Source organism: Mus caroli, unplaced genomic scaffold, assembly GCF_978045245.1.
Source record: "Mus caroli unplaced genomic scaffold, Mus_caroli_1 scaffold_2, whole genome shotgun sequence".
NCBI classification, from domain to species: domain Eukaryota; kingdom Metazoa; phylum Chordata; class Mammalia; order Rodentia; family Muridae; genus Mus; species Mus caroli.
Genome location: NW_028227257.1, coordinates 157,541,436 through 157,685,614, shown reverse-complemented (window position 1 = coordinate 157,685,614; position 144,179 = coordinate 157,541,436). Strand labels below are relative to the sequence as shown.

General features: G+C 38.7%; 1 protein-coding gene across 1 annotated transcript; it reads left to right on the top strand.

The window, feature by feature from the left end:
• The first annotated feature begins 33,495 nt into the window (after positions 1–33,495).
• On the top strand, positions 33,496–138,756 carry Nxph2 (neurexophilin 2). Its single transcript, XM_021156710.2, has 2 exons — positions 33,496–33,649; positions 137,925–138,756. The coding sequence occupies exons 1-2, from the start codon at positions 33,596–33,598 to the stop codon at positions 138,657–138,659; spliced, it is 789 nt and encodes a 262-aa protein (XP_021012369.1). The 5' UTR covers positions 33,496–33,595; the 3' UTR covers positions 138,660–138,756.
• The last annotated feature ends 5,423 nt before the right edge of the window (positions 138,757–144,179 follow it).

The following is a 144,179-nucleotide window of genomic DNA, read 5'->3' as shown; positions in this document are numbered from 1 at the left end:
ACAGAATATAAAGATAAAATGAGAAGATAAAATAAACCTGCAAATATATTAGAGAGTTCACTCTTGAAGCCATCTTATTTTGGGTAGAAAGTCTGGTCTTAATTTTAGGTTGGATACCCTGTGAGACTCTGGGAAAATTCTTCATTTTGGCATGATTATCATTTGGAGATATCTTACAGGTTAGGTTAGGAATTGCTGAATGTGATGAATTCCCATCTCACTATTGGGAAGTCTTCTGGCTTAGAACTTGCCACCCATGTTCAGTGGAGTATAATCACTCTGAGTTCATATCAGTATCAGCCCTGTACTGTCTAGCAAGTGTCATTACTATTGTTATATCCCTATTGAATCTCAAACAACTTCATGCTCCTCTGTAAACATTTGCTGAGGAATGTGTATAGGAATTTGATGGAGATTATTTTGTCCATTTTTATAGATCATTTTATTTATGTACATTTCAAATGTTATTCCCCTTCCCAGTTAAACTCCCTATCCACTCCTCCATTCTACCTGCTTCTATGAGAGTTCTTCTCCCCACACCAGCACCTTCCCTCCTCAGCCCACTAGCATTCCCCTACACTGGGTCATTGACTCTCCTCCAAAGGACCAAGCTCCCCTTCCCATTAATATCAGATAAGGTGCTTCCTCTGCTACAAATGAAGCTGAAGCCATGGGTCTCTGCAATGTACTTTTTTGTTGGTGGTTTTGTCCCTGGAAGCTTTGGGGGTCTGATTTGTTGATAATGTTGTTCTTCTGTGGGGTAACTAACTCCTTCATCTTCTTCAGTTCTTCCCTGAAGTCCTTCCTCAATTGGAGTCACTGGCTTAGTCTGATGGTTGGCCGAAAACAATCACATCAGTATTGGTCAGGTTCTGGAAGAGTATCTCAGGAGACAGTAATACCAGTCTCATGTTATCTAGTACTTCTTGGCATCAGCAATAACAACTGGGTTTGATGTCTGCAAATGATGTGGCACAGTCTCTGGATTGCCTTTCTTTCAGTTTCTGATTCAAAATTTGTCTCAGTATTACCTCTCTTGAGCATTTTGTTACCCCTTCAAAGAAGTACTGAGGAATCCACATTTTGGGTTTCCTTCTTCTTGAGCTTCATGTGGTCTGTAAATTGTATCTTGGGTATTCTGAGATTTTGGGTTAATATCCACTTATCAGTGAGTGCATACCATGTGCTTTCATTTGTGATTAAGTTACCTCACTCAGGATGACATTTTCTAGTTCCATCCATTTGCCTAAGAATTTCATGAAGTCTTTATTTTTAATATCTGAGTAGTATAGCATTTTGTAAATGTACCACCTTTTCTGTATCCATTCCTCTGTTGATGGGCATCTGGGTTCTTTCCTGCTTATGGCTATTTAACTAAGGTTGCTATGAACATGGTATGTGTCCTTGTTATATTTTGGAGCATCGTTTGCATATATGCACAGGAGTGGTATAGCTGGATCCTCAGGTAGTATAATGTCCAATTTTCTGAGGAAACATCAGACTGATTTCCAGAGTGGTCTTACAGGTTGAAATTCCATCAGAAATGTAGAAGTGTTCCTCTTTCTCCACTTCCATGCCAGCATCTGCTACCACTTGAGTATTGCTCTTATCCATTCTGACTGGTGTGAGATGGAATCTTGGAGCCATTTTGATTTGCATTTCCCTGATGAATAAGGATATAGAACATTTCTTTAGGTGCTTCTCAGCCATTTGATATTTCTCAATTGAGAATCCTTTGTTTACCTCTGCAGCCCAAATTTTAATAGGGTTATTTTGTTTATGGAGTCTAACGTCTTGAGTTCTTTGTATATATCGGGTATTGGCCCTTTATTGATGTAGGGTTGGTAAAGACGTTTTCCTAATCTATTGGTTGTCATTTGGTCCTACTGTTAATGACCTTTTCCTTACAGCAGCTTCACAGTTTTAACAGGTCCCATTTGTTGATTGTTGCTCTTAAAGCATAAGCCATTAGTGTTCTATTCAGGGTCAATTAGTATTCGTCTACATGCTGACAGCCAGTTCAACCACCACCATTTGTGGAAACTGCTGTCTTTTTTTCCATTACATGGTTTTGGGTCCTTTTTCAAAGATCAAATGTGTGAGTTCATTTCTGAGTCATCAATTTTATTCCATTTATCTACTTGCTTGTCTCTATATAAATACCATATGTTTTTTATCACTACTGATCTATAATACATCTTGAGATCAGGGATGGTGATTCCCCTAGCTTTATTGTTGAGTAGAGTTTTAGCGACTTGGGGGGTGTTTTTTTTTTTTTTTCAAATAAATTTCCAAATTGCTCTTTCTATCTCTATGAAGAATTGAGTTGGAATTTTGATGGGGATTGTATTAAATATGTAGATTGCTTTCAGCAAGATGGCCAATTTTACAGTATTAATCCTGCCAATCCATGAGCATGGGAGATCTTCCCATCTTCTGAGATCTTTGATTTCTTTCTTCAGAGACTTGAAGTCCTTATCATACCAATTTTTACTTGCTTGGTTAGATTCACACCAATGTATTTTATATTATTTGTGACTATTGTGAAGGTTTTCGTTTTCCTAATTTCTTTCTCAGCCTTGTATTTCTTTGATTAGTGGAAGGCTATGTGGGGCAATGGGCTATGCACAGGCAGTCTGGTCTTCAGTCATGTTGAGGTCTGAATCCGGGTAGAATCTGATGGGTGCTAATTCCCACCTAAATGGGATGGAAGGCCTTCCTGTGTTCCAGCCACAGACCAGACTTAGGACTCTCACCTGCGTGGGAACTTCTCCCTTTGCCCTCTTCCAGGGCCCCTATTCTGTTCTCAGCTCCTCTGCAGTATCCAGTGAGGGATGCCAGAAACTGAGAACCTGGTAATGGGGTCTGCCTCATGTCCACCCCCCCACCGTGTGGGGTCAGTGGCTTGACACAGCCAGGTGTCCACCTAGGGCGGTGTGAAAAGCATCCAGCAGTCCTCCCTTGTCTGCCTGGCCAGAGCACAGGAACTCTGGCTGGATGTGGGCTCTCTCCCTCCCACCTCTTCCCCTACACCCACAACCCCACAAATGGTAACAAGACAATGGTTATGCCATCCATGAGAGACAGAACCAGCTAAAGAAGATGGTCCACATACAGAGACCTATATCATAACTCAAAATTGTCCAAGGCTGAGTGATCTAGTTAAAAAAACAAACAAAAAAGCAAACAAACAAACAAACAAAAACAAAACAAAACAAAAAAAAAAAACCTAGGCTTTTTAATCCCTCTCCCTCCCCCCTCCCCTTCTCCCTCTCCCTCTTCCCTGCCTTGTTCTCCACTTTGATCTGTGTCTATGCAAATGAAGGCCCAGCCAGGCAGCACCTGCTACAGCAGCGCTTCCTCTGAGCTCTATTGCCCCTGCTGGCTAGCATGAGGTTCCCTAAAATCTTTGCAGGCCAGAGGACAAGATTCATGTTGTCACATTGGCTAACAGGCTACTGCTGCCTTGGCTAAAAAGTCTTTCACTCAACACTCTACATTAAATTTCCACTTTCTGCTTTCTTTTTTTTTTTAAATTAGGTATTTTCCTCAATTACATTTCCAATGCTATCCCAAAAGTCCCCCATACCCTCCCCCCCACTCCCCTACCTACCCACTTTTTGGCCCTGGCGTTCCCCTGTACTGGGGCATATAAAGTTTGCATGTCCAATGGGCCTCTCTTTCCAGTGATGGCTGACTAGGCCATCTTTTGATTCATATGCAGCTAGAGACAAGAGCTGTGGAGTACTGGTTAGTTCATAATGTTGTTCCACCTATAGGGTTGCAGATCCCTTTAGCTCCTTGGGTACTTTCTCTAGCTCCTCCATTGGGGGCTCTGAGGTCCATCCAATAATTGACTGTGAGCATCCACTTCTGTGTTTGCTAGGCCCCGGCATAGTCTCACAAGAGACAGCTATATCAGGGTCCTTTCTGCTTTCTAAGAAGAAACAAAGGGGGAAGGCAAGGCAACTGCAGGGTACAATGTGCCCCTCCCCCCATCCAGCTAAGCCCATGAAAACTGCACTGAAGGCTGTGCTTCCCCTACAGGAACACCTAAATCATGCTTTTCAACCCAAAATTGTCTTGCTTCTTTATTTAAATGCTTATTTTCTCTCTAGCATTCATGATATATGTCCAAAAAAAAAATCTTTCAACTTGTTTAAAATTTCCTTTAAGGTTCAAAAATCATCCAATCCTTAATTAACAACCAGTTTCCTTTTACAGACAAATCATTACTGCCTACCCCAGATACACAATTAACATATTTTCTTCCTCAGCCATTCAAAGCAGACTTAAAGTGTGCCTTTCAGGACTAAATTCCTTAAACACCCTCATTTTTCTAGGATCCTAACAGCGCACCATGATGTGCTCCCAAGCAAACCATTGCAGGCATAATGTTTGCTATCTACCCTATGCAGAAATACCCTACTGGGATCTGCTCCTCTGTTACAATTACTCTACAGGTCTATCTCCACATGGTGCCTGCTGCCACAGATCCACCTGAGACAGCGCCATCTCCTGCAACCTACAGACAACAAAGCTGCCTTCCTCCAAGAACCTCATCTGACTAGAGACTCCTGAGACATGTGCTTAACCCCACAAAAGACAGACTTGAGGCCTTCCAGCTACAGATGGTCTCGCTTGCCAAAGCCAAATGGCTGCTGAACTTTGGAGGAAGTTACATGATAGTAAGGAAAACATAATGCCTATCTAGATTAAATAATTGCTGTTCAAAACTGATGTTATTACCCTCAAATCATACTACCCATGAAACAATTAACTGATTGTATAATCTTTTGTCTTCCCAACACTTACCCTTCACTCTCCTTACTACTCTGGCTTTGTTGTACTATTTTTCTAGGCTATATGTTTTCTTGTGATATTTCCACCCCACCCTAAATTTTCACCACAAATGACACAGTCACACAGTGACCCCCCCTTCTTATAAAAACAAAAGAGGGATTTGTGGGGCAATGGGCTATCCCTAGACAGTCTAGTCTCCAATGGAGTTGAGGTCTAACCCTGGTAGAACCTGATGGGTGGTAATTCCCAACTACAAGGGACAAAAGGCTAGACTCCTCCCAGTTACCTAAGCAACAACAAGATAACAAGTCCACTATAAGAGGGACTACTTGGCCCCTCCTTTCTCTCTTAAGCTTTCACTTACTCTCTTTAACCTTTCTTACTCTCTAACTCCTTTTCTCTCTTTTCCATCCCCCTTCTCTCCTCTTGGCAATGGCCTCTCTCTCTCTCTCCCTCTCTCCCTCTCTCCCTCTCTCCCTCTCTCCCTCTCTCCCTCTCTCCCTCTCTCCCTCTCTCCCTCTCTCTCTCTCTCTCTCTCTCTCTCTCTCTCTCTCCTTTTATCTTCTATCTTTCCCCCTGCTTTTCTAAAATAAATCTCTAAAACTATAGACTGTCTCTATTCATCAAGACCTACTGTGCTTGGATGATGGGATAAGCTTTCTCCTAATGAGTCATTCCTAATCTCCTGATGGAAGGCCTTCCTGTGCTCCAGCCAAAGACAGGACTTAGGACTCTTGCCTGCATAGGAATCTCTCTCCCTCTGCCCTCATCCAGGGCATCTATTCTGTTTTCAGCTCCTCTACCATATCCAGCATGGGATGCCAGAGACTGAGAACCTGGTACCAGGGTCTGCCTCATGTCCACCCCCTGCTGTGTGGGGTGAGTGGCTTCACACAGCCAGATGCCCACACAGGGCTGTGTGGAAAGTGTCCAGCAGTCCTCCCATGTTCGTATGGCCAGAGCACAGGAATGCTGGCCAGATGTGGGCTCTCTCCCTCCCCCTTCTTCCCCTACACCCACAGCCCAACAAGGCTAATGGTTTGTTTGAGTTAATTTTATATCCAGCAATTTTGTTGAAGTTGTATATCAGGTTGAGGAGTTCTCTAGTGGAACTTTTGGGGTCCCTTAAGAATACTATCATATCATCTACAAATAGTTATATTTTAATTTCTTCTTTCCAATTTGTATCTCTTTGACCTCCGTTTGATGTCTAATTGCTCTGGTTTGCTTGGAATTCAAGTACTATAATGAATAGGTAGTGAGTGAGTGGGCACCCTTGCCTAGTCCCTGATATTAGTGGGATGGATTGCTTCAAGATTCTCTCCATTTAGTTTGATATTGGCTACTGGTTTGTTGTATATTGCTTTTACTATGTTTAGGTATGGGCCTTGAATTCCTCACCTTTCCAAATCTTTTACTGTGAAGAGGTGATGATTTTTGTCAAATGCTTTCTCAGCATCTAATCAGAAGATCATGTAGTTTTTGTCTTTGAGTTCTTTTTATATAGTAGAATACCTTGATGGATTTCCATATATGAACCATACCTGCATCCCTTGGATGAACCCTACTTGGCCATGATGGATGATTCTTTCAAAGTGTTATTGGATTTGTTTTGGAGTACCTTGCACCGATATTCATGAGGGAAACTGGTCTGAAGTTCTCTTTCTTTGTTGTATCTTTATGGAGTTTAGGTATAAGCATAATTGTGGCTTCATAGAATGAATTAATTAAGGTTCTTTCTGTTCCTATTTTGTGGAATAGTTTGAAGACTATTGGAATTAGGTCTTCTTTGAAAGTCAGAGAGAATTCTACACCAATCCCATAGGTTCCTGGGCTTTGTTTGTTTGTGAGTTTTTTTTCTTCATTTACATTTCAAATGCTACCCTAAAATCCACTCTGTCCTCCTCCTGCCCTGCTCTGCAATCCACCCACTCCCTTCTCCTGGCCCTGGCATTCCCCTGTACTGGGGCATATAATTTTAGACAGAAAAAGGGCCTCTCCTCCATTTGATGGCCTACTAGGACATCCTCTGCTACATATTCAACTAGAGATACAAGCTCAGGGCAGGGGGTGGGGGGCTTAGTTAGTTCATATTGTTGTTCCTCCTATAGGATTGCAGACCCCTTTAGCTCCTTAGGTAATTTCTCTACCTCCTTCATTGGAGGCCTTGTTATATCCAATAGATGACTGTGAGCATCCACTTCTGTATTTGCCAGGCACTAGAATGTGTGTTTATGGTTCAGTAGTTCAGATTAAGGTGGGCAGAGGGAAGCAGGACTAGGGGGCTCCTGTGGCAGTCTCTGAATCTGCGGGGGAATTCAGGGTCCAGGTACTCATGTGGGCAAGGAATTGGCAGAAAAATGACAAACAGACACGAACACAGAGAGAGTGCTGTATCTGAATGTAATTTCTCAAAACGAGCATCAGACTTATAATACAGAAGAAAAAAAAAAAAAAAAAAGAAAGCTAGGCAATACATCAGCCAAAGTACATCAAGATGCATAATGGTGCTTTACACAAAACAGAGAAAATGCATACATAAAAGCTTGCAGGAGCCAGGCAGTGTTTATAACTGAGATGAGATCAGCCCTATCTAAAATCAACTATTCACAGGAGCCAGGTGAAAGGGCTGATATGACCAGGTACAATACTAGTATATTGTTAAACCCACCACCAGGGGTCCCTTAGTAAATACCCAATTATGCTATCCTTTTGGGCCTAGTGAAAAAAACATGTGCCAGGGGAGTTCCATTCTACTAACCCTTTCATGAATAATACAATACTCTATCTAGTTCCTCCTTAAACCACAACACACCTTCTTTCTACTATTATGTAATTTAGGCAGTCATTCATGTCTGTAATGAGAATTCTAAGTTTGCTATTTTGAACTAGCCCTGAGATTTCTAGCTTTTATCCAGCAAAATGTGGGATGCCTGATCACTATCAATACTGGGGGCATTTTGTCTGAATGAGTAACATTCTTATGAAATTCCAAGCCCAGGGTCAGCTCAAGGACCTCCTAGGAAGCAAAGTTTAACCTAATTTAGGTATTTGACAAGTCATTCCTTGGAGGCACCTATAATAAAACAATACTGAAAGAAAGCACGGGGAGGGCTTTGCCTCAGCATCGGCGGGAGCCATCTTGGATCCGGAACTCCGCCAAAAGTAGTCTGCACAGGTGAGAGTGTGCACCACAGAAGCTAAGAGCTTCTGGGACAGGCGGGAGCCACAGAGCTTCTGAGGCAGCCCCCTTTTCCGGCTCCAGACATCCGGCCCCATTCCTGGCCAGAGGACAGGTGTCCACGCAACCAGGGAGGGCTTTGCCTCAGCATCAGTGGGAGCCATCTTGGATCTGGAACTCCAGCGAAAGTAGTCTGCACAGGTGAGAATGTGAACTACAGAATCTAACAGCTTCTGTGACAGTCCAAAGCAACACAGCTTCTGAGAAAGGTCCTGTTTTGGGCCTTCATCTGTGGCCAGAAGGGAGGTCTGAACGTTAGATATCTGTGCACCTTCCCTGTAAGAGGAGAGCTTGCCTGCAGAGACTGCTCTGACCACTGAAACTCACAGGAGAGAGCTAGTCTCCCAAGTCTGCTGATAGAGGCTAACAGAATCACCAGAGGAACAAACTCTAAACAGAGACAACTATAACAACTAACTCCGGAGATTACCAGATGGAGAAGGGTAAACGTAAGAATCTTACTAATAGAAAACAAGACCATTCACCATCACCAGAACCCAGCACTCCCACTTCACCCAGTCCAGGGCACCCCAACACATCTGAAAAGCTAGACCCGGATTTAAAATCATATCTCATGATGATGGTAGAGGATATCAAGAAGGACTTTAATAACTCACTTAAAGAAAAACAGGAGAACACTGCTAAACAGGTAGAAGACCTTAAAGAAGAAGCACAAAAATCCCTTAAAGAATTGCAGGAAAACACAACCAAACAGGTGATGGAATTGAATAAAACCATCCAAGACCTAAAAAGGGAAGTAGACACAATAAAGAAAACCCAAAGTGAGGCAACGCTGGAGATAGAAACCCTAGGAAAGAAATCTGGAACCATAGATGTGAGCATAAGCAACAGAATACAAGAGATGGAAGAGAGAATCTCAGGTGCAGAAGATTCCATAGAGAACATTGGCACAACAATCAAAGAAAATGGAAAATGCAAAAAGATCCTAACTCAAAACATCCAGGAAATCCAGGACACAATGAGAAGACCAAACCTACGGATAATAGGAGTAGATAAAAATGAAGATTTTCAACTCAAAGGACCGGCAAATATCTTCGACAAAATTATAGAAGAAAACTTACCAAACCTAAAGAAAGAGATGCCCATGAACATACAAGAAGTGTACAGAACTCCAAATAGACTGGAGCAGAAAAGAAATTCCTCCCAACACATAATAATCAGAACAATAAATGCACTAAATAAAGATAGAATATTAAAAGCAGTAAGGAAAAAGGTCAAGTAATATATAAAGGCAAGCCTATCAGAATTACACCAGATTTTTCACCAGAGACTGTGAAAGCCAGAAGAGCCTGGACAGATGTTATACAGACACTAAGAGAACACAAATGCCAGCCCAGGCTACTATACCCAGCCAAACTATCAATTACCATAGATGGAGACACCGAAGTATTCCATGAAAAACCAAATTCACGCATTATCTTTCCGCGAATCCAGCTCTTCAAAGGATAATAACAGAAAATAACCAATACAAGGACTGAAACAACGTCCTAGAAAAAGCAAGAAGGTAATCGCTCAACAAACCTAAAAGAAGACAGCCACAAGAACAGAATGCCAACTTTAACAACAAAAATAATAGGAAGCACCAATTACTTAATATCTCTTAACAGCAATGGAATCGACTCCCCAATAAAAAGACATAGACTAACAGACTGGCTACACAAACAGGACCCAACATTTTCCTGCTTACAGGAAACTCATCTCAGAGAAAAAGATAGACACTACCTCAGAATGAAAGGCTGGAAAACAATTTTCCAAGTGAATGGACTGAAGAAACAAGCTGGAGTAGCCATTCTAATATCTAAAAAATCGACTTCCAACCCAAAGTCATCAAAAAAGACAAGAAGGGGCACTTCATACTCATCAAACGTAAAATCCTCCAAGAGGAACTATAAATTCTGAATATCTATGCTCCAAATACAGGGCAGCCACATTCATTAAAGAAACGTTAATAAAGCTCAAAGCACACATTGCACCTCACACAATAATAGTGGGAGACTTCAACACACCACTTTCACCAATGGACAGATCATGGAAACAGAAACTAAACAGGGACACAGTGAAACTAACAGAAGTTATAAAACAAATGGATCTAACAGATATATATACAGAACATTCTATCCTAAAACAAAAGGATATACCTTCTTCTCAGCACCTCATGGTAACTAATCCAAAACTGACCACATAATTGGTCACGAAAAAAGCCTCGACATATACAAAAATATTGAAATTGTCCCATGCATCCTATCAGATCAACATGGACTAAGGCTGATCTTCAATAATAAAATAAATAATAGAAATCCAACATTCACGTGGAAACTGAACAACACTTTTCTCAACGATACCTTGGTCAAGGAAGGAATAAAGAAAGAAATTAAGGACTATTTGGAGTTTAATGAAAATGAAGCCACAACATAACCAAACTCATGGGACACAATGAAAGCATTTCTAAGAGGGAAACTCATAGCTCTGAGTGCCTCCAAAAAGAAACTAGAGAGAGTACACATTAGCAGCTTGACAACATACCTAAAAGCTCTAGAACAAAAGGAAGCAAACTCACCCAAGAGGAGTAGACTGCAGGACATAATCAAACTCAAGGGCAAAATCAACCAAGTGTAAACTAGAAGAACTATTCAAAGAATTTACCAAAGGAGGAGCTGGTTCTTTGAGAAAATCAACAAGATAGATAAACCCTTAGCCAGGCACACTAGAGGGCACAGGGAAACCATCCTAATTAACAAAATCAGAAATGAAAAGGAATACATAACAACAGATCCTAAAGAAATCCAAAACACCATCAGATCCTTCTACAAAAGGCTATACTCAACAAAACTGGAAAACCTGGATGAAATGGACAAATTTCTAGACAGATACCAGGTACCAAAGTTAAATCAAGATCAGGTTAATATTCTAAACAGTCCTATATCCCCTAAAGGAATAGAAGCAGTCATTAATAGTCTCCCAACCAAAAAAAGCCCAGGACCAGATGGGTTTAGTGCAGAGTTCTATCAGACCTACAAAGAAGATCTAATCCCAGTTCTTCACAAACTATTCCACAAAATAGAAACAGAAGGTACTCTACCCAACTCATTCTATGAAGCCACAATTACTCTGATAACTAAACCACAAAAAGACCCAACAAAGATAGAGAACTTCAGACCAATTTCCCTTATGAATATCGATAAAAAAATTCTCAATAAAATTCTTGCTAACCGAATCCAAGAACACATCAAAACAATCATCCATCCTGATCAAGTAGGTTTCATCCCAGGGATGGAGGGAGGTTCAATATATGGAAATCCATCAACGTAATCCAGTATATAAACAAACTCAAAACAAAAACCGACATGATCATCTCATTAGATGCGGAGAGAGCATTTGACAAAATCCAACACCCATTCATGAAAAAAGTCTTGGAAAGATCAGGAATTCAAGGCCCACACCTAAACATGATAAAAGCAATATACAACAAACCAGTAGCCAACATCAAAGTAAATGGTGAGAAGCTGGAAGCAATCCCATTAAAATCAGGGACTAGACAAGGCTGTCCACTTTCTTCATACCTATTCAACATTGTACTTGAATTCCTAGCCAGAGCAATTAGACAACAAAAGGACATCAAGGGGATACAAATTGGAAAGGAAGAAGTCAAAATATCACTTTTTGCAGATGGTATGATAGTATATATAAGTGCCCCTAAAAATTCCACGAGAGAATTCCGAAGCCTGAGAAAGGGCTTCAGTAAAGTAGCTGGATATAAAATTAACTCAAACAAGTCAATGGCCTTTCTGTACACAAAGGATAAACAGGCTGAGAAAGTAATTAGGGAAACAACACCCTTCTCAATAGTCACAAATAATATAAAATACCTTGGCGTGACTATAACTAAGGAAGTGAAAGATCTGTATGATAAGAACTTCAAGTTTCTGAAGAAAGAAATTAAAGAAGATCTCAGAAGATGGAAAGATCTCCCATGTTCATGGATTGCTGGGATCAATATAGTCAAAATAGATATCTTGGCAAAAGCAATCTACACATTCAATGCAATCCCCATCAAAATTCCAAATCAATTCTTCAAAGAATTAGAAAGGGAAATTGGCAGATTCATCTGGAATAACAAAAAACCTAGGATAGCAAAAACTCTTCTCAAGGATAAAAGAACCTCTGGTGGAATTACCATGCCTGACCTAAAGCTGTACTACACAGCAATTGTGATAAAAACTGCATGGTACTGGTATAGAGACAGACAAGTAGACCAATGAAATAGAAATGAAGACCCAGAGATGAACCCACACACCTATGGTCACTTGATTTTTGACAAGGGAGCTAAAACCATCCAGTGGAAAATAGACAGCATTTTCAACAAATGGTGCTGGCACAACTGGTGGTTATCATGTAGAAGAATGCGAATTGATCCATTCCTATCTCCTTGTACTAAGGTCAAATTTAAGTGGATCAAGGAACTCCACATAAAACCAGACACACTTAAACGTATAGAGGAGAAAGTAGGGAAAAGCCTCCAAGATATGGGTACAGGGGAAAAATTCCTGAATAGAACAGCAATGGTTTGTGTTGTAAGATCGAGAATCAATAAATGGGACCTCATAAAGTTGCAAAGCTTCTGTAAGGCAAAAGGCACTATCAATAAGACAAAAAGGCCACCAACTGATTGGGAAAGGATCTTTACCTATCCTAAATCAGATAGAGAACTAATATCCAAGATATATAAAGAACTCAAGGAAGTGGACTCCAGAAAATCAAATAACCCCTTAAAAAACGGGGCTCAGAGCTGAACAAAGAATTCTCACCTGAGGAATACGGAATGGCACAGAAGCCCCTGAAAAAATGTTCAACATCCTTAGTCATCAGGGAAATGCAAATCAGAACAATCCTGAGATTCCACCTCACACCAGTCAAAATGGCTAAGATAAAAATTCAGGTGACAGCAGATGCTGGCGAGGACGTGGAGAAAGAGGAACACTCCTCCATTGTTGGTGGGATTGCAAGCTTGTACAACCATTCTGGAAATCAGTCTGGCGGTTCCTCAGAAAATTGGACATAGTACTACTGGAGCAATACCTCTCCTGGGCATATATTCAGAAGATGTTCCCACTGGTAAGAAAGACACATGCTCCACTATGTTCATAGCTGCCACAGACCCTCTGGGTCCTGTGCCTGCATAAAACGGTTCTCTAGAGTAGATGGGCAAAGTTTTTTTTTTTTTTTTGATTTTTAATATTTTTATTACATATTTTCCTCAATTACATTTCCAATGCTATCCCAAAAGTCCCCTATAGCGCCCCCCACTTCCCTACCCACCCATTCCCATTCTTTTGGCCCTGGCATTCCCCTATATTGGGGCATATAAAGTTTGCAAGTCCAATGGGCCTCTCTTTCCATTGATGGCCGACTAGGCCATCTTTCGATACATATGCAGCTAGAGACAAGAGCTCCGGGGTTCTGGTTAGTACATCATGTTGTTCCAACAATAGGGTTGCAGATCCCTTTAGCTCCTTGGGTACTTTCTCTAGCTTCTCCATTGGGAGCCCTGTGATACATCCAATAGCTGACTGTGAACATCCACTCCTGTGTTTGCTAGGCCCCGGCATCTTCTCACAAGAGACAGCTATATTTGGGTCCTTTCAGCAAAATCTTGCTAGTGTATGCAATGGTGTCAGCATTTAGAAGCTGATTATGGGACGGATCCCTGGATACAGCAGTCTCTAAATGGTCCATCCTTTCATCACAGCTACGAACTTTGTCTCTGTAACTCCTTCCCTGGGTGTTTTGTTCCCAATTCTAAGAAGGTACACAGTGTCCACACTTTGGTCTTCATTCTTCTTGAGTTTCATGCGTTTAGCAAATTGTATCTTATATCTTGGGTATCCTAAGTTTTGGGCTAATATCCACTTATCAATGAATACATATTGTGTGAGTTCTTTTGTGATTGTGTTACTTCACTCAAGATGATGCCCTCCAGGTCCATCCATTTGGCTAGGAATTTCATAAATTCATTCTTTTTAATAGCTGAGTAGTACTCCATTGTGTAAATGTACGATAATTTCTGTATCCATTCCTCTGTTGAGGGACATCTGGGTTCTTTCCAGCTTCTGGCTATTATAAATAGGGCTGCTATGAACATAGTGGAGCATGTGTCCTTTTTACCGGTTGGGACATCTTCTGGATATATGCCCAGGAGAGGTATTGCTGGATCCTCCGGTAGTACTATGTCCAATTTTCTGAGGAACTGCCAGAATGATTTCCAGAGTGGTTGTACAAGCTTGCAATCCCACCAACAATGGAGGAGTGTTCCTCTTTCTCCACATCCTCGCCAGCATCTGCTGTCACCTGAATTTTTGATCTTAGCCATTCTGACTGGTGTGAGGTGGAATCTCAGGGTTGTTTTGATTTGCATTTCCCTGATGATTAAGGATGTTGAACATTTTTTCAGGTGTTTCTCTGCCATTCGGTATTCCTCAGGTGAGAATTCTTTGTTCAGTTCTGAGCCCCATTTTTTAATGGGGTTATTTGACTTTCTGGAGTCCACCTTCTTGAGTTCTTTATATATATTGGATATTAGTCCCTTATCTGATTTAGGATAGGTGAAGATCCTTTCCCAATCTGTTGGTGGTTTTTTTGTCTTATTGATGGTGTCTTTAGCCTTGCAGAAGCTTTGTAGTTTCATGAGGTCCCACTTGTCAATTCTCGATCTTACAGCACAAGCCATTACTGTTCTATTCAGGAATTTTCCCCCTGTGCCCATATCTTCAAGGCTTTTCCCCACTTTCTCCTCTATAAGTTTCAGTGTCTCTGGTTTTATGTGAAGTTCCTTGATCCACTTAGACTTGACCTTAGTACAAGGAGATAGGAATGGATCGATTCGCATTCTTCTACATGTTAACAACCAGTTGTGCCAGCACCATTTGTTGAAAATGCTGTCTTTCTTCCACTGGATGTTTTTAGCTCCCTTGTCGAAGATCAAGTGACCATAGGTGTGTGGGTTCATTTCTGGGTCTTCAATTCTATTCCATTGGTCTATTTGTCTGTCACTATACCAGTACCATGCAGTTTTTATCACAATTGCTCTGTAGTAGAGCTTTAGGTCCGGCATGGTGATTCCACCAGAGGTTCTTTTATCCTTGAGAAGAGTTTTTGCTATCCTAGGTTTTTTGTTATTCCAGATGAATTTGCAGATTGCACTTTCTAATTCGTTGAAGAATTGATTTGGAATTTTGATGGGGATTGCATTGAATCTGTAGATTGCTTTTGGCAAGATAGCCATTTTTACAATGTTGATCCTGCCAATCCATGAGCATGGGAGATCTTTCCATCTTCTGAGATCTTCTATAATTTCTTTCTTCAGAGACTTGAAGTTTTTATCATACAGATCTTTCACTTCCTTAGTTAGAGTCACCCCAAGATATTTTATATTATTTGTGACTATTGAGAAGGGTGTTGTTTCCCTAATTTCTTTCTCAGCCTGTTTATTCTTTGTGTAGAGAAAGGCCATTGATTTGTTTGAGTTAATTTTATATCCAGCTACTTCACCGAAGCTGTTTATCAGGCTTAGGAGTTCTCTGGTGGAATTTTTAGGGTCACTTATATATACTATCATATCATCTGCAAAGAGTGATATTTTGACTTCATCTTTTCCAATTTGTATCCCTTTGATCTCCTTTTGTTGTCGAATTGCTCTGGCTAGGACTTCAAGTACAATGTTGAATAGGTATGGAGAAAGTGGACAGCCTTGTCTAGTCCCTGATTTTAGAGGGATTGCTTCAAGCTTCTGACCATTTACTTTGATGTTGGCTACTGGTTTGCTGTAGATTGCTTTTATCATGTTTAGGTATGGGCCTTGAATTCCTGATCTTTCCAAGACTTTTATCATGAATGGGTGTTGGATCTTGTCAAATGCTTTTTCCGCATCTAACGAGGTGACCATGTGGTTTTTGTCTTTGAGTTTGTTTATATACTGGATTACGTTGATGGATTTCCGTATATTGAACCATCCCTGCATCCCTGGGATGAAACCTACTTGGTCAGGATGGATGATTGTTTTGATGTGTTCTTGGATTCGGTTAGCAAGAACTTTATTGAGGATTTTTGCATCAATATTCATAAGGGATATTGGTCTGAAGTTTTCTATCTTTGTTGGGTCTTTTTGTGGTTTAGTTATCAGAGTAATTGTGGCTTCATAGAATGAGTTGGGTAGAGTACCTTCTGTTTCTATTTTGTGGAATAGTTTGTGAAGAACTGGGATTAGATCTTCTTTGAAGGTCTGATAGAACTCTGCACTAAACCCATCTGGTCCTGGGCTTTTTTTAGTTGGGAGACTATTAATGACTGCTTCTATTTCTTTGGGGGATATAGGGCTGTTTAGATCATTAACCTGATCTTGATTCAACTTTGGTACCTGGTATCTGTCTAGGAACTTCTCCATTTCATCCAGGTTCTCCAGTTTTGTTGAGTATAGCCTTTGGTAGAAGGATCTGATGGTGTTTTGGATGTCTTCAAGATCTGTTGTTATGTCTCCTTTTTCATTTCTGATTTTGTTAATTAGGATGCTTTCCCTGTGCCCTCTAGTGAGTCTGGCTAAGGGTTTATCTATCTTGTTGATTTTCTCAAAGAACCAGCTCCTTGATTGGTTGATTCTTTGAATAGTTTTTCTTGTTTCCACTTGGTTGATTTCACCCCTGAGTTTGATTATTTCCTGCAGTCTACTCCTCTTGGGTGAATTTGCTTCCTTTTGTTCTAGTGCTTTTAGGTGTGTTGTCAAGCTGCTAATGTGTGCTCTCTCTAGTTTCCTTTTGGAGGCACTCAGAGCTATGAGTTTTCCTCTTAGAAATGCTTTCATTTCGTCCCATAAGTTTGGGTATGTTGTGGCTTCATTTTCATTGAACTCTAAAAAGTCCTTAATTTCTTTCTTTATTCCTTCCTTGACCAAGGTATCATTGAGAAGAGTGTTGTTCAGTTTCCACGTGAAGGTTGGCTTTCTATTATTTATTTTGTTATGGAAGATCAGCCTTAGTCCATGGTGATCTGATAGGATACATGGGACAATTTCAATATTTTTGTATCTGTTGAGGCCTGTTTTGTGACCAATTATGTGGTCAATTTTGGAGAAGGTACCATGAGGTGCTGAGAAGAAGGTATATCCTTTTGTTTTAGGATAGAATGTTCTGTAGATATCTGCCAGATCCATTTGATTCATAATTTCTCTTAGTTTCTCTGTGTCCCTGTTTAGTTTCTGTTTCCATGATCTGTCCATTGGTGAAAGTGGTGTGTTGAAGTCTCCCACTATTATTGTATGAGGTGCAATGTGTGCTTTGAGATTTACTAAAGTTTCTTTAATGAATGTGGCTGCCTTTGTATTTGGAGCATAGATATTCAGGATTGATAGTTCCTCTTGGAGGATTTTACCTTTGATGAGTATGAAGTGTCCCTCCCTGTCTTTTTTAATGACTTTGGGTTGGAAGTCAATCTTATCAGATATTAGAATGGCTACTCCAGCTTGTTTCTTCATGCCATTTGCTTGGAAAATTGTTTTCCAGCCTTTCATTCTGAGGTAGTGTCTATCCTTTTCTCTGAGATGAGTTTCCTGTAAGCAGCAAAATGTTGGGTCTTGTTTGTGTAGCTAGTTTGTTAGTCTATGTCTTTTTATCGGGGAGTTGAGTCCATTGATATTAAGAGATATAAAGGAAAAGTAATTGTTGTTTCCTGTTATTTTTGTTGTTAAAGTTGGCATTTTGTTCTTGTGGCTGTCTTCTTTTAGGTTTGTTGAGGGATTACCTTCTTGTTGTTTCTAGGGTGTGGTTCCTGTCCTTGTATTGGTTTTTTTCTGTTATTATCCTTTGAAGGGCTGGATTCGTGGAGAGATAATGTGTGAATTTGGTTTTGTCGTGGAATACTTTGGTTTCTCCATCTATGTTAATTGAGAGTTTGGCTGGGTATAGTAGCCTGGGCTGGAATTTGTGTTCTTTTATTGTCTGTATAACATCTGTCCAGGATCTTCTGGCTTTCATAGTCTCTGGTGAAAAATCTGGTGTAATTCTGATAGGCTTGCCTTTATATGTTACTTGGCCTTTTTCTCTTACTGCTTTTAGTATTCTATCTTTATTTAGAGCATTTGTTGTTCTGATTATTATGTGTCGGGAGGTATTTCTTTTCTGGTCCAGTCTATTTGGAGTTCTGTAGGCTTCTTGTATGTTCATGGGCATCTCTTTCTTTAGATTTGGGAAGTTTTCTTCTATAATTTTGTTGAAGATGTTTGCTGGTTCTTTGAGTTGAAAATCTTCATTCTCATCAACTCCTATTATCCGTAGGTTTGGTCTTCTCATTGTGTCCTGTATTTCTTGGATGTTTTGAGTTAGGATCTTTTTGCATTTTACATTTTCCTTGATTGTTGTGCCGATGTTCTCTATGGAATCTTCTGCACCTGAGATTCTCTCTTCCATCTCTTGTATTCTGTTGCTGACGCTCGTATATATGGTTCCAGATTTCTTTCCTAGGGTTTCTATCTCCAGTGTTGCCTCATTTTGGGTTTTCTTTATTGTGTCTACTTCCCTTTTTAGGTCTAGTATGGTTTTGTTCATTTCCATCATCTGTTTGGATGTGTTTTCCTGTTTTTCTGTAAGGACTTCTACCTGTTTGATTATGTTATCCTGTTTTTCTTTAAGGATTTGTAACTCTTTAGCAGTGTTCTCCTGCAATTCTTTAAGGGATTTTTGTCCTTCCTCTTTAGTGTCTTCTGCCTGTTTAGCAGTGTTCTCCTGTATTTCTTTAAGTGTGTTATTAAAGTCCTTCTTGAAGTCCTCTACCATCATCAGGAGATATGCTTTTAGATCCGTGTCTAGCTTTTCCGGTGTGTTGGGGTGCCCTGGACTGGGCAAAGTGGGGGTGCTGGGTTCTGATGATGGTGAGTGGTCTTGGTTTCTGTTAGTAAGATTATTACGTTTACCTTTCGCCATCTGGTAATCTCTGGGGTTAGTTGTTATCGTTGTCACTGTTTAAAGATTGGAGCAGAAGCTGTGTTCCACTCACCAGCAGTCTCTAAATCCTGCGGCGTGCCGTCGTGGGTAGCTGACGGTACCCCGGTGCTGGTCCGGCCGGAAGAGGCCTATGGTCCTACTCAGGCCGGTTTTCTGCTTCCCTAACTAATGCAGTCTCTGGTCCCGCGTGCAATTGGATTGGAGCAGAAGCTGTGTTCCACTCTCCAGACGTCTTAAGATCCTGTGGCGGGTGTTGTGGGTAGCTGGCGAGTGTCAGCCGACCCTGCACCCCAGCTACCCCAGCGCTGATCCGGCCGGATCTGGGCAAAGTTTTAGGACAGGGTGACAGACAGACACACACACAAGAGAGGTGTTGAATTTGAATGTAATGTTCTGGTCGAGCTTAGACTAATTATATTACAGCGAATACCATAAATTGTAAAACATAACAGATATGGTACATTGAAGTTTTCCAGGTGCAAGAGGAGTGACTACAAAAAGAATTTGCAGGAACCAGATAAATGTTTAGGTTAGAGATAAGTATCCCTCCAGATGCAAGAGGAGTGACTTCAAAAGGACTATGTTTACTTAGAGATTAGCGCCTGCTTCGAATCAGCCCTGGTCAGGCAAGAGTTTTACACCCCAGCGTTAACTGGGCTAGGGGGGTATAAACTCTTGCCTGGCTTCAGGAATAAAGTAGTGTCATGAACCTTGGAATTCTTAGGCCTTGTTAATTCTTATCTATGTCTGGAGAATTCCCATTATTCAGTATAGTATATTAATTTGCTCTTGGCATGGAATGTAGTCTGTAATAAGAATTTTTATCTCAGTGAGAATTTCAGACTCTTTCTGTAGACAACTGAATTTATGGCTAGTGCTTAATTGTTTTATGGTAGAGCTAAATTAGTTACTGAATAGGTTAAACTCCTTGCTGCTATCTGGAATCTAAGAACACTGGGAAAAGGCTTTAGCTATGTTAGAATACAATCTTAAAAGGTATTACATTAAGGTAATACTAAATAGAGTGCACGTGAATCTATACACTAGGCTAATGCGGGGAGTGGAGAGTGGATATTATGGTTTATAAGGATTATGGCAGAAAATGGCAGACCCTAGGAAGAAAGTTTCTTTGAAACTCATTGCTTCATTGGTCAGCTTCCCAGCTTTCGCTATGTCAAACTGACTCAACTAAAGTACGTGGCACATAGCAGCCTTTTTATAATAGCCAGAAGGTGGAAAGAACCCAGATGCCCCTCAACAGAGGAATGGATACAAAAAATGTGGTACATTTACACAATGGAGTACTATTCAGCTATTAAAAAGAATGAATTTATGAAATTCCTAGGCAAATGGATGGACCTGGAGGGCATCATCCTGAGTGAGGTAACACAATCACAAAGGAACTCACACAATATGTACTCACTGATAAGTGGATATTAGCCCAGAAACTTAGGATACCCAAGATATAAGATACAATTTGCTAAATGCATGAAACTCAAGAAGATCGAAGACCAAAGTGTGGACACTTTGCCCCTTCTTAAAATTGGGAACAAAACACCCATGGAAGGAGTTACAGAGACAAACTTTGGAGCTTTGACGAAAGGATGTACCATCTAGAGACCCATATCCGGGGATCCATCCCATAATCAGCTTCCAAATGCTTACACCATTGCATACACTAGCAAGATTTTGCTGAAAGTACCCAGATATAGCTGTCTCTTGTGAGACAATGCCAGGACCTAGCAAACACAGAAGTGGATGCTCACAGTCAGCTATTGGATATATCACAGGACCCCCAATGGAGAAGGTAGAGATAGTATCCAAGGAGCTAAAGGGATATGCAACCCTATAGGTGGAACAACATTATGAACTAACCAGTACCCCAGAGCTCTTGACTCTAACTGCATATGTATCAAAAGATGGCCTAGTTGGCCATCACTGGGAAGAGAGTCCCATTGGACTTGCAAACTTTATATGCCCCAGTACAGGGGAACGCCAGGGCCAAAAATTGGGAGTGGGTGGGGAGGGGAGTAGGGGGGAGGGTATGGTGGACTTTTGGGATAGCATTGGAAATGTAAATGAGGAAAATACCTAATTAAAAAAAAAACTATTGTAAGGATGAATTTGGAGCATTCATGTTATGGGATGCCAAGGCTCCAAGAAACTAAGTTTCTGTGAAACATTTTTGCCTCAAGACTGCAGCCAAACTTTTGGAGTTGCCACACAGACTTCACTGGAGTAGGTGTGGCAGGCTCCAGCCAGGGACAGAAGTCTTCTCAGAACATCTGTAAGTGACTCAAAGGACTTCTTTTTTTTTTTTTCTTTTTGTTTTAAGATTTTATTTATTTTTATTTATATGAGTACACTGTAGCTGTCTTCGGACACACCAGAAGAGTGCATCTGATCCCATTACAGATGGTTGTGAGTCACCATGTGGTTTCTGGGAATTGAACTCAGGACTTTTGGAAGAACAGTCAGTGCTCTTAACTGCTGAGCCATCTCTCCAGTCCTCTTTTCTTTTTCTATTAATCATTTTATTCATTTATATTTCAAATGATATCCTTGTTTCCAATGCATTACCCCCATTCCATCTGCCTTCACATTTGCCTCTTTGAGGATGCTCCTTCACCCACTCACCCACTCCCACCTCATTGCTTTAGAATCACCCTACAATGGGACATCAAGCCTCCACAGGACCAAGGGCCCCCATACCCTTGATGCCAGAAAAGGCCATCCTCTGCTACATATGTATCTGGAGTCAATGATCCCTTCATGTATACTCTTTGGTTGGTGGTTTAGTCTCTGGGATCTCTGGATGATCCAGTGAGTTGATATTGTTCTTCCTATGGAGATGCCATCCCCTTCAGCTCCTTCACTCCTTCCCCTAGCTCTTCCATTGGGGTCCCTGGGCTCAGTTCAGTGGTTGGCTGTGCAATGGTTGGCTGTGAGTTTCTGCATCTGTATTAGTCAGGTGCTGGCAGAACCTTTCAGGGAACAGCCATACCAGGCTCCTCTCAGTAAGCACTTCTTATTATCGGCTACAGTGTGGGGATTTGGGATCTATCGGTGGGATGGATCCCTAGGATAGGCAGTCTCTGTATGGCCTTTCCTTTAGTTTCTGTTCCTTTTTTTTTTTTTTTTTTGTCTCTGTCTTTCCTTTGGACAAGAACATGTCTGAGTTAACAATTTTGAGATAGGCAGGGGCATTGCCTATCTATTGGAGGTGGACTCTACAGGTTCTATCTCCCTTTTGCTGGGAATTTTGGCTAAAATTATCCCTGTTTGGTCGTGGGAGCCTCTAGCTTCTCTGGAGTCTGGGATGTTCTAGTGGCTGCCCCCAGTTCCCCATCCACACTGCTACATATTTCTATTCAATTTCCTGACCCTCTTTCTTCTTTCCTGTTCTTTCCAACCCCTCATCCTGCCTGCTGTTTTTTTCACTCCCACACCCATCTCGCTCCCTGGTCCCTCCCACCATCTACCTGCTATGATTATTCTGTTCCCCCTTCTATGTAGAATTGAAGGACTTCAAAGACACTAACTAAACCATAGTTGTCCTATTGGTCATGGACTAAATTGTCTATAAGTGGTACTCATATGCAGAAGGAACTTTAAGCCATGTCTTGGTGATCAGTTAGATAAACCAGTAAAAGATTTGTTTTAATTAAAGTTTGAAAGTTAATATGCTGAATCTAATAGAAGAGAAAGTGGGAAAGAGCCTTGAACACATTGGCACGGGGGAAACTTTCCTGAACAGAACACCAATGGCTCATTCTCTAAGATCAACAACTGACAAATGGGACCTCATAAAATTAAGAAGCTTCTGTAAGGCAAAGGACATTGTCAATGGGACAAAACAGCAACCCACAGATTGGGAAAAGATCTTTACCAACCCTACATCTGATAGAGGGCTAATATACAAAATATAAAAGTAACTCAAGAAGTTAGACTCCTGAGAAACAAATAACCCTAATTTTTAAAAAGGGATACAGAACTAAACAAAAAATTCTCAACAGAGGAATCTGGAATGGCTGAGAGGCACTTAAAAAATGTTCAATATCCTTAGTCATCAGGGTAATGCAAATCAAAACGAACCTGATATTCTACCTCACAATAATCAGAATGACTAAGATCAGAAACACAGATGACAGCAGATACTGGAAAGGATGTGAAGAAAGAGGAATACTCCTTCGCTGCTAGAGGGACTGCAAGTTGGTAAAACCACTTTGGAAATCAATCTGCTGGTTCCTCAGAAAATTGCAACTACTTCTACCTGAATACCCAGCTATACCACTATTAGGCATATACCCAAAAGATGTTCCATCATATAACAAGGACTCATGCTCCACTATGTTCATAGATGCCTTATTTATAACAGCCAGAAGATGGAAACAACCTAGATGTCCCTGAACAGAATAATGGATACAGAAAATGTGATACATTTACACAATGGAGTACTACTCAGCTATTAAAAACAATGACTTCATGGAATTCACAGACAAATGGATCATTTTGCCTTAATGGCTTGATTTTATCTGTTTTTGTTACTTAGCAAAATGTAAATCAAATGTAAACTATTATGGTAACCATTTAAAAAGAAGGAAAAATGGACACCTGCCTGCCCATCACATTTTCATTTATAACTTGTATGACCCCCTAATCAGAGAACCCATCAGGAGACAATGTATGATCTCCAGAAACAATGTCCACTAAAGTATTTAGTACATATTTGTGGGGCACTGGGCTCTGCACAGACAGGCTGGTCTCCAGGTGAGCTGAGGTCTGAACTCAGAGGATAGTAATAATTCACCTTCATGACATGGTAGGTGTTCCCTTATGCTCCTGGAACTCTGGCCCGGCCCCCACAGCCCCCACAAAAGAAGCATGGTCAGTAGTCACATAGGCAATGGCTCAAGCTTCTGACCTTCAGCTAAACTCCTCCCCAGTTACCTAGCAACAGTGAAGACCATAAAAAGGGCTGTTCAGCCCCTGCTTGTTTTCTTACTTGTCTCTCTCACTCCTTTGTTCTCTTATCTCTCACTTCTCTCACTCCTCTCTGTCTTCTCTCCTCTCTCCTCTCTTACTCTCTTTCTCTCTAGCTTTCTCTCTCTCTAGCTTTCTCTTTCTCCCCCCACCCTCTCCCTTTCTCTCCCTTCTCTCTTTTGCCCTGCATTTCTATAATGAAGTTCTAAAACCATAGAGAGTCTCTGCTCATCAAGGTCCACTGCATGATGCACTCTCACAGGTGTTGGGAACCTCTTCCCTCATCCCTCTCTCCTATAACCCTGGTGGCTTTAGCAAAGTAGTTCCAGGGTCCCCAGGTAGGGCCACCCCCTGAAGAGTGGGTCAGAGGCTTTAATGCCCACCCAGGGCTGAGTGGAAAGTGTATGGCAGCTCTCCCACGCCTGACAGACAGACCAGAGAATAGGGAAATCTCTGGCGGGGTGTGGGTCTCTCCCCCCCTTCCCCTGGGCCCTCCTTTTTTGTTCCCAACACATATTCTGTAACTCCACACAGAAACAAGCATAACAATTTATCTGAAAAAAAATCAGCCTGTTATGAAAACGGTGGTAATTAACATGGCTGAGAAAGTGTCTGCAGAGTAAGATTTAAATATATCAAAGAGTGGAATTTATTCATTTTTAGCTTTTTGGGGATGCTCAACACTGATTTCTAGAATAGCTATAAATGGATATAATCTAAATAAGCTCAAACTGAGGAAACAATAACAAAAATATGCTACACATATACTTAGGAATACTATTCAGCTATAAAGAAAAAAATTCAAATTATGACATTTGTAGATCTGATGTATGCCAGACTCAGAAAGACAAATGCCACAGGTTCTCTCTCACCTGTGGTTCCTAGCTACAAATCTTCAGATTTGACAATACAACTGGAATAATAACAGAAACCAGGGAACTAAAATGGTAAACTGAGGGGCAGTGGAGATGGCATGAGAGAGTAGGAGATCAGTACACAAGTGCTATGAAGGGAAAAATGAGATAATATGGGGTTTAATTGAAGAGTGTGTGTGGAGGTCAATACAGAAGGAGAAAGAGAGGGAAGAGAAAAAACTAGCACTATGGATGTTAAAGGATGTTAAGAGTGCCATAAGGAAAATTTTTTATTTAACTACAATGACACACAAGTGTATATGGCTACATACACATATTTGATTTAAATGAAGCTATACCACTTGAGTAAACAATCCTCTTCCCAATAGCTACAGACTATCTAACAAAACCCTAATACTGGGCTTGAGAAATTCCTTTTTGAATGATGGGTCAAGGTCAAGGGAGTCCAAGAGGCTATTTATATTGCCCTTGATTGTATCCCAGAGTTTGAAGCCAGGTCTCTCTTCCTGAAGAAACTACCCACTTCAGACCCAGGTCTCAGAATTCGAGCCAGATTTGACTTGCAAGCAACCTTCATATGATTAGCTTTTTAGTACTGAAAAGTACTTTGCAAGTTGCCAAGTAACAGAAGCAACCAATAGTCCTACCCAGCTGTGATGCCTGTGAACTATAGCAATGACCAGCACAGCAAAATAGTACTAAGGATACAATAGTGACACCATATTTTAACAGTAATCAATATTTGTCTAGTTGTACTTAAGGCTTTATCAACAGTAGGGAAATCATGCCTGAGACTTGGAAATCTGGCCAACTAACCAGGATTAATGAAGTCATGGATCATAGAAAAGAAATTACTATCCCCACTTTAGTAGATCAACATGATTCTAAACTGTAGTCTAAATATCCTTTTATTCACAGGTGAACGTACCTCTTACCTCTCGTCAAAGAATCTTTTCTTTGAAACTGAGGAAGACCATTACCAAAATTTCAAATGGAGAGAATTGCAAAATGCAAAGAAGAACTCATACTGGATTGCCCAGCCCTAATTGATACATCTACAACAAAGCTCCTATACCTAAGCCTTAGGGTACAGGACAGAAAAGGGAGAAGAACTCTAAAAGCCATAGGACCAGAAAATCTGCCATGTGATTGTGTTTCCTAGACACAATGGGATAGCTTCATCGATGATACCACAACAACATGGGTACCTAAACAAGACCCAAACACTGACATCAAGGAACATGATAATGTGAAAGAGGAAAATCTCACATGGGCCCTACCCATACACAGAGAACTACATGCAAGTATTGACTGCTGAGAGAAGGAAGATTAGTCTTCCTTAGGGATGAGTTTCCTTAAGTTGTCATACACATACAAATAGCCCTATATTCAGTAGTTGTATTAAATGTTACATATACACATATAAAAATCGATTAATATCAGGGTATGAATGGGAAGGACATATGAGAAATTAGAAGAATGAGGGGAGTTGTGTAGTAAATTTTTTCTTTTTAGTCTGGAATCTTCCATTTTAAATTTAATTTTTTTAAAGATGAAGAATGTGACAGCAGGGTAAACAACAGAATATTTTAAGATATACTATTTAAAGGAAGGTGAAACAACAGGGCACTTGTTCTAAAGAGAGGCGAAACATTACAGCCTACTCCTAAGCAACAGGGAAGCTCAGGAGTAACCAAGTCAAAATATCTTCAGGAATTGCCTGAAACTGACCAGATTCCCCAGGTCCCTCCCTCCCTATGGATGCATAGAAACAATGGATGTATGGATGTAAAGAGCAAACAAGCCAGATTACCTTGAAGAATCTTAGAAACCCAGTTGCCTGGAAATAGAGACTATCTGAGCATACTCATGCTTACTATAATATCTACAAAGGATGGACACTGTCATACCTGTTAGAAACCCTGTTGCCTGGAAACAGAGACGACTATCTGAGCATACTCATGCTTACTATAATATCTACAAAGGATGGACACTGTCATACCTGTTAGAAACCCTGTTGCCTGGAAACAGAGACGACTATCTGAGCATACTCATGCTTACTATAATATCTACAAAGGATGGACACTGTCATACCTGTTAAGCATCCTGCATGTTGTATAGTATGTTCCAGATTTTCCACCTTTGTTAGCTGTTGCCCATGCTGGAGAAGACTTTAATGATGCACTTGTCTGTGAGTTATTCCTGCTGCTGTAAGTAATCCCTCACCCATACTCCTTTAAGTAAGCCCACAAAAACTTCACTGCTTCAACAAGTTGGTATTTGTACTTAGCTCAGTCATCAATCAGCTCCCTATCTGAAGTGGGTACACATTTGTTCATATTTTCCCAGGAATAGTGTCACACAACAAAAGGGAGGGGAGATGTAATTATACTTTAACAAGCAAGCACACAAAATAACAGAAACAACAAAGCACCACTCCACTACCACCACCACCAACAAAACCAAAAACCAAAAACCAACCAAACAACAACAGTAAAACAAACACGATGCTCCCTGTATAAAGCAATGCTTCCATTGGCCAGTAGATAGCAGTATGGATATTCCAAAAAGGGGAGAAAGGCATTAGTGTGATTACTATGCTGCCAAGGAAACATTAGACAGCTCATTTTTGATCAGCACAAGAGAAAAACAGAAAGTGAGATTTTTAAAATATCAAATCCTAGGTGCCTCTAAATGTAAGCCTGAACATTCAGCCCACTTGTTTCCTAACAGAGTTTCTATTAGGAAGCAGGAACATGAAAATAGATCTTGACTAATAATGCCACAGTTCAAAAGGATCACAAAGCAGAGCAACGAATGAGTGAAGGTGCCAGCAACATTTTAAAGAATGGATGCAAATGTAAACAAAACAACTTATTGTCCTTATTCATAAGACTGTAGGAAACATTTCTAAAAGTCACATATGCTACAAAACACACTTCTTTAATAAATAAAAGCCTAATTGTGGAAAAAAAACTGCATCCCAATTATCCAAAGATGGTAGACAGCACTTTGATATAGTTAAATGTACTACTGTGTGTAGCTGCTATGTTCTGACAAGTGATGAGGAGTAATTTCACATTCCTTTCAAGGTAAAACACAATAGCATTTCCCTGTGATGCTGAGCCATCATCCTTCGATGTGGTACAACTTCAGTTCATCAAAGTACATTATAAAGCTTAATGTGCGTATCTAGGGAGTGTGTCCTCAAAGACCTAGCAAAGAAAAAATTGGGGACACTTGGGCAAAGAAAGTGCATATTAATTGAAAATGGCCTCTTAAAAAGATAAAACTAAAGAGTAGACCTCAAATTTCTTTTGAGTTTTAATTGGTGATGTTAGAATGGAGAAACAGACTCCTGTAAAGACTAAGAATTAGATTTTCTTCCCAAAATTTCAGGCCCACTTTCAGGTGAAGCTTTTTCTTTTTTATTACTTTTCTAGGGTACATGACTTAGCACTCATGTACTTATAGCCTCAAATGGCCTAAGATGCCCTTCAGCCTTTGACCTTAATCATGAAATCCTTTATGTTAAAGTTGAGTTACACTTGGGCGTTTGCAAAGAGCACCTTATCAGTATGACACAGGCAATCAAATGGAGGTTGCAAGAGACTGGGCATCTGTGTATATCTGTTCTCTGTTTTCTCTGCACTTAAGAAACAATATCTAAAATGTGTTAAGAAATTACACCAGGAATGATATTCACTATATTTGATGTACAAGAAGATAAGGTTATTAACCCCTTAAGTAATCATCTGTATTTGTAGATGGAGAGTACATACAATAATATATTGTAAGATGGTGTCAAATTAAAAAAAAACAAACTACTTGGCTTGATGAAAATGTGCACCAGCTAGCACCTCAAAAAGCCTCTGCCAGTCCCAGCGAGTGCTGCCCGGCACAGCCTGCCTGCACATGCCTTCCTTTACTTCTTGCTACCTTCTGGAGGCTAATAATTGACACTTATGGTTAAAGCCATCACACTTTTACCCTAAAACATCTACAAGAACAGATAATGCAGACAGTATGGCTACCAAAGGGAGGACACGTGAATATTTTAGTTTGGTTTGTATGTTGAACACAGACATGCCATGAAACTTGCTAACTTCTCTACTTCTACTTATATCCCAATATGTTCAATATGTTGCCTAGTTCTCTTCATAACAAGCTCTCCAGATCCAAGCATATAAGCAGATACTAATGACATTCTGTTAAAGTGCCAGGTACTAGCTGCACCCCACCACACAATTTGATAGGGAAAAGAAGATGAAGGAAATGAGGGGAGAAGCTGTGCTCCCACAAGTAAAGACCAAGTTTCTGATAGATTAAAGCCACTGATGCTTAATCTTAACCTCGGAAACATTTAAAGGCCCCAATGACTCTATTGTGCCATCAGGGTTAATATTTAATACAACACAGTATTATGTTCTATTCGATTGGTAGTAAAGAGTATTGAATTCCTCAAGAATAATGGGACTCAAAAGGATTTTAGTTAAAAATGGTACCAAAGAGGCCACCAGTTTTTTATTACCAAACCATAAGAAGCCAAAGGCCTTGAAAATATCTTCCCCCCCTAAAATATCTTGAAAATATCTTCACCCTAAAATATCCTTAAAAATATCTTCATCCCTCTTCTTAAATCCCAGGCTTCACTTCTCTATATCATGTCATTCTCCTGACCTCTAGACTCTTTGAAAATTATTGCCAGATCAATGCTTCAGGCTTGGCAAAGTGGAATCTCTTTTTCTTGATAATGATGTAGATTCTACAGCTTTTAGCATCTATAGATAATCCCCACATTTCTAATTAGCTAGAGGCATAATTGGTCACTACATTTATAACTGCCAGAGAATTGAATAATACCTGAGGTAGAATGATGAATTGGAAAGAGCCATATGCACTGTGCATCTCACTGACTTCAATCAAGTGGCAGATTTGCTCGTGTCTCATAAGATGACCTAAAGCAAGTCACATAACCTTTACAGTCTGACACCTTAAATACAAAATGAGAAAGTTGAATAATATCTAATATCCATCACAACTCGGAAATGCCAGCCTGCAAATTATTTTTCTGTCACTTTCTGGTATCGATATTAATGAAGAGTAAATGATGAGAAAATAAGTACAGAGGAAAGGTACATAAACCAAACTAAACCAAACTAAAATCCCTGACCCCACAGAAAAGCCTGGGTGGGAAAATCCGACCTCAAAGCTGTGAGATTATCCATTAATATGACATTTTTCAAAACCAAAATAGAATCATGGAGTGACAAAATGTGTTTGGCTGAACTTCTGCTACTAGTTTATATAAAAAGACTGTTTATATCCCTAAACTGGGACAAACATTCTTAAAATGATAATTCAGTGATATGATACTCGAATTGTTAGATTAATTAAGAGACAAAATGATGACTAAAAAATCTTTTAATTTGTTAGGAAAAAATTAAATATCAAAACATTAAGCTCAGTGTACTGTTCCTAGGTACAGTTCTTGACTCCACATTTCTTTGGTACTTGCTTCCGCTTACCATGACCTCATGCCCCTTACTACTGTTTTCAGCCTCACTGCAGATGTTACCTAGCCTGTTTAGCTTGGCCTTCCAGATATCTACCATCTAACCTACAAAACACTTCTCTTGCCTTTTCTTGATGCATTTCTTCCACCTGCTCAGCATTTCCCGTTTACTCCTTAACTCAGCACTTTGAGGTCATTTTACTTCTGTTTTGCTTCCCTCCCCTATCTGATCATGGAACTGCCTTCTTCATTTTTCTTAATGTAGAGCTTGATTGTTGTTGGGACACTAACATGTTGTCTCTTTCATGATGCACTGTTGTCACATTGATCTCTCTTTCCACTGACTATGCTAAGCAGCTGCACTTCCTTTCTGTATTGACAGCTGTACTTCACTTATTGCATATTTCTTGATAAAGCTACTGTCTTTTGAGAAACAGATGCAAGGTGAAGAATTATTATACCTCTCTACCTCTCTCTCTTGTCTTTTCTTCTTCCTTCTCTCCTTACTTTCCATTCTCACCCCCACCTCATTCCTTTCTTCCTATTTATTATTTTCTCACACTTTATAAAGTAAATTTGGGAAACCTATGGAATAATAGTCACTTTATAAATAAATACAGAAATATCAGAATCAATAGCATGAGCATTCCAGTTTCTTTTCTACATACTTCTATACTGGAATTCCTATATTGGAATTCATCTCCCACCATGATACACCATTTGTGAGAAGACTTGGTTTTAAAACATACATTCAACTCTAGGTTCTACTTCTAAATTGATTTGGAAGTTTTCTACAAGAGAGAAGCATTCTAAGAAATATAAATAAATTAAGAGAAGGTACGTTTACTTCTATTGATGGGTGTAAGTTTTAAACATTCCTCCTACAAAGAGTTTGTGGTACAGGATTACAAGGTAAGTTAAGAAGGGACAGCGCGTTTGCTTTGCAGGTGAATCAGCCAGGCTCAAGCAGGTGATGACTTACTCCAAATAAGAGGCTGCATCTGGTCAGTGTTTTGTCCTCCTACCCTTGCAGCTTTATTTCTTCAAGAAGTTTATTTGTTTTGTTCAATCTGTTCCATTAAGTCCTTTACTTTTTGTGCAGTTGCCTGTAAATAAAATAAAAATATACCCCCAAATTCAGTGCCAGAAAATTAACCATTAGAAATAGCTTTCAACTTTTAAAATTATCTTAATCTTTCTAGGTCAGAATAATTTTCTAGGGCTAGTAATGGAGGATAGTGGTAGGGAGCCTGCCTAGCATATGTCAGGTTCAATTTTCAGCAACACACACACACACACACACACACACACACACACACACACACACAGAGAGAGAGAGAGAGAGAGAGAGAGAGAGAGAGAGAGAGAGAGGAGAGAGAGGGAGAGAGAGGGAGAGGGAGAGGGAGAGGGAGAGGGAGAGAGAGAGAGAGAGAGAGAGAGAGAGAGAGAGAGAGAGAGAGAGAGAGAGAGAGAGAGAGAATATGATGAAACTCTAGAATCAATAAGCATACTTTTGTTAGGGGTAGCAACAGAATAGTGATACAGTCTTTCAAAGAAAATCTAAAGACAAGCATAGGTGTATCAGCTCCCACAAAGTGTTTGGAACACCAAAATCAGGCTTGACAAATGTTTAGAAAGGACATGTCCTATGGTTATATACTTGCCTCTGTCTCTCTCCACAAAGGAAAGAAATTGTATGGAGAAACACTCCCTCCATAGTGGGAACAACATGCTTTCAAAATCACAGTAGAATTGTACAACATTATGGAATAATGTCCTTGCTCTTATGCACAGTCTTAGCACATCCACTGAGAGTGTGGACAGGACTTTGCCCTCTACTTATTAATTCCCCTGCTTTAGAGACCTGGAATCAGGGCTACTTTGCCTCAGGTTTGGACCCATACTCTAAAAGAATTTTATCTATCTATCTATCTATCTATCTATCTATCTATCTATCTATCTATCTATCTATCTATTTTTGGAGTCCAGGATGCTAGGATAAGGGGAATACAACATTATTGCTTTCTTTTTTCCTCTCCAAAACTGCAACCCAAACTGCTCTGTTTGTTGTATTTTGGATTTTAGGGCTTGGTTGTCAGTTGCAGCTCTACTTCCTTGCCTCCACTTTCCATTTTTAAGAGTTGTCTCTGTACATCTGGACTCCAGTTGTTTAATCTCTCTAAATTTTATACTTGTTCAAAAATGAATTGTATTTAGATGTTCACCATTGAACACTGTGCCTTTACTTTTTCCACTCAGTCTTAAAGCTTAAGGAGCCCTCAAAGGTGACTTTTTAAACACAGAGGTTGTGGCTCACTGTTGAGATTTGCAGACTTTCCGGGCCTCCAAGATTGCCTTTTACTAGGTTATTTATGGTTTTCCTTTCTTCTGTCTTCTCTCCCTTAGCCCTGGGGTAGGTATTACAGTGTCATAGTTCACAGTTCTGCAGACTTCCTAAACACCTGGTCATTCCAGAGCACCCTCTGTTGTCCTGCCACTGGCACAATTTGATCTCTCCCGAGCTTCCCGCAAGCACCCAACTCCAGAAATCTGGCTAGCCTTCTCAGCAACAGAGAAATTTCTCAATCTCCAGGAAAGCTATGGTTCCCCCTATGAGACTGTGGCTCAGGCCACTTCCCTTTCTTAAAATCCCCTTCACTCCTCTCTATGCCTCGACCCTCATGCCTCCCCAGAACTCTGAGTAACCTTCCTTACAAATTTTCTGAGAGCCATCACCGCGCATTCTTTTTGCATTCATCCAGGGAGAACCCTTCTGCCTTCCTAACCAAGTGCCAGAGTCTCTGTGCGCCCTGCGCAAGGCACACCTAACAGCTCCTATGCTGGGCGGAGCGCTCTGTTCCTGTACAAGAGCTTCTAGCTGTCCCGGCAGTCGCGATAGTGGTTCCCAAACCCTCAAATCCTCAGACCTCCAGCTGCTCACGACAGAGTCAAGGCGCAGTCTGAGAGAGTGTACTGAAGCCCTGCAGCTCTGCGGCTTTCCTACCACTTGAAAGAGGCTCAGGGCACGCAAACCACACCTCCTGCCCGTCCCTCCTTCTAGGCTCTCTGTCCACTGGCCGCTGGGTCCTCAACGTCCTTAGCCTTCAGCAAGAAGTGGAGATGCGCGAGATGCTGGTGAGGGAGCTCAGCTCCTGAGATCGCGCGAGCTGGCATGATGAGCTTGCGGCCGCTGCCTCTCCTTGTAGTCCCAGGCTTGCTGCAGCTGGTGAGTGCCTGGTCTGCAGTGCTGGGATACCTTTCAGCGGGAAATCTGTAAGGGACTTAGGAACCAAGCTGCTCCCAGTGATCTCAGACTGTGACCAGAGTTCAGATTGCCTTACTGTTGATGGGGAAGAAAGGCACTTTGACAGGGGAGCCTAGAGGCGAGTGGAAGGGCTTAGTGAGGGCTGGGGTGTACTGTTGCGGTAATGTAGGACTGACATCTAAAAAATAAGTGTGAATTAAAAGGAAGCTAGGTGCGGGCCAGGGCTAAGACTGGAGTGGGTTGAAAGACCTCCCCGCTGCCCAAAGAGGCCTGGGTGACTCCTTTCTCCCCAAGTACTGAGAACACTTCTTCCAAAGCAGGGTTAAATTTTAGATAAAGACTGATTTTAGAGACAGCTTATATTTCACTGTGTTCCATCTGGAGGTGGGAACTGAAATGGGGTTTCAACCAGCTAGAGACATAAAACAACTTTGATGGCCAGCTCCATGCAGTTAGCTGAATTCAGGGTCCCAGATTTTATGACCTGATCTACTGAGGCTTCAGAACATAATAGAGGATGTTAAAAGATAATTCAGAGTGTTCTAAGGATATTCAAGCTGCCTTCAGAACTCTCTAGGTTTCCCGACTGACTTTATGTTTTCCTAGTTAATTAGATTTAAGGTGGACCTAAAATAAAACCTTTAAAAAGTGACTTGACCACAAGTGTAGAAATGAGTTTAAATGGCTCCAATTGTAATATTTCCCATAAATAGAATTTTTCTACTAATTTTGTGAGAATATTTAAAGATAAAATAAGCTGAGTTAGTAAATGTTGCAGGCAGCTTATGAAAAATGTGTGTATGCTCTTACACCTTTGCACAGCTTCAATGGTCTAGATCTACTCAGTCTTTTTAACATGTTATTACACCTAACTAAATGGGATTACTAGGACATGCACATTTGGGCATTCATTATACATTTATTCTTTCCTTGATGATCTTATTCAGTACATTGTTTTCTGTCACTTCATAGAGAAAATTAGCATATGGATTTAGTAGTATAACAAAATGAGTGTTGTTTCATGACATGACCAGCAGATGTCAAATTCTTGCAGATTTTAATTTTTATTAAAATGTACAATGGTAAAAATATCACATTTAAATTTTAATAACTTATTAAATCTACTTTAATGTAAAATCTAGCAATGATTTAAAAATATATGTTATTCTGAATAATATCACCTCACTCATATATATATATATATATATATATATATATATATATACATATATTTGTGTGTATGTGTGTGTGTGTATTTTTCACTTACCTTAATGAATTTGTAATTATAATGTTTATTTAGTGTGATTGCCTCTTTTGTTTTATCCAGAAGTGATAATTCATCACTGTCTTTTATTTATCAATCACAATTTCCCTCATACAGACTTGATCAATAAACATCAAAACACATTTTCCAGTCTGGGATCAATAGTCATCTTTTGTTCAGATGACTGTGCAGAAGAAAAGAATCATATTAAGTCTGAGATTTAGAGTGAATCTGAACTTTCAGACCAACTCTCCTTATGAATAGCATTAGTGTGACACCTTAAAAAAGGGCACTTGTACCCCAGGAACTGTCGTGTCTCTCGGCCTACTCTGACACTGCGCTACCTGTTCACAGTTAAGGACTTTTTACACACAAAACAGTCTCTTTTGGGGGAATTCAGTATGTTGTCTAATAGATTTTTCAAATAGAAAAGAAAATATTGCTTAATCTTTGTTTTCTGTGTTCCCTCAATTCTCTCTCTCTCTCTTTCTTTCTCTCTCTCTCTTCCTTCCTTCCTTCTTTTCTTCCTTCCTTTGTTTCTTCCTTCCTTCTTTCTTTCTTTCTTTCTTTCTTTCTTTCTTTCTTTCTTTCTTTCTTTCTTTCTTTCTTTCTTTCTTTCTTTCCTTCTTTCCTTCCTTCTTTTCTTCCTTCCTTTGTTTCTTCTTTCTTTCTTTCTTTCTTTCTTTCTTTCTTTCTTTCTTTCTTTCTTTCTTTCTTTCTTTCTTTCTTTCCTTCCTTCCTTCCTTCCTTCCTTCCTTCCTTCCTTCCTTCCTTCCTTCCTTCTCTCTCTCTCTCTCTCTCTCTCTCTCTCTCTCTCTCTTTCTTTCTTTCTTTCTTTCTTTTATATGGTGCAGTTACACTGAACCTTGAAATGTGTAATTCTTGCAATCCCATGAATTAAAAAAACACTGGCCTTGTTATATACAATATGATGTGTCAGATTGCTTTTGAAAATGCATTGTTCAACATTTATGTATTAGCTAGCTAATTAATACACCATACATAATCTAGTTATTTATTGGTAACAATGAAAGATGAATATAAGCATGCCACAGATCTTTGATTCTGAAAGCCACAGAATTGTCTTCAACTATTTATATATTCTGTAAACACCTGTACCTGAGGCATTGCTAGGTAAGATTTGAAAAAAGAATTACACTGGAATGAAACCCAAGGCTGAGTCAAGGTTTCTGTAAAGAATCTCATTTCTATCTTAGCCATAAGCATTTTTACTAGATAGAAGCTAGTGTTTAATATATTAATTTTGAAGGTTATTTTAAAACTGCTTTAAAAATCATTCTGAATGATTCTCAGCATTCATCCATGTAAGGTTACTTTCTAGGTATTGTTATGATATATTATTCAGCAAACTAATTTCTGGATTGATCTGGTGACTAAATTAATTAATTATAAGACATATCTTATAGTTTTGATTTGTACATAGTTACAATTTAAAATGTGTTATTTTAAAATTATTTTATTTAATGTACAAGATAATGTTTTCCAAGTAGCATATTTGTTGAACAGATGTATGATTTTATAACACAATTTTTGAATAAGTATTTTCAACTATTTCAAACCAGATATTCTAGCCAATGTTTTAATTTACTAAGTTTCTCTTTAAATATTTTGTTACTACTGATACCAATGATGATATGACCAAAATGGCAAGTCTATTTTTTTAAATCTTAAAATCTTGTCAAAGAACAAAGTATTCTATAATAATTTACAGGGTAATTTTTCATATTATAGAAAAAGATCTAACATATATTATTGATGAGAACTTACACCTTATGACATTTTAATTTTTGAACATTTTAATATGGATCCAGAAACAAATTAATATGGATCCAGCTGTCTGGTTCTCTGTGATGAACATCAGTAAGAAATTGTTTCCTTTTAAAATTACAATCTAAAATGAATGTTTACTTATTTTACTGGAAATGTTTTCTCCTAGTCAGTTCATTTAAGAAGTTGAAGTTAGTCTTTCAGATGGCCATTCTTGTCTCTGTTCCTTTTTTAAACATATCTGTTTAAAAGTTAACACATATGTTTTTGTGTTAACCCATATGTGACCAGTGTTAAAAGAATGGGGAATTTTGTAACATCAAACCACAATGATGACCCAGCATCAGATTTGTATATGTTCTTCTATATTCAGATTATCTAGCATATCATCATATTTTATTCGGCCAATTAAGACTGTGAGATACTTTAAATATTTGCATTTCTATTTGTTCCTCAAAGAACAATGAACACTGGGTCAAAAGACTTGGATTCTCCTTACAAATCAATTAAACATTCTATAAATATTACTACCTATTTTAACTCAGATTTTGTTCCAAGACTATTACAAACATTGTGGAAATAAGATTAAATAATGGTCCCAGATGTAAGAGAATATGTGGCTTGGGTAGCACATTGAACAGCCTCAGACATACATATCCAAAATGACATTATTGTGATAAAGGAAACAAAAAGCTATTTCAAATACTTACTCTTTTTTGTGTTTTTTTTTTTTTGGGGGGTGGGGTGGGGAGGGGTCGAGATAGGGTTTCTCTGTGTAGCCCTGGCTGTCCTGGAACTCACTTTGTAGACCAGGCTGTATTTGAACACAGAAATCTGCCTGCCTCTGCCTCCCAAGTGCTGGGATTAAAGGCGTGTGCCACCACTGCCCAGCTTCAAATATTTACTCTTAAGAACACATTTTGATAGTGATTATCAGTTTTCATCTTAGGAATCACATCTTTAGTGCTTTGCTGTACAGTTTACACTACTTCTTTGGCATAAACATTAGTATAAATAAAACCTGTACATAGGGTTTAACCATCCTGTAAATGAGACATATGTAGAAGCATATTTGAGAATAATTTGGGGCTGGTGACTCCTATTTCTGCTTATGGAAAAGGAAAACTTAGGCAAACTACTAACATCTACTCATTTCTTTCATTTAAATGAAAAGTGAATTGACACTCAAATGCTGATTACTAAATTAAATAATTTATGGTTTATTAGAGTTTTACAACCAGAAAACTAGCCAGTGTTTTCTGCATGCCTCTCTAGAGTACTGCCTATTTTAATTGAAATTATCTTTAACTTCAAAAGACTTCAAAGGTTCAAATACAAATGTCACAAAATTAAAAAGGTAAAGCCAGCAACAATTCTAGCATGAATTATCAAATGTGAAGAAAACCACTACTGGGTTTAACTGTAAAACATAATAAAAGGAAATAAACAATTAGTCTTGGGGTTTGTTCCTTAAATAGCTTTACAGTAAAACTTGACTTTCTAATGGTGGTGAGTTTGGGACAAATATACTGAATTAAAAAGGCACAAAACTTTTGTATACATTGTTTTGTAAAGTGTTCACAGTTATGGTTTTTTTAATTATGACACAGAATGGGCAATTTTAAAATGCACCAGTTTATTTTAAGCAGTGTAGCATGTATAGTTACCCTCTGTAAATAATAATATATTGATATAAGAAATAATGTAGGTTATGCAGGAAAAATGTGTAATTTCTGCTGGTTTTCATGTGTGTGTTTTCTGTTTCAGAATTCTCCTCCTCATTTTCTTTAATGTTTAATGTGGAAATGACTGATGAGTGTGAACCTGCACATTGTGCACAGTTAACAGGTACAATAAGTGAATGCGGAGTGAAGGAACCACTTAATTTTGTAGTGACCGTAGCAAGTGTTAATAAAAATTTGCATTTAGGTAATATAAGCCAGGAGTTGATTTGGAGCATTTTAAAGAGAATGGCTATTGAAATAGAAATGGAAGGAGAATTCAAAGGCATGTTGCTCTTGAGATGGTGACTCAGCAGTTTGTTCCTCAGTTTCTACCTGCATTGATCAGCATCCAAGACCATTTGCTCTTCATTTTAACTTAGATTTTACTGCTAATTCTTACTCGAATATCTAAAGCCAAGCACATCTCTTTTAAACCACCATTTTGATAGGTGCACTAACATGTAATCTTATACAGTTAGGACTATAGTTTGAAAAACATCTTCCTGTACTCTACTTCATGGCCATCTTCAGAGTGGTGAATGCTGTGCCTACTTTAGTGGTGAAGAAACAAAAGCACCAAATATTTCAGAGACACAAATTGTCATAAAGAACTTGCTCAACCACTTCAACTCTGGGTTCATGGCAGCATCCATTTGTAGCCAATTGTGAGGTCCATGCTGAGTGCCATCTTTATAAAATACTCATAATTGAAACTTGGGAAAACGATATTGAAGGGAATTTCTCAGAAAGTCCCTGTTCTGCCCAAAAACTACACTAAGATGTTCCTAACTTCTTTGTTTGGTAATAGATTAAGCAAGTCTTGCCATAAAGTCAAACAAGTTAAACAAAATTAACAGTTCCTGTTTAAACAAACAAAAAAAAATGTCCCCGAATCTAGAGTTCTATTTTGAGTTTAACTTTACCAAGTTTATTTCCCTTCCTAATGGTTCTCAGTTCATGCACATATTTGGTGCTAGTTTTATGGCTGAGTAATGTACTTCCAGTTAGGAGCAGCAGAGGATTTCAGAGTACCTAGCTTTCAGAACTCTTACTTCAACAGCCCAAAGCTGCCATTTGTGGGGCTTTGCCAGTGTCCACATTTCAGTGTCTTTCTCCCATTCTCAAAGACTTCCAGGGAAGCGCTTCCTGGATAAATCAGTTGCATTCAGTGCTTACCTCAATGGCATCTACTTCTAGGGACTCCAGCTTAATGGTTTTGTTTTAGTTATAGTAGCCACTAATCTTGTCTTGTTTAAATAATTCTTAGTGCTATAATGATATTTTTCTAGATATTATTTGTATGCATGCTTTTTATCATGATATAAAGTTTAATAAAGTTTCCTAACATGCTGGCATAATACAGTGATATATTTGGATTTTTCTTATATTATGTAGAGCTCTTCTGTTGTAAGAATTCATAGTATTCACAGCATCGATATATCAAAATATATAAGCAATACTTAGTTAATACTTAGATTTTTCATGGCTAGAAAACATTTTTAACACTTATTTAAAAAAATTCCTAAAAGCAAAGGTGCTGGCCTAATCCTGAAAATAAGCAGCTTAAATTTTCTTAAATATGGGCTAGAGAGATGGCTCAGAAGTTAAGAGCACTGACTGCCCTTCCAGAGGTCCTGAGTTCAATTCCCATCAACCACATGGTGGCTCACAACCATCTGTAATGGGATCTGATGCCCTCTTCTGGTGTGTCTGAAGGCAGCTACAGTGTAGTCATCACATATATATAATAAATAAATGAAATCTTTTTCAGAAATTTCTTAAATACAATTTTCTTTCTAAATAATTTTACCAATATCTAATACTATTCACAATGTAATCATATGTTGATTTTTTAAAACTCTACTACACTATCACATCTAGTTGTTTAAAAATGTTATTTAATTTTTTATTACAATTATTTGTATGTGTGTGTGTGCATGTGTGTGTATGTTGGGGTAACACATTCCACAGTGCACACATAGTCAGAGAATAGCTTGTAAGAGGCAATTCTTCCATCATGTTCATCTTGGTAATAAAATTGAGGTTGTCAAGCTTGCCAGCAAGTACAGTTATCTTCTGAGCATTTTACCAGCTCCTAAGTATGCTAGGCACTATGCATTACTATTTCAATATTCTATTTTCAGTTGACTTCTTATAGCCTTTAAACCTGACAATTTCTTTTTAATGTTGAAGTAGCATAATTTTGCTTTATTGTTCTTGGATATTTTACACACCTAGGGGGTCATAAATAATACTTTATACTTGATACTTTAAAATTTACACTGAAATATAGATTTTATTATTAATAATTTTATTGTGTATTATGTTTTGCCTATTATATATTATGTTCTATAATAAAATATATAGTATATAGTAATATTTTAAATTTTTATGTAGTTAAGTTTTTATATATTGTACTTATGATTTACATTATTTTTAATAATATATATTTGACATTACTATATTTTTTCAAAAGGTCACACCATTTGGAAATAATATTTTTATTTGGCTCTTTTTATTGAATATTATGTCTTATTGAATTTAGTTTGCTTACTACAATAGGTGGGCCTTAAAAATATTGTTAAGCTGGGCGTGGTGGTGCACGCCTTTAATCCCAGCACTCGGGAGGCAGAGGCAGGTGGATTTCTGAGTTCGAGGCCAGCCTGGTCTACAAAGTGAGTTCCAGGACAGCCAGGGCTATACAGAGAAACCCTGTCTCAAAAAACCAAACCAAACAAAACAAAACAAAAATTATTGTTGAATGAAAGTGAAAATAGGCATTGATCCTGGGTTTCCAAATTGAATAGTTTCTGAGAATCTATCAAGGTAAGCATATATTTTTATAGTTTATATTAAAATGAATTTATGCTATGAATAGAGACTAATTTGAGGTGCTTGTTACATATTTTACAAGACCACATAGTTTTCAAATATAAAGTTTTATGTTTAAAGAATTCATAATAGACTTCATAACATTACTTCTTTTTGAGAAAGCTGAAGTTGCCTACATTTTCATAAGCTATAATCTGTGTATATTAGTATTTCACTGAAAAGTTAGGATTCTGTATTTGTGTGTAAAGTATAGCAATAGTGAAGCACTCAAGAGTCTGCTCCAGGATTGTTCTAGAGCTGTATGTAGTTAAAGAGAAAGTGTTTGCCTAATGGAGAGTCATTACTGGGGAAGGAGGTAAAACAGTTGAGTATTATTTTCCCCTTAGATGTTTGTCACTGTAACTTACTTGAGCCTTTTGTTTGGAGAGAATAGACCTTTTATAAGCTTTATATTTATTCTATGGCTACCTATTCAGCTTTATTTTCAACTGTAATTGAAACCTTTCTATTGATTTTCAAGGAGTATTGTGTGCTTTATTATTTTTTTGAGGTTTGTTTAGCATAAAACTAGGGGTACTGATACTTTGACTTTCAAAGTTATATTCCATAATTGTGAATTTGCGTACCATATTTTCCCATTTATTTTAAATTACCTTTATTTATTCCCTAGGTCTACACTCTAAATACATTTCTATAGCAAATTCCATAAAACTTTCTAATTGGCCTTGACTGAATGAAGTTCTGTGTAAGAAATGAGTATTCAGAATCACTTCCTGTCCAGGGTGTCCTTGTTCTTGGCTGGCAGATGCTATGGTCCTACTTCATGTAGGGTTGTGCTAAGGGGAGGTCACCACCAGTTTTCTTCCTGTTGCTTTCTTTCACAATTGTTTAGTTACAGGTTGTTCTGCTAATCCAGCTTTTCCATAATTATTATTCATTCTATATTTGTTTGTAAATTTTTTCTTTTACATTTGGGATAATATCCTACTGTGTACTCCAAACTGGCATAGTCTTAGGACTCTCCTACAGGATGCTGGAATAGGCAAATACAATTATATCTGTCTTGGCTCATTCTTCTTTGTCTTCTAATGCATCTTAAATTTTCTGAATCTACTCTATCTTTAGCACTCGTAAGTTTGCATTATTAGATTCTTTCTTTAGAGTTTGGAGAGTGCTTTTGGAAAATTGACCCTTTCCTGTTGTGATAAAGTGCCCTGACAAAAGCAACTTAAGAAGAGAAATGTTTATTTTTGGCTTATTTTTTCAGAGTCCATACTCATAGGGAAGACAGGCAGAGATGACATGGTATCATGAGAAGGAGACTAGGTGACTGCATTGCATCCAGACTCAGGAAGAAAAGAGTCGCAAATGCATGGTACTATTCAGTCCTCATTCTCCATTTACATCATGTCCTGGTTGTATCTTCTCATCTTAAGTAGTAAGAAGTGCTGATTCCCCACAGGAATCCCTAAAGTATGATGTCCTTGATAATTCTAGACTTTCCCAAGATGACAACTAACATTAACCGTCACAATGATATAAATACTTGTCAACTTGACACTGAGACATAATTCCTTTAAAATTTTTTTTGAAAATAACGTTATTTTAACACAATATATTCTCTTCATTTTTTTCCTTCTTTATTTCTTTTCCTCTCAGTTCCTTTCTGCCAATCTACTATTTCATACCTTCTCTCTCTCTCTCTCTCTCTCTCTCTCTGTCTCTCTCTCTTAAGATAACAAACAGGTAAATAAAAGCAACTAAAAAGTATAAAGTAAAATAAAGAAGCAAAAAGAATGAACACAAGATATATATGCATATCAATACATAAACAAACACATATAAACAGGACCTATAAAAGCTTAAAATCTGAAACCATAATATATAAGCAAAGCACAAAGTTTTAAAAAGTGCCCAAAAAAGATAATATGAGACCAAATTAAAATTCTGCAAAAGGACCTTTTAGATCATTTTGTGTTGCTATCTACTGCTGGGCACGGGGCCTGCTCTTAACTCTATGGCTTGCACATCCATGATGTACGACTTAGAAGAAACCAGTTTTTAATCAGTGGATGGTTGTTAATTGGAGATAGCTTCTTAGTTAGGGATAACAGTTTATGTATATTTCCCCATCTCAGTGTTGTAACTCTGGTCTGGACCTGTGCAAGACATATATATGCTGCCATACTCCGTGAATTCCCACATGTATCAGTCCTGTTGTGTCTGAAAGACTCTCTTTCCTTGGTGTCATCCACCCCTTCTGACTCTGACTTTTACAATACATTTTCACTTCCTCTGAATAGTTATTTGAGCCCTGAGATAAGACATTTGATAAAAAAAATCCCATTTAGGATTGAGCTCTGCACATTCTCCAGTTGTAGATCTCGGACTTAGTTCCTGTCTACTACAGAAGCAAACTTCTCTGATAAGGTGGGTGCTGAGCTTAGAAAAGCTACAAGACATTGCTCTGTGGAGGGAAAATTCAATCTAAGATGTGGGAAAGCCAAAGCTAATATTCCCTGACTCCAAGTCATCTAGTCACTGCTAAAAAAACTGCACAGAGAAGTTGAGAATGAAGTGTTGGGAGTGCACGGGCCTGCAATGAGGCCAGGACTAGGGGCTCCTAAACTCCTGGATATTTAGGCCCTGTTGAATTCAGAGGAGTTGAGAGCAGAGTTGGGGGCCCACTAGCTGAGGACAGCAACTAGCCTAGAGCCAAGGGGAAATGAGAATCTGGTTTAGCTCATCAGTGATTGACTTTAGCTTGGTAGGGGTTGTCTGGAGCTGGAGATAGGCCTCCTACAGGAGATTTAGGCATCAGCTCAGTAGACAAAGGCCTTTTGGGTGCTGCCCATGGCAGTTCTTGATGAAAGAGACAGTCCTTATTTATTGACTGTTCATCATGGAAAATTAATGTGTACCCATTTCTCACGGTGGACCAGAGATTAAATATCTTTTTCAGGAAGGAAAGTCTAGGAAGAGAAGCTTACTGGCTAAACCCTCTCTAGGTACCTCATTAGCATAGAGAACTTTGTCCTGGACCTAGGTGACCATGTGTCACGTTTCCTCATGTGGGAAGTGTGGCACATGTTCCAGCCCAGGTATCTGGCAGGTAGCAGGGAGCTGCCTACCATCCCGGGTATGTATACCAAGTTTCCAGGGACTCAGATGTTACCAAACTTCCTTGCATGGTTTACTGTCCCACATATGGATACAGCAGAATGTCAATATGAGTCATTTTATTACTGTGTTCCTCTCACAGAACAATATTTGGTTTTCCCTTAGGCCCAAGGTCTATCCTGTTTCAGATTCTTGGCAACAGAGCAGTCTTAGGTATGGTTTCTCTGTCATGGAACCCAGTCATATTGTGTTAGCTTTTTCCCAGAATGTTTGTGCCACTACTGCATCAGAGTACCATGCAGGCAGGTCACCATTGTAGATCAAAGGGTTTTTAGCAGAGTTGGAAACCCATCACTTTCTGTTGCTGTTGTTGTTGTTTGTTTGTTTTTCCAACTAGGTTTCTCTGTGTATCCCCTCTTGCCAATCTGACACTAATTCTCTAGATCAGAGACATATAGAACTCTTTTAAGTCATTGTCTTCCATTCCTTATCTCTATATCCTTACAATAATGTTATAATCAAAAAATGCATTCAGTCCCAGCCTTAAAAGTCCCTTAGTCTTTAACAGTTATAATACTTTACAAGTACAGAGTCTCTTAACTATTAGCTACTATGAAGTAAAAACCAAGCTACATATTTCACTCTGTGATTCCAATATACACTGTACAAAGCACACATTTTTACTTGAAAGTAGTCAGGTCACAGTAAATTATGATGAAACAAAGCAGAACCAAAGTCCAGTACAGAAAACACTAAATTCTGTAGTTTTCTATTCCATATCCGTGAATTATGATGAAACTCAAAAGGCTTGGGTAGGCCTACTCTCCAGGTTTTGTCGCCTGCAGCACACATAGTCTCTCTTGGGTTAACTACATTCAATGCTTACTATGCTCCTTGCAGCTAATATCCCAGAGTCTCTATTTAAACTTAAACTTCACACACATTATGTATTCTTAGCTGCTCTATTGCTATGAAGAAACACCATGACCAAGGCAACTCTCATAAAAGAAAGTATTTAACTGGGGGCATGCTTACTATTTCAGAGGCTTAGTCATGACTAGGAGCATGACACTGGAGCAGTAGCTTGAGAGCTACATCATGGTCTGAAGGTTAAGAGAAAGTCTGAGCTTTTGAAGCCTCAAGGACCAACCCAGTGACAAACTTTATCGAACAAGGACAAACCTAATCAAACAATACCATTCCCCCTAATTGTTATAATCCTTTTGAACAGTTCTAGTCCCTGATGAATAAGCATACAAATAAGTGCCTGTAGGAGACACTTTTTTCTTTTTTCAAATCACCACACACAGCATCATGTAATGGCCTCCTAAGGTCACAGAAACTCTGACCCACCCACAAGTTGGCTCTTGTCAGCTACTACCTGTGATTCCTCCTTCACACAACCAGTATCATGTAGTGAATGCTGCCAAGCTTTGTCGCCAGTTCATGATGCAACCTGGCCCTTTTATACTATATCTTCTTTCCTGAGGGTATACTTTTCTAAGTAGTTGATTTAGAAGATCAGAGAACCTCCACCAGACACATTCTCAGTTCAGTCTTTCTCCTTTCTTATGAATTTATGTCTTTACAAGTTGGAGCCTTAGATGAGTAGGGTTTTTCACTCAAGGCAGTAGCTTGTTCTTTAATGTCACCAATCCATAACAGTGACAGTTGCTTACTTGCCTGCCTTCACGTTGCTCACACATATCTTGCCAAGCAAATTAATCCATCCTTTTTAAGTTCAACTTCTCTCACAACTTTTTTTTTCTCAGAATGTAGGCTGAACAAATTCAGATTCTTGACCAAAATATCATACACACATCTTCCTTTTAATCCAAAACAGAGTAACTTCTACAACTGCAGGAGCAGGACTCTATGGTCTATGTTCTCTTATAATTATTGCTTTTCACTCTCCTACAAGAATGGCTTTATAAACTCTTCTTACAATATTTAAATAGTGGCTTTTCTTACTCAAAACACGAAACTCTTTCATCTTCTTTCTATTAGCTAGCTTCAAAGGCCTAAGAGCCACATGGCTAGCTCTATTAATGCAGCAGTCCCTCTAATCAGTACCAATTTCTGCTTCTTTTCCTGTCTGCTAAGGTAAAAAATAAGTTTATGGAGGTAACATAAAGGAGAAATGAATTTATTTGGAATCTCAGATCCAGAAGAAAATAGTCCATCATGCTGTGAAATATGTAGCAGCAGGCACAGAAAGCATGGCAATAGGAACAGAATTGTAGGCTATTTGGTGTGATGAATACTATGGTACTATTCAGATCCTGTTCTCCATTTATGCAGTTTATGATCCTAGCCAGGAGTAATGCCACCCACTCTGGATGGGTCTTCTCTCTTTAATTAGTATCATAATCTCCATAGGAATGATCCATCCCTGGGGTGATTTTGAATTTTCCCAAATTGAAAGTTAAGAATCATCCTGGAGAGGAAAGCAAAGTGAATATATTTATTCATCTATTTTTATTCAGTTTTTCACTCCTCTCTCCTTATTCCTTGTAATATCCATTTAGACACAGAATATTCTGAAATTTCTTTTCAGTTTCCCCCTCAAGCTGCTTTTTTCAACCTAATGCCATTTTTTTTCACTGCTGTCACTTCTAAGGTGTTATCTTACCACAATATGAATATTTGGCCAGCACAGAATCATCTTTGTTAAATTTTCTTTTGACTTACTATAACATTCCCCTAATTAAGAATTAGACTGTGATATTTATTTATTTGTTTATAAGGTTTTTTGCTTATTCATTTCATTGATCTAAATTCCTTTACCTGACTTTCCTAGACTTAAAATATTTCAGCCAAGACTCATAGCATAGGCATCCTTATCTAGGCCTATATACTCAATACTCTATGAATACTTCAAATTGGAGGAAATAACATATTTTGGTGTCATGTAGGCTGAATTTCCTGTTTGTCAAGCTAATGAATCTGACTCAACTAGTAAGAATTAATATATAACGATTTCAAAGGGTTATAATACTTATATGTGAAAGCTTAATATAACTGTCAGAGCATTAATTTGACAAATGTCAATTCTCCTTTCCACATGTACTAGCTAAATTCTTTTTCAGAAAGGAATAAAAAAATGATCGTGACTAATGTTAACACAGAAGAAATTCACTGAAGATGGATGGCTCCAAAGGAAATAAACAGGAATGGGGCATGTTTAGGACAGAATACAAGCTCCTGATATATCAGTTAGAAGTTAACTAAGTGATGAATAAAGGATATCTCCTTAGTTTAGTTATATTCACATCTAGGTTGATCAGACATTGTTAGATTAGGCTGTATATTTGTCTGAGAAGGATAGTAATCTGTGATGAACAGTACTACAAATCCAAGATACTCAGTAATACGGAGTTCCATTAGAAAACTTGGAATTTTATTCCAACTGAAAAGAACTGTTACAAATACCTTTAGAGAAGAGAGATTCCAGCCTTCCATACAAGTCAGCATGGGATATATACAAGAGATATCACCAGAAACTTAAGTAAGATTTCAGGAAAATCAATTCCAAAATAAAGGGAAAGGACAGGACAAGGAGAAGTCAGAATAACTAACCTAGGAAGAAACTAATAATTTCAAGGAACTAGTCATACTCCATAAAAATCTCAAATATTTTTCTCAGAAAGTTACAAGATATTTGTAGGTAGATTACTAAGACTAATAAGAATAGGAATAAAAGACATGCTAGCCGACATGCTGGGAGATTCCCATCACCTGCAGTAAAACATGAAAAAGTGAAAGAGAAGTAGCACTGAGGCTACAGCTAGCAAATTCAATGAAGATCTAGGACAAAAAAGGGCAGTGGAAATGAGGGAATGAAATAATAACGTTTTTGCTGGTACACCCTGCATTCAACCCTAACCAGATCTGTAAATATCAGACACAGAACAAAAGAAGCCCATACAATTCGCTAAGCCTTGGCAAAAAACAAACAACCCCCCCCAACTTATCCTAGTCCAATACAAAGCTGGAGTGTGCTGCTGCTTCCTCCTCCTCCTCCTCCTCCTCCTCCTCCTCCTCCTCCTCCTCCTCCTCCTCCTCCTCCTCCTCCTCCTCCTCCTCCTCCTCTTCTTCTTCTTCTTCTTCTTCTTCTTCTTCTTCTTCTTCTTCTTCTTCTTCTTCTTCTTCTTCTTCTCCTCCTCCTCCTCCTCCTCCTTCTTCTTCTTCTTCTTTTTCTTCTTCAGAATTAATTATTTTATTTATATGAGTACACTGTCACTGTCTTCAGGCACAACCGAAGAGGGCATTGGATCCTATCAGATGATTACGAGCCACCGTGTGGTTGCTGAGAATTGAACTCAAGACCTCTAGAAGAAGTCAGTGCTCCTAAGCTCTAAGCCATCTCTCTAGCTCCAAGGTTGCTTTTCAAAGGAGTCTCTCTATGCCATGTCTTAATTCCAGATTCACTGTCTCATCCTAAAGGTGGATTGCTGTCCTTGTGTGTGGGAAGCCAACTGGTCGAGAGCAGACTCGACACTTGTGGCCCAGGTGAAGGCTAGATTCAATTATTTCTAAGGAAAGAAAATGTTTCTGAGAACTTGCCTACAATCCCTTTTGAAATGACTTTTTGAAATTGCTTCCACAATTACTTCTCCTATGAGATAAGTATTATGAATGTGAGATCCAATATCAGCCATACCTCTGATCCATTCCTCTATTGGTATTAAAATTGACTCTAAAGGTCTAATCACTCTTTACATTCTGAATTAGAATTTTCAAAAATAAAACATTCAATCAGTATTTTTCTCACTTCTGAATTTGATACTCTGTTTACAGCTGAAGTCAATCTTTGCAATCAAAGAAGGCTTCATTTGGGCTCTGTATAAGTTTAATAAATGTCTATTTCCTGCTTCTTCAACTTTATCTTAGGCATTTGAAGATGGGGGTTACTGGTTAGTTCATATTGTTTTTCCTCCTGTAGGGTTGCAGACCCCTTTAGCTCCTTGGATACTTTCTCTAGCTCCTTTATTGGGGGCCCTGTGTTCTATCCAATAGATGACTGTTAGCATCCACTTCTGTATTTGCCAGACATTGGCTTAGCTGCACAAGAGACAGCTATATCAGGGTCCTGTCAGCAAAATCTTTCTGGCATATGCAATAGTGTCTGGGTTTGGTGGTTGTTGGGATGAATCCCCAGTGTGGCAATCTCTGGATGGTCCTTCTTTCTGTATTAACTCCAAACTTTATCTCTGTAACTTCTTCCATGGGTATTTTGTTCCCCATTCTAAGAAGGAACGAAGTATAAACATTTTGGTCTTCCTTCTTCTTGAATTTCATGTGTTTTGCAAATTGTATCGTGGGTATTCTAAGTTTCTGAGCTAATATCCACTTATCAGTGAGTGCATATCATCTGTGTTCTTTTGTGGTTGGGTTACCTCTCTCAGGATGATATCCTCCAGATCCATCCATTTGCCTAAGAATTTCATAAATTCATTGTTTTTAGTAGCTGAGTAGTACTCTATCGCGTAAATGTACCACATTTTATGTATCCATTCCTCTGATTTTAGTGGGATTGCTTCAAGTTTTTCTCCATTTAGTTTGATAGTGGCTACTGTTTTTTTCTATCTTGCTTTTATTATGTTTAGGTATGGGCCTTAAATGCCTGGTCTTTCCAAGAGTTATATCATGAAGGGGTGTTGGATTTTGTCAAATGCTTTCTCAGCATCTAAGGAGATGATCATGTGGTTTTTGTCTTTGAGTTTGTTTTGTTTATATAGTGGATTATGTTGATGGATTTCCATATAGTAAACCATCCCTGCATCCCTGAGATGAAGTCTACTTGATCATGATTGATGATCATTTTGATCTGTTCATAGATTTTGTTTTTGAGAATTTTATTGAGCATTATTGTATCAATATACCAAAGGGAAATTGGTCATAAATTCTCTTTCTCTGTTGGGTCTTTATGTGGTTTAGGGATCATAATAATTGTGGCTTCATAGAATGAATTGGGTAGAGGGCCTTCTGTTTTTAATTTGTGGAATAGTTTGAGGAGAATTGGAAATATGTCTTCTTTGAAGGTCTGATAGAACTCTGGACTAAACCCATCTGGTCCTGAGCTTTTGTTTTTTTTGTTTTGTTTTGTTTTGGGTTTTTTGTGTTGTTGTTTTTTTTTGGTTGGGAGGCTATAAATGACTGCTTCTATTTCTTTAGGGGATATGGGACAGTTTAGATAACTAGTCTGATCCTGATTTAACTTTGGTACCTGGTATCTGTCTAGAAATTTGTCCATTTCATTCAGGTTTTTCAGTTTTGTTGAGTATAGCCTTTATAGTAGGATCTGATGATGTTTTGCATTTCACCAGGTTCTGTTGTTATGTCTCCCTTTTCATTTCTGGTTTTGTTAATTACGATTCTGTCCCTATACTCTCTAATTTGTCTGGCTAGAGGCTTATCTATCTTGTTGATTTTCTCAAAAAAACAAAAAACAAAACAAAAAAACCAGATACTGGTTTGATTGATTCTTTCTATAGTTCTTTTTGTTTCTACTTGGTTGATTTCAGCCACGAATTTGGTTATTTCCTGTTGTTTACTCCTCTTGGGTGAATTTGCTTCCTTTTGTTCTAGAGATTTCAGGTGTGCTGTCAAGCTGTTAATGTATGCTCTTTCACATTTCTTTTTGGAGGCACTCAGAGCTATGGGTTTTCCTCTTAGGACTGCTTTCATTGTGTCCCATAAGTTTGGGTATGTTGTGGCTTCATTTTCATTAAACTATAAAAAGTCTTTAATCTCTTTCTTTATTTGTTCCTTGACAAAGGTATCATTGATTAGAGTATTGTTCAGGTTCCATGTGAATGTTGGCTTTCTATTATTTATGTTGTTATTAAACATCAACCTTAGTCTGTGGTGATCTGATAGGATGCATGGGATAATTTCAATATTTTTGTATCTGTTGAGGCCTGTTTTGTGACCAACTATTTGGTCAGTTTTGGAGAAGGTAGCATGAGGTGCTGAGAAGAAGGTATATACTTTGTTTTAGGATAAAATGTTCTGTAGATATCTGTTAAATCCATTTGTTTCATAACTTCTGTTAGTTTCAATTTGTCAATGTTTAGTTTCTGTTTCCAGGATCTGACCATTGATGAACATGGGGTGTTGAAGTCTCCCACTATTATTGTGTGAGGTGCAATGTGTGCTTTGAGCTTTACTAAAGTGTCTTTAATGAATGTGGCTGCCCTTGCATTTGGAGCCTAGATATTCAGAATTGAGAGTTCCTCTTGGAGGATTTTACCTTTGATGAGTATGAAGTGCTTCTCCTTGTCTTTTTTTTTTTTTTTTGATAACTTTGGCTTGGAAGTCGATTTTATTCCATATTAGAATGGCTACTCCAGCTTGTTTCTTAAGACTATTTGCTTGGAAAATTGTTTTCCAGCCTTTTACTCTGAGGTAGTGTCTGTATTTGTCCCTGAGGTAGGTTTCCTTTATGCAGTAAAATATTGGTTTCTGTTTGTGTAGCCAGTCTGTTATTCCTATGTCTCTTTATTGGGGAATTGAGTCCATTGATATTAAGAGAATTTAAGGAAAAGTAATTGTTACTTCCTGTCATTTTTGTTGTTAAATTTGTGATTCTGTTCTTTTGGCTGTCTTTTTTTTTTTTTTTTTTTTTTAGGTTTGTTGAAGGATTACTTTCTTGCTTTTTCTAGGGTGTCATTTCCCTCCTTGTGTTGGAGTTTTCCTTTTATTATCCTTTGAAGGGTTGTATTCATGGAAAAATAGTGTGTGAATGTTTTTGTGTCATGGAATACTTTGGTTTCTCCATCTATGGTAATTGAGAATTTGGCTGGGTATAGTAGCCTGGGCTGGCATTTGTGTTTTCTTAGGGTCTGTCTCTCAGGGTCTGATCCTTAACCTCTGTCCAGGATCTTCTGGCTTTCATAATCTCTGGTGAGAAGTCTGGTGTAATTCTAATGGGTGTGCCATTATATGTTACTTGACCTTTTTTCTTCACTTTTTTTAGTATTCAATCTTTACTTAGTGCATTTGTTGTTTTGATTGGTATGTGTCAGGAGCAATTTCTTTTCTGTTTCAGTTTTTTTGGAATTCTGTAGGCTTCTTGTATGTTCATGGGCATCTCTTTCTTAAGGGTAGGAAAGTTTTCCTCTATAATTTTGTTGAAGATATTTCCTGGCCCTTTAACTTGAAAATCTTCATTCTCATCTACTCCTATTATCCTTATGCTTGGTCTTTTCATTGTGTCCTTTATTTCCTGCATGTTTTGAGTTAGGATCTTTTTGCATTTTGCATTTTCTTTGACTGTTGTGTCCATGTTTTCTATGGAATCTTTTGCACCTGAGATTCTCTCTTCCATCTCTTATATTCTGTTGCTGATGCTCACATCTATGGTTCCTGATTTCTTTCCTAGGGTTTCTATCTGTAGAGTTGTCTCCTTTTGGGTTTTCTTTATTGTTTCTACTTCCCTTTTTAGATCTTGTCTGGTTTTGTTCAATTCCATCACCTGTTTGGTTTTGTTTTCCCAGAATTCTTTAAGGGATTTTTGTTTCCCCTTTAAGGACTTCTACCTGTTTAGCAGTGTTTTCCTGTAATTCTTTGAGGGATTTTTGTGCTTCCTCTTTAAGGCCTTCTACCTTTTTAGCAGTGTTCTCCCGTATTTCTTTAAGTGAGTTATTAATGCCTTTCTTAAAATCCTCTACCATAGCCGAGTGTGGTGGCACATGCCTTTAATCCCAACACTCAGGAGGAAGAGGCAGGCAGATTTCTGAGTTCAAGGTCAGCCTGATCTACAAAGTGAGTTCCAGGACAGCCAGGGCTATACTGAGAAGCCCTGTCTCGAAAAAAACATTCTCTACCACCATCATGAGATATGATTTTAAATCCAAATCTTGCTTTTCCGGTGTGTTGGGGTATCTAGGACTCGCCCTGGTGAGCATACTGGGTTCTGATGATGCAGAGTGGTCTTGGTTTCTCTTAGTAAGATTCTTATGTTTGCTTTTTGCCATCTGATAATCTCTCTGTTATATGTTCTAGCTGTCTCTGGCTGGAGTGTGTTCCTCCTGTGATTTTTGTAAGCCTCTGTCTGCACTCCTGGGATTCCAACTCTCTCTTGAGCCCCAGTGTTCAGAAAGAGAGAAAATTATATGTGATTTAATTAGTTGAGAATGGACAGAACATAAGTTGAGATGGCTGTAGTGGGTTGCATAGGTACATATCACAGATGGAGGTGAAACTTGGGCCACATATAAGGAATTTAGACAAAGGATTTGAACCTTCATAGATCTCTGTCACATACTGATAAAGGATATTGATCAAAAGGATGCTTACATTGGCATAACTAGTTATCATCATATGGCTGCTCTTAATCAGGAACCTTATTTGACCAAAGGAATTTCAAGTGTTTGTCTTGATCCAAAGAATGAAATTATTGTTCTGCCTTAGAATTCAATCACAACTAATCTCACTTGCCTCCTGAATTGGGTATATGAATCTAAAAAAGTGTTCTCAAACTTTAGGATGACATTGACCTCAGAAAATTAGTAACATTAGAGACAGATCCCAATGAACTAAAATAGTAAAGCTCAATAATCTTAATTCTTAGGTTCCTTTTAGAAAAATCAGTACAGATTTTAGAGTCAATGTTTTCAGAAGTAAGTGTCTTGAAGGAGCATGGTTCTAATTTGTTTTAGGAAATAGTTCTTTAATTGTGCTATACAATCATCTGAGGATATCTTTTCCAAAAAATACTTTCTATGGACCTTATGACATGTAGTTTTCTAAATTCCAGAAGTAATATTTTAGGATATCAAAATTAATGGAAATGCTTCTAATAAAGAGTTCTTTTGTTTTAAAAAATCAGAGTGAGTGATTTTAAAACTTAAGCAGATATTGAGGATAGAAACAGGTTAAGGTGGAATTATGTAGCAAGGAATAAAGGACATTGATCTGTAGATGAGTTTACTTTTGTTCTTTTTGCGCTGGGAGCCTACATGTTTTGTGGCTATTTATCTGAGACAGGGATCAAGAGCATTTATGAAATGCTGTAGATGTTGCTATTTTCCAAGTCCTTTGGAACTGAACAAATTGAATTAGTTTTAATGTTTTCACAAAAAAAAGAACAATTTTGGGATTAAGCTTTGTGTATGAAGTTTTATGTAGAATGATTGTTCTCTAAATATCAGCACAAGTCTGTGTTTGTGTCCTTAATTTTTTAATCACTGTGCTAAGTTTTCTGTTACTTGCAAATTTTCAGTGAAGAGTAGATTGACAAACATTAATTTACCCTATGGCAAACAGAAATTTACTAATGGTTTATGGAAACTTCTGCTTGTTTACAATAATGATGAGTGGAGAAGTAAGATGGCTCAGTAGAAGAGAATTTTGTGTACAACTCTGACCACCTGAGTTTAGTCCTTAGAACACATGTAAATGTAGAAAGAGAGAACCAGCTCCACAAATATGTCCTGATATCTACATGTACCCACATATATACTATAACATTCAAATAACCTATAATAATAATAACAATAACAATAATAATAAATAATTTTTAAAATAATAAATTTTGCTGAAATTCCTTTTACCATTTGGAGTTTTGTCCAAGCAACATAAATATCCAACAAAAATGAAAATGACAGACAAATTTTCCTAATAAATTTATATGCTAAACTTTCAAACTGAATCCAAGAACAGAACAAAAATGTCGTTCACCATGATCACATAAGCTTCACGCTAGAGATGCAAAGTGGTTCATCATATAAAAACTAATAAAAGTAATCCAGCAAATGAATGAACTGAAAAGCAAAATCAACATACTTTCATTAGATGCAGAAAAGGCCTTTGACAAAATCCAACACCTCTTCATGATAAAAATCCTAAAGAGATTATTGAGACAAGAGACATATACCAGCACAATAAAGGTAGTTTACAGCAAACATATACCCAAAATCAATTTAAGTGGAGAGAAATTCAAAGCAATTCCACTAAAATCAAAGACAAAGTCATCTACTCTCTTCATATCTATCAACATAGTATTTGAAATCTTAGTTAAGGTAATAAGAAAAAAAGGAGATCAAGGGGATACAAATAGGAAAAGAGGAAGACAAAGTACCTTAGTTTAAAGATAATATGGTAGCATGCATAAGTGACCCTAAAAGTTCCACCAGGGAACTCCTATACCTGATAAACACTTTCAACAAACCAGCTGCACAAATGACAAACAGACCATGAAAGAAATCAGGGAAACAACAGCATTTACAATAGCCTCAAACAATATAAATGCTGCTTGTCAAACTGGACAGCTATATGTAGAAGAATGCAAGTAGATCCATATTTATCACTCTGCAGAAAACTCAACTCTAAGTAGATCAAAGACCTCAACATAACCCCACATATATTGAACTCAGATTAGAAAAGAAAGTGTGCAATAGACATGATCTCATTGAAATAGGACAAGACTTTCTGAACAGTACACCATTAGCACAGGCCCTAAGATCAATAAGTAATCATCAGTTAATAAATGGTAAGTCATGAAACAGAAAAGCTTCTGTGTGACAAAGGACACCATCATCCAAGCAAAGCAGCAGCCAACAGAATGGGAAATGAATTTCATAAATTATATATCAGATAAAGCACTAATATTAAAATATATAAAGAACTAAAAAACTGGGCTGGAGAGATGGCTCAGCCTTTAAAGGCTAGGCTCACAACCAAAAATATAAGAACTAAAAAACCATATATCAGGAAAATTAAAAACCCAGTTATAAAATAGGGTACAAATTTAAACAGAGAACTCTATATAGAGGAAACAAAAATGGTCAAGAAACACTTAAAGAAAATGTTATTTCATATTATACCTGTCAGAATGCAAAGATCAATAATACAAATCACTACTCATGTTATGGAGCAAGGAACGTACTCATTCATTGCTGAGAGGAATGCAAACTTGTACAGCTCCTATGAAAATCAGTGTGGCAGTTTCTCAGGAAGAGGGGAATTAAGCTACCTTCAAATGTAACTATACCACTATATAAAAAATATTTTGTACTACCACAGAGACACTTTTACTCAGTCATGTTTATTGCTACTTTATTCATAGTAGCAGAAATTAAAAACAATCTATATGTCCCTCAACAGAAGAGTAGATTAAAAAAAATGTGGTACATTCACACCTTGGAATATTACTGAGTCATGAAATCATGAAAGTCACAGGTAAATGGATGGAGCTAGAAAAAAATCATTTTGAGTGAGGAAAACCAGACACAGAAAGACAAATATGGTACACATTCAATAATAAGAGAATGTTCCTTATTAAGTCAATGATAAACAAGCTACAAACCATAAAACCACAGATGTTAGGTATAGAGGAAGTATCTGGTGGGGAAAGAGGCAGACCTCCCTAAGAAATGGAAATAAAATGGATAGTTATGGATATATGATGGGAGGCTGGGGAAGGAGACAGGAATAAGAGGATCAACAAAAGACGGTAAGGAAAGGTGGGGGCAATGAAGTGAATATGGGGAGACACAGCTAAAATTAAGAAAATTTGTGTCATGCTTCAGAAGACATATATGTATATGAAATCAATCTAAATGAAACTGCCAAATAAGAAGTGGGGTCAGAGCCCCATTACCCATCTCTTGTCACTAAACGAAGTTTCCGATACTGGGCTGGAGTTTCATTTACTTGAATTGCTGGCCAAGCAAGTCCCATCAGATCCCCTAAATAACCCAGGATATTTCCAAAGCAATAGAATTACTAACAAATTGTCAGTAATAATTCCATGCCTGAAGAAAATACTTATACAACTCACTGGGTGGGGAAAAGTTGAGTTAGTGACTATATAGGGCCTTCCCATCTGAGTCCTAGCATCCTTGGTATAGGTACTCTGCAGGCTAACAAAGGAGAAACACAAATACCAACTAGCCTTAAACCTTTGATACCCAATGATATCCTGCCTGCAAGACATGCTAGTGCAATGGTGGCACAAAGGTTGTGAAAGTAATCATTTAATTTCTGACTTGAAAGAAGGCCTACTCAACAAGATGCAACCCATACTGCTTGGGTGCCCAAGAACCTGAGACTAAATAGCCTGAGGACTTAGTGTAAAACAAAATATAGCTGTTCTTTTAAAAGAACATAACAATAAGATGATAGCCCAGGAATTTAGTGTAAATCCAAAACTACTGTTCTAAAGAAACATTGAAAAAAAAAAGCCTATTGGTTCTTTATTCATTGATCAGTGTATTGCTTTGACACTATCAGAAAAGCTTCCTTCTACAGCACATGGGAACAAACACAGAGAACCACAGCCATAAATGTTCTCACTTATGGATGAGTGAGAAACCTTGGAACATTCAGAATTAAACAGGGTGTCTCCACCAAATCACTCCCCTCAGGGCTCAGGAAACCCTGTAGAAGAAAAGGTAGATATAGCATTAGAGTTAAAGAGAATAGAGAATCCCAAGAATTAACATGACCCTCTAATTCAACATGTTTAAAGCAGATAGATTGATAGATAGATAGATAGATAGATAGATAGATAGATAGATAGATCATAGCTAGATATTATAGATATATAGGGAGCATACACAGTTCCTACATAGGCCTCTATTAGTTGGGGTCCTAGAGCTGAAAGGAGAAATAGACATAGAAATAGAAATGAACCTCATCCCTAACCCAGAAGCAGTCAATAAATGTTAATTTAGTTTCCTCCAAGAGAGTATTACTTTCTTTTGCCATTTGGGTTTGGCTCTATTATGGGTCTCTGGGCTATCCAGCCTCTGGCTCCTGGCTATCCCAGCAGTATTAGGGGGTAGGCTTCCTTTCATGGAATGGGTTTCAAGCTGAACTACTCATTGGTTGGCCACTCCCACAATTTCTCTGCCACATTTACTCTAGCACATCTTGTAAGCAGGACAAATTATAGGTTAAAGGTTTTGTGACTGTGTTACAGGAGATGGCCAGCTGAAAACTGTAGGTTACATGTTCATCAGTAGATGATTAACAGGAAATGAACTCAGTAGCATCTTAGGCAGTTTCCTGTTTTACAATGGCATGTTAGGGAACTTCCTCTCTTTCCTTTTTAATTCAGTCTTACCACTTTATACTTTTTCTTCTTTCTTTTCACCTTATGGGTTCATTGAGTACATATCATGGCTTGGGCTTAGTGTTCTTATGGGATTTCTGAATGTGCAAATGAGTAAGTCTAGTTTTTTTTGTGTCTTCTTTTGGCCATTTTTTGTTCTGTTTGTTTGTTTTGTCCAATTCCAATATGTTAGTTTTTGTTTTTTCTTATTTCATTTCATTTTAATTATTAAAATTAATAAGCAGCCTATTTTCCAATTGGACACAAAAAGGGGGTGGAATGTAGGTTAAATGGGAGTTGGGGAGGATCTTGGAAGAATAAAAGGAGGGGAGAAACCATAATCTGAATAAATTATGTAATACAAAAATCTATTTTCAATAAAAGAGGAAAATATAAAATCATCACAGGTCTAAATAAGTAGAAATGTAGTACGTGTTAATTGGTCAGAAAATGTATCATCCTTTCCTTAAGTTTATCAACATACTCAATTCAATGTAAATTAAAATCCCAGCAAGCTGTTTTGTAGATTGACAAGTTGTTTTTAATGTTTAGGTAAAGACCTATATTGTTTAGCACAGTACTGAAGAATAACATTGGAGATCTCTCACCACTAGGCTTCTCAGATTTACTGTTAGTCTTTAAAATTCATGATATTATTACTTTGTTGAGAGAATAAACATATTTATGGTAATTTTTGACAAAGAAGCAAGGAAAATGAATGGAGAGGACAGTTTTGAACAGATGAAACTGGAACACTTAGACATCTATATGTAGCATGTTTACAATGGTATCAACCCAGTACTCCTTGCAAAATAAACTGAAAATAAATTATAGTCACAAATGTAAAATATAATTTCTAGGATAGTGCTTTGCAACTTGTGGGTCACAACCCCTTAGAACTGCCCTTTCACAGTGGTAACCTAAGACTGTCTTGGCATATCAGATATTTACATTATGATTCATAACAGTAGGAAACTTACATTTATGAAGAAGTATCAAGACTAATATATGGCTAGAGAGTTACCTCAACACTCAAAACACTGAAAGATCTTGCCATTAGGAAGGTTGAGAACTCCCAGCACTCGGGAGGCAGAGGCAGGCGGATTTCTGAGTTCGAGGCCAGCCTGGTCTACAAAGTGAGTTCCAGGACAGCCAGAGCTATACAGAGAAACCCTGTCTCGAAAAAACCAAAAAAAAAAAAAAAAAAAAAAAAAAAGGAAGGTTGAGAACGTCTGATCTAAAAAACATGTAAAATATGAGTGAGCTAACATTTTAGATACAAAACACAAAATATAATACATGAAAGAGAACAGCCAGTAGCTTGGACTGTAACAAAATTTAAAACTTCTTAACAAAAGCATAGCAGAATGGAAAGAAAAGCCAAAATGTAGGAGAATATGATTTGTATGTATAATATCCAGAAATAATTAATACTTTTTCTTTTCTTTATATACTTATTTTTGAGATGAGATATGCAATGGTTTATACCTGTTTCCAACTCCAGAGCCAAGCATCACTTCCCCCTACCTTTGCGCCCACAGCATTCACAACCACACTCTGTATAGAAAAGAGGTAAATAATAGAAACAACTAAAATTATATAGAAGATCTAAAGAATAATTTCATCACAGAAACTAGGCAGGTGCCTAGGAAGTGTAAAAAAAAGTACCCCACATAATTTGTTGTTAAAGAAATACAAATAAAACTGTGACAATATAGGAATATAGAATGTTAGAACCACAAACTGAAATACCAACTCTTGATGAAGACACAAAGGGACACCATCTCTCCTTCATTGTTGATAGGAATACAAATGACACTGCCATTTTAGAATAACAATTTGATAGTTTTCACACAATTAAATGTAGTTTTATTATATTTTGGTTTGAAGATTTGTCTCCACATGTTTATTTCTTTGTTACTTTGTTTTTGAGATGTTTTTCTATATGGGGCAGGCTGGTCTTTAACAACAATTTATCCACTAAATTCTATACCACTATCTACTTTAATTGCAAGGATTCAAAGCTAGAAGAATAAAAAATTTGTCTCTTCATAGGTGTACAGATAAATTGACTACTGTATATTCATGTAATGGAATATTATTCAGTGAAAAAATATGAACTGGACCAATATTGTATTCATGGATATGAATACATGAAATGAATTATAAATGTATATTTGTAAGGAAAATAGTAAATAAAGAAGCCAAACTAAAAGGTTATGTATTTTATCTAGAATTGCATCACACCCTGTAAAAGTCAAAACTGTAGAGAATGAAAAGCTCACTGATTGCCAGAAATTCAGAAGGAACTGGGTATCTGAATTTCAAAGCATGGGCTTTCAGGGTAAATTATTGTCTTTGTTATGGTGAGAATACAACATTTAATGCCATTAGTCATTGTGAAATCCCATTCAATTTTCCACCACAAATAACTAAGCTTTAACATGTATCAGTGCTTCTCAACCTGTGAGTCACAACTCCTTTGGCAATCTAATGACCTGTTTACAGGTGTCACCTAAGACCATCCTGCATATCAGATATTAACACTAGGATTCATAAGAGTAGCAAAATTGCAGTTATACAGGAAAACTGAAAATAATTTCATAGTTGGGGATCACCACACATGAGGAACCGTATTAGCATGTCATAACATTAAGAAGGTTGAGAGCCACTGATACATATTAATAAGAAACATTACTAAGGAATCAAAACACTATATAGTAGAATGTAGACAATGAAAAGGAGAAGAAAAACAGAAGAATACTGCATTTCTAAGATATGAAAAAGAGGGCTGAGAATATTGTTGACCTAAGTGATATTATAAATGAGAAGAGTCTCCAATATTAAAGGCAAAAAGCATCCTGAGATCTCTGGCATGAAGTTAAGTTTTCTTGCTTTGCCTACTGATACAGCTTAGGAAGAACTACACCTCAATGACAATGAGCACTGGTTTTGGCTATTATTATTCACTTTACATGCCAGTTGCTGTTCCCTATCCTTATCCCCCTCTTCCCACAGTCCCTCCCTCTATCCCTTCTCCCTCCTCTCCTTCTCCTCTGAGAGAGTGGAGGTCCCCCTGAGTATCTCCCCACCCTGGCACCTTTTGACTCTGCAGGGATCAGGCACTTCTCATACTGAAGCTAGACAAGACAGCCTAGTTAGGGGAACTGATTCCACAGACAGACAACTTTCAGTATAGCCCCTGCTCTAGTTGTTCAGGACCCACATGAAGACCAAGCTGCACATCAGCTAAGTATGTGCAGTGCTGTTTTGTATGTTGTCTAGTTAGTGGTTCAGTCTCTGAGAGCCTCCAGGTGTCCAGATTAGTTGACACTGTTGTTCATCCTGTGGAGTTCCTATCTCCTTTAGGACCCTCAGTCTTTCCCTGAGCTCCTCTATAAAGGTTCCCAAGCTTCATGTACTGTTTGGCTATGGGTCTTTGAATTCTTCTGAGTCAGTTACTAGGTGGAACCTGTCAGAGGACAGCCATCTATATTATTGTCTGCAAGCACAACAGTATATCATTAACAGTGTTTCCCCATGGGATGGGTCTCAAGTTGAGCCATTTATTGGTTGAACATTCCCTCAGTCTCAGATCCATCCCCTATCCCTGCATTTATTGTAGGCAGGATAAATTTTAGGTTGAAAGTTTTGTGGGTGGCTTGGTGTCCCTATCATTCCACTGGGGATCATGCCTGGCTACAGGCCTATTCAGGTGCTATATAACTAATGGTATAATCAGCTAAGGTCACCTCCATTGATTCTTCAGAGCCTCCCCTATCCCAGGCCTCTGGCACATACTCGAGATGCCTCCCACTCCCAGCTCCACCAACTAAAAATTTCCATTCATTTTTGTGGCCTTCTGGCCATCTCCCCTGTCTCTTCCCACATCTGATCCTGAAAACCGCCTTCCACTCCCTATCCCTTCTCCTATGCAGTTCCCTCCCTTCATCTACCTCATGCATATATTTTATTACCACATTGAAGTGAGATTTGAACCTCCTCCCTTGGGCCTTTCTTCTTGTTTAGCATCTTTGGATCTGCAGAATATAGTGTGAGTATCCTTTTTTTGATGGCTAATATCCAGTTATCAGTGAGTACATTCCATGCATGTCCTTTTGGGTCAGGGTTACCTTACTCAGGATATTCTCAAGTTCCATCCATTTGCTTGCAAAATTCATGCATATTTGATTTTTAATAGCTGAAAAGTATCCCATTTTATAGATGTACCAAATTTTCTTTATCCATTCTTCAGTAGAGGAACATCTAGCTTGTTTCCAGTTTCTGGCTATTACAAATAAGCCTGTTAAAGGATCTTCACCAACCCTATATCTGACAGAGGGCTAATATCCAAGGTATATAAAGAACACAAGAAGTTAGACACCAACAACCCAAATAATCTAATTTTAAAAAAATGGGGTACAGAGCTAAACAGAATTCTCAAGAGAGGAATCGTGAATACTTGTTGAGCAAGTATCCTTGTACTATAATGGGGCATCATTTGGTATATGTACAGAAGTGATATATCTGGGTCTTGAGGTAGAACTATTCTCGCTTTCTAAGAAAGCACCAAGCACTGAATTGGTTTCCAAAGTGGTTATACAAGTTTGTACTCCCACCAGGAATGAAGGAGAGTCCCTATTGTTCCACATACTTGTTAGTATGTGCTATCACTTGTGGTTTTTAATCTTAGCCTTTCAATTTGCATTCCCCTGATTACTAAGGACTATGAACATTCCTTTACCTGATTCTTGACCATTCACGATTCCTCTCTTGAGAATTCTGTTTAGCTCTGTACCCCATTTTTTTAAAAATTAGATTATTTGGGTTGTTGGTGTCTAACTTCTTGTGTTCTTTATATACCTTGGATATTACCCCTCTGTCAGATATAGGGTTGGTGAAGATCCTTTCTCTGTCTGTAGGCTGCCATTTTGTCTCATTGACAGTGTCCTTTGCCTTACAGAATCTTTTCAATTTTATGCAGTCCCATTTATCAATTGTTGATCTTAGGGCCTGAGACAGGGGGTTGTCTCCTATAACAATGAGTTCAAGACTATTTCCCACTTTCCATTTCATTAGATTTAGTATATAGGGTTTTATGTTGAGATCTTTATCCACTTGGACTTGAGTTTTTGCAGCATGATAGATATGGACCTATTTGCATTCTTCTACATGCAGACATAATAAGACTAGCACCATTTATTGAAGGTGCTTTATTTTTTCCATTATATGATTTTAGCGTCTTTGCCATAAATCAAGTGTCCACAGACATGTAGGTTTATTTCATGGTCTTCTATTAGATTCCATTCATCAACCTCTCTGTTTCTATACATGCAGTTTTAATCAACATTTCTCTGTAGTACAGCTTGAGGTCATACCTCCAGAAGTTCTTTTATTGTTCAGGAGTGTTTTGGCTATCCTTTGGTTGGTTGGTTGGTTGACTGGGTTTTATTGTTTGTTTGTTTTTGTGTTTGTTTTTGGTTTTGGTTTTTCATATGAGACTGAGAATTGCTCTGTCAAGGTCTTCTGTAAGGAATTGTGTTGGAATTTTGATGGCGATTGCATTGAATCTATAATTAGATTTTGGTAAGATATCAATAGATGTCTCGCTATTTTAATCCTACAGATCCATGCATATGGGAGATCTTTTCATTTTCTGAAGTCTTCTTCATAGCTCTCCAGAAGACACAGAGAACTGGGTATACCTGAAAGGGAGATTGAGAATGAAATAGGATAAGCAGGCAAGAGAAGAATGAAGCCAAGACAAAGATTTCTGATCAAGACTCAGTTTAATTTTCACCTCTAAATTTATGTAGGCAAAACCCATCCCTTTGTTTCAGCTGGATTCTGTTGCAAAACAAGATCAGCAGGCAGTCAGTTCCTTAATGCTCCATAGGAAATGCAAATGTGGCAAGGCCAGGATCAGGACTCCAGGCAGGTTGTAAAACCTGCAGGTTTGTTTACCCTATTCATGACTGGGGGAAGGGCACACTTCTTCAGTGACTTGAAGTTCTTGTCATATAGGTCTTTCACTTCTTTGGTTAGAGTTGCACCAAGATATTTTATATTATTTTATATTATTTATGGCTATTGTAAAGGGTATTGTTTCCCTGCCTTTTTCTGCTAGTATCATTTGTATGAAAGAGGGCTACTGATGTGTGTGTGTGTGTGTGTGTATAAATTTTGTTTCCAGCCCCGATGCTAAAGTTGTTTATCATCTATAAGAGTTGTCTGGTAGAATTTTTGGGATCACTATGTATACTATCATATGATTTGCAAATAACAATACTTTACTTCTTCTTTTCCAATTTGTATCTCCTTGATTTCTTTTAGTTATCTTATTGCTCTAGCTATAAATTCAACTACTATATTGGATAGATAGGGAGAGAGTGGGCTGATTTGTCTTATCTCTGATTTTAATGGAACTGCTTTAAATTTCTCTTTGTTAAATTTGATGTTGGCTGTTGGTTTGCTACATATTGCTTTTATAATGTTTAGGTAAGTGCCTTGCATCCCTTATGTGTCTAAAACATTTAACATGAAGGGGTGTTAGATTTTGTCAAAGGCCTTTTCAGCACCTAATGAAATGATCATGTTAGTTTTTTGTTTTTAGTAATATGATAGACTACATTGATAGATTATTGTATACTCTGTTCCTAGATTCAGTTTGCAGATATCTTATTGAGTATTTTTTATCAATATTCATAGGAAAAAATTGGGCTGAAAATCTCTTCCTTTCTTTTTTATTTAAAGAATATTTTATTGGATATTTTCTTCATTTACATTTCAAATACTATCCCCAAAGCCCCCTAATACACTTCCCCCCTGACCTGCTCCCTGACCTACCCACTCCTGCTTCCTGGCCCTGGCATTTCTCTGTACTGGGGCATATGATCTTCCCCAGACCAAGTGCCTCTCTTCCCATTGATGGCTGACTAGGCCATCCTCTGCTACATATGCAACTAGAGACACAGCTCTGGGGTGGGAGTTGGGGGACTGGTTAGTTCATATTTTTGTTCCTCCTATACGGTTACAGACCTCTTTAGATCCTTGGGTAGTTCTCTACCTCCTTCATTAGGGGTCCTGTGTTCCATCCAATAGATGTCTGTGAGCATCCACTTCTATATTTGCCAGGCACGGGCATAGCCTCACAAGAGATAGCTATATCATGGTCCTGTCAGCAAAGACTTTCTGGCTTATGCAATAGTGTCTGAGTTTGGTGGGTGTATGTAGAATGGATCCCCGGGTGGGACAGTCTCTGGATGATCCTTCCTTCCATCTCAGCTCCAAACTTTGTCTCTGTAACTCTTTCCATGGGTATTTTGTTCCCCATTCTAAGAAGGAGCAAAGTATCCACACTTTGGTCTTCCTTCTTCTTGAGTTTCATGTGTTTAGGAAATGGTATCTTAGATAGTCTAAGTTTCTGGGCTAATACCCATTTATCAGTGAGCACATATCATCTGTGTTCTTTTATGATTGGGTTACCTCACTCAGGATGATATTTTCCAGATCCATCCATTTGTCTAAAAATTTCATGAATTCATTGCTTTTAATTTTAACTGAGTAGTACTCCATTGTGTAAATGTACCACATTTTCTGTATCCATTTCTCTGTAGAGGGACATCTGCCTTCTTTGCAGCTTCTGGCTATTATAAATAAGGCTGCTATAAACATAGTGAAGCATGTGTTCTATTAAAGTTGGAACATCTTCTGGGTATATGCCCACTACAGGAATTGCTGGATCCTCCAGTAGTACTATGTCCAATTTTCCGAGGAACTGCCAGACTGATTTCCAGAGTGATTGTACCGGCTTGCAATCCCAACAACAATGAAGGAGTGTCCCTCTTTCTCCACATCTATGCCAACAATTGCTGTCACCTGAATTTTTGACCTTAGCCATTCTGACTGGTATGAGGTGGAATCTCAGGCTTGTTTTGATTTGTACATCCTTGATGACTAAGGATTTTGAACATTTTTCCAGGTGCTTCTCAGCCATTCAGTATTCCTCAGGTGAGAATTCTTTGTTTAGCTCTGTACTGAATTTTTTAAGGTTATTTGATTTTGTGGAGTATATCTTCTTGAGTTCTTTATATATATTGGAAATTAGTCCCCTATCTGATTTAGGATTGGTAAAGATCCTTTCCCAAACTGTTGGTGTCCTTTCTGTCTTATTGAAAGTGTCTTCTGCCTTACAATAGTTTTGCAGTTTTATGAGGTCACATTTGTCGATTCTCCATCTTACAACAGAAGCCCTTGTTGTTCTGTTCAGGGATTTTTCCCCTGTGCCCATATCTTTGAGGATTTTCACCACTTTCTCCTTTATAAGTTTCAGTGTCTCTGGTTTTCTGTGGAGTTCCTTGATCCACTTAGAATTGAGCTTTGTACAAGGAGATAATGAAAGACCCACAATTTCAAAGCATGGGCTTTCAGGGTAAATTATTGTCTTTGTTATGGTGAGAATACAACATTTAAGTTAACTTAACATTTATAAGTTTCAGTGTCTCTGGTTTTCTGTGGAGTTCCTTGATCCACTTAGAATTGAGCTTTGTACAAGGAGATAATGAAAGACCCACAACGTGAGGACTCCCCCATGTTCTGACTCAGGAGAGGCGACACATTCCTAAGCCTGGGCCTAAAGGCCTAGAATTTTGTTTTTACATTATACTTTCATTCCTCCCTTCTACTTAATAGTTCTAATCTTAGAACTAGACACTATCTTTTTCCTGACATACTTGATCCTTTAGGGCATGGTACTGTTGTCTCAAAACTAAAAGCCGCACTGCACTAATTCTTGTTCTAATAAAGGTGACTTGTCTATTTAACACACATGGATCTATAATTAAAAGCAGAAGCAAAATCAAAAGGGGTATCATAAAGGTAGAAAGTAGGGTGGTCAAGAGTACAAGATAAGGGCCTTTCCACCGGAGTTTCAAGGTTTTCTGTGTGGAGACATCTAGCAGGTCTTCTTCTCTTGAGTAGGCCTTCTGGAGCTGCTTTTTTTTTTTTTTTTTTGCTCACTGTCTCACTCACTGGAGCACCTTGAGCCTAGAGAACAAAGGCTGGGAAAGCAGCATGTCAGCACTATGTACAAAGGCTATTTTTACCAGTGGAGGGGGGCCCCCTGTAGAGTAATTTATAGGGGGGTCAGTCTAAACTGTCCAGGGGTGTTTCTATCCCTGAAGAGCACAAAGGGTAGGAGAGCTATCTAATCATTAGCGCCAGTCTCCGATGTCAATTTGGTAAGGGTCTTTTAATGGTTCTATTTATTTTCTCTACCTGTCCTGAGCTTTTGGGCCTGTATGCACAATGTAACTTTTAACCAATCTCTAATATCTTGGCCAGTCCCTGATTTACCTGGGCAACAAAGGCAGATCCATTACCTTGGGAAGATTTCTTTTAGGATCTTCAGTCCTGGTAGGAAAAGCTTTTATCCATCTTGAAAAGGTATCTATAAACACTAATAAGTACTTGTTGCAATATCTAGCTGGCTTAATTTTTGTAAATTCTACCTCGTCATAGCACAGGCCTTGCAGCTTTTAGCTATTTCTTCTGCCAAGTCAGAGAGTCCTGTAACATAGTAGTCAAAGGACCTAACCACACCTTTTAATTTCTTGGCCCCCAGGTGGATCAAATACTGTCCATAACTTGATAGTGCTCAGGGGTGTATCTAAAACTGGTCTCTCTGATGTCATAATAATCTTTAGGCTCCTTGACTGCCAGGATTATTGCTCCTTGGGCCACCTGTTTGGTGGTTAGATCTGCCATCTGATTTTCTTTAGCCACAACATCTTAGGTTTTTCTCTGCAGATGTCAACAGCCCTCTTTGTCTGTATATTGCTCTGTACAGTGGCAAAAGCATACCTGCTGTCAGTGTAGACTTTTCTTTTGCCATTTATAGAGCTTGTCTCAAAGTCACAAGTTCAGCTTTCTGGGCCGACGTCCCTTCAGGGAGGCTACTGGCCTAGATCACTTGCTTTCTGTTCACCACCGTACTGCTGTCCCCGCCTTCTGCTTACCTTTAACCTCGAGGCTACTGTCATCAGTGTACCAGCTCGAACCCTCAGGCCAAGGCTGATCTGATCCTTCAGATCATTTCAGCGCAGTGATGAGTAGGTGCAGTCTCATGCAGTGGGTCAGCAGGTGGAATGAAACGAAGGTCACTCGTTCAGTCAACAAAAAGTTCTGATGTGTCACAGGAGCGTTGGTAGTCATCCAGTCAGGGGGCTTTTGGATAATGTTTTCAAGAGTGTGGGATGCCATTACAGCTAGTTGCTGTCCCCGAGTGAGCTTATCAGCATCCTTGACAAGCAGATTATGGCAGCAATAGCTTACAGGCAAAAAACCACCCGCTGACAACAGGGTGTAACTTCTTGGATAGGTAAGCCACTGGCCTTTTTTAAAGTCCCAAAGTCTGAGTAAGGTCTTCTCTGGCGACCCCTGATCTCTCTTCCACATAGAGTGAAAGGCTTGATTAGGTCAGGCAAAGGCTGGCCATCAAGAGGGCCTTTTTAATTTTTTAAAGGCTTTCTGGCGATCCGGGATCCACAAAACACCTCCCCTTTCTTGGTTAGGGGGCCAACAGGCAGCTAAGGTCGCCAACCCAGATGTCTAGAGTCTGTAGAAGTCAGCAGTACCCAAGAATTTTCTTACTTGCCTTGGCGTAGTTAGACACTACTTCCCATCTCGAAGGGTATATCTCAAATAAGTAACTTCAGTCTGACACAGCTGAGCCTTTTTAGCTGAGGCTCGGTCTTCAGTTGCCCAGGTTTCCTGTCTAGATCCTGTCTTTTTCTTTCCTATCACTGTGGCCAAGATTCTAGTCAAATTTCTCTCTTGTCTAAGATCCCTCCTGTTTTCTCTTTCTTCTGCCTCCCGCCTCTCTCTCTCTCACACACACACTTTCTCTGCCTCTTTCACTAGATTGCCTAACTGTCTCCCTCTTTTCTCTGAAGCTTCTTTCTGATATCGGGGGCCAACTGCCTTATGAAGGCTGGCCAGGCCACTGAGGCCTTCTGGGCTTCCGAGGTAAGATTAAAGGGAGTGAACTGCCTGAAGGCTTCCATAAGTCTTTCAAGGAACACTGAGGGAGGTTCGATCGGCCCCTGCATTACCTCTTACCTTAGCCAAATTAGTGGGCCCATCTTGAGGCACCTTGGAGACCAGAGCCTGGCGTTAGATTTTCAAGCTCTCCTTACCTTCAGCCATGTCGCAGTCGCAACTGGGGCGAGTCAAAAGGAATCCCATGTCGATCTCATTTTGTAGCTGTGTAGACCGCCGTTGGCTTCCAGGCCATTTTTCTAGCCTCTAACAGAATTCTCTCTCGCTCTTCGGTTAAGAGCATCTGCAACAGCTGTTGACAATCATCTCAAGTAGGCTGATGAGAAAACATAAGGAACTCTACCAACCCTGTGAGGCATTGGGGATCCTGAGAAAGGGGGTGGTTAGTTTTCCAGTTATAAATACCAGCAGAGGAAAATGACCAGTACTGAAGGGTTTAAAGTTTGGGCGGGTCCACCAGAGTCCGCCTGGACTCTGTGCTCTGCAGTTCCATGTACCCGCAGTGGTCCGCCTCTCGACACCCCGAGGGGTTTAGGGTTCCCTCGGCAGCTGGGGTTGAGGCTGTGGATAAGGGGAAGGTTGTGGACTAGGCCACTCAGGAGGCTTCATAGATTTTGGAGGAGCCAAATTGGCTGGTGGCTGCGATTTGGGAGAAAGCTTCAATTTCTCTTGTAACTTAAGAGTACAACCACAATTTTGAGAAGCAAAACCCAATTTTAACAGTGAAAACAATCTATTTTTTTCTTTAAAAATGAACTCTAAAAACATTACTTGCTATAAATTTTGGCTGCCTGTTCCTGCACACAAACACAAGAAGGTGTAGCTGCCAATATTTCAAAAAGACACTACCCTAAATCTTATCTTTTATAAATCGGATTTCTAGGATAAGAATTACATAGAATATTACCCAATTCAGGCGTATCTTTAGAGACCTGTTCCCATGGGTTGTCGCATGCTGCATGTTGTAGTTCTAAATTACTCTAACCCAGAGTTACCAGTTTTAAGTCAACTTTTTGTTACCAATGTTACAAATTTTTAATCATAACTAATAACTTATGAACCACTAATCTATAACCAAGACATATAAAAACATATTTATACTTTTGAAACTATTTAGAAACAAAAATGAAATGGCCGCATACATTTGCTCATTTAAACCAAACAAAATTCTTAATTTTTCTAGCTGTAATTTCAAGAGAGGAGCACCTTGTCACCTGATGAATCTAATTATCACAAGCACAGAGATTTTTGTAGAACTTGAGAAGCTGCTGGTCCCTATAAGAGCAGCCTTTATCATCAGCTCCTAGCAGGGCTTCTCTAGCCACACTAGATTCCTAACTACAGGTGCAGGGCTCCAAAGACCAATTAATACTGTTTATTTTATTTTATTTTTTACCACATTATCCCCAGATAGTCGGAGAGTACTGCTTTTCTCAAAACCCATTCTCTCACATCTCAGGTGTAAACTATCTCTAGTCAGGGTATAAAGCACCTATGAGAATTACCTTTGCTTTTCTAGATTTTCACATAGCTCTAAACACATACACAAAAACACATAAAACAGAAACCAACAGATCCAGACACATTCGACCCTTTCTTGTCCTCCACAAGCAGGCAAAAGAATTAGACGATTTTGGAGGGGGAAGCTTCCGCTTCAACAGAACTCGGTCCCTCTGACCGATCCGGAGATGGCCAGGCGTCCCTGGCTCTCCTTACCTCCCAGGGTGTCCCCCAGGGCCACAGCCTGTGGTCCTCCTAGCACGTCTGCCGACCACAGTCCTCCGGTCCTTACGGCCCAAAAGGACAGCTGCAAATACCGACCGCGCGCGCATTTCAGACCCCATCACCCCATCGTCTACAAACACCAGCATCCATTTCTACCTAGATGACCAAAACCAGAGAAGCACACTTGTTCCTCACTCTGCCAGGTGTAAAACCAAGGCACGAGGTGGGACTCGAACCCACGATCTTGCAACCCGAAAACCAAGACACAAATTCAATAAACTCAGATGGATCCAAACTCAGACTTCTCCATGCTTCAGAAACATAGGATAAGACACAAACAACCCAACACAACAAGCACATGTTCCAATGTTCGTTTCAGAAAACAGACACTCAAAACAGAGACACCGGCCGGCACACACACAAGAGGGGATCCCCATACCTCCAAGTCGGTTCTTGGGTGTGAGGGGAGGTCGTGTTTCCCGGCCAACGCACCAAATGAAAGACCCACAACGTGAGGACTCCCCCACGTTCTGACTCAGGAGAGGTGACACCCCAAAATCACCCACAAGAAACGGTCTTGCTGCAACTTGCAAGAGGATTTTTATTCAAGAGCGCTCTGGGCCCACGGTCATACACCACGCAGGGGTAGAGGACTGTGGCGCCCGAGTAGCTGTATAAGGGGTTATTTAAAGGAAGAAACCACAACTCAAGGAAGTGGGGAGGGCTTTGTTGGAAAAATACCAAAGATACCAGTTAAGAGTCACAAGGAAGTGCAAAGTCACAAGAGTCACAAAGAATACCTGGTAATTGTTCTGGTTAACTCTCAGTTTCTAAGAGCCCCTAACAATAGCACATTTGCATGGCAGTTTCCGGTAATGGTCAGGGTGACTTTCTTTGAATGAACACTCTTTGAGCACAGGAAGCTGGTGGGTGGAGGAATGTCGCTATCTGATTAGCATACCTTGGAGCATTAAGTCACAGAGGTCACATTCCCAAGCCTGGGCCTAAAGGCCTAGAATTTTGTTTTTACATTATACTTTCAATAAGAATGGATAAATTTGCATTCTTCTACATGCTAACCACCACTTATGCCAGGACCATTTGTTGAAATGCTGTCTTTTTTCCACTGGATGGTTTTAGCTCATTTGCCAAAGATGAAGAGACCATAGGTGTGTGGGTTCATTTCTGGGTCTTCAATTCTATTCCATCTGTCTACTTGTCTGTCGCTGTACCAGTACCATGCAGTTTTGTTTTTGTTTTTGTTGTTGTTGTTATTTTGTTTTGGTTTTTTGTTTTTGTTTTTAATCACAATTGCTTTGAAGTACAGCTTGAGGTCAGGCATGGGGATTCCACCAGAGGTTCTCTTATCATTAAGAATAATTTTTGCTCATCTAGGTTTTTTGTTATTCCAGATGAATTTGCAAATTGCCCTTTCTAATTTGGTGAAGAATTGAGTTGGAATTTTCATGGCAATTGCATTGAATCTTTAGATTGCTTTTGGCAAGATAGCTATTTTAACTATATTAATCCAGTCAATCCATGTGCATGGGAGATCTTTCCATCTCATGAGACCTTCTTAGATTTCTTTCTTCAGAGACTTGAAGTTCTTATCATACAGATCTTTCACTTCCTTAGTTAGCATCACACCAAGGTATTTTATATTATTTGTGACTATTGTGAAGGGTATTGTTTCCCTAATTTCTTTCTCAGCCTGTTTATATTTTTTGTAGAGACAGACCACTGATTTGTTTGAGTTAATTTTATATCCAGCTACTTCACTGAAGCTGTTTATCATGTTTAGGAGTTCTCTGGTAGAATTTTTAGGGTCACTTATATATACTATCATATCATCTGGAAATAGTGATATTTTTGACTTCTTCCTTTTCAATTTGTATTCTCCTTTTGTTCTCTAATTGCTCTGGCTAAGACTTCAAGTAAAATATTGAATAAGTAGGGAGAAAGTGGGCAGATTTATTGGGATTGCTTCCAGCTTCTCTCCATTTAGTTTGATGTTGGCTACTGGTTTGCTGTAGATTGCTTTTATTATGTTTAGGTATGGGCCTTGAATTTCTGATCTTTCCAAGACTTTTATCATGAATGGGTATTGTATTTTGTCATGTCAAATCTAAGTGGATCAAGGAACTCTACATAAAACAAGAGACAGTGACACTTATAGAGGAGAAAGTGGGGAAAAGCCTCGAAGATATGGGTACAGGGGAAAAATTCTTGAATAGCACAGCAATAGCTTTTCCTGTAAGATCCAGAATCAACAAATGGGACCTCATAAAATTGCAAAGCTTCTGTAAGGCCAAAGACACCATCAATAAGACAAAAAGGCCACCAACAGATTGGGAAAGGACCTTTACCTATCCTAAATCAGATAGGGGACTAATATCCAATATATACAAAGAGCTCAAGAAGCTGGACCCAAGAAAATCAAATAACCCCATTAAAAATGGGGCTCAGAGCTAAACAAAGAATTCTCACCTGAGGAATACCGAATGGGAGAGAAGCACCTGAAAAAATGTTCAGCATCCTTAATCATCAGGGAAATGCAAATCAAAGCAACCCTGAGATTCCACCTCACACCAGTCAGAATGGCTAAGATCAAAAACTCAGGTGACAGCAGATGCTGGTGAGGATGTGGAGAAAGAGGAACACCACTCAAATGCTTTCTCAGCATCTAACGAGATGATCATGTGGTTTTTGTCTTCGAATTTGTTTATATAGTGGGTTACGTTGATGGATTTCTGTATATAAAACCATCCCTGCATCCCTGGAAAGAAGCCTACTTGATCATGATGGATGATCATTTTGATGTGTCCTTTGGCTCGGTTAGCAAGAATTTTATTGAGTATTTTTCATCGATATTCATAAGGAAATTTGGTCTGAAGTCTCTTTCTTTGTTGGGTCTTTATGTGGTTTAGGTATCAGAGTAACTGTGGCTTTGTATAATGAATTGGGCAGAGTACCTTCTGTTTCTATTTTGTGGAATAGTTTTAGGATAATTGGAATTAGGTCTTCTTTGATTGTCTGACAGAACTCTGCATTAAACAGACCTGGTACTGGGATTTTTTTTGGTTGGGAGACTATTAATGACTGCTTCTATTTCTTTAGGGAACATAGGACTGTTTAGGTCATTATTCTGATCCTGATTTAAATTTGGTACCTGGTTTCTGCCTAGAAATATGTCCACTTCATACAGGTTTTCCAATTTAGTTGAGTATAGCCTTTTGTAGTAGGATATGATGATGTTTTGAATGTCCTCAAGTTCTATTGTTATATCTCCTTTTTTTTTTTCTGATTTTGTTAATTAGGATACTGTCCCTTTGACCTCTAGTTAGTCTGGCTAAGGGTTTATCTATCTTGTTGATTTTCTCAAAGAACCAGCTCCTGGTTTGGTTGATTCTTTGAATAGTTCTTTTTGTTTTCACTTGGTTGATTTTAGTCCTGATTTTGATTATTTCCTGCCATCTACTCCACTTGGGTAAATTTACTTCCTTTTGTTCTAGAGCTTTTAGGTGTGCTGTCAAGCTGCTGGTGTATGCTCTCTCTAGTTTCTTTTTGGAGGCACTTAGAGCTATGAGTTTTCCTCTTAGAAATGCTTTCATTGGGTCCCATAAGGTTGGGTATGTTGTGGCTTCATTTTCATTAAACTCTAAAAAGTCTTTAATTTCTTTCTTTATTTCTTTCTTGACCAAGGTATGATTGAGTAGAGTGTTTTTCAGCTTCCATGTTAATGCTGGATTTGTATTATTTATGTTGTTATTGGAGATCAGCCTTAGTTTGTGGTGATCTGATAGGATGTATGGGATAATTTCAATGTTTTTCATCTGTTGAGGCCTCTTTTGTGACCAATTGTATGGTCAATTTTGGAGAAGGTATCATGAGCTGCTGAGAAGAAGGTATATCCTTTTGTTTTAGGATAAAATGTTCTATAGTTATCTGTTAAATCCATTTGTTTCATAACTTCTGTTAGTTTCAATATGTCTTTGTTTAGTTTCTCTTTCAAGGATCTGTCCATTGATGAGAGTGGGGTGTTAAAGTTTCCCACTATTATTGTGTGAAGTGCAATGTGTGCTTTGAGCTTTACTAAAGTGTCTTTAATGAATGTGGCTGCCCTTGCATTTGGAGCCTAGATATTCAGAATTGAGAGTTCATCTTGGAAGGTTTTATCTTTGATGAGTATGAAATGTCCCTCCTTGTCTTTTTTGATATCTTTGGGTTGGTAGTAGATTTCATTTGATATTAGAATGGCTACTGCAGCTTGTTTCTTTGGACCATTTGCTTGGAAAATTGTTTTCCAGCCTTTTACTCTGAGGTAGTGTCTCTCTTTGTCCCTGAGGTGGTTTTCCTGTAAGCAGCAAAATGTTGGGTCCTGTTTGTGTAGCCAGTCTGTTAGTCTATGTCTTTTTATTGGGGAATTGAGTTCATTTATATTGAGAGATATTAAGGATAAGTAATTCTTGCTTCCTGTTATTTTTGTTGTTAGAGTTTGGATTCTGTTCTTGTGGCTTTCTTCTTTTAGGTTTGTTGAAGGATTACTTTCTTGCTTTTTCTAGGGTGTAATTTATGTCCTTGTTTCGGTGTTTTCCCTTTATTATCCTTTAAAGGGCTGGATTCGTAGAAAGATATTGTTTGAATTTGGTTTTGTCATGGGAATATTTTGGTTTCTCCATCTATGGTAATTGAGAGTTTTGCTGGGTACAGTAGCCTGGGCTGGCCTTTGTGTTCTCTTAGGGTCTGTACAACATCTGTCCAGGATCTTCTGGCTTTCATAGGGTCTGGTGAGAAGTCTGGTGTAATTCTAATAGGTCTGCTTTTATATGTTACTTGAACTCTTCCCCTTACTGATTTTAATATTCTACCTTTATTTAGTGCATTTGTTGTTCTGATTATTATGTGTCAGGAGGAATTTCTTTTCTGGTCCAGTCTTTTTGGAGTTCTGTAGGCTTCTTGTATTTTCATGGGCATCTCTTTCTTTAGGTTAGGGAAGTTTTTTTTTCTATAATTTAGTTGAGGAGATTTACTTGTCCTTTAAGTTGAAAATCTTCAATCTCATCTATATCTAGTAGTCTTATATTTGGTCTTCTCATTGTGTTTTGGATTTCCTGGATGTTTTGAGTTATGATCTTTTTGCATTTTGCATTTTCTTTGATTGTTGTGTCCATGTTTCTATGGAATCTTCTGCACCTGAGATTCTCTCTTCCATTTCTTGTATTGTGTTGCTGATGCTCGCATCTATGGTTCCTGATTTCTTTCCTAGAATTTCTACCTCCAGAGTTGTCTCCTTTTGTTATTTCTTTATTGTTTCTACTTCCATTTTTAGATCCTGGATGGTTTTGTTCAATTCTTTCACACCTGTTTGGTAGTGTTTTCCTGTAACTCTCTAAGGGATTTTTCTGTTTCCTCTTTAAGGCTCCTAGCTGTTTACCTGTGTTTTCCTGTATTTCCTTCTTAAAGCCCTCCCATCATCATCATGAGACGTGATTTTAGATCCATGTCTTACTTTTCTGGTGTGATGATGTATCCAGGACTTGGTATGGTGGGAGAGTTTGGTTCTGATGATTCCAAGTAACCTTGGCTTCTGTTGCTTCTCTTCTTATGCTTGCTTCCTGCCATCTGATTATCTCAAGTGCTTGCTCCCCTCAATATATCTGATTGGAGCCTGTCCTTCCTATAATCCCAGTTTATTCAGGACTCCTCAAAGTACATCTTTCTATGTGATCCTTTGATTGCAGGCTCCTGCGAACCTGAGATTCTGGGTGTGTCAGGGTTTTTGGCAGTCAAGCTTCCTTTGAGACCCTGAAATCCTGTTTTGACCAAGCTCCTGGTATCCTGGGATTCTGTTATCCTAATATCCTGGGTGTGTTACAGTGTCTGGAAGTGGTGCCTCCTTTGAGGACGTGGAGCTGTCTGGTCAGTGATCCAAAGATTGCGTGGAGAGTCCTCTGGGGGACTGTGGGGGTGTCTGTCGACTCCCACTCTGATAATACCAAATTTACATAGTATCTTACTTTCATGTCATTTTTTGTTATGTTGACTTTTCTGGTATGAATGTGTTTTTTAGGTAAATTAGGAGACTTGTATTTATTTTGTATTAATGGTCTTATTCCACAGAACAGTCAGTTAAATAAACAAGAGTGCCACCAACTAGTAGAAAATTCTTTTGTAATCATTGAGCATTTGGATTTAAAAACTTCAGGACTTCTTTAGTAAAAAGTAACATGTGTATTTCAGAATTTCTGTTTGCTAGAATTCTCTGAAATAAGACAGTAATAGAATTAGAAATAAGTCAGTTTAGTGTCCAAGGACCATGTCCTAATTGCTGACCTGGGGTGGTGGGGAAGATGGATAACTGTATTGATTGATGGGTAACTGGAAAAAAAAATCCTCTGTTATTTGTATCAATAATGCCTATACTCTGCCAGGGCTGTCTTATTCAGAGATAGCAACTGCTTCTGGGTGTAATTTTCTGATGGATAATGTCCCTGCACACATCACTTGTTCCCTGCACAGCAAAGCTGAAAATTTTACATCATTCATGGAAAATCAGACCAAGTTGTCAGGCAACAGTGATTTACTTTGATTTTTTAGATATATAAAACAGGTTATCTTCCCTACAAATTAAGGCATTTTTCCATAAAACTTTTTACCACACTGGAGGTTGAAGCAGGAACATGTATAGGCATGGTGGTAAGCAAGAGGACTATTCTCACATTACACTAACCATTAAGGATTTACTATGAGGTATATTTTCTCCACGTAGGCTCTATTTATGTTCCTATTTATATACTTTTTTCAAAAATACAAAGAAATTCAGCATATACATTTTCTAAGATGTGAATTATAACTTTTCTTTCTTCCTCAAGCACCATTGCAAAGAATTCTGCTTTTTAATCTATAAAGTAAAAAATTGTACAATGTAACACAAATCACACTTTGGATGATAAACGTTATTGCACATGAGTGGTTTTGTCTTTCCAAATCAATGAAAATTATTAGGCTCCCTATTTTGTAACATAAGTTATCTTCAGAATTGCCTTCATATAATTATAACTCTGTTGATTAAAAAGAATTATGTAAGAATATGTTTGATTCATTTTGATGTGACTTAATTATGCTAAAACATACTGAAATAAAATATAATTTATTTAGCTAATACATTTCAAGAACAACAGAAATCCCTCAACTCATTTTGATGATCTGCAAAGGTATACATGCATAGACATTACATAGACATATACAGAGTTACAGGCTAATTAGATATCTGTGTGCCATGCCAATTAAGAAACAAAGCAGTGAAGACAGTACTATTTTAGAGCACTTCCTATCCTAGAATTAAAAAATAATTCTATCAGATGCTATTTTTTTAAAATTACTATGGCATTTTAGGACTCTTTGCCCACATTATATAATACCAATTCTTAAGTCTCTTCACCTTTTCTTGCCTTATCACTTTATTCATGCTGTCAACTTGCCTGACTATTGGTGATCTCAGGTCCCGAATGTGAAAACTCAACTAGAGCCAAAAACCCAGGATAGGACGGGATGGTCTGTTGATTATTTTCAGGAGATGCACAAAACACTGTGTAGATGTGTACCCCTGGATTATAGGGAATAGAGATGAAAAGATTAGGTAAAGTGATCAGTGCTGTTCCAAAAACAGCTCAAAAGTCAGTGATCCAAATAATTCAGGGTTAAGAATTATATTTTCCTGATTGCTTTCTGTCTTTGCTCTCTGTTTTTTTTTTTTTATTGTTGCTTGTTTGTTTGTTTATTTTGCCTCTCCTCACTTACAAAGTATTTATTTTGTTTGCTGGCAAATACTTTGGGATTTTAATACATACATACAACCTGATTTATTCTGAAATTCTTTTAAAGGACCAAAGGCAGTTTCATTCCTCTATATTAATCTTTTCTACAACTTTGACCATATGGTATTTCCCTATGGAAAGCAGTTTCTCACTGAAATTCCATGTAGAGGAATGCTACACTTGTTCAGTTGGGCCTAGAATTGCCTCTCCAGGTTCTTGAAATTTCTTTAGTTGGGCCTGGTGCTTGTGGGAACCCTTGACAGTTCATAGATAACACAAAACTATCATTTTGTCCCTTGTGCACCTCTCTCTCTCTCTCTCTCTCACTCTTCCTTTCTTCCCTCTCCCATCTCTCTTTCTCCCTCTCTCTCTTGTGCCCCTCATGCATCCTTTTTCCAAAATGGTTCCAGTCTGAGTTTCAGTATTGCTTCCCAGATGAATAACGTTCTTATTGTTCCAGTGAGTGAGTGCTTCTCTAGTTTTTGGTGTGTGCTTATTTATATAATTTTGGTGTCAAATACTGTTATTATTTATAGGTGCCTAGAGTTGCATTTATTCTGGGCCTGTGACCTTCTTCCCTGCCCCCATCCCACTGCTTCTTCCTACAGTCATCTCATGTGTGACTTGATGATTACTTTTGATTGAATGAAAGCATATTGTTATTTTTATTAGTAGAAATGTGGTGGTGGCAGCTGTGGTGATAGTTGTTGTAGTATGAAATATTAATAAAATCTAGCAACAGGGTCTACTACTCACCCCAATGAGAAGTTTATGTTCCCAAATGAAAGGCACATACACACAGTCTTTATATTTCAATAAGTCTTAAACAACACAATAGCTGGTCTACTGCCTAACTTCCATGCTGTTAACATCTAGCTTCCACTAATAATCCTGAGTTATTACTTACTAATTTTATGCTATATCTTGGCAGACTCAGTTGGGCACCCCTCTAGGCTGTGCTCTCTCAACATGGTGGCTATGTCTCTCTGTCCTACTCTATTCTCATGCATGGCATGTCTCCTTTCCTCCACACTCTGCCAATATAGTAGATCTTCTTCTTCTCCCTGCTTCCAGTCCCAAGCCCTGGAAATCCTAAAATTCCACCTCTGTCTGTCTTCTCCATCTCCTCGCTGTTGGCATCTTTATGGGGAATATCATTAGCATTTGTAATACAAACCTACAGTTTTTTGTATCAATGGAGATTATTTTTGAACTTATCTTGAATTTCTACCTTTCAGGCAATAAAACTTTGCCTATGAAAACCACAATATGCAAACATTCGCTATCCCATCTCCCTTGCAAAATTTAAGATATTACTTTAAGAAATTTTCTCTCTTAGATAAATAGAACCACTTTCCAGGACTTTGCAAATCCTTGAACCAAATATTTCTTTCAGGAATAGTTGACTTCCTCTGGCTATTAAAACTCTGTGTAACAATCAGTTGGGGTTTCTGAAGGTGCTATTATAGGTTTGTCTGTCTGCAAAGAAGCTGATTAGAGATAAGTCTTCAATTCCTAGGACACTCTTTACACTGTCACTCGCAGCATGAATGATAGCATAGTACAAATGGAGTAGTGCAAGAGAAGTGACTGAAGTCTTCGTCCTCTTGAAAAAGACTGTTTGTTTCAGTGTAGTACTACCAAATGTTGAACATGGGCGCTTTTGCTTACTCTGTTATAGGAGCAGAACTGTAAAAATATACCTATAATGAGGATGGAAGTGATCCAGGACATACATATTGGAAAAAGATTCTTTTATCAGTGTCATGAAAATCCGCTGAGGAACCATAATGTTTTCTTTTGGGTTTTTTTTTTTTTCTCATAAAGTCTTTTATCCTTATGAACTGTTGTAATAGCAATATCTTTAAAGGATAAAGATTTTTGCACATAGTGAAAGGAGATGAAAATGTTTTCCAAAATAAAAGTAGAAATATCAATAACTCTTTGGAAGATGTCGATAAATTCATACACCATTTCAAATTTTTCTTCCCTTATCATTTTATTTAATTATAAGAGTAGGCCTGTAAACTGCAGATCATTCTCATTTTATAGATAAAACTTTAACATGCAATAGAGTCAGACTTGGAACCAAATTTTTTATCTAAACTGTGCTATTTTTCTACTATTCTAGAGGATAATTACATACAAAAGCAAGTCATTTTGTTAAACAAGGTACCAGATGTGCTCTTTTGTGTTAATGATGAATTTCTTGTCAGTATACTTCAATGATACCACACTACAGCATGATTCAATGATATTTTATGCCTTTCAGCTGTCTAAAATTATGTCTAAAACTAAAGGCAGTACTAGTTAAAATGCTAGCAGGTTAGCATAGGGTTAAATACTAACTTGCTGATAGGAACCTCTAATTCTGACCAGTCTAAATATACTTTGTGTACTCTTTCTTTGAGATAGAAGGTTCCAGAAATTTGAGACATAACAGAGAAGATAATTTGAAGTATGTATTAAAATATGTATTAAAATATGTAGGTAGTTGAAAATTAAGGGCACTATAAAAGAACCTCAACCATAAAACTTTTTATAAGGACAGGGAAGCAGGAGTGGGTGGATTGGTGGGCAGTGGAGGGGGTGTGGGATAGGGGGATTTCAGAGGGGAAACCAGGGAGGGGAGTAACATTTGGAATGTAAATAAAGAAAATATCTAATAACAAAAGAATTAGTCTCAACTATTATAGTCACATAATCATAGGAGGCTGATGACATTTCAAATTACAAAAACAGCCTCTTCAACTTTAGACACCTTTTATTTTTCAAGAGCAGTACCAGGCCTATACTTATGACCTACATAACCCATTTTCTACTGTGCCTCATGAACTGAATATATAGTATGGTTTTGTTCTTGCCCTTCCTCTTAGTTGGTTTTAACTTCTCTACCATAACCCAAACATTAATTAGAACACTAATTACCACCTATAAGTTGATAAACACTAATTTTGTATCAATAATCTTGACTGTTTTTCTGTACTGTCACTTTATTCTAAACATTGTAAAGCTCCTTTTGAGCAGCTGAAGGCTTGGAACTCTCAGCACTGACTTATCTGATTTTTTTTCTGCTGTACCACTGAAAACAAATCTGTTAGCCTTACAGACTCTTTTTGTTAATAGTACTATCAGTCATAGTAGTGCCTAAGCATAAATCTTGAGAATCACCCTGAATTTTACAGCATCTGCAAACCCACAACTGAAATAAAGTCTATTTTGTCTTCCAATTGTGAAACAATTACTGTCATCTCCCTCAGGCTTATTGTTACCCTCCACTTTTTTTTTAATAACTGGCATTTAATAACTCCAGGATTCTTCTTCTAATATACATTTTATCCTTCTATAACTAGATGTTCATTTGTTAAAGATTCTGTTGAAACTTTATAAAGGTTTGCCTGGCTTGACTTCTTTTTTTTTCTGTTTTACTGTCATACTGAATAGCTAACTTAATGTCATTGTCACCCCTCTGAATTGTATGTCTAACAATAGAAACTCAGCCCTATCTGCTTTGCATTCTCAAAACTCTGAACATGGTAGGGAATTAAATATTGACTTACTTGCATACAAACCTGAATTTTCCTCTTTACAAATACTTAGAATGGGTTATCTTTCTGCTATATGATATTTCTTTTCATGTTTAAAAATAGCATTCATATTTTTCACAAGTCTCCACTGCTCTTCAGATGTAACTAACTTTTTTTTCCACAACACTTACAGTTGTTATCAATACCTATTCCAGATCAAGTGTTAATGTCAAGACATATTCTGGGCCATATGAATATAGAAAGTTTCTTTGGCAACTTTGTATGATCTGCTTGCCTATTGCAGCTGAACCTTGTAAGAACATTCTTGCCATCATATCACCATGTACCTTGAAGACAAACACTAAGCTATTTTTTAAATTAATGACAAACTATATGGTAATATTTCAAAGACAAAGTAAAAGATAACATTTCTATTAATTTTTAAAATAGCTTTTGATTGAAAATAATTTTTTCATATAATTTGGATTATGTTTTCAATTCCCTTAACTTTTGCTTGTTTATTTTTACCTCTAGTGGTAGATGACAACACAAAACAAACTCAGTAAACCACATTAGAAATCTATCAGGCAGTTTCTTAAAAAATTGAGAATAGTTCTATATGAAGACCAAGGTAAAAAAAAAAAAAGAAAATGTGGTTCCTTTACATGATGGAATACTACTCAACTGTTAAAACAAGAACATCATGAAATTTGCAGAAAAATGAATGGAATTAGAAATTATTATCCTGAGTGAGGTAAACCACACTAAAAGAGCATGAACAATATGGACTCACTTATAAGTGGATATTAGTCATAAAGTAATGGAAACCCACCCTATAATCCACAGAAGCTAAGTAACACTTCACTTAGAAGAAGAAATAAAATAGTCATCAGAGGTAGATGGAGGGAGCTAACTGAGTGGGAGAGATGGTGGGTAGGGAAATGTGAAGGGAAGATCAGGTATAGGCTGAGTTGTAAAGAGCCACAAGGATAAATAGTAATTGGCAAGAGGAAGGCAAGTGACATTTCTAGGATGTGCCAGAAATCTGGAATGTGGGAAGCTCCAGGGAGACAATGAGGGTGAATCTAACTGAGAATCCTAGCAGTGGGGGACATGGAGCCTGAAGTGACCACCTCCTATAGCCAGTTAGAAGACGATGTGGACAGATAAGGGCACTAATCCACACACAAAATCTTTCACCCAATATTTGACCTGGAGCAAAGACTGAGGGAAATGTTAACCAACTTGAGACACATACTATGGGCAAGAACCAAACCTTAACATTATTGATGACAGAAGCTGGCATAACAGTCCTCTGAGATGTTCCACCGAGCACTCGACATAAGCAGATGCAGAGATCCACAGACAAATATTAGTTGGATCTCCGGGGATCCTGTGGAAGAGATGGAAAAAGGATTGAGGGACCTGGAGATGATAGGACCTTCATAGGAAGACCAACAAAGTGAACTATCCATGAACAATGGGGCTCCCAAGATACTGAACTCCAAACAAAGAGCTAGCACAAGCTCCCTTACACATATGTAGCAGATATGCAGCTTGGTCGTCACATTCATTCATTCCACAACAACTGGAGTAGGGGCTAATCTTGACTAACTTGAAGTTATTTCCTTCTAACTTTAAATAGAAGTAAAGTTTCCATACATTCATGCAATTTTTGTTTAAAATATGTCAGATGTTCTCTTTTAAGACTTAAAACTTCCAATCTTTTAAAAAAGTTATTTCTGGAGGATCCCGCAATACCTCTTCTGGGCATATATCCAGAAGAAGTTCCAACCGGTAAGAAGGACATATGCTCCACTATGTTCATAGCAGCCTTATTTATAATAGCCAGAAGCTGGAAAGAACCTAGATGCCCCTCAACAGAGGAATGGATACAGAAAATGTGGTACATTTACACAATGGAGTACTACTCAGCCATTAAAAAGAATGAATTTATGAAATTCCTAGGCAAATGGATGGACCTGTAGGGTATCATCCTGAGTGAGGTAACCCAATCACAAAGGAACTCACACAATATGTACTCACTGATAAGTGGATATTAGCCCAGAAACTTAGAATACCCAAGATACAAGATACAATTTGCTAAATGCGTGAAACTCAAGAAGAATGAAGACCAAAGTGTGGGTGCTTTGCTCCTTCTTAGACTTGGGAACAAAACACCCATGGAAGGAGTTACAGAGACAAAGTTTGGAGCTGTGAAGAAAGGATGGACCATCTAGAGACTGCCATATCCGGAGATCCATCCCATAATCAGCTTCCAAACGCTGACACCATTGCATATACTAGCAAGATTTTGCTGAAAGGACCCAGATATAGCTGTCTCTTGTGAGACAATGCTGGGGCCTAGCAAACACAGAAGTGGATGCTCACAGTCAGCTATTGAATAGATCACAGGGCCCCCAATGGAGGAGCTAGAGAAAATACCCAAGGAGCTAAAGGGATCTGCAACCCTATAGATGGAACAACATTATGAACTAACCAGTACCCCGGAGCTCTTGACTCTAGCTGAATATGTATCAAAAGATGGCCTAGTCGGCCATCACTAGAAAGAGAGGCCCATTGGACTTGCAAACTTTATATGCCCCAGTACAGGGGAATGCCAGGGCCAAAAAGTGGGAGTGGGTGGGTAGAGTAGTGGGGGGGGGGTATGGGGGACTTTTGGGATAGCATTGGAAATGTAAATGAGGAAAATACCTAATAGAAAATATTAAAAAGAAAAAAAAAGAAAAAAAGTTATTTCTGGTTAACAAAATGAGCTTATGTTTACCTTGATTTATTTAAAGTTAGTAACTATGGAACTGTTTATAATAAAAAAAATCTATAGACATGTTTTAATCAATGGTAAAATATCTTTATGAGAATTTATCTTTCAAATGCATCCATTTTAGTCTAATTGAATTACAAAAAACAAAATACCTAAGACATTTCAAAATGTTCGCTTTTCTCAAGTTTTCTCTCTAATAAAGTAAGGAAAGAGGAGGCTAAGAGGGAATTTGGAGAGACAGAAAAAGAGGAGAAAAATAAAAAAGGAAAAGACAAGACAGAATAAATTAGAGAAAAGGGCAAGAAAGAGAAGAAGATGAGCATGAAATGTGTTTGAAAGATCTGGGTATGAATAACAGGATAAAAGATGTTATACGAGAAAACAGTCAGGCAAGTCACATGTAAACAAAAATATTAAATTGCCTAGAAGTTTGTTTTATATAATATTAAATCATTATGCATTGCTTTAAAATTTTCCTTTTAATCTAGAGGTTTAAGCTTTTAGTTAAGTTGCCATAACATACATAATCAAGAACAATGGGCAAAGTTATAAAAGCAAAATAGAAAAAAATAAGCAGCAAATCAAAAAGAAACATATTATGAAGAATTACAAGAACTTGTTATTAGAAGTCTGAATATGACATATGAATATGTTACTAGAAATCAGCAGCACATACTGAAATCAGAGAGAGCTAAGAGATGCAGTGTGGCTTCTGTAACCAAATGTGCAAATCAATAGAAGAGCAAAACTGTCAAGAACAGAAAAGTGAAGAAACACAGAAATCGAGGCGGTGCTATCATGCTGTAAGGAGCCTGATGTCGCTATCTTAAATATGTTGGTCATAGCCTTAAATCTGACACTGACAGAAATTCAGGGATTATCTACTAAAGGAATCTTGTCACAGATTCATACCAGGGTATCTACTTTTTCCTGTATGAAAGAAGTTCCAGTATCAGTTTTGTGGTAAAAAAAAATAATAATAATTTTAAAAAAAGGTCTTTCCATCTTCTGAGATCTTCTATTTCTTTCTTCAGAGGCTTGAAGTTATTGTCATACAGATATTTCACTTGCTCACTTGGAGTCACACCAAGGTATTTTATATTATTTGTGACTATTGTAAAGGGTGTTGTTTCTCCAATTTCTTTCTCAGCCTGTTTATTCTTGTGTAGAGAAAGGCCACTGATTTGTTTGAGTTAATTTTATATCCAACTACTTTGCTGAAGTTGTTTATCAGGTTTAGAAAATTGGACGTAGTACTACCAGAGGATCCAACAATACCACACCTGGGCATATACCTAGAAGATGCTCGATCATGTAATAAGGACATATGCTCTACTATGTCCATAGCAGCCTTATTTATAATAGCCAGAAAACTGGAAAGAACCCTCAACAGAGGAATGGATACAGAAAATGTACACTTACACAATGGAGTACTACGCAGCTATTAAAAACAATTAATTTATGAAATTATTAGCCAAATGGATGGATCTGGAGGATATCATCCTGAGTGAGGTAATTCAGTCACAAAAGAACACACATGATATGCACTCACTGATAAGTGAATATAAGCCCAGAAGCTCAGAATACCCAAGATACAATTCACAAAACACATGAAATTCAAGAAGAAGGAAGACCAAAGTGTAGATATTTCAATCCTTCTTAGAAGGTGGTACAAAATACCCATGGAAGGAGTTACAGAGATAAAGTGTGGAGCAGAGACTAAAGGCATGACCATCCAGAGACTGCCCCACCTGGGGATCCATCCCATATACAACCACCAAACCCAGACACTATTATGGATGCCAACAAGTACTTGCTGACAGGAGCCTGATATAGCTGTCTCCTGAGAGGCTCTGCCAGTGCCTATCAAATACAGAAGCGGATGCTCACAACCATCCATTGGATGGAGCACAGGGTCCCCAATGAAGGAGCTAGAGAAAGGACCTAAGGAGCTGAAGGTGTTTGCAGCCCCATAGGAGGAACAGTTATATGAAGTAACTGAAGTAACCAATACCCCCAGAGCTCCCTGGGACTAAACCACCAACCAAAGATAACACATGGTATGACTCATGGCTCTAGCTGCAAATGTAGCCGAGGATGGCCTAGTCGATCATCAATGGGAGGAGAGGCCCTTGGTCTTTTGATGGTTCTATGCCCCTGTATAGGGGAATACCAGGGCCAGGAAGCTGGATTGGGTGGGTGGTGAGCAGGAGAAAGGGGGAAGGGATGGGAGGATTTTCGGAGGGGGAACCAGGAAAGGAGATAGCATTTAAACTGTAAATGAAGAAAAATCTAATAAAAAATTTAAAAAAGAAAAAAGAAATAAGGCACCAGACATCTCCTTGCTATGACTTTTTGCAGGGGCCCAATTTTATACAGGATAGTAAAAAAAGTTTAGTTGCTTAAGTTGATTACATTTCTGTTTCTTCTCAATTTATCTATCCATTTATTAAAGTTTGTTTATAGGTGTTTACAAAGACATTTCCAGATGTGGGCATATGTTGATAATTCACAGGATACGATAAAGCCTCTACCCTACACAAAGAACCACAGGTAAGTGAGGGTTGCTGAGATGCAGATATTGTGCTACACAGGAAAGAACACAGCAGTATGTTATCAAATACCAAGACATCAGCCCTAAAACAGGACACACATTATATAAACTGAACATATAGCCTTTGTGAATAAATATGTATACACATATATATAACTGCAAGTAACAACAATTAATGAAACACAAATGCTGTGAATTGGAAGGAGAGCAAAGAGAGGTGTATGGGTGGGATTAGAGGGAGAAAGGAGAAGAAAGAAATGATGTAATTATAATTTCATAAAATGAAGAAATAATTTTTAAAAATAAGTAAATTATTCAGAAAAATAATAAAACATTAGGGCAAAATGAAGGGTTCTTTAAAAAGAAAGACTTTCAGTATCTTTTAAAAAATTTAGAAGCATTATATTCAGCATTTGTGATATTGCTATGAGTTTCCATTATACCAAACAAAATAAAAAAGTCCTAGTGGAATAAACTAAGCTCTTTTTTCCTGGTGCAAGAAATTGTATAGATAAATTACAGGATAGAACATATACAAGTTTTTAATCTATCTCTTAAGTAATATTTCACAAACACACTTAAAAGATTTACTGACAAATATAAAGTCTTGAGAAAGAAATATTTTCAGATTACAATGCTGTGTCGGCTTCAAGTTTAAGCTAGTCTTGATCTTGCCAGTGGCCCTAGTAACTCCTGATGGCCTTACTTGAGAGTATTGGTTTTGAGTTCTAAGTCACCAGTCCTGGCCTTGAGCAGTGTTCTTTGTTACCCTTTTGGATATTAGCAGACCTAATTATAAATTTAGTGAAATTTATAATTTTGTCTGACCATAAACTTGAAGCTCAGCATGGTATGTGAAGAACTTGGAACCTTGCTTCCAGCACCCAGTGCACATGGTGATTTGTGTCTCTAGCCAAGAGTTTCATTAATCTTCAATCTTAACTTAGTTTGTCAAAACACTGGGGAGACTATATGTAACAGTAGGTCATTTGTGAGTTACCACAATGTTGTTGTCAGTATGAGATAACCACGCATTTGTGTTTCCTTGGCTGTCATTGCACCATCAGCTCATAGATTAGACCTGGTGAGAGTAGGTATTACATGGGCCATCCTAAAATTTAATAGAATTTCTTTCCGCACCAAATAAGATTCCTTTAAATGACCTTTTCCCAAACAAAAACAGCTTAATACTGGACCCATAGTCATTGGTTTCATTTTTTTTTTCAACAAATTTCCACAGTTTCTTACTATGAGCATGTTAAGCATATATTCTTAAATATCAGTAGTACCATGAAGAGGCCAGAAATAAGAAGTAACTAAATAAAAACAAACTAGTATATCAATCAGTAAGTTAATACAAGTAATAATAACAAATATTTGAGATGAGTTTCTAAAGATGATGGTAAAGAGCAGAGATGAACAACCTGTATGGAATATGAGCCTAACCGACCAGGTTATGGGAAAACCTGTAGACCTAGATGAACATAATGCCAGTGAAGACAAGAATCATGGGTCAGATTAAAATACCACTATCCCAAGGAGGAACTCTGAATCCCAGGCAAACTGTCCCTGTGAAGGATCACCCAAGTCTTTTGTCTCGAGAGATCTGATTATGAAGTAGGAAGAACATGAAAATCAACTGGAATGGGAAGAGGAGAGCAGATCAAAGCTGTAATGTGGACAGATGAAACATATGCAGAGCTTTTCTCAGATGGGATTACACATGTCTCTAATAAGATAGTACTTGTGCAGTAACATTTATTAAGAAGACTGAAAATAAATTATCAGCACCTCTCAAAGACAAGCATCCCAAAATTTAAAGGTAGGAATATTAATATGCAATATATACTTTTCAGATTTCACAATACTTTCAATTTAAAAACTGATGTTTTTTTAAATTATTATTGCCATTTAGTAAAATAATAGATATCTGTTCTTTTAAGGAATAAATAAATTCAATATGAGAGCAAATAAATGGAAGATGTTAGAACTTTGTATACACCCAAAATATAGAATTATAAGCATAACATGTTAATTTTTTTAAAAGTAGGAAATATAACTTCTGACAAAAAGTTAATCTTTTTTGTTGTGAAAAAAATTGGTCAAACATAAGGAGAATTCCAGATACCTTGAGAGAAGATGAAGCCATTTAGAAATACATGGCTGTCTCCAACAAATTTGTCTAAGAATTGATCCATTCTGTAGAAAGAGAAATGCCAGTAAAATTCTGATCTTTTTAATCCCGAAACATTAAAATCAAAACATAATAGAATAAAGTAAGAATCCATGTGTTAGGAAGAAACGTAAACTCCTAACAAGACTTTAACTGTGTCAACAAATTCCCATCACTAAAACTTAAGAACAATTAAAATGTCTTGTAAAGCCACATTTGGGAGTTTAAAAGTGTCTTAATTTAATTTATAATTTTCCTTGCTTATTATACAAAGTTTGTTGCTAGATGATGGCAACTTTCGTCCTAAAAGTTTAGTGCTTTGTTTTTCTGAGACTATTTTCATGTAGGGTTTTGTTTATTTACACCCAGTACACATAAGCTTGTTTATATCCTAAAGGAAGCTTAAAATAATGTTCTCTTGAATGTCTATCTATAAAGTATCATACTATTTTTACATTAATTAATTGAAGCATCTTTTCAATTAATTTTTACTCCTTACATCCCCATCACAATTTACCCTGCCTCTACTCCTCACAGTATGCCCCACAACCTCCTTGTCCACAAGGTCCACTCCTTGATTTCCCTTCAAAAAATAAAAGGAGCAGGTTTCCCAAGGATATCAACAGATAAAAAATTATAATAAGGCTAGGAACAATCCTTTATTTTAGGCTGGGCAGTAGGACCCAGTAGGAGGAAAAGGATTACAAGTGCAGACAAAAGTGTCAAAAATACCACCTTCTCTCACTTTTATGAGTCCCACAAGACCATCAAGCTATACAACCGTAATGTATATGTAGAGGATCTAGCTCAGACCCATAAAGGTCCATGACTGTCTTTTCAGTCCCTGTAGGCCTATATGAGCCCTCTTTATTTGATTCAGTGGGTTATGTTCTTCTGGTTCGTAGAATCTTCCCTCCTTCTCTTCTTCAGGGTTTCCCCCTCATTTTACCTAGTGTTTGGCTGTGGCAGGATGGTGTTGCTGTGATGACAACTGGGTTAAGCACTGATGTATAGGAATAGCAGAAATATCATTAGGAATAATTTTATTGAAATTTTTGTTTTGATGGTTGTTGCAGGAAATATTGAAAAATGAACCTGCCAACTCTCCCCGGGGCCAGGCCATGGTCCCGTGCTTCTGATGCCAACAACTCTCTGGAGCTAGCCCCCACAGCATCTGGCTCGATTTTCTCGCAAGCCACTAGTTCCCTCTCTACTATAATCCCCTGTATTTGTCCGTTCCACACTCCAGTAACCAAATAGATCTGCTATCCTTGCGGTTTGATAACACAATACTCAGTACCCTGTTAAAATCAAGACTCTTAAGCTTATAGTTAACCAATTAGATTTATGTATCAATAAAATCATAATTTACAAGATGCCAATAAATCATTTCAGAGCCAATTGATAATGATAAAGCTTTAACCCAATTATTCTAACCTTTTGATAACACCATGTTAGACTCTATTCTCCTTCTGTCTCCTTCTGAGACCTCCCTGTCTCCTCCCCTCTTAGCTCTGCCTCCCTTTTCTCTGTCCAACCATGGGTTGCACTAATGTAACTGGACAGGGAAAATCCTGGGACAGATGCTTTGTTTGTTTGTTTGTTTGTTTGTTTGTTTGTTTTTGCCAGTCATGTTTGGTTCAGTCCTGAGTCTCTGGTTAGCCCAGTGTCTGCCTCTTGGCCATTCCCACAGTATAAGGCATGTGCTTTCTCTAATAATGTGCGCCTCAAGTATTACCAGTCATTGCTTTTTCACTTCTATAAATTTTGCAACATTGCCCCAGTGCATCTTTAACCTATAATCTTATAGGTTAAAGGTTTTGTAACTGAGATGATATTTTAGTTCCACTCTGGGAGTCCCGCCTGGTTATAGAAGATGGATAGGCATGGGTCTGTATTCTGTTGGGAGCCCTACCTGGTTATAGAAAATGGCCAGTTCTGGCTCTGGATCCTACATCATTAGGAGAATTTACTTGAGTCACTCAGATTTCAAGGAGGTAACAATGCACTGGGTTTCTAAATCCTTTCTCAAATACTCCCCAGTTCTAGTCCTCTCTCCCAGTATTCTCTCTCCACAATCCTCACCCAACACCTGTCAGGAGCCATAATGGGACAAGCTAATAACTAGCAGGTGATCATCCTGAAGTGGCCTGCCTTGGATTATTATATAATCTGTGGCAGGTGAGCCCTCATTAAGCAAGGCTGTGAGAGACTCATTTTAAGAAAGATTCCTGCTATTAATATGCTTTTCCTGTTATTATTAAACATATATAACAATTACTAAGTAGGAGCACATCGCCTTTGAAGCAGATCTCTGCAGATCCACGAAGATGTACTTATCTTGTAGTTATGCTATATAGACAAATAGATGACTTAAGTCTTAATGATGATTCTATAAGAATTCTTAAAATTATATCTGTGATTATTAAGCTTTTTTATAATGGGACTGTGTGGGGAATTACAGGCTGGTCTCCAGTTGAGCTGAGGTCTGAACCCCTCCCCCTCCCGGGCGGTGATAATTCACCTTCATGACACAGTAGGTGTTCCCTCATGTTCCTGGAACTCTGGCCCCTGCCTAAGTTACTGCCCCCCACAGCCCCCACAAGAGAAGCATGGCACTAGTCACATAGGCAATGGCCCAAACCTCTGACCTTCAGGCTAAACTCCTCCCCAGTTACCTAGCAACAGTAAAGACCATAAAAGGGGCTGTTAGGCCCCCACCTCGCTCTCTCACTCCTTTGTTCTCTTACTTCTCACTTCTCTTACTCCTCTCTTCTCTCTCCCCTCTCTTTGTCTTCTCTCCTCTCTCCTTTCTCTTTGTCCCCTCCCCTCCCCTCCCCTCCCCTCCCCTCCCCTCCCCTCCCCTCCCCTCCCCTCCCCTCCCCTCCCCTCCCCTCCCCTCCCCTCCCCTCCCCTCCCCTCCTCTCCTCTCCTCTCCTCTCTCTTACTCTCTTTCTTTCTAATCCTCTCTCTCTCTCTCTCTCTCTCTCTCTCTCTCTCTCCTTCTACCTTCTCTCTTTCTCCCTGCATTTCTATAATAAAGCTCTTAAACCATATAGAGTCTCTGCTCCATCAAGATCTGCTGGGCACTCTGGTCAGTGTTGGGAATCTCTTCCCTTATCCCTCTCTACTATAACCCCGGGGCTACAGGGTGAGGCCCTGGGGCCCCCAGGTCAGGGACTGCCCCTTCTTCACCCCCCCACCCCTCCACCCCCATCGAGTGGGTCAGAGGCTTGAATGCCCACTTGGGGCTGAGTCGAAAGCAACCAAGCATCCGGCAGCCCTCCCACATCCACCTGCCCAGACCATAGGAGGAACTCTGGTCAGACATAGGCTATTTCTCCCCACCAACCCCCGCATTTCTTCCCCTGGGCCCCCTTTTTTTTGTTCCCAACCGGACTGCTACTAGGTCCTTTTCTGATAGTCAAAGTTGCAATGAAAACTCAGTTTCTGGCCTCAGAGGATCACAGAAGGCAGGTCAGCTACAATAGCATAGTAACTTAGGCTTAGATAAGTAAACTTTTTATTATACAGCAACCCTAAATATCTTGACAAAGTCCTACCTTCCGCCTAAGCTCTTCCCCAACCGCTGCCTCAAGAAGAACCCACAAGAAAAAAAGAACATCCCACTTTGGGGCTGGCCCCTGGCATGCACCTGCCTGGATTCTTTTGTTCTCATCCCCACCTGCCCCTGAGAAATCTGTCCTAATTTCCCTTTTCAGGGAGATCCATGAATCCCCCACATGAATCCTTCTTGATACTTAGTTTCTCTGAGCCTGTGGATTATAGCATGATTATGCTTTTCTTAACAACTGATATTCACTAATAAGTGAGTACATATCATGTTTGTCTTTCTGGGTCTGAGGCTATGTCACTCAGGATGATTTTTTTTCTAGTTCTACCCATTTGTCCTCCAACTTAATAATGTTATTGTTTTTAACATTTGAATGATACTGCATTGTATAAATGTACCATATTTTCTTTATCCATTCTTTAGATAAAGACCATCTAGGTTCTTTCCAGTTTCTGGATCTTATGAATAAAGCTGCCATGAACATAGTTAAGCAAGTGTCCTTGTGGTATGTTGTGGTGTTTTTTGTGTATGTCCAAGAGTTGTATAGTTGTATCTTGAGCGTGATCAATTTCCAGTTTTCTGAGGAACCTTGATATTGAATTCCAAAATACTTGTACAAGTTTTCTCTCCCACCAGGAATGGAGAAGTGTTCCCCTTGTTCCACATCATTAACAGCATGGATTGTTACCTGTATTTTTGATTGTAGTAATTCTGACTGTGTAAGATAGAATCTCAAAGTAGTGTTGATTTGCATTTCCCAGATGGCTACGGATGTTGAACATTTCTTGAAGTGATTCTTGGGTCATTCGAGATTCCTCTGTTGAGAATTCTCTGCTTAGATTTGTACCCCACTTTTAAATCGGACTATTTGTTGGTGTCTAGTTTCTAGAGTTCTTTATACATTTTTTTTATATTATCCTTCTATCAGATATGGAATTGGCGAAGATCTTTTCCCATTCTGTAGGCTTCCACTATGTTCCTCCAAGGATGTCCTTTACCTTATTGAAGTCTTTCAGTTTCAAGAAGTCACATTTATGGATTATTAATCTTACTGCCTGAATTCTTGGAGCTCTGTCCAGGAAGTTGAATCCTGTGCTTTCAAGGCTATTCCCTACTTTCTCTTGTCTTAGGTTCAGTGTATCTGGTTTTATATTGAGGTCTTTGATCCACATGAACTTGATGTTTGTGCAGGCTCATAAGAGGCTTTTATAGCCTCTGTTGAGAAGTCTGATGTAATTCTCATAGGTTTGCCTTTATATATTACTTGACCTTTTTCCCTTACTGCTTTTAATATTTTTTATGCATTTGGTGTTTTGATTATTATGTGACAAGAAGAATTTCTTTTTTATTCCAATCTACTTGGTTCTGTAGGCTTCTTGCATGTTTATGGGCATCTCTTTCTTTAGACTTTTTTTTTAAAAAAGACTTTTCTTCTATAATTTTGTTGAATATATTACTGGACCTTTGAGTTGGGAATCTTAGCTCTCTTTTTTAGCTATTATCTTTAGGTTTGGTCTTCTCATTATGTCCTGGATTTCCTGGATAATTTGGGTTAGAAATTTTTTTGCATTTTGCATTTTCTTTAACTATTGTGTCATTGTTTTCTATGGTATCATTTACACCTGAGATTCTCTCTTCTATCTCTTATATTCTGTTGGTGATGCTTGTATTTATGACTCCTGATCTCGTTCTTAGGTTTTCTATTCCCAGAGTTGCCTCCCTTTGTGATTTATTTATTGTTTCTATTTCCATTTTTAGATCCTGGATGGTTTTGTTCAATTCCTTCACCTGTTTGGTTGTGTTTTTCTTTATTTTTTTTTAAAGGGATTTAAGTGTTTCCTCTTTAAGGGCTTCTGCCTGTTTACTTGTATTCTCCTGTATGTCTTTAAGGAAGATATTTATGTTCTTCTTAAAGTTCTCTATCGTCATCATGAAATATGATTTTAAATCATAAGCTTGCTTTTCCTGTGTTTTAGAGTTCCCTGGGCTTGCTGTGGAGGGAGAACTGGGTTCTAAAGATGCCATGGAGCCTTGATTTCTGTTTCTTATGTTCTTGCTTCTGTCTCTTGCGATCTGGTTATCTCTGGTTTTAACTAGTGTTGCTGTCTCTAACTGGAGCTTGTCCCTTCTGTGAGCCTGTGAGCCTGTGAGCCTGTGAGCCTGTGAGCTTGTGAGCCTGTGATATTAGGTGTGTCAGCACTCCTGGGAGAAGGGCTCTCTCCAGGCAGTATTTGGGTTTGGAAAACTGTGGCACAGTGTTTGCTCTGGGGCACACATGGTAACCAGAAGTATCCTGTCCCTGACTGCTCCAAAGTTTCTTTACCCTGTAGGCTGTGGCAGGTCCCTGTTGGACCAGATATTGGAGCAATAGTGGTGGTCTCACTTGTGATCTTGGATGTGACAGTACTCCAAGGAGACCAACTCTCTCCAGGCAAGATTTGTGTATGGAGAGCTGTGGCAGACCATTAGTTCCAGGGTACAGATGGAATACCCTGATTGTTCTTTTATTGTATGGGATTGTTTTAGCTCTCCTAGGTTTTTGTTTTGGCATATGATGTTTCATATTACCCATTCAAGGTCTGGAAAGAATTGTGTTGGAAACTTGATGGAGATTTCATCAAATCTTCTGATTGCTTTTTAAAGACTTAAAGTCTTTTACTTGCTTGGTTAGAGTTATCCCAAAATATTTTATATTATTTGTGTTTCATATGAAGTGTGTTTCTGCCTGGTTTCTTTATCAGCCAGTTTGTCATTTATATATAGGAGGCCAACTGATTTTTTAAAAGTTAATTCTGCATATGGCACATGGAAGCTATTTATCAGCTGTTAGAATTCTTGGAGAATTCTTGGAGGAGCTTATATATACTACCATACCTTCTGCAAATAATGATACTTTGAGATCTTCCTTTCCTTGTATTACCATTATTTCCTTCAGCTATCTTACTTCTCCAGCTAAAACTTCAATAACTCTATTGGCGAGATAAGGAGAGAGTGGACTTGTCTTGCTCTTGATTTTAGTGGAATTGCTTTGAATTTCTCTCCATTTAATTTTTGTTAGCTATTGGCTTGCTGGAAATTGACTTTATTGTGTTCAGGTATGTTCCTTTTGTACATAATCTCTCCAAAACTTTTATCATGAAGGGGAGTTGGAAATTGTTAGTATCTAACAAGATGAACATGTTTTATTTTTTTCTTGCAGCATGTTTACATTTTTTATTACATTGACAGATCTTTATATGCTCCATCATCCCTGCATCTCTAGGATGAAACCTATTTGATTGTGGTTAATCAGTGATATTTACATGTTCATGTACCGCAGATCCTCTGGGCCCCTTTTTCTGCATGGAACGGGTCTCTAGTTCTCCACCTCCTTGTCCACAACTGCTGTTACATGAGGTTTTTTTTTTTTTTTTTTTTTAATCTTAGCCATTCTGACTGGTGTGAGGTGGAATCTCAGTGTTGTTTGATTCACATTTTCTTGATGCCTAAGGATGTTAAACATTTCTTTAGGTGCTTCTCAGTCTTTTGATATTCCTCAGTTGAGAATTCTTTGTTTAGCTCTCTACCCCATTTTTAATAGGGTTATTTGATTCTCTGGAGTCTAACTTCTTGAGTTCTTTGTGTATATTGGATATTAGCCCTCTATTGGATGTAGGACTGGTAAAGATCTTTTCCCAATCTGTTGGTTGCCATTTTGTTCTATTGACTGCCATTTGCCTTACAGAAGCTTTGCAATTTTATGAGGTCCCATTTGACAATTCTTAACAATGCTGTGGCCCACTTCAGACTCATTTACCTAAGTCAGGACAGGATCCCCACCACTACCACCACTACCACCACCACCACCACCACCATGCTTAAACAAAAAAATACCTTAGGCTCTTTCAGAAGTTAGAAGCTTGGATCAGTCCCTGCACCCAGTGCAGAAAAAAAGATCTCTTCTCAAGGGGCAGTGGTGGATAGGGGGAATTGTATTTCTTTCAGGACCTGTCCTATCTGCCACATTAATTTTCCTATTGCTCTTTCTCTCTTCAATCTCTTAATTGAAAATTTCCTACTGCTCTTCTCATTCTTTTACATTGTAGACCTGTATCAGAGTCACTGATAAGAGAAGGCTCTGACCCTGGCATTCAGGTGTGAGAGCCAACTTGTATCCTGGGCATCTCAGAGACCAGTTCAAACAGGAGAACACACAGGCCACAGAAGTAACAAGAGTTTCTTGGACAGGGTCCCTTTGGGCCTTCGTGCTCAGCCAGGAGGCAGAGCTGAGACCCAGAACTCGGTAAACCTTTCCTGCCCGAGGACAGTCAGTCTGCAGAGAGGGTTCTGACCCTGGCACTCAGGTGAGAATGCCATCTTGTATCCCAGGTCTCTCAGAGACGAAACCATGACCATGCAGGAGAGCACGCGGGCTGCAGAAGAAATAGAGCTTCTTGGACAGGGTCCCTTCGGGCCTTCATATTCATTCAAGAGGCAGAGATGAGCAGCAGACTTCTGTGCACCTTTCCTGCAAGAGGAGACCTTGCCCTCAGAGAGTGTTCTGACCACTGGGACTCAGGAGAGAGTTGGACACCCAGGAGTGTTAACAGAAACTAACAGAATCACAGGAGGAATAAGCTCTAGCCAGAGACAGCTAGAATATCTAACACCAGAGATTATCACATGTCAAAAGGCAAATGTAAGAACTTACTAACAGAAACAAAGACCACTCAGCAGCATCAGAACCCAGTACTCCCATCACAGCAAGTCCTGGATACCCCAACACACCCAAAAAGCAAGATTCAGGTTTAAAATCATATCTCATGATGCTGGTAGAGGATTTTAAGAAGGGCATTAATAACTCACTTAAAGAAATACAGGAGAACACAGCTAAGCAGGTAGAAGCCCTAAAGAGGAAGCACAAAATTCCCTCAAAGAATTACAGGAAAATGCTGCTAAACAGGTAGAAGTCCTTAAAGAGGAAACACAAAAATACCTTGAAAAATTACAGGAAAACACAACCAAACAAGTGATGGAATTGAACAAAACCATCCAAGATCTAAAAATGGAAGTAGAAACAATAAAAAAAAAAACACAAAGGGAGACAACTCTGAAGATAGAAACTCTAGGAAAGAAATCAGGAACCATAGATGTGAGCATCAGCAACAGAATACAAAAGATGGAAGAGAGAATCTCAGGTGCAGAAGATTCCATAGAGAATATGGACACAACAATCAAAGAAATATTCTCCCCACCTGGTACTTAGCAATGGTTGTCACATTGTGAAAAGAGTAATAATTTTTCCTGCAGTGTCCAAAAAGACCCATACATCTGCCTCCAAAAATTATTTGTCCAGATCTTTGTCAATGTATTTATTGTAGTATATGCTAGATCTCTTAGTTCTTGAAAAGTGAACATCTCCAATTTGTTACAAATCCATACATACATGGGAACATTAGTTCATTGCTGTTTTTTCTGGAATGTCTTGATTTTCTTTTTTTATTAATCATTCCATTCAAATGATATACCCCTTCCTGGTTACCCCTCCACAAACACCACATCCCACATCTGCCCTCTACCACCCAACCTTTGCCTCTATGAGAGTGTTCCCCCACCAACCTATCCTCCCCTTCCCCACTGCTCCAGCATTCCCCTAAACTGGGGCATCCAACCTCCACAGGACCAAGGGCCTCCCGAGCTCTCATCACTGTCAGGCAAGGCCATCCTCTTCTACATATGTATCTGGAGCTATGGATCCCTCCCTTTACACTTCTTGGTGGTCTAGTCTCTGGGAGCCCTGGGTAGTCTGGCCAGCAGGTATTGTTCTTTCTGTGGGGTTGCAATTCCCCTCCTTTCCTCCTGCCAGTTCCCCCACCAGGCTCCCTGAGCTCAGCCTGATGGTTGGCTCCAAGCATGAACATCTGCCTTGGTCAGTTGCTGGCCAGACCTCCCAAGGAACAGTCATACCAGGTTCCTCTCAGCAAGTGCCTCTTGACAACAACAACTGCTTTGGAGTTGGCAGACAGGATGGATTCCCAGGTGGGGCAGTCCCCAGCTGGCCCTTCCTTCAGTCTCTGCTCCATTTTTTGGTCCCTGTTCTTCCTTTGGACAGGAACATTTCTGAGTTAAAGACTTTGAGATGGCTGAGTGCCCCCATCTCACAAATGGGGACCACACCCATCTGCTGGACACCTCTGAAGGTTCTATCTCCCCCTTCTCTGTGCATTTCAGCTAAAGTAATCCCTGTTGGGTCCTTCTTTTCCATGGTTCCTGGGACTCTCCAGTGTATATCCCCAGTTTTTTATCCCCCCACCCCTGCTACATATTTTTATTCTATTTCCTGACCTCTCTCCCATCCCCTCTAGTACCTGATACTTCCCCCCTCATTTCATCCCCTCCTCTCTCCTTCCCAGGTTCCTTTCTCCATCCACCTCCCATGATGATCCTGTTCACCCCTCAATTAGGGACTGAAGCATCCACACACCGGTCTTCCTTCCTTCTAAGCTCCATATGGTTTGTGGGTTGAATCATGAGAATTGTGAGCTTTTGAGCTAATGTCCACTTAACAGTGAGTACATGTCATGTATGTTCTTTTGTGTCTGGGTTACCTCACTCAGGATATTTCCTAGTTTCATCCATTTGTCTGCAAATTCCATGAAATCATTGAGTTTTTTTTATTAGATATTTTCTTTATTCATATTTCAAATGTTATCCCCTTTCCTAGTTTCCCCTCCGAAAATCCCCTGTCCTCTCCCCCATCCCTCTGCTCCCCAACCCACCCACTCCCACTTCATAGCCCAGGCATTCCCCTATACTGGGGCATAGAACCTTCACAGGACCAAGGGCCTCTCCTCCCACTGATGACTGACTAGGCCAAGCTCAGCTACATATGCAGCTAGAGCCATGAATCTCTATGTGTGTTTTCTTTGATTGGTGGCTTAGTCCCAGGAAGCTCTGGGGTTACTGGTTAGTTCATATTGTTGTTCCTCCTAGGGGGCTGCAAACCCCTTCAGCTCCTTGGGTACTTTCTCTAGATCCTTCATTGGGGACCCTGTGCTCCACCCAATGGATAGCTGTGAGCATCCACTTCTGTATTAATCAGTGGCAGAGCCTCTCAGGAGACAGCTATATCAGTCTCCTGCCAGAAAGTTCTTGTTGGCATCTGCAATAATGTCTGGGTTTGGTGGTTGTGGGATGAATTCCCAGGTGAGGCAGTCCCTGTATGGTCATGCCTTCAGTCTCTCCTCCAAACTTTGTCTCTGTAACTCCTTCCATGGATATTTTGTTCCCCCTTCTAACAAGGTTCGAAGTGTCCACACTTTAGTCTTCCTTCTTCTTGAGTTTCATGTGTTTTGCAACTTGTATCTTGGGTATTCTAAGTTTCTGGGCTAATATCTACTTATCAGTGAGTGCATATCATGTGTGTTCTTTTGGGATTGGGTTACCACACTTAGGATAATATCCTCCAGATCCTTCCATTTGTCTAAGAATTCCATGAATTCATTTTTTTTTTTTTTTTGGTTTTTCGAGACAGGGTTTCTCTTTATAGCTCTGGCTGTCCTGGAGCTCACTTTGTAGACCAGGCTGGCCTCGAACTCAGAAATCCGCCTGCCTCTGCCTCCCGAGTGCTGGGATTAAAGGCGTGCGCCACCACGCCTGGCTCGAATTCATTTTTTAAAAAAAGCTGAGTAGTACTCCATTGTGTAAATGTACCACATTTTCTGTATCCATTTCTCTGTTGAGGAACATATGGGTTCTTTCCAGCTTCTTGCTATTATAAATAAGACTGCTATGAACATAAAGTCATTTTTTAAATAGCTGAGTAGTACTCCATTGTGTAAATGTATCACATTTTCTGTATCCATTCTTTTGTTGAGGGACATCTGGGTTGTTTCCAGCTTCTGGCTATAATAAATAAGGCTGCTATGAACATAATGGAGAATGTGTTCTTGTTATATGTTGGAACATCTTTTGGGTATATGGCCAGTAATGGTATAGCTGGGTCCCCAGGTCGAACTCTTTCCAATTTTCTCAGGAACTGCCAGATTGATTTCCAAAGTGGTTGTACCAGTTTGCAGTCCCACCAGAAGTGGAGGAGTGTTTGTCTTTCTCCACATCCTCGACAACATCTGCTATCACTGGCATTTTTTATCTTAGCCATTCTGATTGCTGTGAGGTGGAATATCTGGGTCATTTTAATTTGCATTTCCCTATTGACTAAGAATGTTGAACATTTCTTTAAGTTCTTCTCAGCCATTTGAGATTCCTCAGTTCAGAATTCTCTGTCTAGCTCTGTATTCCGTGTTTTAATAGGATTATTTGGTTCTCCGGAGTCTAACTTCCTGAGTTCTTGGTATATTTTGGATATTAACCCTCTATTGGATATAGTATTGTTAAAGTTCTTTTCCTAATCTGTAGTTTGCCATTTTGTTTTGTTGCTAGTGTCCTTTTGCCTTAAAGAGGCTTTTCAATTCTATGAGGTCCAATTTGTTGATTGTAAAGCATAAACCACTGGTGTTCTGTTCAGGAAGTTTTCCTCTATGCCCAAGTATTCAAGGCTCTTCCCCACTTTCTCTTCTATTAGTTTCAGTGTATTTGGTTTTATGTGGAGGTCCTTGATCCACTTGGAATTGAGGTTTGTACAAGGATCAATTTGCATTTTTCTACATGCAGATCACTGGTTGAACCACTGCATGGTTTTGGCTTCTTTATCAAAGATCAAGTGACTGTAGATGCATAAGATTATTCTGGGTCAACTCTAGTCCATTGATCTATCTGCCTGTCTCTGTAACAATACCGTGTGCCTTTTTTTTTTAATCACTTATTGCTCTGTAGTACAGCTTGAGATCAAGGTTGGTGGTTCCCCCAAGTTCTCTTATTGTTGAGAATAGTTTTCACTATCCTGGATTTTTTTTTTATTTTTTTAATATTTTTATTACATATTTTCCTCAATTACGTTTCCAATGCTATCCCAAAAGTCCCCCATAGCGCCCCCCACTTCCCTACCCACCCATTCCCATTCTTTTGGCCCTGGCATTCCCCTATATTGGGGCATATAAAGTTTGCAAGTCCAATGGGCCTCTCTTTCCATTGATGGCTGACTAGGCCATCTTTCGATACATATGCAGCTAGAGACAAGAGCTCCGGGGTTCTAGTTAGTACATCATGTTGTTCCAACAATAGGGTTGCAGATCCCTTTAGCTCCTTGGGTACTTTCTCTAGCTTCTCCATTGGGAGCCCTGTGATACATCCAATAGCTGACTGTGAACATCCACTCCTGTGTTTGCTAGGCCCCAGCATCGTCTCACAAGAGACAGCTATATTTGGGTCCTTTCAGCAAAATCTTGCTAGTGTATGCAATGGTGTCAGCGTTTAGAAGTTGATTATGGGATGGATCCCTGGATACGGCAGTCTCTAAATGGTCCATCCTTTCATCACAGCTACGAACTTTGTCTCTGTAACTCCTTCCCTGGGTGTTTTGTTCCCAATTCTAAGAAGGTGCACAGTGTCCACACTTTGGTCTTCATTCTTCTTGAGTTTCATGCGTTTAGCAAATTGTATCTTAAATCTTGGGTATCCTAAGTTTTGGGCTAATATCCACTTATCAGTGAATACATATTGTGTGAGTTCTTTTGTGATTGTGTTACTTCACTCAAGATGATGCCCTCCAGGTCCATCCATTTGGCTAGGAATTTCATAAATTCATTCTTTTTAATAGCTGAGTAGTACTCCATTGTGTAAATGTACCATAATTTCTGTATCCATTCCTCTGTTGAGGGACATCTGGGTTCTTTCCAGCTTCTGGCTATTATAAATAGGGCTGCTATGAACATAGTGGAACATGTGTCCTTTTTACCGGTTGGGACATCTTCTGGATATATGCCCAGGAGAGGTATTGCTGGATCCTCCGGTAGTACTATGTCCAATTTTCTGAGGAACCGCCAGACTGATTTCCAGAGTGGTTGTACAAGCTTGCAATCCCACCAACAATGGAGGAGTGTTCCTCTTTCTCCACATCCTCGCCAGCAACTGCTGTCACCTGAATTTTTGATCTTAGCCATTCTGACTGGTGTGAGGTGGAATCTCAGGGTTGTTTTGATTTGCATTTCCCTGATGATTAAGGATGTTGAACATTTTTTCAGGTGTTTCTCATTCGGTATTCCTCAGGTGAGAATTCTTTGTTCAGTTCTGAGCCCCATTTTTTAATGGGGTTATTTGACTTTCTGGAGTCCACCTTCTTGAGTTCTTTATATATATTGGATATTAGTCCCTTATCTGATTTAGGATAGGTGAAGATCCTTTCCCAATCTGTTGGTGGTTTTTTTGTCTTATTGATGGTGTCTTTAGCCTTGCAGAAGCTTTGTAGTTTCATGAGGTCCCACTTGTCAATTCTCGATCTTACAGCACAAGCCATTACTGTTCTATTCAGGAATTTTTCCCCTGTGCCCATATCTTCAAGGCTTTTCCCCACTTTCTCCTCTATAAGTTTCAGTGTCTCTGGTTTTATGTGAAGTTCCTTGATCCACTTAGACTTGACCTTAGTACAAGGAGATATGAATGGATCGATTCGCATTCTTCTACATGTTAACAACCAGTTGTGCCAGCACCATTTGTTGAAAATGCTGTCTTTCTTCCAAAGGATGTTTTTAGCTCCCTTGTCGAAGATCAAGTGACCGTAGGTGTGTGGGTTCATTTCTGGGTCTTCAATTCTATTCCATTGGTCTATTTGTCTGTCACTATACCAGTACCATGCAGTTTTTATCACAATTGCTCTGTAGTAGAGCTTTAGGTCCGGCATGGTGATTCCACCAGAGGTTCTTTTATCCTTGAGAAGAGTTTTTGCTATCCTAGGTTTTTTGTTATTCCAGATGAATTTGCAGATTGCACTTTCTAATTCGTTGAAGAATTCATTTGGAATTTTGATGGGGATTGCATTGAATCTGTAGATTGCTTTTGGCAAGATAGCCATTTTTACAATGTTGATCCTGCCAATCCATGAGCATGGGAGATCTTTCCATCTTCTGAGATCTTCTATAATTTCTTTCTTCAGAGACTTGAAGTTTTTATCATACAGATCTTTCACTTCCTTAGTTAGAGTCACGCCAAGATATTTTATATTATTTGTGACTATTGAGAAGGGTGTTGTTTCCCTAATTTCTTTCTCAGCCTGTTTATTCTTTGTGTAGAGAAAGGCCATTGATTTGTTTGAGTTAATTTTATATCCAGCTACTTCACTGAAGCTGTTTATCAGGCTTAGGAGTTCTCTGGTGGAATTTTTAGGGTCACTTATATATACTATCATATCATCTGCAAAAAGTGATATTTTGACTTCATCTTTTCCAATTTGTATCCCTTTGATCTCCTTTTGTTGTCGAATTGCTCTGGCTAGGACTTCAAGTACAATGTTGAATAGGTATGGAGAAAGTGGACAGCCTTGTCTAGTCCCTGATTTTAGAGGGATTGCTTCAAGCTTCTCACCATTTACTTTGATGTTGGCTACTGGTTTGCTGTAGATTGCTTTTATCATGTTTAGGTATGGGCCTTGAATTCCTGATCTTTCCAAGACTTTTATCATGAATGGGTGTTGGATTTTGTCAAATGCTTTTTCCGCATCTAACGAGATGACCATGTGGTTTTTGTCTTTGAGTTTGTTTATATACTGGATTACGTTGATGGATTTCCGTATATTGAACCATCCCTGCATCCCTGGGATGAAACCTACTTGGTCAGGATGGATGATTGTTTTGATGTGTTCTTGGATTCGGTTAGCAAGAATTTTATTGAGTATTTTTGCATCAATATTCATAAGGGATATTGGTCTGAAGTTTTCTATCTTTGTTGGGTCTTTTTGTGGTTTAGGTATCAGAGTAATTGTGGCTTCATAGAATGAGTTGGGTAGAGTACCTTCTGTTTCTATTTTGTGGAATAGTTTGTGAAGAACTGGGATTAGATCTTCTTTGAAGGTCTGATAGAACTCTGCACTAAACCCATCTGGTCCTGGGCTTTTTTTGGTTGGGAGACTATTAATGACTGCTTCTATTTCTTTGGGGGATATAGGGCTGTTTAGATCATTAACCTGATCTTGATTCAACTTTGGTACCTGGTATCTGTCTAGGAACTTCTCCATTTCATCCAGGTTCTCCAGTTTTGTTGAGTATAGCCTTTGGTAGAAGGATCTGATGGTGTTTTGGATGTCTTCAGGATCTGTTGTTATGTCTCCTTTTTCATTTCTGATTTTGTTAATTAGGATGCTTTCCCTGTGCCCTCTAGTGAGTCTGGCTAAGGGTTTATCTATCTTGTTGATTTTCTCAAAGAACCAGCTCCTTGATTGGTTGATTCTTTGAATAGTTTTTCTTGTTTCCACTTGGTTGATTTCACCCCTGAGTTTGATTATTTCCTGCCGTCTACTCCTCTTGGGTGAATTTGCTTCTTTTTGTTCTAGTGCTTTTAGGTGTGTTGTCAAGCTGCTAATGTGTGCTCTTTCTAGTTTCCTTTTGGAGGCACTCAGAGCTATGAGTTTTCCTCTTAGAAATGCTTTCATTGCGTCCCATAAGTTTGGGTATGTTGTGGCTTCATTTTCATTGAACTCTAAAAAGTCCTTAATTTCTTTCTTTATTCCTTCCTTGACCAAGGTATCATTGAGAAGAGTGTTGTTCAGTTTCCACGTTAAGGTTGGCTTTCTATTATTTATTTTGTTATTGAAGATCAGCTTTAGTCCATGGTGATCTGATAGGATGCATGGGACAATTTCAATGTTTTTGTATCTGTTGAGTCCTGTTTTGTGCCCAATTACGTGGTCAATTTTGGAGAAGGTACCGTGAGGTGCTGAGAAGAAGGTGTATCCTTTTGTTTTAGGGTAAAATGTTCTGTAGATATCTGCCAGATCCATTTGATCCATAACTTCTGTTAGTTTCACTGTGTCCCTGTTTAGTTTCTGTTTCCATGATCTGTCCATTGGTGAAAGTGGTGTGTTGAAGTCTCCCACTATTATTGTATGAGGTGCAATGTGTGCTTTGAGATTTACTAAAGTTTCTTTAATGAATGAGGCTGCCTTTGTATTTGGAGCATAGATATTCAGGATTGATAGTTCCTCTTGGAGGATTTTACCTTTGATGAGTATGAAGTGCCCCTCCCTGTCTTTTTTGATGACTTTGGGTTGGAAGTCAATCTTATCTGATATTAGAATGGCTACTCCAGCTTGTTTCTTCAGACCATTTGCTTGGAAAATTGTTTTCCAGCCTTTCATTCTGAGGTAGTGTCTATCTTTTTCTCTGAGATGAGTTTCTTGTAAGCAGCAAAATGTTGGGTCTTGTTTGTGTAGCCAGTTTGTTAGTCTATGTCTTTTTATCGGGGAGTTGAGTCCATTGATATTAAGAGATATTAAGGAAAAGTAATTGTTGTTTCCTGTTATTTTTGTTGTTAAAGTTGGCATTCTGTTCTTGTGGCTGTCTTCTTTTAGGTTTGTTGAGGGATTACCTTCTTGTTGTTTCTAGGGCGTGGTTCCTGTCCTTGTATTGGTTTTTTTCTGTTATTATCCTTTGAAGGGCTGGATTCGTGGAGAGATAATGTGTGAATTTGGTTTTGTCATGGAATACTTTGGTTTCTCCATCTATGTTAATTGAGAGTTTGGCTGGGTATAGTAGCCTGGGCTGGAATTTGTGTTCTTTTAGTGTCTGTATAACATCTGTCCAGGATCTTCTGGCTTTCATAGTCTCTGGTGAAAAATCTGGTGTAATTCTGATAGGCTTGCCTTTATATGTTACTTGGCCTTTTTCTCTTACTGCTTTTAGTATTCTATCTTTATTTAGTGCATTTGTTGTTCTGATTATTATGTGTCGGGAGGTATTTCTTTTCTGGTCCAGCCTATTTGGAGTTCTGTAGGCTTCTTGTATGTTCATGGGCATCTCTTTCTTTAGATTTGGGAAGTTTTCTTCTATAATTTTGTTGAAGATGTTTGCTGGTCCTTTGAGTTGAAAATCTTCATTCTCATCCACTCCTATTATCCGTAGGTTTGGTCTTCTCATTGTGTCCTGTATTTCCTGGATGTTTTGAGTTAGGATCTTTTTGCATTTTCCATTTTCCTTGATTGTTGTGCCCATGTTCTCTATGGAATCTTCTGCACCTGAGATTCTCTCTTCCATCTCTTGTATTCTGTTGCTGATGCTTGCATCTATGGTTCCAGATTTCTTTCCTAAGGTTTCTATCTCCAGTGTTGCCTCATTTTGGGTTTTCTTTATTGTGTCTACTTCCCTTTTTAGGTCTAGTATGGTTTTGTTCATTTCCATCATCTGATTGGATGTGTTTTCCTGTTTCTCTTTAAGGACTTCTACCAGTTTGGTTGTGTTTTCCTGTTTTTCTTTAAGGACTTGTAACTCTTTAGCCATGTTCTCCTGTAGTTCTTTAAAGTCCTTCTTGATGTCCTCTACCATCATCATGAGATATGCTTTTAAATCCAGGTCTAGTTTTTCAGGTGTGTTGGGGTGCCCTGGACTGGGCGAAGTGGGAGTGCTGGGTCCTGATGATGGTGAGTGGTCTTGGTTTCTGTTAGTAAGATTCTTACCTTTACCTCTCGCCATCTGGTAATCTCTGGAGTTGTTATAGTTGTCTCTGTTCAGAGGTTGTTCTTCTGGGGATTCTGAGTATCCTCTGTCAGCAGACCTGGGAGACAGTCTCTCTCCTCTGAGTTTCAGTGGTTAGAGCACTCCCTGCTGACAAGCTTTCCTCTTAAAGGGAAGGTGTACAGATATCTGGGGTTTGGACCTCCTCCTGGCCGAAGAAGAAGGCGGAAAACAGGACCTTTCCCAGATGCTGTGTTGCTTTGGCAGGTCACAGAAGCTGTCGGCTTCTGTGGTACACACTCTCAGCTGTGCAGACTAAGTTCCTAAGTTCAGTGGAGTCCTGGATCCAAGATGTGCTCCCTGCTCCTGAGGCAGAGGGCTCCTGTGCAGGGCAGACCACTGTCTTCCAGCTAGGAGGGTGCCGGATGTCTGTGGCCCCAAAAGGGTGCTGCCTCAGCGGCTCTGTGGCTCCCGCCTGTCCCAGAAGCTGTCTGCCTCTGTGGTCCTCACTCTGACCTGTACAGACTAAGTTCGGCGGAGTCCTGGAGCCAAGATGGCGCTCCCTGCAGGGCAGGTCACTGTCCTCCGACTGGGAGGGTGCCAGATGTCTGCGGCCCCTAAAGGGTGCTGCCTCAGCAGCTCTGTGGCTCCCGCCTGTCCCAGAAGCCGTCTGCCCCCGTGGTCCCCACTCTGACCTGTACAGACTAAGCTCGGCGGAGTCCCGGAGCCAAGATGGCGCTCCCTGCAGGGCAGGTCACTGTCCTCCGACTGGGAGGGTGCCGGATGTCTGCGGCCCCAAAAGGGTGCTGCCTCAGCAGCTCTGTGGCTCCCGCCTGTCCCAGAAGCCGTCTGCCCCCGTGGTCCCCACTCTGACCTGTACAGACTAAGCTCGGCGGAGTCCCGGAGCCAAGATGGCGCTCCCTGCAGGGCAGGTCACTGTCCTCCGATTGGGAGGGTGCCGGATGTCTGCGGCCCCAAAAGGGTGCTGCCTCAGCGGCTCTGTGGCTCCCGCCTGTCCCAGAAGCTGTCTGCCTCTGTGGTCCTCACTCTAACCTGTAGACTAAGTTCGGCGGAGTCCCGGAGCCAAGATATCCTGGATTTTTTGTTATTTCAGAAGAAGTTGATAACACTGTGAAGAACTGAGTTGGAATTTTGATGGGAATTGCATTAAATATGTAGATTGCTTTAAGTAAGATGGCCATTTTTACTATGTTAATCCTGCCAATCCATGAGCATGGGAAATCTTTCCATATTCTGAGCTCTTTATCGATTTCTTTCTTCAGTTCTTGTACAGATCTTTGACTTGCTTGGTTAGAGTCGTACCATGATATTTTATATTATTTGTGACTATTGTGAAGGATATCATTTCCCTGATTTCTTTCTCAGCCCATTTATCCTTTGAGTATAGGAAGGCTACTGATTTGTTTGAGTTAATTTTATATCCAGCCACTTTGGTGAAGCTGTTTATCAGCTGATGAAGTTCTCTACTGGAATTTTTGGGGTCACTTAAGTACACTTGTCAGCAAATAGTGATAACTTGACTTCTTCCTTTCTAATTTGTATCCCTTTGACCTTCTTTTGTTGTCTAATTGTTCTGGCTAGGACTTCAAGTACTATATTGAGTAGATAGGGAGATAGTGGGCAACCTTGTCTAGTCCCTGATTTTAGTGGGATTGTTTCAAGTTTCTCTCTATTTATTTTGATGTTGGCTATTGGTTTGCTGTATATTGCTTTTATTATATTCAGGTGTGAACCTTGATTTCCTGATCTCTCCAATATTTTTAACATGAATGGGTGTTTTATTTTGTGAAAGGCTTTTTCAAAATGTAGTGAGATAATCATGTGGTGGATGATCATTTTGATGTGTTCTTGGATTCAGTTTTCAAGAGTTTTATTCAGTATTTTTGTACCAATATTCATAAGGGAAATTGGTCTGAAGTTCTCTTTATTTGTTGGGTCTTTTGCGTTTTAGGTGTTAGTATAACTGTGGCTTCATAAAAAGAATTGGGTAGTGTTCCTCCTGTTTCTATTTTATGGAATAATTTGAGAAGCATTGGTATTTGGTCTTCTTGTATTGATACGGGAATACAAATAGTCGGTGTGCTATATATAATTATATGTCATACAGCTTCCTTGTTAATGTGAAGTTATCTATGAAATACATTGTGTTTTGTATATATTACAGAAAGTACTTGCACTAAACTAGTATGAACTGTAAATATATTTATTCAGTGCATATACAGAAATATGAAAAGTTTGGAGCACCAAAATGATACGCTGTGTCATGTGGCACAAGCCTGTCAATCGGAATTTGATCCTTGCAACTTCTTTTTGCAAACTCATCAGTTCACTCTAACCATTAAAAAGTCAGACAGGCCCATGTTGAGGAGCATTCTAAAAATTATCTGTCCAATATTGCTCAAAATATTCAAAGTAATGACAAGCCAAAAAACAAAACAAAACAAAACAACAACAACAACAAAAACCCAAACAAACAAATCAGCAACTCTCTTATGAGACAATGACAGAGTGAGATTCTTGAATACACAATGGATGACTATCCAAGCCTTATAATGATGTGTATCAATGTTAGTACCTAACTGATTATGGCTGGTGCACTAAAATGTTAAAAGTTAACAATAAAGGAAACTGATCATAGCACATTGAAAAAATCATACTCTGTAATTTCTGTGTTAATTAATATTATTCCAAAATAAAATGCTTATAAAAATATGTTCCTAATACAGTTGAAAAATTAGAGAAGGTTTTCAGAGAAATATGCTATTTAGTTTGTAAATTATTTCTATAATTGTGACAGTTCTTAATCTGCTTCTATAAAATTCATGGCAGTTTTTTTCCTGCCTGTAAGATAAATGCACTTAATTATTAGTGAAACTCAATAACAGCTTGTTAAGATGAATGATTTGAGCCTGTCAGCTACTCTTTATACCACTACAACAAAATGTACTGAAATGAAATTGCCTTATTACCATACCTGCTTTTCTCCATCTGCTTCATTTAAGCTTCAGTTTGAACTTTCATTGATTTTTTTTTTGTACTCTTCTGTAAGAAGCATAAAATCCTAGTATGAAACCATGTTTGCTAACTAAAATGTGACTTGTGGAACTGATACATCAACCAAAATATAAATTACTTAAGCTTTGATGAATGTGTTGAAAACCGAAAATGTTCAAAGACATAAGGCTCAGCATGTATTCCTTTTTCCTCTTTACAGAAGTACACTTTGTGCTTATAGGTAAGTGTTCTTGTATTGTAAGATAATAGGGCAAAAAGTAGGAATTATATTGAAATTAGCATTAGAGCTCCAGCTCTAATACAGAAGTAACAAAGGGGACACAGCCTAGAGTTGTAGGTAACAATGAACAACTTTGTTTTTCTGGAAAATTTTTTCCAAGTTAAGAGAAACAGACAGTCTTCTCTTAGAATATATTCTCACAGAAACTGCTCAGAATTGAGTGTTCCCACCCTGATGGTAGATCTCTTTCAGACTCATTTGATTAGTATCAAACAGCACAGGCTATAAAGCCAATTGTTCTTCAAGTTCTAATTCTGTCATAGACTTGTATTACACGTTGGATGAATACATAAAAGATATTCATTCTTGAAAGTGTAAAATATAATGAAAAGCTCCACAGCTTTGATTTTTTTTTTATTCAGAACACCTATTCAAACCAGATAGAAGTATATCAAGCTATAATAATGTTTGTATACAGTTAATTTTGGTGTGTGGTACTTTCATTTCTTTGAACATTTTATAATAATTTTATACAAATTTTTAAAATTCATAAACATTTTTATCATGAAAGAGAGTTTCAGGGAGCTCTGATCTAGATTTTGACTTCACTGCCAGTAAGATTACAAATATGAGGAAATTGTTGATCTCTTGGATTGAGAAGGTGGATTTCTAATTTGCTGTTAATTTATCATGTGTTCAATTATTGATTAATCAGTTCTTTGGAGGCTTATTAACTTGCATAATCCCTTAAAGATAGTGTTTAGTAGGAGGCATGAGGTTCTGCATTGAACATGGAAGAAACATTGCTTATTGAAGGCTTTTGCTAAGGATTAGTTTCTAAGTATTCTTTTCTTTGTCTTTAAAACTAGCAAAGTAATGATATATGAATGATAAAATTTGAGTTTCAGGCCATAAGCTGATGGAGGGGGAATATTGATGACCACTAAATGGTTGCTTTACCAAAATCATGTTGCTTCTCTGTGTATACAATGGGGTGAGAATGGTGGTTTGTCTATCCATTCTGTCTCCCCTCACTTGTATTTCTTAAGGAAGTCACCTATGTTTGAATGAAATTCTGTTTTATCTTTATAAATTTGTTTTGGAAAATATATTTTACAAAAGTCAGTGAGTGGCCATTTATGTTTATTAGTGATTGTGGTTGTTTAAATATGAATGGTCCCTATAAACTCAGGCTCATTATAATCTCAGGTTCATATATTTGAATATTACATCATTACGGAGTGCCACTATTAGAATGTCTTGGTTGGCATATGTGTGTCACTTGGTTGGGCTTTGAGATTTAAAAAACCACCCCCTCTCCTTGCTTTCACTCTTCTTTCTGCCTGTCAATCTAAATGTAGAGCTCTTGGCTCCTTCTCCAGTCACATGTCTGCCTGCATGCCTTTATGCTTCCTGCCATGACCATAATGAACTAAACCTCTGATTCTGTAGGACAGCCTCAGTTAAATGTTTTCCTTTATAAGACTTGCCTTGGTTATGGTGACTCTTTTCTGCAGTAGAACACTGAGAAAGTGAGTAGCCTCAGAACTGAGTAGCCACATCAACCGTCTTAGTAGTAAGGGGAAGGTCTCAAAAGTTAATGAGTTTTACTGCATGTTCTAAAATTTATCAGAATTAGATAATATTGGAAAATACTTCCCATTGCATTGGGCTAGATTTTTATAGGTTTGCAAGAATACTCAAACAACAAAACCTAGCAGTTAGATTGAACAAATCACTGAATCAATAGACATATTCTAAGCAGAAATTTTTCAAGAATATATGTAATATACAACATGCACTTAAAAGAAAAACAAAGACATAGCATTTCTGATAGCAAAGACTGTTTTTCCATACTCTTGTTTAAAAGTAATTTTTAATAAAAAGTATATCTTATTTCTATTAATAAAGTCTAAAATGTTAGAAGATTATAAAAATATAAATTTTGGGAATGGTGAGATTTGTCTGTGAGTAAAGATGCTTGCTACCAATCCTGATTCAATACTTGAAATCAGTTCCCTAAGAACTACATGGTAGACTGAGATAGCCAACTCCTCCAAACTGCCCTCTGACATCCAAGTGCATTTGTGTATACACACATGCGCACATGCACACACACACACTTAAAGTTTAAGCAGTTTAATATGGTAGCTATCTAATACAGTTTAAAATTTTTTGCAAGTGAGCTAACAACATTCTCCTAAGAGTTGAAGCCATCTAATAAAATGACAATACCAAGCATGTGAAGAGCTCTTAGGCTATTGAAGAAACTCCCAAAATATTACAGATTATTGCTGTAATAATAAACTTTGGTTGGTCCTACAGAGATAAAAGGTAAGGCCCTAGGCTAAAAATACCATGCACTTCAGACAGAAGTCTCAGAGGCCTCTGAGCTGGAACTAACCCAGATAAAAATTAATCCTCAGGGCTAACTTTCATGGTACCAAAAGGTACCATGAAAACTTCCAAAGGAAGGAGACAAACAAGAGTTTCCTTCAAGAGTCTTATGAAGTCTATGAAACATAGCAGCACACAGCATAGCATGATAACCTTCAGGCTGCAGCAGTGACACACATATCTTGACAGTAACCAAAAGAAATATAATTGACCTTAAGAAGGGAACAAAAGGGAAAAAATATGTGATACTGGAAACCTAGCCACCTATCCAGGGCTAGTGAATTCAGGGATCTTGGAAGAGATCCTACAATGACTATTTTAACAAAACAGCATAAACAATTACTGCATTCTAAATATGTGTCCTTATAACCAACAATAAATATACCCATTATCAAAGAAATTTCTTTTTGCAACAGATAGAGACCAGTATATAAAATGGCAACCAATCAAAGTACAGAATTGTGAAGTCCAGGCCCAGTGGATACCTCTGCAAAAATAACTCCAGCATATAAGGCTCAGGAATAATAGTAGGAGAAGAAATAATGTAAAAGCCAAAGAATCAGAGTGTTTTCTATGAGATATATCTCCTCGTAATATCAGAAGGTATATCCACAAAATCTCACAAATATGACTTCCTAAACTGAGCTGAGCATGACCTGAACAAGGGCAATAACAGTAGATATATAATGGGTGAAGAAGAGCTCACAAGGCCTCATTCCCACTCAAGAAACTATAAGAAAGCAAGGAATGGTCAAAGTGAGAAAACTGGTTTTCCCAAATTAGTACTAGTTATCTAATACTATATGGTAAGCCCTGAAAACATACAAACGACTAACATTATACAGAATGAGGAGGTTCACTTTATGTAGTTATAGGTGTGTGTGTGTGTGTGTGTGTGTGTGTGTGTGTGTGTGTGTAATTAATGAAAATGGGCCATAAATTATAAGGAGAGTGAGGAGTGGTATATGAGAAGGTATGTAGGTAGGAACTGGGAGAGGGAAATATAATTATATTACTGTTTCAAAGGTAAAAGGAGATATGATTCAATAAAATCTTTTTAAAATTATTGACATATATGTGGAAATGTGCACATGTTTTCAGGAAGCCAGAAGATAGCATTAGAGTCTTGGGGTTGGAGATAATGGCATTTAAAAGAGATCTGACAGGTTCTGGAAGCTGAGCTCAGAGCCTCTGCAATAGCACCAAATAATTTTAAGCACTGAGCTCTTTCTCTGGACCTATTCCTTTAAAAAATAACAATATAAGTTCAAAAACCATCTTAAAGAGGGGTCAGAAGGAATTTGGTACATGGAAGAGAGGAAGGCAGGCAAGTATGAGTCTTCAAGTTGTGCCAATTGAGTCTAGATCAGATAGTAAAGGGACAGATCATGCACATGGGATGCTTGCAAACAGCAGGTGTATTTCCAGTTTTTAAGTAAGGCAAAACTCACAATGTACTGGACACATGTAAAAGTAGGCAAAAAGATTTGCAGTCATGTAGAGAAACTGGGATTTAAAAAACTTTTTATTAGATATATTCTTTATTTAAATTTGAAATGTTATCACCTTTCCTGATTTCCCCTCCAAAAATCTCTTATCCCCTCCCTCCCCCCCCCCCCCCCGTTCTCCAGCCCAACCACTCCCGTTCCTGGTCCTGGCATTCCCCTATACTGGGGACTACATCCTTGACAGGACCAACAATCTCTCCTCTCATTGATCATCAACTAGGCCATCCTCTGCTACATATACAGATAGAGCCACAAGTTCCACAATGTATCTTCTTTGATTGGTGGTATAGTTCCAAGGAGCTCTGGGGATACTGGTTTGTTCATATTGATGTTCCTCTTATGGGGCTTCAGTCCCCTTCAGCTCCCTGGGTATTTCTCTGACTCCTTCATTGGGGACCTTGTGCTCCATCCAATGGATGACTGAGTATCCACTTCTGAATTTGCCAGGCACTGGCAGAACGTCACAGGAGATAGCTATATCTGGCTTCTGTTATCAGGCTCTTGTGGGCATCTGCTTAGTGTCTGAATTTGATGGCTGTTTATGGTGTGGATCCCCAAGTGGGATAGTCTCTGGATGGTCATTCCTTCAGGCTCTACTCTGAACTTTGTCTCGGCAACTCCTTCCATAGGTATTTTGTTGCCCATTCTAAAAAGGAACGAATTATCCACACATTGGTCATCCTTCTTCTTGAGTTTCACGTGTTTTGCAAATTGTATCTTGGGTATTCTAAGTTTCTACGCTAATATCCACTTATCAGTGAGTGCATATCAAGTGACTTCTTTTTGTGATTGGGTTAACTCACTCAGGATGATATCCTCCAGATCCATTCATTTGCCTAAGAATTTCATAAATTCATTGTTTTTAATAGCTGAGTAGTACTCCGTTGTGTAAATGTACCATATTTCTGTATCCATTCCTCTGTTGAGGGACGTTTGGGTTATTTACAGCTTTTGGCGATTGTAAATAAGGCTGCAGAGGAATGGATACAGAAATTATGGTACATTTACACAATGGAGTACTACTCAGCTATTAAAAAGAATGAATTTATGAAATTCCTAGCCAAATGGATGGACCTGGAGGGCATCATCTTGAGTGAAGTAACACAATCACAAAAGATCTCACACAATATGTATTCATTGATAAGTGGATATTAGCCCAAAACTTAGGATACCCAAGATATAAGATACAATTTGCTAAACGCATGAAACTCAAGAAGAATGAAGACCAAAGTGTGGACATTGTGCACCTTCTTAGAATTGGGAACAAAACACCCAGGGAAGGAGTTACAGAGACAAAGTTCGTAGCTGTGATGAAAGGATGGACCATTTAGAGACTGCTGTATCCAGGGATCCGTCCCATAATCAGCTTCTAAACGCTGACACCATTGCATACACTAGTAAGATCTTGCTGAAAGGACCCAAATATAGCTGTCTCTTGTGAGACGATGCCGGGGCCTAGCAAACACAGGAGTGGATGTTCACAGTCAGCTATTGGATGTATCACAGGGCTCCCAATGGAGAAGCTAGAGAAAGTACCCAAGGAGCTAAAGGGATCTGCAACCCTATTGTTGGAACAACATGATGTACTAACCAGAACCCTGGAGCTCTTGTCTCTAGCTGCATATGTATGGAAAGATGGCCTAGTCAGCCATCAATGGAAAGAGAGGCCCATTGGACTTGCAAACTTTATATGCCCCAATATAGGGGAATGCCAGGGCCTAAAGAATGGGAATGGGTGGGTAGGGAAGTGGGGGGCGCTATGGGGGACTCTTGGGATAGTATTGGAAATGTAATTGAGGAAAATATGTAATAAAAATATTAAAAAAAAAATAAAAATAAATAAGGCTGCTATGAACATAGTGGAGCATGTGTCCTTATTATAAGCTGGAAATTTTTCTGGGTATATGCTCAGGAGAGGTATTGCTGGATCTTCCAGTGGTACTATGTTCAATTTTCTGAGAATTGCCAAAATGATATCCAGAATGGTTGTAACAGCTTGCAATCCCACCAGCAATGGAAGAGTGTTACTCTTTCTCCACATCCTCACCAGCATCTGCTGTCACCTGAATTTTTGATCTTAGCTATTCTGACTGGGGTGAAGTGGAATCTCAGGGTTTTGATTTGCATTTACCTGATGATTAAGGATGTTGAACATTTTTCAGGTACTTCTCAGCCATTCTGTATTCCTCAGTTGAGAATTCTTTGTTTACCTCTGTACCCCATGTTTAATAGGGTTATTGGATTTTCTGGAGTCCAGCTTCTAGAGTTCTTTGTACATATTGGATATGAGTCCCCTATCAGATGGAGGATTGGTAAAGATCCTTTCCCAATCTGTTGGTGGCCCTTTTGTCTTATTGACAGTGTTTTTTGCCTTTAAAAAGCTTTGCAATTTTATGAGGTCCCATTTGTTGATTCTGGATCTTACAGCACAAGTCAATGCTGTTCTGTTCAGACTTTTTTCCCCTGTGCCCATATCTTTGAGGCTTTTCCACACTTTCTCCTCTATAAGTTTCAGTGTCTCTGGTTTGATGTGGAGTTCCTTAGTCCCCTTAGACTTGAGCTTTGTACAAGGAGGAAAGAATGAGTAAATTCGCATTCTTCTACATGCTAAACACCAGTGGTGCCAGCACCATTTATTGAAAATGCTGTCTTTTTTTCACTGTATGGTTTTAGCTCCCTTGTCAAAGATCAAGTGACCATAGGTGTGTGGGTTCATTCCTGGGTCTTCAATTCTATTCCATTGATCTACATATCTGTCACTGTACCAGTACCATGTAGTTTTAAATCGCAATTTCTCTGTAGTACAGCTTGAAGTCAGGCATGGGGATTCCACCAGAGGTTTTTTTTTTTTTTTTTTTTTTTTTTTTTTTTTTTTTTATTGCTGAGAATAGTTTTTGCTATCCTAGGTTTATTGTTATCCAGATGAATTTGAAAATTGCTCTTTCTAACTCTGGGAAGACTTAATTTGGAACTTTGATGGTTATTGCATTGAATCTGTAGATTGCTTTCAGCAAGATAGCCACTTTTACTATATTAATCCTCCCATTCCATGAGCATGGGAGATCTTTCCATCTTCTGAGGTCTTCAATTTCTTTCTTCAGAGACTTGAAGTTCTTATCATACTGATCTTTCACTTCCTTAGTTGACTCATACCAAGGTATATTATATTATTTGTGACTATTGTGAAGGGTGTTGTTTCTCTAATTTCTTTCTCATCCTGTTTATCCTTTGGGTAGAGAAAGGACACTGATTTGTTTGAGTTAATTTTATATCCAGCTACTGCACTGAAGCTTTTTAACAGGTTTAGGAGTTCTTTAGTGGATTTTTTAGGGTTACCTTTTTATATTATCATATCATCTGCAAAAAGTGATATTTTGACTTCTTCCTTTCCAATTTGTATCCCCTTGATCTCCTTTTGTTGTCGAATTGCTCTGGCAAGGATTTCAAGTACTATATTGAATAAGTAGGGAGAAAGTGGGCAGCCTTGTCTAGTCCCAGAATTTAATGGGATTGCTTCAAGTTTCTCTCCATTTGGTTTGATGTTGGCTACTGGTTTACTGTATATTGCTTTTTATTATGTTTAGGCATGGGCCTTGAATTCCTGATCTTTCCAAGGCTTTTATCATGAATGGGTGTTGGATTTTGTCAAATGCTTCTCAGCGTCTAATGAGATGATGCTATGGTGTTTGTCTTTGAGTTTGTTTATATAGTGGATTATGTTGATGGATTTCCATATATTAAACCATCCCTGGATCCCTAAGATGAAGCCTACTTAATCATGATGGATGATCATTTTAATGTGTTCTTGGATTCGTTTTGAGAGAATTTTATTGAGTATTTTTGCATCAATATTCATAAGGGAAATTGGTCTGAAGTTCTCTTTCTTTGTTGGGTCTTTGTGTGGCTTAGGTATCAGAGTAATTGTGGCTTCATAGAATGAATTGTGTAGAGTACCTTCTGTTTCAATTTTAGAAATAGTTTGAGGAGAATTGGAATTAGGTCTTCTTTAAAGGTGTGATAGAAATTGGCACTAACCCCATCTGGTCCTGGGCTTCTTTTGGTTGGGAGACTATTAATGACTGCTTCTATTTCTTTAGGGTATATGGGGTTTTTAGATCATTAATCTGATCCTGATTTAACTTTGGTACCAGGTATCTTTCTAGGCAGTTGTCCATTTTATCCAGATTTTCTAGTTTTGTTGAGGGTAGCCTTTTGTAGTAGGATATGATGATGTTTTGGATTTCCTCAGATTCTGTTGTTATGTTTCCTTTTTCATTTCTGACTTTGTTAGTTAGGATACTGTCCCTGTGCCTGGGTAAGGTTTTTTTCTATCTTGTTGATTTTCTCAAAGAACCAGCTCCTGGTTTGGTTGATTCTTTGTATAGTACTTTTTGTTTATACTTATTTGATTTCAGCCCTGAGTTTGATTATTTCCTGCCATCTACTCCTCTTGTGTAAATTTGCTTATGTTTGTTCTAGAGCTTTTATGTGGGCTGTCAAGCTGCTAGTGTGTGCTCCCTCTAGTTTCTTTTGGCAGCACTCAAAGCTATGAGTTTTCCTTTTAGGGCTGCTTTCATTGTGTCCCATAAGTTTGGGTATGTTGTGGTTTTATTTTCATTAAACTTTATAAAGTGTTTAATTTCTTTATTTCTTCCTTAACTAAGTTATTATTGAGTAGAGTGTTGTTCAGCATCCATGTCAACATTGGCTTTCTATTATTTATTTTGTTTTTGAAGACCAGCCTTAGTTGATGGAGATCTGATAGGATGCCTGGGATAATTTCAATATTATAAATCTGTTGAGGCCTGAATTATGAATAATTATATGGTCAATTTTGGAGAAAGTACCATGAGGTTCTGAGAAGAAGGTATATCCTTTTGTTTTAGGGTAAAATGTTTTGTAGATATCTGTTAAATTCATTTGTTTCATAACTTCAGTTAGTTTCACTGTGTGTTTGCTTAGTTTCTGCTTCCAGGATCTGTTCATTGATGAGAGTGGGGTATTAAAGTTTCCCACTATTATTGTGTGAGGTGCAATGTGTGCTTTACTAAAGTTTCTTTAATGAATGTGGATGGCCTTGCATGTGGAGCATAGATATTCAGAATTGAGAGTTCATCTTGGAAGTGTTTACCTTTGATGAGTATCAAGTGCCCCTCCTTGTCTTTTTGATAACTTTGGGTAGGAAGTCGATTAGAATGGCTACTCCAAGCATTTTTTTTTTGGACCATTTGCTTGGAAAATTGTTTTCCAGCCTTTTACTCTGAGGTAGTGTCTGTCTTTGTCCTTGAGGTGGGTTTCCTGTATGCAGCAAAATGTTTGGTCCGATTTATGTAGCCAGTCTATTAGTCTGTGTCTTTTTATTGAGGAATTGAATCCATTAATATTAAGAGATATTAAGGAAAATAATTGTTACTTCCTTTTATTTTTGTTGTTAGAGTTGCGATTCTGTTCTTGTGGCTGTCTTCTTTTAGGTTTGTTGAAGGACTACTTTCTTGCTTTTTCTAGGGTTTCATTTCCCTCCTTGTGCTGGAGTTTTCCCTTTATTATCCTTTGAAGGGCTGGATTCATGGAAAGATATTTTGTGAATTTGGTTTTGTTATGGAATACATTGGTTTCCTCCATGTATGGTAATTGAGGGTTTTGCTGGGTATAGTAGCCTGGGCTGTCATTTGTGTTCTCTTAGAGTCTGTATAATCTATCCAGGATCTTCTGGCTTTCATAGTCTCTGGTGAGGAGTCTGGTGTAATTTTGATAGGTCTGCCTTTATATGTTACTTGACCTTTTCCCCTTACTGCTTTTAATATTCTATCCCTTTTTAGTGCATTTGTGGTTCTGATTATTTTGTGTCAGGAGCAATTTCTTTTCTGGTCCAGTCTATTTGGTGTTCTATAGGCTTCTTGTATGATCATAGGCATCTCTTTCTTTAGGTTAGGGAAGTTTTCTTCTATAATTTTGTTGAAGATATTTACTGGCCCTTTACATTGGCAATCTTCACTCTCTTCTATACCTATTATTCTTATGTTTGGTCTTCTCATTGTGTCCTGGATTTCTTTGATGTTTTGAGTTAGGATCTTTTTTCTTTTCTTTTTTTTTTTTGATTTTTAATATTTTTATTACATATTTTCCTCAATTACATTTCCAATGCTATCCCAAAAGTCCCCCATAGCGCCCCCCACTTCCCTACCCACCCATTCCCATTCTTTTGGCCCTGGCATTCCCCTATATTGGGGCATATAAAGTTTGCAAGTCCAATGGGCCTCTCTTTCCATTGATGGCCGACTAGGCCATCTGTCGATACATATGCAGCAAGAGACAAGAGCTCCGGGGTTCTGGTTAGTACATCATGTTGTTCCAACAATAGGGTTGCAGATCCCTTTAGCTCCTTGGGTACTTTCTCTAGCTTCTCCATTGGGAGCCCTGTGATACATCCAATAGCTGACTGTGAACATCCACTCCTGTGTTTGCTAGGCCCCGGCATCGTCTCACAAGAGACAGCTATATTTGGGTCCTTTCAGCAAAATCTTGCTAGTGTATGCAATGGTGTCAGCGTTTAGAAGCTGATTATGGGATGGATCCCTGGATACGGCAGTCTCTAAATGGTCCATCCTTTCATCACAGCTCCGAACTTTGTCTCTGTAACTCCTTCCCTGGGTTTGTTCCCAATTCTAAGAAGGGGCACAGTGTCCACACTTTGGTCTTCATTCTTCTTGAGTTTCATGCATTTATCAAATTGTATCTTATATCTTGGGTATCCTAAGTTTTGGGCTAATATCCACTTATCAATGAATACATATTGTGTGAGTTCTTTTGTGATTGTGTTACTTCACTCAAGATGATGCCCTCCAGGTCCATCCATTTGGCTAGGAATTTCATAAATTCATTCTTTTTAATAGCTGAGTAGTACTCCATTGTGTAAATGTACCACATTTTCTGTATCCATTCCTCTGTTGAGGGACATCTGGGTTCTTTCCAGCTTCTGGCTATTATAAATAGGGCTGCTATGAACATAGTGGAGCATGTGTCCTTTTTACCGGTTGGGACATCTTCTGGATATATGCCCAGGAGAGGTATTGCTGGATCCTCCGGTAGTACTATGTCCAATTTTCTGAGGAACCGCCAGACTGATTTCCAGAGTGGTTGTACAAGCTTGCAATCCCACCAACAATGGAGGAGTGTTCCTCTTTCTCCACATCCTCGCCAGCATCTGCTGTCACCTGAATTTTTGATCTTAGCCATTCTGACTGGTGTGAGGTGGAATCTCAGGGTTGTTTTGATTTGCATTTCCCTGATGATTAAGGATGTTGAACATTTTTTCAGGTGTTTCTCTGCCATTCGGTATTCCTCAGGTGAGAATTCTTTGTTCAGTTCTGAGCCCCATTTTTTAATGGGGTTATTTGACTTTCTGGAGTCCACCTTCTTGAGTTCTTTATATATATTGGATATTAGTCCCTTATCTGATTTAGGATAGGTGAAGATCCTTTCCCAATCTGTTGGTGGTTTTTTTGTCTTATTGATGGCGTCTTTAGCCTTGCAGAAGCTTTGTAGTTTCATGAGGTCCCACTTGTCAATTCTCGATCTTACAGCACAAGCCATTACTGTTCTATTCAGGAATTTTTCCCCTGTGCCCATATCTTCAAGGCTTTTCCCCACTTTCTCCTCTATAAGTTTCAGTGTCTCTGGTTTTATGTGAAGTTCCTTGATCCACTTAGACTTGACCTTAGTACAAGGAGATAGGAATGGATCGATTCGCATTCTTCTACATGTTAACAACCAGTTGTGCCAGCACCATTTGTTGAAAATGCTGTCTTTCTTCCACTGGATGTTTTTAGCTCCCTTGTCGAAGATCAAGTGACCATAGGTGTGTGGGTTCATTTCTGGGTCTTCAATTCTATTCCATTGGTCTATTTGTCTGTCACTATACCAGTACCATGCAGTTTTTATCACAATTGCTCTGTAGTAAAGCTTTAGGTCTGGCATGGTGATTCCACCAGAGGTTCTTTTATCCTTGAGAAGAGTTTTTGCTATCCTAGGTTTTTTGTTATTCCAGATGAATTTGCAGATTGCACTTTCTAATTCGTTGAAGAATTGAGTTGGAATTTTGATGGGGATTGCATTGAATCTGTAGATTGCTTTTGGCAAGATAGCCATTTTTACAATGTTGATCCTGCCAATCCATGAGCATGGGAGATCTTTCCATCTTCTGAGATCTTCTATAATTTCTTTCTTCAGAGACTTGAAGTTTTTATTATACAGATCTTTCACTTCCTTAGTTAGAGTCACGCCAAGATATTTTATATTATTTGTGACTATTGAGAAGGGTGTTGTTTCCCTAATTTCTTTCTCAGCCTGTTTATTCTTTGTGTAGAGAAAGGCCATTGATTTGTTTGAGTTAATTTTATATCCAGCTACTTCACCGAAGCTGTTTATCAGGTTTAGGAGTTCTCTGGTGGAATTTTTAGGGTCACTTATATATACTATCATATCATCTGCAAAAAGTGATATTTTGACTTCATCTTTTCCAATTTGTATCCCTTTGATCTCCTTTTGTTGTCGAATTGCTCTGGCTAGGACTTCAAGTACAATGTTGAATAGGTATGGACAAAGTGGACAGCCTTGTCTAGTCCCTGATTTTAGAGGGATTGCTTCAAGCTTCTCACCATTTACTTTGATGTTGGCTACTGGTTTGCTGTATATTGCTTTTATCATGTTTAGGTATGGGCCTTGAATTCCTGATCTTTCCAAGACTTTTATCATGAATGGGTGTTGGATCTTGTCAAATGCTTTTTCCGCATCTAACGAGATGACCATGTGGTTTTTGTCTTTGAGTTTGTTTATATACTGGATTACGTTGATGGATTTCCGTATATTGAACCATCCCTGCATCCCTGGGATGAAACCTACTTGGTCAGGATGGATGATTGTTTTGATGTGTTCTTGGATTCGGTTAGCAAGAACTTTATTGAGTATTTTTGCATCAATATTCATAAGGGATATTGGTCTGAAGTTTTCTATCTTTGTTGGGTCTTTTTGTGGTTTAGGTATCAGAGTAATTGTGGCTTCATAGAATGAGTTGGGTAGAGTACCTTCTGTTTCTATTTTGTGGAATAGTTTGTGAAGAACTGGGATTAGATCTTCTTTGAAGGTCTGATAGAACTCTGCACTAAACCCATCTGGTCCTGGGCTTTTTTTGGTTGGGAGACTATTAATGACTGCTTCTATTTCTTTGGGGGATATAGGGTTGTTTAGATCATTAACCTGATCTTGGTTCAACTTTGGTACCTGGTATCTGTCTAGGAACTTCTCCATTTCATCCAGGTTCTCCAGTTTTGTTGAGTATAGCCTTTGGTAGAAGGATCTGATGGTGTTTTGGATGTCTTCAGGATCTGTTGTTATGTATCCTTTTTCATTTCTGATTTTGTTAATTAGAATACTTTCCCAGTGCCCTCTAGTTAGTCTGGCTAAGGGTTTATCTATCTTGTTGATTTTCTCAAAGAACCAGCTCCTTGATTGGTTGATTCTTTGAATAGTTTTTCTTGTTTCCACTTGGTTGATTTCACCCCTGAGTTTGATTATTTCCTGCCGTCTACTCCTCTTGGGTGAATTTGCTTCTTTTTGTTCTAGTGCTTTTAGGTGTGTTGTCAAGCTGCTAATGTGTGCTCTCTCTAGTTTCCTTTTGGAGGCACTCAGAGCTATGAGTTTTCCTCTTAGAAATGCTTTCATTGCGTCCCATAAGTTTGGGTATGTTGTGGCTTCATTTTCATTGAACTCTAAAAAGTCCTTAATTTCTTTCTTTATTCCTTCCTTGACCAAGGTATCATTGAGAAGAGTGTTGTTCAGTTTCCACGTGAAGGTTGGCTTTCCATAATTTATTTTGTTATGGAAGATCAGCCTTAGTCCATGGTGATCTGATAGGATGCATGGGACAATTTCAATGTTTTTGTATCTGTTGAGGCCTGCTTTGTGACCAATTATGTGGTCAATTTTGGAGAAGGTACCATGAGGTGCTGAGAAGAAGGTATATCCTTTTGTTTTAGGATAGAATGTTCTGTAGATATCTGCCAGATCCATTTGATTCATAATTTCTCTTAGTTTCACTGTGTCCCTGTTTAGTTTCTGTTTCCATGATCTGTCCATTGGTGAAAGTGGTGTGTTGAAGTCTCCCACTATTATTGTATGAGGTGCAATGTGTGCTTTGAGCTTTACTAAAGTTTCTTTAATGAATGTGGCAGCCTTTGTATTTGGAGCATATATATTCAGGATTGATAGTTCCTCTTGGAGGATTTTACCTTTGATGAGTATGAAGTGTCTCTCCCTGTCTTTTTTAATGACTTTGGGTTGGAAGTCAATCTTATCAGATATTAGAATGGCTACTCCAGCTTGTTTCTTCATGCCATTTGCTTGGAAAATTGTTTTCCAGCCTTTCATTCTGAGGTAGTGTCTATCCTTTTCTTTGAGATGAGTTTCCTGCAAGCAGCAAAATGTTGGGTCTTGTTTGTGTAGCCAGTTTGTTAGTCTATGTCTTTTTATTGGGGAGTTGAGTCCATTGATATTAAGAGATATTAAGGAAAAGTAATTGTTGTTTCCTGTTATTTTTGTTGTTAAAGTTGGCATTTTGTTCTTGTGGCTGTCTTCTTTTAGGTTTGTTGAGGGATTACCTTCTTGTTGTTTCTAGGGCGTGGTTCCTGTCCTTGTATTGGTTTTTTTCTGTTATTATCCTTTGAAGGGCTGGATTCGTGGAGAGATAATGTGTGAATTTGGTTTTGTCGTGGAATACTTTGGTTTCTCCATCTATGTTAATTGAGAGTTTGGCTGGGTATAGTAGCCTGGGCTGGAATTTGTGTTCTTTTAGTGTCTGTATAACATCCGTCCAGGATCTTCTGGCTTTCATAGTCTCTGGTGAAAAATCTGGTGTAATTCTGATAGGCTTGCCTTTATATGTTACTTGGCCTTTTTCTCTTACTGCTTTTAGTATTCTATCTTTATTTAGAGCATTTGTTGTTCTGATTATAATGTGTCGGGAGGTACTTCTTTTCTGGTCCAGTCTATTTGGAGTTCTGTAGGCTTCTTGTATGTTCATGGGCATCTCTTTCTTTAGATTTGGGAAGTTTTCTTCTATAATTTTGTTGAAGAATTTGCTGGTCCTTTGAGTTGAAAATCTTCATTCTCATCCACTCCTATTATCCGTAGGTTTGGTCTTCTCATTGTGTCCTGTATTTCTTGGATGTTTTGAGTTAGGATCTTTTTGCATTTTACATTTTCCTTGATTGTTGTGCCGATGTTCTCTATGGAATCTTCTGCACCTGAGATTCTCTCTTCCATCTCTTGTATTCTGTTGCTGATGCTCGTATCTATGGTTCCAGATTTCTTTCCTAGGGTTTCTATCTCCAGTGTTGCCTCATTTTGGGTTTTCTTTATTGTGTCTACTTCCCTTTTTAGGTCTAGTATGGTTTTGTTCATTTCCATCATCTGTTTGGATGTGTTTTCCTGTTTTTCTGTAAGGACTTCTACTTGTTTGATTATGTTATCCTGTTTTTCTTTAAGGATTTGTAACTCTTTAGCAGTGTTCTCCTGCAATTCTTTAAGGGATTTTTGTGCTTCCTCTTTATTGTCTTCTGCCTGTTTAGCAGTGTTCTCCTGCATTTCTTTAAGTGTGTTATTAAAGTCCTTCTTGAAGTCCTCTATCATCATCAGGAGATATGCTTTTAAATCCGTGTCTAGCTTTTCCGGTGTGTTGGGGTGCCCTGGACTGGGTGAAGTGGGGGTGCTGGGTTCTGATGATGGTGAGTGGTCTTGGTTTCTGTTAGTAAGATTATTACGTTTACCTTTCGCCATCTGGTAATCTCTGGGGTTAGTTGTTATCGTTGTCACTGTTTAAAGATTGGAGCAGAAGCTGTGTTCCACTCACCAGCAGTCCCAAAATCCTGCGGCGGGGGTCGTGGGTAGCTGGCGGGTGTCAGGCAACCCTGCGCTCCCGCTACCCCGGCGCTGATCTGGCCGGATGAGGCCTGTGGCCCTACTCAGGCCGGTTTCTGCTTCCCTAACTAATGCAGTCTCAGGTCCCGCGCAATTGGATTGGAGCAGAAGCTGTGCTCCACTCACCAGAAGTCTTAAGATCCTGTGGCGGGTGTTGTGGGTAGCTGGCAAGTGTCAGCCGACCCTGCGCCCCAGCTGCCCTGGTGCTTTTCTCAGGATCTTTTTTCATTTTTCATTTTCTTTGATTGTTTTGTCCATGTTTTCTATAGAATCTTGTGCACCTGAGATTCTCTCTTCCATCTCTTTTATTCTGTTGCTGATGCTCACATCTATGGTTCCTGATTTTTTTTCCCTAGGATTTTTATCTCCATAGCTCTCTCCCTTTGTGATTTCTTTATTGTTTCTACTTCCATTTTTAGGTCCTTCATGGTTTTGTTCAATTCTTTCATCTGTTTGGCAGTGTTTTCCTATAACTTTTAAGGGATTTTTCTGTTTCCTCTTTAAGGACTTCTAGCTGTTTACCTGTGTTTTTCTGTATTTCTTTAAGGGTCTTATTAATTTCCTTCTTAAAGTCCTCGATCATCATCATTAGAAGTGATGTTAGATCCATATGTGCTTTTCTGGTGATATGGTGTATCCAGGACTTGGTATGGTGGGAGAATTTGGTTCTGATGATGCCAAGTAACCTTGGTTTCTTTTTTTTTTATTACATATTTTCCTCAATTACATTTCCAATGCTATCCCAAAAGTCCCCCATACCGCCCCCCACTTCCCTACCCTCCCATTCCCATTCTTTTGGCCCTGGCATTCCCCTATATTGGGGCATATAAAGTTTGCAAGTCCAATGGGCCTCTCTTTCCAGTGATGGCCGACTAGGCCATCTTTCGATACATATGCAGCTAGAGACAAGAGCTCCGGGGTTCTGGTTAGTACATCATGTTGTTCCAACAATAGGGTTGCAGATCCCTTTAGCTCCTTGGGTACTTTCTCTAGCTTCTCCATTGGGAGCCCTGTGATACATCCAATAGCTGACTGTGAACATCCACTCCTGTGTTTGCTAGGCCCCGGCATCGTCTCACAAGAGACAGCTATCTTTGGGTCCTTTCAGCAAAATCTTGCTAGTGTATGCAATGGTGTCAGCGTTTAGAAGCTGATTATGGGATGGATCCCTGGATACGGCAGTCTCTAAATGGTCCATCCTTTCATCACAGCTCCGAACTTTGTCTCTGTAACTCCTTCCCTGGGTGTTTTGTTCCCAATTCTAAGAAGGGGCACAGTGTCCACATTTTGGTCTTCATTCTTCTTGAGTTTCATGCGTTTAGCAAATTGTATCTTATACTTGGGTATCCTAAGTTTTGGGCTAATATCCACTTATCAGTGAATACATATTGTGTGAGTTCCTTTGTGATTGTGTTACCTCACTCAAGATGATGCCCTCCAGGATCATCCATTTGGCTAGGAATTTCATAAATTCATTCTTTTTAATAGCTGAGTAGTACTCCATTGTGTAAATGTACCATAATTTCTGTATCCATTCCTCTGTTGAGGGACATCTGGGTTCTTTCCAGCTTCTGGCTATTATAAATAGGGCTACTATGAACATAGTGGAGCATGTGTCCTTCTTACCGTTTGGGACATCTTCTGGATATATGCCCAGAAGAGGTATTGCTGGATCCTCCGGTAGTACTATGTCCAATTTTCTGAGGAACCGCCAGACTGATTTCCAGAGTGGTTGTACAAGCTTGCAATCCCACCAACAATGAAGGAGTGTTCCTCTTTCTCCACATCTCTGCCAGCATCTGCTGTCACCTGAATTTTTGATCTTAGCCATTCTGACTGGTGTGAGGTGGAATCTCAGGGTTGTTTTGATTTGCATTTCCCTGATGATTAAGGATGTTGAACATTTTTTCAGGTGCTTCTCTGCCATTTGGTATTCTTCAGGTGAGAATTCTTTGTTCAATTCTGAGCCCCATTTTTTAATGGGGTTATTTGACTTTCTGGAGTCCACCTTCTTGAGTTCCTTATATATATTGGATATTAGACCCTTATCTGATTTAGGATAGGTGAAGATCCTTTCCCAATCTGTTGGTGGTTTTTTTGTCTTATTGATGGTGTCTTTTGCCTTTCAGAAGCTTTGCAGTTTCATGAGGTCCCACTTGTCAATTCTCGATCTTACAGCACAAGCCATTGCTGTTCTATTCAGGAATTTTTCCCCTGTGCCCATATCTTCAAGGCTTTTCCCCACTTTCTCCTCTATAAGTTTCAGTGTCTCTGGTTTTATGTGAAGTTCCTTGATCCACTTAGACTTGACCTTAGTACAAGGAGATAGGAATGGATCGATTCGCATTCTTCTACATGATAACAACCAGTTGTGCCAGCACCATTTGTTGAAAATGCTGTCTTTCTTCCACTGGATGTTTTTAGCTCCCTTGTCGAAGATCAAGTGACCGTAGGTGTGTGGGTTCATTTCTGGGTCTTCAATTCTATTCCATTTGTCTATTTTTCTGTCACTATACCAGTACCATGCAGTTTTTATCACAATTGCTCTGTAGTAAAGCTTTAGGTCTGGCATGGTGATTCCACCAGAGGTTCTTTTATCCTTGAGAAGAGTTTTTGCTATCCTAGGTTTTTTGTTATTCCAGATGAATTTGCAGATTGCACTTTCTAATTCGTTGAAGAATTGATTTGGAATTTTGATGGGGATTGCATTGAATCTGTAGATTGCTTTTGGCAAGATAGCCATTTTTAAAATGTTGATCCTGCCAATCCATGAGCATGGAAGATCTTTCCATCTTCTGAGATCTTCTAGAATTTCTTTCTTCAGAGACTTGAAGTTCTTATTATACAGATCTTTCACTTCCTTAGTTAGAGTCACGCCAAGATATTTTATATTATTTGTGACTATTGAGAAGGGTGTTGTTTCCCTAATTTCTTTCTCAGCCTGTTTATTCTTTGTGTAGAGAAAGGCCATTGATTTGTTTGAGTTAATTTTATATCCAGCTACTTCACCGAAGCTGTTTATCAGGTTTAGGAGTTCTCTGGTGGAATTTTTAGGGTCACTTATATAAACTATCATATCATCTGCAAAAAGTGATATTTTGACTTCATCTTTTCCAATTTGTATCCCTTTGATCTCCTTTTGTTGTCGAATTGCTCTGGCTAGGACTTCAAGTACTATGTTGAATAGGTATGGACAAAGTGGACAGCCTTGTCTAGTCCCTGATTTTAGAGGGATTGCTTCAAGCTTCTCACCATTTACTTTGATGTTGGCTACTGGTTTGCTGTATATTGCTTTTATCATGTTTAGGTATGGGCCTTGAATTCCTGATCTTTCCAAGACTTTTATCATGAATGGGTGTTGGATCTTGTCAAATGCTTTTTCCGCATCTAACGAGATGACCATGTGGTTTTTGTCTTTGAGTTTGTTTATATACTGGATTACGTTGATGGATTTCCGTATATTGAACCATCCCTGCATCCCTGGGATGAAACCTACTTGGTCAGGATGGATGATTGTTTTGATGTGTTCTTGGATTCGGTTAGCAAGAACTTTATTGAGTATTTTTGCATCAATATTCATAAGGGATATTGGTCTGAAGTTTTCTATCTTTGTTGGGTCTTTTTGTGGTTTAGGTATCAGAGTAATTGTGGCTTCATAGAATGAGTTGGGTAGAGTACCTTCTGTTTCTATTTTGTGGAATAGTTTGTGAAGAACTGGGATTAGATCTTCTTTGAAGGTCTGATAGAACTCTGCACTAAACCCATCTGGTCCTGGGCTTTTTTTTGGTTGGGAGACTATTAATGACTGCTTCTATTTCTTTGGGGGATATAGGGTTGTTTAGATCATTAACCTGATCTTGGTTCAACTTTGGTACCTGGTATCTGTCTAGGAACTTCTCCATTTCATCCAGGTTCTCCAGTTTTGTTGAGTATAGCCTTTGGTAGAAGGATCTGATGGTGTTTTGGATGTCTTCAGGATCTGTTGTTATGTCTCCTTTTTCATTTCTGATTTTGTTAATTAGAATACTTTCCCTGTGCCCTCTAGTTAGTCTGGCTAAGGGTTTATCTATCTTGTTGATTTTCTCAAAGAACCAGCTCCTTGATTGGTTGATTCTTTGAATAGTTCTTCTTGTTTCCACTTGATTGATTTCGCCCCTGAGTTTGATTATTTCCTGCCGTCTACTCCTCTTGGGTGAATTTGCTTCCTTTTGTTCTAGTGCTTTTAGGTGTGTTGTCAAGCTGCTAATGTGTGCTCTTTCTAGTTTCTTTTTGGAGGCACTCAGAGCTATGAGTTTTCCTCTTAGAAATGCTTTCATTGCGTCCCATAAGTTTGGGTATGTTGTGGCTTCATTTTCATTGAACTCTAAAAAGTCCTTGATTTCTTTCTTTATTCCTTCCTTGACCAAGGTATCATTGAGAAGAGTGTTGTTCAGTTTCCACGTGAATGTTGGCTTTCTATTATTTATTTTGTTATTGATGATCAGCCTTAGTCCATGGTGATCTGATAGGATGCATGGGACAATTTCAATGTTTTTGTATCTGTTGAGTCCTGTTTTGTGCCCAATTACGTGGTCAATTTTGGAGAAGGTACCATGAGGTGCTGAGAAGAAGGTGTATCCTTTTGTTTTAGGGTAAAATGTTCTGTATATATCTGCCAGATCCATTTGATCCATAACTTCTGTTAGTTTCACTGTGTCCCTGTTTAGTTTCTGTTTCCATGATCTGTCCATTGGTGAAAGTGGTGTGTTGAAGTCTCCCACTATTATTGTATGAGGTGCAATGTGTGCTTTGAGATTTACTAAAGTTTCTTTAATGAATGAGGCTGCCTTTGTATTTGGAGCATAGATATTCAGGATTGATAGTTCCTCTTGGAGGATTTTACCTTTGATGAGTATGAAGTGTCCCTCCCTGTCTTTTTTGATGACTTTGGGTTGGAAGTCAATCTTATCTGATATTAGAATGGCTACTCCAGCTTGTTTCTTCAGACCATTTGCTTGGAAAATTGTTTTCCAGCCTTTCATTCTGAGGTAGTGTCTATCTTTTTCTCTGAGATGAGTTTCTTGTAAGCAGCAAAATGTTGGGTCTTGTTTGTGTAGCCAGTTTGTTAGTCTATGTCTTTTTATCGGGGAGTTGAGTCCATTGATATTAAGAGATATTAAGGAAAAGTAATTGTTGTTTCCTGTTATTTTTGTTGTTAAAGTTGGCATTCTGTTCTTGTGGCTGTCTTCTTTTAGGTTTGTTGAGGGATTACCTTCTTGTTGTTTCTAGGGCGTGGTTCCTGTCCTTGTATTGGTTTTTTTCTGTTATTATCCTTTGAAGGGCTGGATTCGTGGAGAGATAATGTGTGAATTTGGTTTTGTCGTGGAATACTTTGGTTTCTCCATCTATGTTAATTGAGAGTTTGGCTGGGTATAGTAGCCTGGGCTGGAATTTGTGTTCTTTTAGTGTCTGTATAACATCTGTCCAGGATCTTCTGGCTTTCATAGTCTCTGGTGAAAAATCTGGTGTAATTCTGATAGGCTTGCCTTTATATGTTACTTGGCCTTTTTCTCTTACTGCTTTTAGTATTCTATCTTTATTTAGTGCATTTGTTGTTCTGATTATTATGTGTCGGGAGGTATTTCTTTTCTGGTCCAGCCTATTTGGAGTTCTGTAGGCTTCTTGTATGTTCATGGGCATCTCTTTCTTTAGATTTGGGAAGTTTTCTTCTATAATTTTGTTGAAGATGTTTGCTGGTCCTTTGAGTTGAAAATCTTCATTCTCATCCACTCCTATTATCCGTAGGTTTGGTCTTCTCATTGTGTCCTGTATTTCCTGGATGTTTTGAGTTAGGATCTTTTTGCATTTTCCATTTCCCTTGATTGTTGTGCCGATGTTCTGTATGGAATCTTCTGCACCTGAGATTCTCTCTTCCATCTCTTGTATTCTGTTGCTGATGCTTGCATCTATGGTTCCAGATTTCTTTCCTAGGGTTTCTATCTCCAGTGTTGCCTCATTTTGGGTTTTCTTTATTGTGTCTACTTCCCTTTTTAGGTCTAGTATGGTTTTGTTCATTTCCATCATCTGATTGGATGTGTTTTCCTGTTTCTCTTTAAGGACTTCTACCAGTTTGGTTGTGTTTTCCTGTTTTTCTTTAAGGACTTGTAACTCTTTAGCCATGTTCTCCTGTAGTTCTTTAAAGTCCTTCTTGATGTCCTCTACCATCATCATGAGATATGCTTTTAAATCCAGGTCTAGTTTTTCAGGTGTGTTGGGGTGCCCTGGACTGGGCGAAGTGGGAGTGCTGGGTCCTGATGATGGTGAGTGGTCTTGGTTTCTGTTAGTAAGATTCTTACCTTTACCTCTCGCCATCTGGTAATCTCTGGAGTTGTTATAGTTGTCTCTGTTCAGAGGTTGTTCTTCTGGGGATTCTGAGTATCCTCTGTCAGCAGACCTGGGAGACAGGCTTTCTCCTCTGAGTTTCAGTGGTTAGAGCACTCCCTGCTGACAAGCTTTCCTCTTAGAGGGAAGGTGTACAGATATCGCGTTTGGACCTCCTCCTGGCCGAAGAAGAAGGCGGAAAACAGGATCTTTCCCAGATGCTGTGTTGCTTTGGCAGGTCACAGAAGCTGTAGGCTTATGTGGTGCACACTCTCAGCTGTGCAGACTAAGTTCCTAAGTTCAGTGGAGTCCTGGATCCAAGAAGTGCTCCCTGCTCCTGAGGCAGAGGGCTCCTGTGCAGGGCAGACCACTGTCTTCCAGCTAGGAGGGTGCTGGATGTCTGTGGCCCCAAAAGGGTGCTGCCTCAGCGGCTCTGTGGCTCCCGCCTGTCCCAGAAGCTGTCTGCCTCTGTGGTCCTCAGTCTTACCTGTACAGACTAAGTTCTGCGGAGTCCCGGAGCCAAGATGGCGCTCCCTGCATGGCAGGTCACTGTCCTCCGGCTGGGAGGGTGCCGGAAGTCTGCGGCCCCAAAAGGGTGCTGCCTCAGTGGCTCTGTGGCTCCAGCCTGTCCCGGAAGCTGTCTGCCTCTGTGGTCCTCACTCTGACCTGTACAGACTAAGTTCGGCGGAGTCCCAGAGCCAAGATGGCGCTCCCTGCAGGGCAGGTCACTGTCCTCCGGCTGGGAGGGTGCAGGATGTCTGCGGCCCCAAAAGGGTGCTGCCTCAGCGGCTCTGTGGCTCCAGCCTGTCCCAGAAGCTGTCTGCCTCTGTGGTCCTCACTCTGACCTGTACAGACTAAGTTCGGCGGAGTCCCGGAGCCGAGTTGACTTATCTTGTGATCCCAAGTGATGGGTTAGTTGGTACTTCTTAGCAAAATCACTTTTCACATGTAACCTTGGTTTCTGTTGCTTCTGTTTTTATGCTTGCCTCCTGCCATCTGATTATCTCAGGTGCTTGCTTCCATCAATATATCTGATTGGAGGTTGTCCTTCTTATAGTCCAGGTTGATTCAGGACTCCTCAGAGTCCAGCTTTGTCTGTGATCCTACTATGATTCCACCCTCTTGTGAACCTGGGATTATGAACCTGAGTTCTTGGCAGTCAAGCTTCCTCTGAGACCCTGAGATCCTGATATGACCAAGCTCCTGTTATCCTGGGATCCTGACATCCTAAGATCCTGGGCACATTACAGCTCCTGGAATGGTGTCTCCTCTCAGGACCATTGGACTGTCTGGTGTGTTTGAGACCAAGGTATACCAGACCTGATCAGAAGGAACCCGAGCTGCTGGTCAGGCAGGGTTCCCATGTCCTTCCCCCTGCTGGCACGATTGGCAGAGTCCTCTGGGGACCGTGGGGGTGTCCACTGAGTTCATGCCCATGGTGGCCCAGAGCTGATGCTGACCTAAAAAGTTTTGAGCCCCTGCTCATTTGGGTTTGTGGCCTCCCTCTGCTGGCACAGGCCCGTCGTGATTGGCTTGGAACCGATGTTGTGTTCCACTCACTAGTGATCCTATGTTCCTGTGGAGAGTCCTCTGGGGACTGTGGAACTGTCTGCCGAGTTCGTGCCCAAGGTGACCTGGTGCTGGTGCCTAAAACAGGGCTTTTTATCAGCTTATGTAATCTTAGTCTTTCTGGAGAAGGTGGAGTCTAAATATGTCACTTGACACAGGTTTTCAGTTCTCAGGAAACTAAATCAACACTGGAGCCAGCATAGTAATGCCCTTGGCTATAACCATTGATTTGTGTATATTATAACCAAGAGTATTCAAAATAATTTAATTCAAAATTCAAAACCTATAATTACAATATGGGATATATTTTGATTCCCAAATCCTAAATCTTTCTTTTGGGAACATGTCATCTTTAATACAGCAGGGATAGAATGAATTAAATCATATGTGGTGGGACATACCTGTAATAGCAACAATTGAAGGCATAGAGCTCTGGGAGTACTAGTTAGTTCATATTGTTATTCCACCTATAGCGTTGCAGACCCCCTTCAGCTACTTCGGTACTTTCTCTAGCTCCTCCATTGGGGGCCCTGTGTTCCATCCAATAGATGACTATGAGCATCCACTTCTGTATTTGCCAGACACAGGCATAGCCTCACAAGAGACAGCTAAATCAGGGTCCTGTCAGCCAAATCTTTCTGACATATGCAATAGTGTCTGGGTTTGCCAGTCAGAATGGCTAAGATCAAAAATTCAGGTGACAGCAGATGCTAGTGAGGATGTGGAAAAAGAGGGACACCCCTCCATTGTTGGTGAGATTGCAAGCTGGTACAACCACTCTGGAAATCAGTCTGGTGGTTCCTCAGAAAATTGGACATAGTACTACTGGAAGAGCCAGCAATTCCTCTCCTGGGCATATACCCAGGAGATGTTCTAACTTGTAATAAGGACACATGCTCCACTATGTTCATAGCAGTCTTATTTATAATAACCAGAAGCTGGAAAAGACCCAGATGTCCCTCAACAGAGGAATGGATACAGTAAATGTGGTAAATTTACACAATGGAGTACTACTCAGCAATTAAAAATAATGAATTCATGAAATTTTTAGGTAAATGGATACATCTGAAGGATATTATCCTGAGTAAAGTAACCCAATCACAAAAGAACACACATGGTATGCACTCACTGATAAGTGGATATTAACCCAGAAAAATTATAATATCCAAGATACAATTTGCAAAACACATTAAACTCAAGAAGAAGGAAGACCAAAGTGTGGATACTTCAGTCCTCCTTAGAATGGGGAACAAAATACCCATGGAAGGAGTTACAGTGACAAAGTTCGGAGTTAAGACGTAAGGAAGGACCATCCAGAGACTGCTCCATCTGGTTTTTCTCTTCTTTCTTTCTTTTTTTTTTTTTCTTTTCTTTTTCTTTTGGTTTTTTGAGACAGGGTTTCTCTGTGTAGCCCTGGCTGTCCTGGAACTCACTCTGTAGACCAGGCTGGCCTCCAACTCAGAAATCCACCCACCTCTGCCTCCCAATCTGAAGCTAGTTTTGACAAATGATTTAGAAGTTTGGACAGGCTGGAAAAACAATGTATGTTTCCAGTCTCGCTTTATGCCTACTCCTCTTCATCATGCTGATAGTTTTATGCAGAATCACTATAATAGTCATTTTCTACCATTAAGATAAGAGATTATATTTCACCCAGGAACTTCTGTTTTCCAGACTCTATAACTAATTCATAAAGATTCATTAAAGTAACAGTTTTATATAAGTAATAATCTTTCCCCTTGAAATCCACATTGACATAACCAAATGACTTGTGGCAATTGTGAGGACTTCTCCTACTAAACCAATAAAAAGGGAAAACTAATCTAAATAAATGTGCTGTCTCAGAGGCAAGAGTTTGAATCAAAAGATTTGAAACCTATGAAATAGATATGTAGGTGTTTCTTAGTAATTCTGTATTGCTAATAAAATATAATATATTTTGTATATTTATATGTGTGGACAATTAAGATATATTATGCTATATAGTCTTTTAATCAATTTATAATTTTTCATATTATTTTTCTCTTAATGTAAGGCAAATAAATATATAATTATATGTTTTCATCGAAATTTATCATGAAAAATCAAATGGTAATCATTTTTGTTATAGATTTTGAGATAGAATTGCAATGAAAACTGAAGTTTTATATATTGCCTCCATAAGGTCCTAATCTTTTGAAATATATTTGAAAGATTTACCAATATCTGATATTTAGATATAAGATATTGATAATTATCTTATATCCTTATAAATTATAAATATCTTAGATCCTTAGTAGAATAATCCTTTGGTATTTATATATTTATCTCTCTAAAAGAACTAATACTCACAAATACAATGGTTTAGCATGAAGGCAAAAAAAAAAAAAAAACCAAACAAACCACTACTTGATCCAATCTGCAAAATAAAAAGCTGAGGATAGGAAGAACAAGTTGATGTGCCTCATTTTAATCTTTAGCATTCTTTCACATTTAACAGTTGAATGTTCTTGTCATTATATTATTGATCATACCTGTGTATTAACTGAGTCTTGGAATCTAATAACTTCATTTCCTTTTGCCTTATTTATGTTTGTATTCAAACCCTGTCCCAATGTATGTGTGTATATATATTCTTTCTTCTTCTCCTACAGCTATTTTGTGACAGTGAAGAAGTGATACGCAACACAGAGAGTGTGGACTGGGAAGACAGAACTGTTCCTGAAACATTGGTTGGAAATCGGTTCCATTCAAGGATTACCAGTCCTCTACGTCTGTTTGTTAAACAGCCTCCAGATCCAAAGCCATCATATGCAGACAACACGATAAACTTTTGGGATTGGCTGGCAAACATAACAGAAATTCAGGAGCAACTAGCAAGAACTAAAAGACGGCCAATAGTGAAGACAGGAAAATTTAAAAAAATGTTTGGGTGGGGTGATTTCCACTCTAACATTAAAACTGTCAAACTTAACTTGCTCATCACAGGAAAAATTGTTGATCATGGTAACGGAACATTCAGTGTTTATTTCCGACACAATTCAACAGGTCTGGGCAATGTTTCAGTGAGCTTGGTACCTCCCTCTAAAGTAGTAGAATTTGAAATATCGCCCCAGTCTACCTTGGAGACTAAGGAATCCAAATCTTTTAACTGCCATATTGAGTATGAAAAAACAGATCGGGCAAAGAAGACCGCTTTGTGCAATTTCGACCCATCCAAAATCTGCTACCAGGAACAGACTCAGAGTCATGTGTCCTGGTTATGTTCCAAACCATTTAAGGTCATCTGCATTCACATTATCTTTTACAGTGTTGATTATAAACTTGTGCAAAAGGTTTGTCCTGACTACAATTACCATAGTGAGACACCATACTTATCTTTTGGATAAATCTTTTCTCAGTAATAGAAACGAAATATTCATGTCACTTTACCTAGAATGCTCATAAAACAGTGCCAGATTTCCATGGCAAAAAAAAAAAAAAAAAAAAAAATCCTTCTATTTCTGGCAGTGGACTGCAATTCTTTGTCCAGATTTCAAATTTTAAAAATATATTCAAATGTGAAGTGCATCTGTTTTGGTGAGAGTAACCTGATCTAAAACGCTAAACTGACTGTGAAACCAGCATTTTCATGTAAGATGGTAACATTCTGGAAATATTGCTTCTCTGTAAGAAGCATGAGCAGTAACCACGTGTAAAGGGAGAAACCAGATTGTGTATGCAATAAGCACTGCTCTTCAAACGAGCCTGCCTTTGAAATGTTCTGTAAGGTTTCTTTAGAAAGAGTAGGTTCAGGGGTGTAACTGGAGAGGTGGTATTTACGCGATGGATTGTGTTTCTGGTGTTGAACCCTTTTTTAAAATTATATCTTGTGGCCAATTTTAATAGCTACACTGTCTCAAGAGAATCAAATACAATACCATCTGAGCAGTCTGAGTAGAAAGTGCTTGAAGCACTTTACTATTATGACTCTCATTTGAGTGGTATTGGAACATACCATTTAGGAATTAGATATACAAATGTGGATCTAAGTCAACTCAACAATCATGAAGATGATATTTTTCAATGCTGTGGGATTGTTTTTTAAATTCTTATTCATATGAAAGTTTGGGATTTCATGTCCATTATTTAATAGTCCAATTTTATATACACATTTGTGGAACAATTCTGAAATTGAAAGAAAGTATTTCTGGGCAGAAAATTCCACAGTCATGGGTTCATTATATGTAGGGCCTCAGATTAGGTTTTCTTTGTGTCTGAGTCATCACCAGAATGAGACTAAGAATTCTGTGTGGAAATAATGAGTTACATTTCAGTATTTCTAAATATTAAGTGATGATATTTACAATGTCTGTATCACTGAGATTTTGAGATTACTTTACTCTCCGTGTACTCATCTTCGAGAAAAGTTGAATGGCCATCTTTATGATGTGCCCTGACACTGTATGAGGACAGATAAAAGGAAAAATACTGATAGGACTCGAGACTTGTGGTTATTCTCCTCTAGTAGATAATAACTTTTATCTGACTTCTCATCTGTACAATGTTAAACAAGTAAAGTATTCAAATAGGACTCATAGAAGGTAAGTCCTAACAAACAAATGTGCTCTTGTCACATTGTTCAGAAAGCCTACAGCCCTGTTCTCTAATTTACATCCCTATTCTGTTCTTTTCTTGGAAATAACTATAGTGACTTATTTTGTCTTTTGTACAGGTTGTGTTAGGCTTGTATATGGTAGTCCATGCTTGGTATTTCTCCTTTAAGATCATTTGGTACTTGATTTTGTTGTTGGTAAATAATATTTTGAGACATCTTATGTTCATCTAGAAACATGAATACAAACTAATTATTGTAAAATATATGTGAACATACATACTTAGGATTTTTGGTATACAAATGAAGTATGTGTGCATTTTTATGTAAATAAAATAATTTACAAACTCTGCACAAAACTTTTGGTAGTTGTTTTTTAAAGAGTTTTTTCTTTGCTTTTTCCTCAGAGGCGCCCCCCCTGCTCCTCTCTCTCTCTCTCTCTCTCTCTCTCTCTCTCTCTCTCTCTCTCTCTGTGTGTGTGTGTGTGTGTGTGTGTGTGTGTGTATGTGTGTGCGTGTGCATGTGCATGTATGTGTGAGGGTAAATGTGTGATTATCAATAAAATACAAAGAATATCTTTGTATACACATTAAGTAGGACAAGAGGCTATGAAGATTGTAGAAGAAATGGTAACACATGAAAAGCAGATAGCAAATGGTCTGACATCAAGTATCAAAAACCCTATAGGTGCAGCTGATGTTCTGATTGTGTTGTTCAAAACATTAGATTTTAAATTATCTGAGTTCCAAATGCTAAGAGGTATAAATATTTCCATGCAAAGATATAAATTGAAAATCAAATTTACAATTTTTTAATTCAATCAGGATTTATGATTTTTATCAAGTTTCCCACAGGTATACTTTTTAAATGTTGTAAACTATATGCCACATCAATTTCTAAGTCATAACTTCATTTCAAATTATATGATCATCAGTGATGGCACCTGGTATATTATCAGTCAGACTCCATTTCAATATGCAAATGCATACATTCCTATAAAAATCACTGTTGGAGATACAATTTGCAAAACACAAGACAATCAAGAAGAGGGAAGACCAACGGGTGGATACTTCATTCCTCCTTAGAATAGGGAACAAAATACCCATGAACAGAGTTACAGAGACAAAGTTTGGAGGTAAGACGAAAGAATGGACTATCCAGAGACTACCCCACCTGGGGATCCATCCCATAATCAGCCACCAAACCCAGACACTATTGCATATACCATCAAGATTTTGCTGACATGACCCTGATATAGCTGTGACTTGTGAGCCTATGCCAGTGCATGGTAAATACAGAAGTGGATGCTCACAGTCATCTGTAAGATGAAACACAGGGCCCCCAATGGAGAAGCTAGAGAAAGCACCCAAGGAGCTGAAGGGGTCTGCAACCCTATAGGAGGAACAACAATATGAACTAACCAGTATCCCGGAGCTCTTGACTCTAGCTGCATATGTAGCAGAAGATGGCCTAGTCAGCCATCACTGGGAAGAGAGGCCCCTTGGTATTGCAAACTTTATATGCCCCAGTACAGGGGAATGCCAGGGCCAAGAAGTGGGAGTGGGTGGGTAGGGGAGCAGGGCGGGGGAAGGGTATAGGGAACTTTTGGGATAGCATTTGAAATGTATATAAAGAAAATATCTAATAAAAATCATTGTTGGTTTTTAGCAGAGTTTAGTAAATGGACATTAATATAAGCAAGTAGCGGATAAACTACAAACTGTACAAAAATAACGAAATAAAAGCTTTTAAAATTTAGTATTAAACTAGAAGACAAGCTAGTAACCAAATATGAAGTGTGTAGGCCAGCTTTAGCATAAGCAGGGTACTTTAAAAAGGGCACTGTTAGCTGCCATCTCTATGTGTTGAAAGACAGTAATACCACATCTCCAAAAGAGCAAATGAAGCAACAATAGACTAAATAGCTAAAAGGCCTTTCTACTGATTCCTAAGTAGACAGTTAATTCAACAAATAACTACAATAGATGTATCAAAAGTCATGACCCAAAAGATTGAAATTATCATAAACTGACATTCAAAATATTTTCTCTATACTAACTTTAGGATTAGCATTTCCCTATGAATTCAGAATTTTTAAAAACTGAAAATATAGAAAAAGTCAAAATGGAGCCATTTTATCCAATGATACACTTGAATAGCAAGTGGTATCAATAGAACATTTCATGTGAAAAAGGTTTGAAATGTACCAGAAATATTTTGTAAAAGTGGTTAAATTGTCTGGAATAATATTATTGCAAAAAGCTCTGGCTTTTCCTCATAAAGAACATCAAATTAATTCTCAAACCTATAAAACAGAGGACAAATTCATGCATTTTACTTAGACTAAAATAGTAATTAACTGAAAATTAGTTAAGCAAACCATCAATGGATAAAATGGCCGATTAAAAAACATAGGCTACAGGAAGTTTTTCTTCAAAACTTATAGGAAGTATTTATGAATCATTTTATACTCTGTGTTGAAGTCTCCAGCTCTGGGAACACATCCCATCCTGCTTCATTTTAATCTTTTTCTGCCTTCATTTAACTCAGCTTCCCCTTAAAGCATATGTAATCTGTCATCTGAGAGAATAAGTTAAGTCTGGGTGTCTGGTACAACACCTGGCTGACTATCTGTAGTGCTATAATAGTCAAACTTCTACAGAGAAACAAAGCCAATAAGATGTGTATAGTGTAGGAGAGTTACTGTGGGAAATGGCTCACACTATTTTGGAAGCCAGGAAGTCCAAAAAGCTGACAGTCACAGCCTACAGAGGACCTGGGTTTGTTTTTGTTTTTGTTTTTGTTTTTTTGTTTTGTTTTGTATTGTTTTGTTTTAGACATTTTCTTTATTTACATTTCAAATGTTAGCCCCTTTCCTAGTTTCTCCTCTGAAAATCCTCTATCCCCTCCCACTGCTCCCAAACCTACCAACTCCCTCTTCCTGGTCCTGGTATTCCCCTGTACTGGGGCATAGGACCAAGGGCCTGTCCTCCCATTGATGACCAACTGGGCCATCCTCTGCTACATATGCAGCTAGAGCCATGAGTCCCACCAGGTGTTTCCTTCAGCTCCTTGGGTACTTTCTCTGGCCCCTTCATTGGGGACCCTTTACTCTCATCCAATGGATGGCTGTGAGCATCCACTTCTGTGTTTGTCAGAGCCTCTCAGGAGACAGCTTTATCAGGCTCCTGGAGCACTTGTGTTTTAATGGCCAAAGAGAAGAGAGTGAACATCTCAGGTAAAAGGAGAACAAGTAAGAGAGTTTCCTTCCTCTGTGCATAGAACCTTGTGCTGTATCCAGACACATATGGAATGGATATTAGTGGAAGTATATCTTTAGTCTTCCCACTTTCACATTTAATCTTTGCCTGAAGGAGCCTCACAGATGCATCCAGAAATGTTTTACCAGCTATTCTGTCAAGATAAAGATAACATTAAACATAACAAATAGATACTTGATAAGCATTTGTTACTTTACTTTTTCAACCTCCAATGCACTATAGTGATTTTTCAGAGCCTACTATTACCAAATAAGGATATTCAGCACCATTTCCAATATGCACACATGGCTCCAGCTGAGTTCAATGTTCAGAAAGTATTAGCAACAAGAGACTTGAAAACTGAAAAGCTAGACATTTAACAAACAAGTTCAGATTTTAGACTTATGTTTTGAATATGTCATTTAATAAAAATGGGACCTTTAGCCTGCTATGCAACTTGTCTCATCTTCAATATGGAGTTATAATTTCTGTCGCATGTCATTGATGAAGAAGCAAAAACCACATAGATTGTGAACAGTGATATATAACAATAATTTTAAAATGTAATACTTATTTATATGATGCCACTACTTATAGACAGTGTAGATATATAAAGGCTAGTATAAATAAACTTCATTGTTTTGATTCAGTATCTTGCTCCAAATTTTTGTAAATATTAGTCAATGAAATATTTTTATTTGTATATTCAAAATTGTCTGTGTAAGGAAACAGTCATGTTGATGTCTTGCCTGTCATTGGAATGACATCTGTTTATGATACTTTTTTATTTATGTATTAGAGAGAAATTGAAAACTTGGGGATAGCATCTTGCAAGAAGAAAGTCATATATTTTCAAAGGAGGAACAAGAACACTTCATATTATAAAGCCAAGTTTTCTTTTAATAAGAAACAGAAATTGTAGTAATTTTATTTAAATGTTTAATAAAGGATTGATTCCTAAAGAGCAACCTATGGCCAAAAAAAAAAAAAAAAAAAAAAATCTAGGTAATGATGGTATTACCTTTTCTTGTTAATTTTACTTCAACACAATGACC

Coding starts and splice junctions, on each gene's coding strand:
- Nxph2 (XM_021156710.2), top strand. CDS start 33,596: ATGATGAGCTTGCGGCCGCTGCCTCTCCTTGTAGTCCCAGGCTTGCTG. Junction 33,650..137,924: donor TCCCAGGCTTGCTGCAGCTG/GTGAGTGCCTGG, acceptor CTTCTCCTACAG/CTATTTTGTGACAGTGAAGA.